Here is a 141,748-nt window from a genome sequence, read left to right as displayed (position 1 = left end):
GGGTCAGCACAAAGGAGGAATGTTAGTACATACTTGAACGCACAGGACAATCAAATGCCTATACCCATTCCCAACTTTTAAGCCTTCCATCTAGGTCTGATTTAGCATATTCTTGGAATCAGAGGGCGGCTTGAAGGCACTGACCTTCCCACCCTCCACTCTCTCTACCCCATAGGCATTCTTTCTGCAGCAACCCTGACTAGGGACTTCCTGCAGTCACTTACATACCTCCTATGATGGTGAGCTCACTCTCTTTTTCCTAACAACCCATTTCCTGATGGATGGCCCTTTAGAGAGCCCTTTATTAGGGATGGGTTGAACTAACTATGTCTGTGCCTGCAGCGTGCTTGCTTTCCCAGGTCCCAGGTCTGCCCTGTCCCACTCCCCAAACTCAGATCTTCAAGTGCCACTCCAGGTCTTCTCTCTCTTCAGTCTGAGCAGTCCCAGTGACATCAGGTGAGAGTGGAGCCCAGTCCTCCTTCCTCTGTACCTTTTCCATTTCTTCACTGACCCCTTGAAAGATTTTTACATGACTTCTGAGTAAAATTTCACCATCATGTCCACTTCCTGACACAGGAGAGGGGGCCTTCTCTTCTGAGGCAGCCACGGGCTCATCCGTGTCAGCCACAACCCAGGCAGCCCCCTCCCCTCTCCAAGAGCAGCCTTCACTTTGCTGCCTAAACTTGGAGCCTCTTTCCTTTGGGCCACTGTGTTTCTACCTGCACAGTGGAAAGAGTTCCTCTGTGCAGGAAGGGGGGGGGCATGGCTGTTGGGAAGGATGAGGTGAATTGGTTCCATTTGCTGGATGATGAAAGGGAGCACAGTGAGGACCAGGTAGTTGGCCAGGGTCACACAGGTGCAGGGCAGGGCTTAGAAGCTGGGTCTCCTGACCCCACTGGCCTTTCTCAATGCCCACACAGATTACACGAAGGGTCCTCAACCCAGCCCTGCTGATCCTCCACTCCACCTAGGGTAGGAGAGCAGGGGCATCAGAGATCCATAGCATCCTGACGATGCAAGACCCTCAGAGAGCCATCCCACTCCCTTTATGGATAGGGAAACAAAGGCTGATAAACCTAAAGAAAGAAGATGTTTGCCTGTTTTTTCTAAGTTCCCACAGCAGGTCAGTGCTATACTGGAAGTAGACCCAGGTCTTCTGACTCCCAGCACAGTGCCCCTGCACCGCATCTCTGAGACTGCAGAGTTGAACACTCTACCGGTGCTGAGTAATAACAACAGCATTACTATTTATTAAGCATTTACTAAATGCCAGGCATCCGTGCCAAGCTGTTTGCATGTACAGGTATCCCCCGCTTTTTGAAAGTTCACTTTGCTTTTAGGAAAGACCCACATTAGTACCTATTTTTGCTAATGGGAGGATAGAGGATTTTCACTTCCAGTGTTTGTTTCACAGTGAGCTCGTACAGAGGCAGCATGGACCCTGAACAGGGAGAGTGGCCTCACCAAGCTCCTTCCCCGGGAACTACTCTCAGCATCTCAGCCTCAAGCCGCCATAGCTTTGCCCTGTGTCTGTGAGCATCTGTGCTTCATCCTGATTTATTTTGTGCATCTGTTAGCAACCAACATCTACATATTATCAAACGATTTCAACAGATGGAATTAGGCCCTTGCTGTGCCGTTGTTGCTCTGCTCCAGTGTTTGCTTCAGTGAACTTTCGAGTTCTTACAATAGACTAAAGAGCAAACACTGGTTTCAGGAACGCTAGAGTCTTTGGGTAGTGTGCTACACGTGACAGACTAAAGGAAGTAGATGAGATTTCAGCGTTCCCATTGGTTCCCTCTTTTGTTTCTTGGTAATTCCCTGTGAAACTCAGAAAATACCGCGTTTTCAGAGAGGTCTAGCCAGTAACTTCTCTTTGGTAATGAAACAGTCTTTGAAACAGGAGAGAACATGAACATTTCTAGCTATTATAACAGAAGATAGAGCTTTCTCCCCTCTGTGTGTGTGCCGATGGTGTTCATTGTGTGAGATAGTCAGCGGTGGCATTTCCATAGAAGGCAGAAGCTGAGATAGCGTTTTCTGGACATATCTTGTTTTCCGTGGAGAGTAACGCATATGCTACTGAAAGTACATAACCCTGGCTGGTTTGGCTCAGTGGATTGAGCGTCGGCCTGCGAGCTAAGTGTCGCTGGTTCGATCTTCCAGTCAGGGCACATCAGAGAAGGAAAACTCTGATTTCAAAAAACCTCCGCTGCCTTGCAGCATACCTCTTCAGGGGAAAGGCTAAGGGAGTAAACCCCGACAGAAAATCCGGAGCCGGAGTCCCTAAGGCGGTTTGACGTTGTAGTCAACACCGGCAACTCCTGCGGCGCACCTGAAGCCAAGCTGTATTGACTCCGTCTTTCCCTTGGATCCTTCAGCTGCGAAGAGAGGGGGGGTCTGCTGCATGGGCAACAGCAGACCCTCCATATCACCCTGCCCAGGCTCTGTAGCTTCAGCTTCACTGGAGAGGACACTCCAGCGTCATCGCAAGATGTCGATTCAACACGGGAGGAGACATATACCGTGTCACTCCCGAGTTGGACTGCACAGCCATTCTCGGCGGTGCAGATGGACTCTTGAGAAGCTACACCATCGTCGCTCGAGACGGACGGCTGCCGACGACGACGATGTTAGCAAGGTGTGTCCTAAGGTAATTGTTTCTTTGCTTTACGCTATTTCAGCTTAAGAAATGTTGCATAGGAACGCCCTCCTTTCCGATGGGGGTGGGGGGACCAGTTCATCCTGGGACAGCTCAGTGAGGTAGAATTTGATTGTTATCTTGATTCTGCAGATGAAGTACCTGGAATTCAGAGAAGTGAAGTCATTTGCCTGAGGCCACCCAGCAAGCCAGTGGCCTGTGTGGAATTTCTTTTTTCTTCTCTCATCTGAACCAGCCTGGGAGGATAGTGAGCTGGTGAGTGCCTCTCCCCCCAAACCCCATCCTCACCCTAGGGTTTTGCTTAAACAAATTCCTGGTTCTTCTTCCTCCTCTGGCTTCATCATGCAAAAGAGCCTCAGTTCTCCCTTATGGTCACCTCTAGATGGACCACCCCCCATCAAGAGACCTGAGCCAGTCCTGATGTGACACCCCCAGCTTCTCCCTCCCGAGGACACTGTAACCTTGTTTAAAAGTCCCAGGCTGGGTGGCTGAAATCGCAGGTTCTCCCCTACCTTGGCTTCTGACTAGCCCTTTCATCCCTGGGCCTCAGAGTCCCCATGTGACCACTAGGGACTGGGTGGCTCAGACAGTGGTCCAGCCCTGGGGCTGTGACCCTCTGTGGGTGGGGAAGCACCACCCCCATCCATCCACCACCTCTGCCTGAGGTCACAGCCTCTTCCTCCCTGACAGCCCCTTATCTCTGGGAGCGGCTGTTTATTGGGCCTCTCCTTCCCTCTGGCTCCCCATGGGCCCCTCTTCCTCCCTCTGGAAGTCCTCCCTCTGGGCTGCTCCCATACACCCCCACCAGGGCCTCCTGGGGTGGGGTGCAGAGAGGATGGCCTCATAAAGATCTTGGTGATAACTTGATTTTTAAATCAGGTTTATGGCCCTGGTAGAGAAAAGGTTCTGAGCTAAGCTTTCCGTTGGATGAGGTTTGCTTAAGAGTAGCTGGTGGGCACCAGGGCCAACATTAGGCCCACCCAGATCGCAGCCAAGGGCTTTGACTGGGGGCCAGTCCCAGCAAGCTTCAACTTCACTCTGTGACCTTGGGCATGGAACTCTCCCGCCTTGGAGCTGTTCCTGAGGTAGAAGCAGGGATGGTAATTCCCGCCTTGCTCACCTTCAGGGGGCAGACGTGAGGCTCTCCAGTACGTGCTGGGGCGCCTTCCAGAGCCTTCCCCCTCATTTCCTTTACTCTTCCTGCCCCTCCAGAGGCTGGGGGCGCCACCTGCTGACACTGCAGGGTACTACCGAAGGGCTCTGGTTGCCTAATGTCAATCAGGACTCTGGTCTTGACTGTCCTTCTCCTCCCCGTGGGGAAGCAGTGCCCTGAAGAGGGAGACAGCCCCCCAGTACACCGCCATTTAGGGAACAGGGGGGACAGAATATCCTTATGTGAAGAAGCACTGTGTCTGACCCGCTGTTCAGAGGGGAAGGAGAGCCAGGGAAGGCAAGGAAGGTCACAAGATGAGTCAGTGGCCAAGCAGGGGCTGGGGCCCAGAAGCTCCAACTCCCTGTCAGGTGCAACCTGCAGCCTCCAGGTGGATGGGGCGGGCGGCGAGCCTAAGCTCCACTACAGCAACGTCCATACTAGCCCCTAGCCCCTCCCCCCACCACCTAGCCTCCTGCCCCATCAGCCCATTCTCCACAGTGCACCTCAATGACCTGCTCTCATTAGACCCCTGTTTAAAATCCTGCAGTGGCCCCTACTGACCCTCAGGATAAAAGTCAGATTCCTCTGGGGCCCACAAGGTCCTGGCCCCTTGCCCCTGGCCCCTGACTGCCTCTCTATCTTATACCCCACCATGTCCTCTCCCATTTTTTTCTTTCTGTTCAAGCACTCCAAGCTCTTTCTGGCCTCTGCCTTTGCACATGCTGTTTCCTCTATCTGGAACACTGTCCCTGTCCCTGCATTATGCTCTTAACCTCAGGTCTCAGTTGAAATATCTCTTCCCCAGGAAAGCCTTAATCTACCTAAACAAGAACCCCCATCAACCCGGCCCATTATTCTTTCTTTTACCATACACCACAATGTGATATTATTAATTTGTGGTTTCCTTAGTGTTAGCTTGTGAGCTCTAAGAGGGTAAGGCACACAGTAGGTGCTCAATTAATGTTGGTTGCATGGAGAAATGGTGCAAGGAACAGGATGGTCTGAGAGCAGACAGAGGCCCCATTCTAGACTTGCTGTGTGCCTTTGAGCAGGTTCTGGCCTTCTCTGGGACCCAGTATGTCCTGTGCAGGGAGATTTCTGGCCTCTGAGGGTCCTGCTGTTTTGATGATCCCTGTGTAGGACACACAGAAGGACACACCCTTGTTTCTGGGGGCACTGGGGGTGAGGCCAGCTGAAGGCTAGGGAGAGACTGAGGTAAGCAGGGCCCTGAAGCCCTTGTCTCCTGACCTTTTCAGGCCTTGGTGGCTACATTCTTGCCCAGGAAGAGCAGACCTAGGTGTCTAGGGTAGGAATGCAACCTGAAGTTTCCACTGGCCCCTCTGCCCAACTAGACAGCCACTATACTGAGTTCCAGGAGGGAAGGGGGTGGTTCCCACAGTGTGCCTCTTCTGGCTCCCCAGCTGCAGGTACAAGGACCTACCTGCTCCAGGTGTGCAGGGTGGAAGGGCACTGAGCTGGGGGCCAGGAGTCATGCATTCCAGGCCCTTTCTCTCTCTGCTAACCTCAGGCAAGTACCCTCTGTTTTTGGGTCCCCACTTCCCATGCCCATACAATGGTCTCACTTTTAGGACAATATGGGCCCTGATATCCAAGATGACTGTGCTGATGCCTGGGACGTGTGTGCTACTTCCTTGGCCCAGGAGGAGCGGGGGGGAAGGGGGGACAGAGCTGGGAGCGTGGGAGAGCCAGATGTGGTGGCTGCTGGCCCTGCCTGAGTGAGCACTGAGCCGGCCTCCTGGGGATTCTCCCACTCAGGCGCCCTTTCCGGACCCTTTGTCCCCCCACCCCCACCCCCACCCCACTGAGAACTGTGGCTTCCGGCTCTGACAAGCGTGGGTGGGGGTCTGGGGGATGTTCAGTTCAGCCTGGTTCCTTTTTTTCAGGGAAAAGCATGGGCCTGAGAGTCTAGACAAAAATCTCAGTTCTACTCCTGGTCTCGCAGTCACTTTCAGCCCCTGGGCCTCCATCGTCCCAACTGTAGACGGTAAAACGGGGGTTGGCCCAGCTTCCCTCCAGTCCCAAAGGAGGACTTCTGTGACAGCAGCTCCCAGACACACCTGAGAATCCAACACCTTTTGTGGCTCTTCCTTGCTCATTTTTGTTCCTTGTATAAATACCTTCGGTGTGTCACTTCTTCAGGCCTCTCAACAACTCTGTGAGGTAGGCGCATGTATCCCCACTCTATAGCAGAAACACTGAGGCTGCAACCGCTCAGATCACGTCATTTGTCCAAGGTCCCAGAGCTAGGAAGAGGCAGAGCTGAGCTGGAATGGCCAACACCACAGCTCACCTTGAGCGAGCTGCCACGCAGTGGGGCGGGGAGACACTGGACCCCAAGGCTCAGAGCTCCTTTCTCTGCACTGCATCCGCTCCACCTTGGGCAGTGCTCCCCACACCCCACGCTCACCCACTCTCAGCACAGCCTCCCCCAAGACAGGATTGTTTGAGGCTGGACCAGGCTTCTGCATCTGCTCATAGCTCCTGTCCACAGTGGGGCTGGAGGCCATACTGACCACCCCAGGAGGTCAGTGCTGTGCTGCCCATATGCACTGAATACTGCCCATCCCTTCAGAGTGCACAGGGGAAACTGAGGCCCAGAGAAGGGGAGCTCAGCCCAGGGGCACATAGTGATGGACTGCAGCCAGAATGACGGAAACCCACTGCTTCAATCATAATGTGTCCAGACACTGCACTAAGCCCTTCAAGTGCATTACATATTGCATTAGTCTTACGAATCAATCCTCAAGTCACCTCCATTTTCCAGAGGAGGAAACTGAGCCTCGGGAGTTTCAATGCCTTGAAAGTGCAGAAGCGGAACCTGCCCTGTCAATCATGACCCTTCTGCCTCCAGCGCTCAGAGTGTCCCATGGTGTTCTGTGTGGGTCTGCATCCCCTGACCCCGTCTCAGCTGAGAGGAGGTGTAACAGCCCTGGTGCCTGCCAAGGGTTAATGGTGGTAGGGGCTAAGTGATTCCAGATGGACCAGCGGGATGGACGCTGGGCTGGCCGGAAGCTGGCAGCCGCCAGCTTCCCAGGGAGCCATCCCCTCGCCTCTGTGCTGTATCTCTGGCCCCCAGCTGTCCTCTTGCCCTGGGGCCCACTAGCTTTCTCTCCCTAGCCAGAGTCCAACTCTAAGGAACTTGTAGGCAGAGCATCTCAAGGGCCTACTAGCTCCACGAGTCCCCTTGTTATGTACAGTTGGGGAAACTGAGGCTCAGGAAGGACAAGGTACCTATCTTAGGTCACACAACAAGTCCATAGCTGGGTCCCGTGACTCCCAGACAAGCTTTTGGGTGGGGAGGGAGACTAGGGATTGAAATGCGTCCTTGTTGCCCCTGAACTCTCCTGGTCCCAGTAGTCGGGCCAAGACTTTGGAGGTGAATGGCCACGGCAAGCGCCAGGAGGGGAATTGTAAAGACTGATGGAGTTTTGGGCATGAGAAACCCCTGTGCAGGCTTACTCTGTGGTCTTAGAGTCCCCGGTGTTCTTCTATGACCCAGCTGCTGCAAAGCTGGGCCAGGCCCCCTCTCTTAGGAGACTCTCATGGCCTTCACCCTGTGGCCTAGTGTCACCCTTCGGCCCCCGTGTGGCCCAGCCCAGATGCTCTGCTGGGCAGTGTACACTAGGACAAGACCAAGGAATGACGACAAGATCAGTTACTATGGTTGGCACAAAATCCCAGCTCCAGCAAACCGCTGCCCTGTGAACGGGGTTCCAGTGAATTCCAGGAAAGCAAGGGGGTAAACGGGAGCAGAGTCAGGCTCTTTGCTCACCCGGGACACCTTCTTCCCCTCTCTGGGGCTCAGTTTCCCTTGTGTGTAGTAGTGGGGATGGGGGGGGGGGTGACTCAGCTCAACTCTCTAAGCCCTTTTAAAATGATGCCTGTTGGCATCTAAGGGCCAGGCATCTGTGATGAGAGACATCATCTTCTCATCTGAGGAGAGGATCTAGGGAGGCAGGAGGGGATGAGGGCCCAGCCGGGGTCCTGGAGGAGACCCTGGTGGGAGGGAAGGTCGGAGGATGGCAATGGAATGTAACAGGTGCTCAGACATAGCTGTTGAGGGACTGAATGAGAGACAGGGAAAGGGACAACCTAGGAAGCAGGCGAGACGGGAGAGCCGGTCTGCACTGCACGTGTGTCTCCCGCTGGGGTCAGATCACCTGTGTGCTCTGTCGTGTCTCCCATGAGACCTGATTCTGCTTCAGTTCTACCACCACTGTGTGAGCTTGGGACACTCCTTTCCCTCCTCTGGGCTTCAGTTTCCTCATCGATCAAATAAGGACAGAATCTGTTCCTGGGATTCCAGGGGCTTTAATTTAATAGAAAGGAATATGTCTGGAAATCTGACCTCAGACAAGTCTTTTTCCCTCTCTGTGCCCATTGACCCTGGGCCTTGGTTTCTTCTTTTGAGAAGTGACTGACAGTCTTGGAAGGTCCTTCCATCTTTTCCAAGTCTCCGAGTCTCCGAAGCCCTCTCTCTTTTTCCCTCCCACCTTGGTCAGCTGCTCCTCTAACTGCATTCCCAGCCCCCTGCCCTGCCTGTGTAGTCTCTCTCCCACCAGCCTGGGCACCCTGAGGTCAAGGACTGTGCCCCACTGACTACGTCCCACTGACTGCTGCATCCCCAACCCCCAGCACAGTGTCTGGCACATAGTAGGTGCTCAACATGCCTGTTCAATGAATGAATGGTGACCGAATCAACCGTGTGTAAGTTATCAGAGCTCTCTTTATAGATGGGAAAACTGAGGCACGGAGAAGGGACCCGCCCCCAGGTGCTGTGGCAAGGGGAGGCTGCCACTCGAGACAGGCATTGGGCGAGTGGGGCTGGGGCACTCTTTAATAAAGTGACTCAGCGGCTGGCGTGGGCTGTGGAATTTCTAAACATCCCCTCACATCCTGAGAGAGCAGGCAACGGGAGGGAGCAAGCAGAGGGAAAAGAGGAAGAAAAACAAGAAACTTGGGGGAAAAGAAAGAGAGGAGGGAAAAAACTAAAATTGAAAACAGACGCACGCGTCCACCCTCCTGGCTCCACCATCCCCCCCCCTTCTCCTTCTGGGCCAATCAGAGACCGCCCTGCAGCCTTTCCCCCAAAGTTGGGGGGGGGGCAGGGAAGCCCACAGTGGTGTGAGCTCTGGGGGCTGCCAACAGCTTGCAGTCTCTGCCCGCCCCGTCTGGGACCCAGGATCGCTCTGTGAGCAACTTGGAACAGAAGAGGAGGACAACAGGGAGAGAGCTGGGCCCCTCTGACCAGCGCTGCCGCTGGGCAGCAGCCTGTGTGGAGCGACACAGACGGCCAGACCCAGGGCGGCCCCTCCTGGCTACACTGCTCCTCCCCAAGGATGCTTTGGGCTTGAGGCCACCCCTCACCCCTGCAGCCCCCCACTCCCTCCCTGCTCCTGAGGCTCCGGGAACCTACAACTGTCCTTTCTGCCCTCCTACCCAGCTGCTGCCCCATTTCTGGCCATCAAAGACTTTCTGATAACAGGAGAGGGCAGCGAGGAGGACTTCCTGGAAGGGGTGACAGCTCAGAGCCCAGGATCTTGCCCATACCAGAAGGCATCAGCAGCAAGGTAAGTGCTCGTAGAGGGGGGACCCCAACTCTTTGTCCTGTCCCCTTACCCCAGCCTGTGCCTTCTTGAGTAGGTCAAAAAAATGGAAAATATTTTTAACAAAAGCAGATGGGAGGAGACCGGAGACTGTGGGTAACATCAGGGCTGGAGGAACTCTCTGCTGTTTAGGCTGCTTCTGGGGAGAGTGACCCAGGCCTCCTCAATGCCGCTGCCCCCTGCCCTCTTCACACAAACCAGAAGTTTCTCGGTGCGATGCCCAGTGGGAGCCTCCAAAGCACAGCAGTGCCTGTCGGGGGTGGAGAGCGCAGAGAGGGGAATGAGAAAGAAATTGGGAAATGGCAAACAGGGCACATGGAAAGGGGACCTAGCAGGGGACAGGGGACCTAAGAGCCATATCCCTGTCCCTGGGGCCAAGCCTCATCCCTAAGAATCTGTCTGGCTTTAGGCCAGTCGGCAGCCAGGCAACCTCTGGGGTTTTAAATGGATTTGCAAATTTTCCAGATTCCTAAGATGTCCTTCCAAACCCCCAGTGGCTGGGAAAGTTCGAAGGGAGGGGGCTGGGGCTTGGCAGGCCATGTTCACACAGCTGGGGCTGGGGTGCTAGGATCCGGCCTTCAGATCTGGGGGCCCCAAAGGGGGTCGACTGCTGGGCCCTTTCCCCTGGTCCCAGGCAGCTGCTCAGGCCTCCTGGCTGTCTCCTTCCTTCCGCCCCTTCTCCAGTCTATCCTAAAACATGAATTGGATCACAATATCTGCTGTGACTGTCCCCACAATACCTACTGTGACTGTCCTGTGTAGAAAGATGCCTGTAGAAAGCCCAAACTCCTAACCTTGCTGCCACAGATTGACACTTACTGCATGCCAGGACTGTGTGGAGTGCTGTATACATGTGATCTCATGTAATACAAACCAGGAACTCCACAGGCAGGGCTGATTTTACTCCTGCCTTACATGTGGGGAAACTGAGGCTCATAGCAGCAACAAAACTGTACCACACAGCTCCCTGCCCCATCACTCTGAACTTGGTCCTTGTGTTCCTGTTCCTTCTAGTCAAATCCCAGGATTCCCAGAAGGAACTGACACACTCGTGCCTATAGACATGCCCTGCATTTTCCCATCAAGGATCCCTTCCCACTCCACCTCCTCCAGGCAGCCTCCTCAGGTTCTTCCAGTCTCGCAGTTGCGCACCATGCCTTTCTCACTGTGCTTTGTTGCTTGGCTCTTTCTTCCTGTTGGGGTTCTGTTTGCACATCAGAGAGTCTTCAGACCCTGGGCTTCCCCATCTTGTATTCTGTCCCCAATGTCCCCCTACCAGGAATGGGGCTGAGAAAATGTGCTGGTGAAAGGGAGAAGTGACTGGCTGAAGACCTTCTGTTCTCAGGTATAAGACCAGAACCCAGGCCTCAGGTACCCTCCAGACTGTGTTTTTCTGTCAAACAGGGAAGAGTGACCCTGCCCACATCTGTGACCCCAAAGATCACAGAGACCTCTAGCTGGATCTTCTGAAGTCACACAGTCCCCTTCTGCCTCCAAGCTAGAGGACTGTGAGCCTACAACACTCAGGGACAGGAAGATCATGTTGGTCACTGTCATTGAGTGCTGACCCCATGCCAGGTCTTTGGAATCAGTATTGTTCCCTCTGCTTTGCAGACAAGGGAACCAAGGCTTAATGAAGCTAAGTGTCTTTCCCAGGGTCACACAGTAGAGTTGGTATTTAGGCCACAGTTTCTCTGAATCCAAACAGGGAGCCCCAGTTGGAGGGGAGAGATTCTCCATTCTCCCACAGAGCCTCTCCTGGCTCCAGTGCCTCCCGCAGCAGAAAGTTTAGCGTCAGACCTGACCTGCTCCCAGGTTCGCCCAGCCCGGGCTTGGTCCTGAATGAGGGCCATCTGGTCAACACCCTCCTTTCCGCAGAACTCAGGCAGCCCTCCCTTCTCTGTGGGAAGAAGAGCTGAGACTTGTAATTGCCCACAGATGTGGGACAGTGGAAAGCACCATGTATTCAGAGTCAGGAGACCTGGCGCTTGCCCTGGCTCCACTCAGATCCATTGTGTGGCCAACCTCGGGCCGTCACGCCTTCTGTCTGGGCTGCATCTGCACCTGAAAGGCCATGAGCATCACAGTTAAACAACGCCAGGTTCGGGCTTCAGTTGACCATGAACTAACCCTGATCGTCTTTTGGCTGACTGTGTGACCCTGGGCCAGTGCTCTGCCTCTCTGGCATCAGTCCCCTGCCTCTCCGATGTTAGTCCCCAACCCTGTGAAGAGCAGGGCAGTATGTGGGCTCCATGAACTAACAGTGTAGGTAAAATACTTAGCATGGTCCCTGCACTTCCTGGGCTAGACCTAATGACATTGGCTAAGAGAAGGCCGCTGCTCTCCTGCCTCCTGCACAGAACAACTTGGCCGTGAATCTGGTCTGTAATCTGCAAAGGACTGTGCCCATGGAAGGGACCTGGCCACCAAGGGTATTCTAAAGGCTCACTTCCACCTTCCAGGAACAGTCTGGCTCTGAGACCAGCTGCCTTTGAGCTGAAGGGGGGAACTCTGGGAATTCTTCTTGACTCAGCTGCTGAGTGTGCTGAGGAGGGAGGAAGGAATAAGTGGGTCCACAGACATCTCTGAAATCCAACCCCTGCCTACCCCATATTTTGGCACATGGTTCAGAACCCTGGGGTCAGTGGATCCTTGGAATGGGAAGAGATCATCCTCTACTGTTTTCCGTAGTCCCCCATCCCCCACCCCACCCCCACCCCAGGAGCCTCCCCAGGGTGAGAGCTCTAGCACCTCAGTTGGAAGGCAGTGTGCACAGGATGATATAACAGGGACAAGCCCTTTCTGAGCACTTCCATTGTGCTTTACATCCATTACCGCCAAGTTCACTGCTGTATTCCTCAGTGCTTAGAACAGGCCTGGCATTCAGTAAGTGCTTAAATATTTGCTGAACTAATTTAATCATCGCATCAACCTCCAGGAGTAGATATAAACTCTTTCTGTTTTACAGATGAGGAAATGGCCAGAGAGGTGAAGTCGGTTGCCCAAAGTCCCACAGCTAGGAAGTTGTGAAGCTGGGGCTTGCACCTGGGTGTTTCTGACTCCAGTGCCTTGGTGAGAGGCTGGGTGGGGCCCCCCTGGGAATCTAGCATAAACTCTGAGAATGTGCCTCAGCTGTGGGGCCCCTCAGAGTTCCAGAGGTGGTCATGAGACCATGGAACCCATCCTGTGTGCCTGAGGGTGAGTCAGTCCCTCTCTGGCCCTGTTTTCCCATCAGTAAAACAAGGAGGTTGAACGAGATGATCTCTGAGCTCCTTCCAGCCCTAGAACAATTCCAGGATTCCAGGCCCTGCCAGCCCAGATTGGCAACCGCACAAGCCCTGTTGTGTACTTAGGGATCATGCATATTTAACTTCATGGTGGAAGGGTTTATTTTTTTTCTTACCCCTCGTCTATACGTTACAGAAAGCGGTCAGGATCGATGACCATTAATGGAAAACTATTACCTGCAATAACCAGGAAGAACTTTCTGACATTTAAGAGCTGCCTGTTAATGCACTGTTTCTCAGGGGGCACCGAGAATGTGTTCACAGAGAGCCCATGTGTCCGTTTTCCTGGGATACTGAGGAAGGAGGGGTGGGAGGTGAACCTGTTAGGGTGTGTGTGGGGGTGTGCACCCCTTTACATCCCTCCCAGTGCTGATTTTTCTTTTCTTTCTTTCTTTTTTTTTTTGAACCTCATATGCTCTGATTTCAAGAGGAAGCAAGGCTTTGGCCCATACTAGATGGATGAACAATGGGGTTCAGAGGCAAGGGAAGAGATGCAGAGACCCTCCTCTGGTGGGAGGGCGTGTAGAACTGACATACTTGTTGATTCCAATGTAGAAAGTCCACTTGGGTCCCTCCTAACACTTTAGGCCCAAAGCCCCCAGGGAAAAGGGCTTCCCGAACCCTCAGGCCCAGACCCCAGGACCACCCCTCTTCCCAGATGCTTTCTGGGCACCCCACCCCCAGTCTAGTGCAGGTGTTTGAAAATCAAAGTGTATTGCTTTAGCTGCATTAATACCTTCTCTTCCCCTCATGTCAGATCAGAGCTATTTGATGTCTCAGGTGCCTGAAACCTTTCATCTGCAAGAGGTACCAGCTTCTCCGCCCTGTGATGGAAAGGGTTGTCCCTTGGGAGGTGGGGGCAGCAGGGCCAGGGGGTCAGACAGTTCCTGAAGGTCAGAAATGAGAAGGACTTTTTGGGCCATCTGGTTCAACTTCTTTATTGGATGGGTGGGAACCCGAGGCCCAGAGATGGGGAGGATGTCCCTCCGGTTACACAGGGCTCAGCTATTGCACTGAGTCCAGGACCCAGCCTGCAGGCCTGGCCTTTTCTCTGTTGTCCAGGGCTCAGGCTTCAGCTTCCCCTGGGGTGAGGCCACAGGGCATAGTTAGGGTTGAAGAGCAGCTACACCATCCTGACCAGTGGTGGGAACTCCCTGGGTAGTTCTGTGAACCACAGAGCCTTTGGTCACATCACTTCGTGGTTCTGGCCATAATTTCCTTTTACGTAAAACGGGGTGCGGGGGAGGCAAGGGAGCAGCACAGTGACACTAGAAGTTCCATCCAGCCCCTGGGAGCCCCTGGCAGGCACAGAGCGATGGATGAATAGATAGGTGGATGGACGGAAGAACTGATGAACAGATGGTCTCCCCTTTGGTCCAGGGAGAAGGGGTGACTTCCTGAGCATTTAACCTGTGGAGTTACGTAGGTCTCCATGCCGAGAAGCGCCCTGCACTTGAAATCCTTAGTGATTTTTCACAAGGGGCCCTGCATTTTCATTTCGCACAGATTACGTAGCTGGTCCCACCAAGGAGTTCAGCCTGGGTCCGAGATGGCTTCATCCCCAAACTTGGTCCCACTGCCTCTGCTGTCCCCATGTGAATCCAGCCCTCCCACAAACTCCGACCTGCTCCTGCCACTCTCTGTAGTGGAAGCCCCCACCCGCAGCGCCCGAAGTTGCACTGTTACGGCTGCCCAGCCAGCAGCGAGCCCCCACCCTCACAATCAGTGCCCTGAAAATTGGCTTCCTCATGCTGCCAGGGCAAAGCCCAAATCCTGACCTGGCACCCCAAGTCTTTCCTGACGTGACCTCTGCCCTCCTTCCCTGCCTATCACCTACGTCTTTGCTGAAGAGTCCCAACTTCTAGCCTGACAGATCTCTTTGCCATTTCTCCTAGATGTCTTGAGATCTCCCACTTCCCGAATGGCTTGCACAGAGTCCGTGTGGAACACCCTTCCCTGGCAGTATCTGCCAAAGAACCTAAACCTGAAGGCCTAACTCAAGGCCACCCCATCTCCATTGGGACAATCATAATCATAACAGTCGCCATCCACTGAGCACCTGTTATGAATCGGAAAGGAATAAAAAAGAAAGTTCCTTATGCCATTTTCCAGGAAATTGGGGCTCAGGGAAGTTGAATTCAGAGGTTGCACAGTTATGAGGGAGTTGGGCTGGCACTTGGCCCCGGATTAAGTGGCTTTAAGGGGGGACTGCTGCCCTGACCTGGCTGGGACCCCCTGCACTTTCAGGGTCCTGGGTGGCATCGGGCACCGCATGCTGGCATTAGGCTTCTATTTGTCTATTCTGCCCCCTCACCAGCCTGTCCCATCACCTCCCTGGGAGGGAAGAGTCACCATTGGCTGCCCATCCCACTTCCCCAGCCTAGTGGGTTCTGAGTTGTCAGGGGGCAGTTGAGGCCCCAGGCCTGAGGACCAGAAGAGCTGACCCTACATAGCCAATAGATCTCTCATGCTGTGTAAGCATCTATTGAGCACCTTCTATGAGCCTAATCCCTTCTTAGGAACTTGGAGACATCCCTCAAAATTGTGAGGTAGGTTTCCTCATTTGTGGGAAATTAAATTAAGGGACTAAGGCGAAGGTACCGGAAAGAGCTTGTTGACAGACAGTGGACTGGGGGTCATTAAACTTGGGTTCTGGTCCTGGGCAGGCCTCTGAATCCCCCATTACCTAGGAGGAGACACCCTGCCTCCACCCCAGCTGAGCCTGCTGACAACACCAGTAATGCAGCACCCCTTCCTGGGGAGCCCTTCTGGGGAGGGGCTTTCCTGCCATCTCATTTATCACATGGATCCCTTTGCTGACAAGTCTTGCTAGCACTGTCTCGGCTGTGCACTCAATGCCAAGTGAATGAGTGAGTGAGTGACTTGCTCTCCCATGAGCAAATAAAGAATTATAATAACGTGACCACTGACTTTGCAGAGGGCTGTGTGCCAGGCCCTGCTCCAAGCACTTTACTTGTATTAACTCATTCGAGGCCTCCACAAGCCCCCACTTACAGATCAGAAAAACCGAGGCACAGAGAGGCTGAGTAATAATAAATGAGAGACTTGGGGGGTGAATGACTGAAGAACTGGGTGCAGGAGCAGATGCAGAGACAGTGAAAGGGAAATGAAACGTGTGAGTTTTCCCCCCCTCCGGCTCTGCTGCCCAGGAGGGCTCTGAGGGGAATCTCAATGCTCCATAATTGGCACCAATTAATAGTTAGCTACCCCGGCCCCCTCTGTGGGTTCTGGGCTGGTGGGGGAAGGCTGCATGCTGGTGGGTCAGTACCAATGGCCTGGGGCTTGCCTGCCCCTGCCCACTTGGCTCTGAGAACCCATTCTATTTGCGGCCCCCACCTCGGCCCAGGGCTGATCTGGGGCTGGCAGCAGCCCGGGGAACAGAAGGTTTGCTTGTCTGTGCCTGCCGCACCCCCGCCCCCTCCCCAGCCTCAGCCTGGGACCCCTCTCAGGGGCTCCTTTGGCCGCCAGGGCCTGGCGCTCTCTGTTGCCATGGCACCGCCGGAGATGAGGCTCTGGGGGGCGGGGGGTGAGTCAGGGCAGCTGAGGGATGGCAGAGGCCTGGAACTCTAGCTGCAGAGCGAGGTCTAGGCCTTCTGTGAACAGGGGTAGGGGGTGCTGGGGCCCTGGCAGGGGCAGGCCTAGACCCTGAGCACAGAGGGCCTATGGCAGAACTGGCCACACCTCTAGCCTGACCGTCTGGATGCTCCATCTCAGAGGACAGGCCCCAGAGCAGGCCAGAGCCCTGGTCTGAGCACTGACCCCGCCAGACCCAGGCTGTCCTCAGGAAGGACTCCTCTCCTCAGCCTTCATGCTGGCCCATAGGCTCTGCAGGGAAGTTGCAGCAAGGGTCTGAGTTCTATCCCTAACTTGACTTTCAATTCCTGAATGAGCTGGAACAACTCACTTGGTCACCGTGCACCTCAGTGAGAGGAGGGACAAGACCCTGACCTCTCAGGCTCCTTCCATCCCTGAGAACCTGGATTAGGGTGAACCCATGTGGGAGTGTTTCTCTGTGAACAGATCTGCTTCTGGGCAAGAGATAAGCAGTCTAAGAATACAGGTTTGGAGTTAGACAGGCCTGAGTCTGCATCCCAGCTCCACTGCTTATGGGCTGTGTAACCTTGGGCAAGTTAGCAAGCCTCTCTGAGAATGAGTTTCCTCCTCCCTGAAATGAAAATAATGATGGTATGCACCTCACAGAATTGTTGTGAAGATAAAACAAAATCCCCAGGCCATCTCATTTAGCAGAGTGCCTAGTCTCAAGTTCTTAGGGGCTTTTGTTTGTTTTCAGATTGTGGGGCATCAAGACAGTGAATAAGGAGAAAGATGGCCTAGGCTGGTGGGGCAGTTAGTGGAGAGAAGCAGGACCAATAAGCAGAGGATACAGTGAGACAGATTGCACTCAATGCAGTGAAATTTTTCAACAGCCTAACAGTTGAGGATCCCGAGCTAGCCAAGAATGGAATGGGTCTCAGGTGAGGTGGTGTGATCCTTGTCACAGGGAGGTATGCGAGTGTTGGCTGGACAACTTACCCCTTTGTTTGCGGAGAGGGTGGGGGAGATGTGAATAAGGAGTGTTTGTGGCCCCTCCCAACCCTAAGATTGTAGGGCTCTCTGAAAGATGGCATGGCTCTCTCCCCTCTTGTCCCCCAGCTTTAGCTTTATCCACCTAAAAGGAGAGCAAAGACTGAAAAGAAAGGTCAGAAAACAGAAGGTGAAAGAACAAGGTTGCTGATTTGTATACTGAGCTCGTACTATGTGCCAGTCGTCTTTGCCTCCTGCCTTAGGCTGTCACCTGGGCGTTCAGCCTGTGTGCCCTGTCTGGGATCAGTCTGCCCAGGATTGAGCACTGGCTTTACCATAGGCCAGCTCCACGACCTTGGGCAAATGCCTTAACCTCTGTGTGCCTCACTTCCCTCATCTGTAAAATGGAGAAATCTCATGGATTACTCTGTGATCATTCCCATAAAGGACTTAGCCTAGGCAGTGGGTGATAGGAACTAAATCAGAGGTAGCTATTATTATTCTTGTGGTTATTGTCAAGGTCTTCTAAGTCCTTGTTCTTTTTTGAAGGGGTTATTGGGGGTACAGATGGGATCCAGAGAACTTTGACCCAGGGATCCCCTGGGCCCGGGCAGAGCCAGGCTCTGTGGCCTGCAGGGTGGCCGTGAGGATGAGCGGGAAATCCAGCGACAGGAAGTGTTCGCTCTGCAGGCAGGTGGACAGGGGCACGCAGCTGGCTTCCCTTCCTCACTGACCTTCTTTTGGGGCCAGTTCCCAGCCTGTGTGGGAACCCAGGCCCCCTCCTCTGGGTCACCAGCGGCGTGAGGCACACACTGAGTGCTTTCCCACGAACTGTTCCAAGAAGCGGGGCCTGCACCGCTCCCCTACCCCTAAGTGCTCACACTCTGGCGGTTGAGGGGGTGTTTGGCAGGAGGGGGGGCTCAGGCTAGGGGGATCAGTCCGTTCTTTATCAGCCTGGCTCCGATCCAGACAGATGTTTCGTTTTATTTTGAACTTCCCGAAAATAGGTCATTTCTTTCCATTGTGTCCCTGGGGAGGCCTCCTGGGGAGAGGAGCCGAGAGTGAGTAACCAGTGTGGGGACCTCACGCAGGCTCTAGGGAGCTGGGAGGGCAGCAACCTCCCTCCCTATGTCCTGATCAGCTCTCTGCAGGGCCAGGGCATGAAGGTCCTTAAAGGCTGGGCTAAGAAGCTGGCCTCTACAGTCGTGCCCCCTTATCCACATGGGTCACAATACATTCTAAGCCCTCAAGTTCACGTCTGAAACCCCAGATTGTACTGAATCCTATATATACGCTGCGTTTTCCCCTATACATGTGTTCCTATGAAAAAGTAATTTATCAACTTGGCACAGTAAGAGAGTAACAGTAACTAAAAATAAAATAGAACAATTATAATAATATACTGCAAGAAAAGGTATGTGAATGTGGTCTCTCTCTCTGATAACTGATCTGATGATCAATGGGATGGCTACTAAGTGCCCAACAGGCAGGGAATATATACATACGCTGGAAAAGGGATGATTCATGTCCTGGGGGTGATGGAGGGGGACAGAGTGAGGTTTCATCACGCTACTTGCAACAATGTGCGATTTAAAACTTATGAATTTCTCACTTTTGGAATTTTTCATTTAATAATTTTGAACTGTGGGTAACAGACGGCAGAAAGCAAAACTGTCAATAAGGGAGAACTACTGTACCTAGAGGTGATGGAGAGCCACAGAGGTGCCAGGGAAGGACATGGTCAGACAGGCATTTCAGAAAGGTTGCAGTGTGAGGAGAGGGAGGAAGGGACACACTGGAGGCAAGGAGATGGGAGGGGTGCGGGCGGGCAGCAGAGGCCACCGCGTTTGTGCTGGAGTGGGCAGGAGTAGGGGATCAGAATGATGGTCCATGACACTGGCTCTTTTTCTACCCTCTTGGACCCCCAGAACAGCCAGAGCCCGTGCCAGGCCCCAGCTCAGCCAACGGCTGCTGTTTTGTTTGGGGGACCTCGAAAGTACCTGAAAAACATGAAGGTCCTGTGGGTGTAGAAGCACGGTGGAGTGTCAGGCCTGGGTGGTCAAGCTGCATCAGTGTGTGATTTGGGCCCAGATGCTCTCTGTCTCTTGCCTCGGTGTGATCCTGAGGCTGGTGGGGAGAGTCATTGTGTGGGGGTGGAATGCTGAGCCTTCCCCGACAGACAGAAGGGGACATAGGATTGGGAGCTGCCCTTCCCAAGTTTCTACCTTCCACCCGTAACTGTCTCCTCACTCAAAGGACCCTGCTCTCCAGTCTGGCTCCCATGCTGCAAGATCACACCTATATCTCAGCCCATTTGGGGTGAAGCCACATGGGCCACACTCTCTGCCACGTCCAGCCTCTGCCACCATCACTCTCAAACTCCCCCAGCTGCTGCCGGGAGAACTCAATCTCTGGCTCCAGATGCCTCTTGCCTCCACACACTCCCAGGCCTGGAGCTGGCTGCCTCTGTGAGCTGAGTCATGACATCCCGGCTAGGGTCCGTCCCCGGCACCCCACCCCCCACCCCAGCATTGCAACTCAGCACAGCTGCCTCCAGAGCAGGGTCCCAAGAGCCACAACATGTCAGCCCTGGAAGTGCTCCCAGGACAGCCCTGCCCATCCTGTGTACACATGGGGAAACTGAGGCTCAGAGAAGGGCAGGACTGCACTACAGGTAGGTGACAGAGCAGATACTAAAACCCACATCCCCTTGTTCCCAGCCAGGGAACTGTCCCTTGAAGTTTGTCCTAGAGGCTGTGAAGTGCCCCTGGTGTGGAGCAGAGAGGACTAGCCTGCTGGTAGAAGACCGGGCTCTCTCCCATTTCTGCCAGCAACTTAACAAGTCACTCCTCTGACACCTGGTCTCCAATCCCTGCTTGGCTGGGACAGTGCAGGGAAAGAGACTTTGACATAAAGGTCTATGTGTAACAGGGCAAGGGGTAGGGGTGCGGTGAGGAGGGAGGGACAGCAGCTGTCATCTGAACGCCAGAGCCTTGAGCCCCATTCACACCTGAGGCAGGGCTGGAGGTGAGGGTGCCCAGTCAGGTGAGCTTCAGCTCCCCACTGGCCACCGGAGCCCAGTCAAAACACCGGGACCCTCCCTGTCCTTCTCTTAGGCTCAGTCTCCTCATCTGTACAATGGGGCCGAGGAAGCGGGTTGGATCAAGCAGATGATCCCTGAGGGCTGCGAACTCTGACATTCCAAGACTAACCCCAAGACCCCGTGGCCAGGCCTCCTCCTCCCTCTGGCATCTTATTTATTCAGAGCATCCCTGGCCCGAGACTGAGACTGCCCGGTCCAAGCACCCGCTACTCCTGGAAGCAGGCTCCCTCCCATCCCCATCACAATGCTATTTCTGCCCAGCCTGTCCCTGCCACCAGACTGAGCGTCCCTCTGTCCCCTCGGGTGCCCACAGCCCCTCCATATCCTCAACCAGCTCAGTGGTAACTCTTAATCCTGCTCCTCCGCTTCACTTTCATCTCAGAAAATGGCATTGCCTCCTCCCCCGCATACACACGCCAAGACAGAAATAGGGGCTGGCTCGTGTATGATACCTCTCTCTTCAGCCCCCCAACATCTAATCCACAGGTCCTGTCATTCTTGGCTAAATAAACCTCAACCTGTCTGTTTCCATCAGTTTCCCCACCCTCTCCCTACTCGAACCAAGTAAACAGAAGAGGAGACGGAGCCCTCCCCCTCGGCTTCATCTCTGCCCTCTGTTCCTAGGCAAGTACCTTAAGTGCGCTCTGCCTCAGTTTCCCCACCTAAAATGGGAATGATCATTGTACCAATCTCATAGAGTTGGCTGAGGAGCAAGTGAGTCAATGCATGTCAAGTGCTTAGAACAACACCTGGCGCAGCAAAGGCACAACACGCCAGCTTTGTGGCCTGTCTGTGCAGGCATATGGATGCATATTCAGGAAATTTGGAGTCCCCGGTACACACACTCTGTGTGTGCGTTGTATGTGCACAGGTTGTTTGTCCTGGGTACACATGTGATGCGTCACACACATGTGCACCTCATGTGGGCATTGGGAGAGCGCACAGGCAGCAGCAGTCTGTGCTGTGCTGGGCACAGTGGGAGCTGCGTGCATGTGTGTTTTGTGTGGGCGTGCACATGTTGAGTGACTTCCTGCCTGCGGGCTGCACGCACACATGGCCTGCGGCACACGGATGTGCTCCCGAGGACCGTGTGAACGAGTGTGTAGGCAGGAGTCTGCCTGCGTGCACGTGCTCACGGTGTGCCGGCCTCCCCCACTGGCAGCCTTGCAGGCCCCCCTCCCCGGCCTGCCTGTGTCGTGGGAGCCTCAGGACCCCGAGGGAGGGAAGCTGCTGCTGGCGGATGTGGCCAAGATGGACTGGATTTATTTAGATTAAGGCGGTGGGAAAGGAGCGGAGACTCGTATGTACAGGAAGGAGAGAAGGCTGGGGCTCTGAGAAGGGCTCCTCAGGCATGCTTGCTTCTTTGGACTTGGGGTCCTCAATCTGCTCCCCCAAGGGGGTTCCTCTGATTCACATGAGGAGCTAGGACATTACCCCATCTTTGGACCTCTGTCTCCCGACCTGCCTGATATAGAAGGAATCTTGAGGGCTTCCTGGCACATAGCATTCTCCTCGTGGGTACAGAGAGGTTCCTTGAGAGTCCCCCTTCCTCTCTCTGTTTCAGGGGCCTCCCTGGGCAGGAGAGTATGGCAGGCAGGGGTGCGTCTGTCCCCTGACTGTGACACCTACCTTGTCCCAGGTGGCTCCTCCCTGGAGCACAGCCCTCCCCCTGCAGAAGGGACTTAAGCCCACCACCCCCAAACCAGTTGTCTGGGCCTCTCTGGGGTTGGCTGGATCCATGGCAGCCTCTGGGAAGCCCAAAGAGGTCCACAAGGCATTGGCTGGACAGCTGGGGGGCGGTCAGGGACTCATCCGAGATGGCCCGGGAGGTCATGTCCAGGTGCCTCAGTCCACACTCAGGTCCTTCCCAGTCCTGTGGCCTGCTGTCCATGCCACCCTCCCCTTGGCCATCTCCTAGATTTCCATATCGCCAGTTTATTTGTCTGAAAGTCACCTGAAAAACTAAAGCCCAGAGAGGGAAACAACTCATCAAACTTCACACAGCAGGTCCGTGACCAAACAGTCAAGGAAATTCAATCCATGAACTGAGATGGGTTATGAAGTCTCACATGACTCCAGCCTCAGGAATGCAGCCCCCTCCTTCTGCTGGCCGTTTTAGCACAGGGATGGCTCTTTGAAATGACCCATCCAAACCTCTCCCTGTATGGAGGGAGAAACGGTCCTAGAGAGAGCTCGAAACTTGCCCTGTCTCATGGTGGGTCTGAGGCCCCTTGTAACCAGAGCCACAAAATGCCCTTTCCATAAAGAGAGAAGCCAGTCTAAGATCCCTGGGACACCTACACTCACTGTAAGGTGTCTATACTTTCGCTGATCTCCTTTGACCAGCCTACTATCCTCTTCCTATAGCCCAAGTCTTCTTTCTCTTTGCTCTGTGACTGGGCCATGACTCTGTCCATCTCTGGGCCTCTGCTGCTTGTTCAAGAAGATCCCTCCCAGCTGAGTCTCAGAGACTCTAAGTGGCCCTTAGTCACAGGCCCAGGAGGAGAGGAGCCAGGGTCAGGGGTTGCTCTTGCCCAGGGGGCCCAGCCCACACAGCCCAGCCTTCCAGAGCCAGGCCAGCCCCCATTGCAGTGACCTCCCATCTCCAGGCCAGCCGACTGAATTCCTCCTTTAGAATAATAAACAGTGTGGCCAGCCTGGGAGGCTGAGCGGGGAGGGGCAGGGAGGCTGAAATGACCCCCTCCCCCAGCCTTGGTTGCTAATGATTTTCTTTGGCTGAGATCTCTGGCAGGAAGGGGCGAGTCAGAGGGGCACCCACCAAGGGGCAGATGGGCCTCTGTGGGGGCTGCTGGCTCCGCCATGGGACTGCTCCCTCCTGTTGGAGGCTGCCTGGTATCCAGCTGGAGGAGCTGAAGCGGGGGGATGGGAGAGGGAAGGGGGCACAGCAGAAGAACTGGACTTTGAGTCTGGAGCCATTGGGAAAGGGGAGAAAATGAAGGGACCCTCACGCAGGCTGGTCTGAAAGGATGGGGAGAAGGCAAAGAGCAGATTCACTCAGAGAGCTTATTGGGGTGCTGGGCAGAGCTGAAACTGGCGGTCCACAGGCCAGGAGCCTTACGTCTGTCCCACCCATGTGCAAAAGCAGCACTGTGAGTGGTACATTCAGCATCATCCCATTTTGAGAGCTGGAGACTGAGGCCACACAGATAAGCATGGCTCAGACCAGGACCCCAGCCTCGGACTGGAAACTAAAAGAGGTGATGTTGGGGTGCATTGGGGGTAACTTGGGAGTGGCCTGAGGAGCCGGCCAGCCTGGGCAGTCACTCAGCGAAGTCAGCAGACCCACAGCACCGAGAGGCTCCTTGTTGCCTAGTCACATGGTTCCTGCCCACGTTTCTTGCTCTGTGACTCCCATCCACTTCTGGTCTCCCTCTCGTCCACGCCACAGGGCAGACCTTGCAAGCCTGGCTGTTGATGGTTATTTGGGATCCTTGGATGGGGCGGCCACAGGCAGGGATAGGACAAAGACTCACCCAATTCAGTCTCTTCCAGTGAGTGCCCTTGCTTGTCCCCTTCCATCTCATTGCTGTGTATCCTGTCTCTCCATCTCTGGGTCCCTGTCTCTCTACCTCTACCAGTCCAGCTCTCTCTCTCTCCCAGACCAGCTTTGTTGTGCAACCTCGGGCTAACTTCTTTTCCTCTCAGAGCCTCAGTTTCCCCATTTAGACAGTAGGATAGGCTGGGGGGCCCGATTCAGTAGTCTCCACGGACCTTCCAAAGCTTGCTGTGCTGTGGAGCCTCCCCGGAGCCCAGCCCCCAGCCCCTCTCCCCTGGGCCTCCCTGTGCAGCTCAGGACTGAGTGGAGGGGGCCAGGCATGGGGGTGCCCCCCCCACATTCCACAACCCTGACTCCCCCGCTTCCCTTCCCACAGCCACCTCTCCTTCCTGTTGTGCTTGCAGAGCTGTGGGAGTTCTCCGGGTCTGGCTTACCCCCTCCTTCTCCTCCAGGCCTTTCATCACACTTCCCCAAATATTTGTCCTGGCAGATAAGAGCCTGGTATTGGAACTGTCACCCGGAGGACAGGCTCTTAGAAATGGCGGGCCCCTGGACACCATCCCTGCCCAAGTTCCCTGTTTCACTGTACATACAGACAAACGAAGGTCCAGAGAGAGGCGGGGCTCAGCCAGGGTCACTGGAGAGGTAGAGGCAGAGCCAAAGAAGGGTCCATGCTCCTGGAGGCTGAGCCTAGTGCAGCGGAAGGGGACCTGTGGGCATGAGGGCCCTCTTGGCTATGGGACACGGGTAGCCTTTGACTTCAGCCCCATGGACACAAAGCCTGGGTGGCCTGGGCTGGGGCTTACTCTGCAGGACCCAAGTGCAAAGATGGACCCTGGCACTGCCTCTGCCCACCCTGGGCCCTGATTATCCCCTGTTTAACTCTGCAGGACACCATGCTGCTTCTGAGTGCCATGCCAGCCCCTGTCCTCAAAGGTAGGTGAACTGGGGGCATGGGTAGGGGGCCCCGGGAGCCACTATGCAGGACCCTGGAGCTGGCAGGGGTGGTGCATGCTAGCACCAGGGCCTGGGAATCCAGGGGCACTGCTATGGCTCCTGAGCCCCAATTTCCTGCCTTTGCAATGGGTCTCAGTGAAGACCACCTTCCACTGCTCACCCATTAGCTCACAAACCTCAGTGGACTCCCTGCTTGCCCAGAGCCATCAGCTCATATCCTTTGCTTGGCCTTTTGCACCCCGTGCCCCCTCACCAGTGGTCCCTACCTACTCATTAAGAGTCATTCCAGCCTCCCCTCTCTTCTCAGCACTGGCTGGTATCAGTCTGGCTGGTCTGCTTCCGGTCTGGGACTTCCCACCCCTGTCTGGACCCTCATTGGCTGTGAACTCCAAAGTCCTAGCTGGGCTTCTCTCAGCACACCCTCCCTTCACTCCTGCCTGGTACTTGTACTCTGCTCTCCAGGGCAGCTGACCAGGCAATCAATGGTCATTGGCAATTGATGACTAGGCAATAGCTTACCTGCGGATGACTGATTGTCTTGGTTGAACACCTACAAGTTGAGGGGGGCGTGGCTTACAGAATCCTTCCCCAGGGGAAGTGGACCCAATCAGCTGACAACCCCCCAACCCAAGTCCCCTTGAGTCCCCAGGGGCCTCAGCATCTCTCCTGCCCTAGTCTGCCCTAATCTGAGCTACCTTGCCCCACCCTCCCCAAATAGGGCCACTTCTGGGCTTTGGGCAGAACCTGGGCAGCTGGGGCAGCTATAGGGATGAGGCTCAGAAAGTGACCTGGAAATAATGCAGGAACTGGAGGCTGGGAATTGCTTCCCGAGGATTTCCTGATGCCTTTGGAGAACATGCCCACGGCCTGAATGCTGCCTGCTGAAGGACTCCAATGCTGGGGTCTAGAGGCGTTGAGATCAGGAGGCCAGGAGGCTGCAGGGACTGGGCACTGAGCGAGCAGACCTCAGAGCCACGGGTCCCAGTCTCTGTTTGGATTAGGGAAGTGTGGTTTTCGAGGGCTGTGACCTCCCCCAGGGTCAGCTCTGGGGAGAGGTATGGAGGCTCCTAGGCTCCAACATCTGATGCTTCCTGTCCTAAAGGCCAGGTGCTGTTGCTGCCCCTGCTGCTGTTGCTGGGACCACAGGCATCCCAAGGTCTGGTCGTCACACCTCCGGGACCAGAGCTTGTCCTCAATGTCTCCAGCACCTTGGTTCTGACCTGCTCGGGTCCAGAGCCGGTGGTGTGGAAACGAATGTCCAAGTGGCCCCCGCAAGAAATGACTGTGACCCCGGATGGCAATTTCTCCAGTATCCTGACGCTGACCAATGTCACTGGGATAGACACAGGAGAATACCTGTGTACCTATAATAACTCTCATGAGCTGGAGGCTGATGAACAAAAAAGGCTCTACATCTTTGTGCCAGGTAAGGCCCCCGGCCTGTGCTCACTCCCTTCCTCCTCTTCTCCACTGCAGGCATCTGGGGAAGCTCAAAGAGTGCTTTAGTGACATGGTGAAATACAGCCAGCTTAGAAATGCAGACAAATCATGAAATGCAGCCTGGCTCAGTCCAGGAGTGTGTTCATTCCCACCCCTTGGTCTGAATATCTATCTGCTCCCTGCCAGCCCGCCTCATTCCTGGCTCCCAAGGACTACATTCTCAGCTGGTTCCAATATACTCCCTCTTAGCCTCTACATCCCATCTTCCCCATTCTCTAAGCTGCAGGCACCAGCTGCCCTTCAACCTGTGGCTTTCCCAGCCAGGCAATGTCCATATCAAACGTTAAATCTAAATGGAACCCCCTGAGAGCATCCTTATTCTGTAATGGGAAGACTGAAAGCCAGAAAGGGGAAGCGGCCCGCTCAAGGTCACACAGCAATTCAGAGGAAAGCCGGAAACCCAGCTCCCCTGACCTTCATTTTTGCCCCCTACCCCTTGCAGATCCCACTATGGGCTTCCTCCCTACCTCCTCCGAGGAATTATTCATCTTTCTCACGGAAGAAACTGAGATCACAATTCCATGCCGAGTGACAGATCCGCAACTGGTGGTGACATTGCATGAGAAGAAAATGGATGACCCACTGCCCATCCCCTACGACCACCAACATGGCTTCTCTGGGACCTTTGAGGACAAGACCTATATCTGCAAAACCACCATCGGGGACAGGGAGGTGGATTCCGAGCCCTACTATGTCTACAGCATCCAAGGTGAGCCCCCTTTCTGGCCTGGTGCTCAGCAGAGGCAAGTACAACTGTTCACAGAGGTATAGCCCTTTCTGGTTTACAAAGTGTGCAGCTCCATCTCTCACTGGATTCTCATTAAAGCCTTGGAAGGCAGGTCGTGTTTCTCCATTTTACAGATGAGGACACTGAGGCTCAGAAAGAGGTTGGAATTTGCCCAAGGTCATGGGATGTGTTAGTGGCAGAGCTGAGCTGTATTTAGTGGTGGGCAAAGGCACAGGCTTTGGAGCCAGCTGGGTTTGAATCTCAGCTATGCCACTTCCTGCCTCAGTGACTTTGCATAAGACATACAATCTCTCTCTCCGCCTGCTTCTTCTGCTGTAAAATGGGAATAATGACTGCCTACCTTGTGGGATTATTGTAAAGATCGCATAAAACAGAAGATGGAGTGTATCTGGTATACGGTTATGCTCAATACATGTCCCCTGTACTTAGATGTGTGGAAAGTACTTTGATTTTCAAACTGTTATCCCTTCTGGAAGACCAGCTCCATGCGGACAGAAATTTTGTCTGCTGTGTTTACTGCTAAAGCCCCAGTGCCTAGAATAATACTTGGCATAGAGTAGATATTTAATATTTGTTGAATAAATGAATCTTCCACACCAGTCATCCCTTCCCTCTCTGGACCCTGACCCTACCCCCAGTCTGAAGTGCTGCTCGCTCGTGGTGACTTCCTCAGACCTAAGCCAGTCTCTCCCCACCAGCGTCATCCGTCAATGTCTCAATGAATGCAGTACAGACTGTGGTTCGCCAGGGTGAGAACATCACCATCACGTGCGTTGTGACGGGGAACGAGGTGGTCAACTTTGAGTGGACATACCCCCGTGAGGAGGTAATGCTGGGACAGGGGTTGGAGTAAGAGCCAGGCAAGGATGGATATCTTGACTGGCAGCCTGACTTCTTGGATGCTTCCTGATTTGGGGGAATTGCCCCCCCGTCCCCACAGAACGGGCGGCAAGTGGAGCCAGTGACCGACTTCGATATCCCCTTCCACATACGTTCCACCCTGCACATCCCCAGTGCTGAGATGGGCGACTCAGGGACCTACATCTGCAATGTATCAGAGAGTCTATACGACCATCAAGATGAAAAAGCCATCAATGTCACCGTGGTTGGTGCGTGCCTGGGGCTCAGCCCCGACCCTCATTCTAAGCTGGATCCACACCCTGTCACAGCCCCAGGATACCGTGTCAGCCACAGCTCAGTCCAGCTCTAGCCACACTGCCAACTAGAGCCACATTTCCAGGAAAAACCCAAACCAAAACACAGTGCCAACCCCAAATCCAACTTTAATCCCATCGAGACTTTCCTCCTAGCCAGACCCCAGGCCCCAACCCAATCTCTAATCCCAGCCTTTATCCCAGGCTCAGGCAGCCCCATCCCCAAATTCAACCAGGCTGTAACTCATTTCAACCACAGTCCTGGGCCGGAACACTCCCAGTGAGAACTACCATTCCGATCTCAACCTCAAACCTGGCCTCCAAACCAATATCAGCTCCAAAACTGGCCCAGTTCCAGCCCCAGCCCCCCCACCTCTCAGCACCAACTTCAGCCCTGAAGCCTAACGCCCAGCCCTCAGCAGCCCTGCCCCACGAGGCACTGTCCCATTGATGGCCGCCCCTGACAGTCGCCTCTTGCAGAGAGTGGGTATGTGCGCTTGCTGAGAGAGCTGGGTGCTGTACAGTCCGCGGAACTGCACCGGAGCCGGACACTGAAGGTGGTGTTCGAGGCCTACCCGCCGCCTACTGTCAAGTGGTTCAAGGACAACCGCACTCTGGGAGACTCCAGCGCCGGCGAGATTGTCCTGTCCACGCGCAATGTGTCCGAGACTTGGTGAGCAGCCGCCTGCCCGCTCTATTCCTGAAGTTGTGGTCTGCAGCTGCCAGGCAGCCCACAGCCTTCAGCTACTCGACAAACATAGGCCCATCTTTCCTGAGAGCTTCCTACGTGTCAGGCACCCTCCCAGGTGCTGTGTCAGGCCCCTGGGATGCTGCAGAACACAGAGCACACAGTTCCATGCCTCCTAGAGCTTCCTGCCTAATGGGGAAGCCAGACACTGGTCAGATCATCACCAGGATGTTTAATTGTCCTTGTATTGGGTGAAGCCATCAGGAGGCAGCGGTAACGCTGGATCATTAGGGAAGAGGGAGCCAGGCAGGCCGCTGCTGCCTATGCCGGGAGGTAGCCCTGAGGCTGGAGATTAGCAGGTGGAGCTGAGGTGCCCTATGCTAGGATAAAGGAGTACCAGGCTTTTCGGAAAGAGAAGAGATTTGGAGGAGGAGGGAAATGGGGCTGTACCTTCATCCCCATCCTATCCCTCCTAACCCTCCCTCTTGGCTCAGTGGAGCTGCCTCTGGGTGGAGATTCAGGAGGCTAAATCTATGGGTGTGGGTCCTGGCGCTGCTACCCACACCTGTGTGACCTTGGCCAGCCCCTTCCCCTCCCTGGGCCTTGTTTTGCCTGTCTGTACAAGGAGGGTGCGGAGGGCTAGAAGCATTTTTCCAGCTCTGACCGCTGTGTCTCTTGGCCTGGCCTGCTTCCCAGGTATGTGTCAGAACTGACGCTCGTGCGGGTGAAGGTGGCCGAGGCTGGTTTCTACACCATGTTGGCCTCCAATGAGGACGATGAGCTCCAGGTCGCTTTTCAGCTGCAAATCAACGGTGAGAAGCCCTCCACCCTGCTTTCCTTCCTCTTACCTCCTGCTCCCATTTCTTCTTCCTTCCTACACTGTCCACCCACCCATCAGAGGCAGAGGAGAGGGAGTCCGGGACTCCATTTTGAGCTCCAACACTGACCCACTGCTTTATGCATACCCTGTCTCTGGGCCTCAGTTTCCCCAGCTGTACAAGTTGGCTCATTGGACTAGGCTAGTGTTTCCAAAACCTCGATCATTTCTGTGCCAATGCCATGATTATTCCTTCTCGCGTACCACTCAAACTGCACTACTAATTAAATAGCTACTTATTGAAGAGCCACAGTACGCCAGTCTGTTCAAGGTTCTTTTTTAAAATAACTTATTTATTTTACTTTTTAGAGAGAGGGGAAAGGGAGAGAGAGGGGAAAGGGAAAGAGGGGGAGAGAAACATCACTGTGTGGTTGCCTCTCACTTGCGCCCCTAACTGGGGACCTAACGTGCAACCTGGTAATGTGCCCTGACTGGGAACCGAACCAGCGACACTTGGCTCGCAGTCTGACGCTCAATCCACTGAGCCACAGCTGTTCAAGGTTCTTGAGGCCCTGCCTTAGTGCAGCTTAAATCCTAGTGCAGGAAGACACATACTCAACAGCGGGGGGGGGGGGGGGGGGGGGTGCGGAAATCCCTAGCAAATTATGTAGAAGGGTAGAAGGTAACAAGTGCTGGGAAAGAAAAAGAAAAGGCTTTGGGATGGGGTAAGGGAGGTTTGAGAGCTCTGGAGGCAGGGGCACTTCTAAGCAACAGTGATGGTGTTGGCCTCACTGAGAGGCCAGTTTCGGGAAGACTGGGAGAAGGAGAGGGCATTAGCCAAGTGGCTGTGTGAGGAAAGGGCATACCAGGCGGTGTAAAGACAGGGGTAATGGCAGAAAGGACTGAGTGGGTGGAACCGTGTGATGATGGGAAGAGTGGCAGGAGATGAGGTCAGAGCTGGGACAGGGCAGTTGAGGGGGTTGGGGTGCGGACAGACTGTGTAGGTCCTCGTGGGCTCCTGTGTGAACTTTGGCTTTTACTGTGACTGAAATGAAGTCACTGCAGTGTTTTGAGCAGAATGTCATGATAGTGACTTCATATTTTGTCAATAGGCTTTCTAAAACTTTATTTTGAAAGGGAATTTAACCTCCCAATTGTAGATGGAAAGTCACTGTTACATGTCGTAAATATAAAGCAAGCACTAAAACGAGCTCCAAGACAACAAAACAATGCTATTAAATTCCAGCTCCACGCTCTTGCCTCCCCAGGGCCCTGGTCCTGAGGCCTGCTCTCTCTTTGTTAAAGGGGAAGATGAGCAAGTCTCAGAGAGGTGTTAGGACAGACTAGCATCCTGCTGAGACTTTCCCTTTGAAGTACCCAGAAGGGGAATCTGCCAGTTTTCACACGGTGATTCCTGGTATTTAATGTTCACCTGCAGGCTGCAGCTCCCCTACCCCGCCCTCCCAGGGAAGACTCTAGGCCATGTCCTCCCTCCCCGAGGGTCTTTCTCACTGACTGTCCATTCTGACCTTTCCTCCTCCTGGCGCCTTCTCCATGCAGTGCCTGCCCGTGTGTTGGAGCTGAGCGAGAGTCATCCTGCCGATGGGGAGCAGACAGTCCGCTGTCGGGGCCGGGGCATGCCTCAGCCACACCTCACGTGGTCTGCTTGCCGTGACCTCAAAAGGTGAGTAGAGCACCTGCCTCCGTCTCCTAGTGCACCCACAGCTGGCTTGAAGGACACACTGAAGGTCATCTAGTTTAGCCCCTTCCTCTGGGCATATTGTTCCAGGATAGAGTCACATCCTAGGCCCTGCATGACCTAAATTGCCCCTTTTCCTTTCCTTGACTCTGAGGGCCAAACCAAGGGAACGGATTTTGCAAATCAGGCCTCTCAGTTCTGGGGTAGGAGCGCCCCCTGCTGGTAAGTTGGGGGACTGCAGGAGAACCAGCTCGGGACAAGGCGGTGGAAATAGCTGCCCAGACAGACAGACGCTCCTGTCCTTCTTGCACCACAACCTGGAGGCACAGCCTGCTTTTGGCCTCAGTTTCCCCGCCTGCAGAGTGCAGGGACTGAAAGCTTATCTGGCTGGCTCCCTGGACAGATGTCCGCGCGAGCTTCCGCCCACGCCGCTGGGGAACAGCTCCGAGGAGGAGGGCCAGCTGGAGACTAACGTGACGTACTGGGCGGAGGAGCAGGAGTTCGAGGTGGTGAGCACGCTGCGCCTGCACCGCGTGGATCAGCCACTGTCTGTGCGCTGCACGCTGCGCAACCTGCTGAGCCTTGACGTGCAGGAGGTCATCCTGGTGCCACAGTGTGAGTCATCAAGCCTCAATGGCCCCCGATTACCCCTCATCCCCATCTCGAGCCTGCCATACTGTGACTGCCTGTGTGCCCACTCTAGGCCAGGGTCAGCAGGTCCATGGGCACTCAGGAGCCTTGTGAAACCCACCAGAGTAGGTTCCTACACTCTTAAGCAACAACACAATATTAGCACACGTATACATCCAGGAGTATATGTCTATAAACCATGGCTATGAACAGCACTATCTCCTCATGCCTGTGTATGTGCAATATGTGTATGTCCTAAGTCATGTACATTAGCATGCCTGGTCCTTGGACATGGGTATAAACCCTGTAAATGTAGATTTGTAAGTCACGTAATAAAGAACGCACAATCCTCAGACACATGTGTAAACCCACAAGTGTATGTCTGTGCATGTACATGTGGGTGCACAATCCCCAGACAGTGTGCAAATTATGCAAGTACAAGTACAAGTCCCATGCATGTGTGCAAACTGGCATGGTGCATGTCTGTAAGCATGGAGAGGAGAGGTGAGCTGCAGCCTAGCCACCAGGAGCTTGCAACCTTCTGGAGCCATGGCGGACAGGCCACACCGGGCCCTGCAAGGGCTGAAGGGATGGGGAGGCCAGTAGTGATCTGCGTGTGTGTTGTGGGGGGTGGTTACTGAAGGGCATGGAATATTTATGGGAAAGGCTGCAGGTGTGGCCTGGAGAGAGAGGTTGGGGGTCTGACATTGTAGGCTGTGGAGGGGAATGGAGGGAGCTTCTGTCCTGGGCAGTGTGGGTAGACAAGGATTTGTGATACTAGAGGTGGGATGAGGAAGGCAGCTGCCAAGTGCCCTGTTGACTTATGGCCATCTCTTGTCTCTGCCTCCAGCTTTGCCCTTCAAGGTGGTGGTAATCTCAGCCATCCTGGCCTTGGTGGTCCTCACAATCATCTCCCTCATCATCCTTATCATGCTCTGGCAGAAGGTAAGCACCACCCCGATGGATACAGACCTGAACATCATTGTTTTGTATGGACGCCACCCGCCCCGCCTCCCATCCTTGAATCCTGCAGGATCTGGCTATGTCTGGGGCCCAGTATGGAGCTCAGGTGTAAAATGATACAGAGTGATGCTGGGTGTCTGAGCTTCCTCCATCCCCAGCAGCCTGGTCCAGGCCATCAGTGTGCCCTGTCTATACTGTTCCCCTGTCCGGGACCTGCTCCGACATCATTTCTGCCCTTCCCAGACACAGGGTATGGGACCTTCCTGGTAGACTATGTGGGCCCCAGGAGTCTTCCAACTCCTACCCACAGTGACTCTCGGAGTATACTAAATGCATTCTAATCCTGTTAATCTGTCATTTCCATGTTCTGTTCTGAGATTTCCCCATTCTATGCTTCTAATATTTTAAGATTTCTGAATTAAGATTGTAGTACCTGTAGTCTATTTTTCTAAGACTCCAGTCCAGTGATTCCAGCACCCCATGGCTTCACCACCATCCTACAGTTCCATCTTTCTGCAATTCCTGCTGTGACTGACCCAGCATGGAGAGGGGCTGTCCACAGCCAGCAGAGTTCCCCTGCCTTGAATCACTTTCTGGGGCTGCGTGCTCCTCTATTCCCACCTAAGGATCAACCGAGGCCCTAGGTGAAGCTAGGGAGGAGGTTCTGATGAGCTGGGCCCTTGGCTGTCAGCTATGCCTCAGCCGCTCCCAGCTGGGGCGCCTGCCCCAGTGAGGGCATCTACTCCCATTGAACCCACGAAGGCCTTGGCTCTATCAATAACTTGCTGTGTGATTTCACTGATGCCCCTGCTTCTCTCTGGGACTCTGGGTCTCCTGCCCTATCTATTCCTCAAGCACCCCTCTGATGACTCATCCCTGGTCTTGGTCCTGCAGAAGCCCCGCTATGAGATCCGATGGAAGGTGATTGAATCTGTGAGCTCCGACGGCCATGAGTACATCTACGTGGACCCTATGCAGCTGCCCTACGACTCCACTTGGGAGCTGCCGCGGGACCAGCTTGTGCTTGGTCAGTCCGAGGAGACCTCACATGGCTTGTGTGAACTTGAGGCGGGTGGGAGGATTATCTGAGGTCTGGTCCCAGCTTTGCCATGACTAGCTTTGAGACTTAGGGCCCAGGTCTTGCCTTTTCTGACCCACCAGGGATCATCCAGCATTGCGGTCCTATGATCCCATTACTGCATGAGATGGGAACCCTTTGTGACAAGAGAGGAAGTCGTAATTGAGTTTAGGCCGAGCATCAAGCCTACACTTAGTCTAGCTGGGAGGCCGTGGGGTGCGGAGGAGGGAGGGAGGAAGTCTCTGATGGACTAAGACAGGCGAGAAATCAGACAGCACTTAGATGAGACACGAGGAAGGACCGTGATTTTAGGAGCCTCATTAGAGGAAACACCTTAAGTCCAGGGTGGTTGAGGGATCTATAGGTGACTTCAGAGAGGGTGGGATGCAGATTCCTGGTGGGCCAGGAGCTGAGGGACCATCTCTACTCCAGGGCGTACCCTCGGCTCCGGGGCCTTTGGGCAGGTGGTGGAGGCCACAGCTCACGGCCTGAGCCATTCTCAGGCCACAATGAAAGTGGCCGTCAAGATGCTGAAATGTGAGTCCTGGGAGCAACCTCAGCCCCTCCCTTGCCCCTCCCCACACAGTCGGGCACTCCTGGAGTAGGCCAGGCCGGACTCGGATTCGCTGGGCACAAGAAGTACAGTCCCCTGCAGCCTGCCCCACTCCTGCTCTGCCCTGGGGAAGAGGCTTTCTCACACTGCTCCCTCCTCCCTCTCCCCACTTCTTCCTCCCATCCTCTTTCCCCTCCCCCTGCATGTGGGTCCTCACCACCCTCAGCCACAAACTGGGGAAGAGCCAGAACAAGTTCCAGTGGGGCCCCCATGGGGCCTCAGTGATGGGCCCAGGCCTGAGGTCCCCTGTCGCCCTCAGCCACAGCCCGAAGCAGTGAGAAGCAAGCCCTCATGTCAGAGCTGAAGATCATGAGTCACCTTGGGCCCCACCTGAACGTGGTCAATCTGCTGGGAGCCTGCACCAAAGGAGGTACAAATCCACTTGCCCAGGGGATTCTGGGAAATGCCAGTAGCCAGGGCCAAGCCCCTCTCCCTGATCCTCAGTCCAGGGACTGCAAACCCCTCCAGCTGGAGTGTCTGTGCCCATCCTGTCCAACACCTGCCCTGTACAGAGCCAGAGAGATATGGGATAGATAAATTCATCACTGCCAAGGCCAAAGGGCTGTCTAGGTCACCCATCCCAGTCCTCTGAAACTGAATTTTCACAATACACTTTTAAATTGAATATATTTACATGACATTGGTTAATAAAACCAAGCAGGTTTCAAGCATATGACTCTCTAACACATCATCTGCACCTGCACTGTGCGCTTACCACCCCAAGTCAAGTCTCCCTCCATCCCCATTTATTCCCCTTTACCCTATTCCACCCCCCTACCCCCTTCCCTCTGGCAATCACCATGCTGCTGCTTGTGTCCATTTGTTTTCTTAATACATCTTAACACCTGTAATAAATGACAGCTTATGCGACCCTGTGATGAGTTATGTCCCCACTACTGAAGACCACCAACCTACTAGCTGGGAGCTGACTTCATTCAGATCACAGAATAAAATCTTTCTGACTAAGCGTGTTTATCTGAAGCTCTGATTGCAAGTTAGGCTGTAAGGCCGCAAAAAAAAAAAAAGTTACTGCCATTTACAGCTGCTTATTGTGAGGTTTGGGATTTTCCTCCAGGTTGTGCAACCAAGAAAATACAGAAGTACATTGCACACATAGGTCAATTTATGTCTGCAATGATCACCATTTCACAATTTTTGTTTTCATTAATATCTTCAAATTCCCACTGACTGGCTTTAAGTCAATGTAATGTATTTAAATTTAAACCGTGACCTGAAAATAAATAATCGCTACTGTTTACCTTATATACTGGGCTCCGGAATAAGCTGTAGTTTGAAAACCCATCAACAGCAGCTAACACTGTGTGCTTGCTACAGACCAGGCACTGAGCAGAGCTGACAAAGGCCTTATCCCATGAACACCCACGACAGCTCTTTGGGGTGGATGTTATTAGCCCCGTTTAACAGATGGGGAAAGTGAGGCTCAGGGAAACTAAGTATCTTGCTCGTGGTCACAGAGGCAGGCAAAGAACCCAGGTTTGCCAGGAGCCAAACCCTCTTCGCCCTTATGCCAAGCTGCCTCTCCCACATGCAGCCCATCATTAGCCTCACGGCCCTGATGGGAAGCCTGAGGCCTCCCCGGGGACTGTCCCTGAGCTTGTCCCTCTGCAGGGCCCATCTACATCATCACCGAGTACTGCCGCTACGGCGACCTGGTGGACTACCTGCACCGCAACAAGCACACCTTCCTGCAGCACTACTCCGACAAGCGCCGCCGGCCCAGCGCGGAGCTCTACAGCAACGCCCTGCCCGCCGGGGGGCCCCTGCCCAGGTACCAGGAGGGAGGCGGGAATCCGAATCCTTAGGGAGCCCCGAGGAGCACCTGCGCTCTTCCTCCTGGTCCATCCAGCGCAGGAAACTGAGGCCAGGGAGGGTAGAGTGGCTCTGTTTCACACCTCAGTTCAAGACCTGGGACTTGGCCACCCCAGAGGGCAAGATAGGAACACTGATGATGATGGGGGGGTTGGCTGCCACTTTCTGGCTGTCGGCACTGTGGCAGGCCCTGTGCTGAGCACTCCACCGGCGTGGTCCCTGGGTCTCTCATAGGCTCCTTACGTCTTGCTTCCCTCTCCGGTCCCAAGCCTGACTCTCTGCTCTGCTCCTCGCTGTTGTTCCCACGCCCTCTGCACACCAGCCCCTGCAGTACCCCGAGGTCAACAGAACCCCTTTCTTCTTCTTTTCCAAAAATAACCTCTTAGTTCTTTTGCTGATTACAAAAGCAGTATATATTTATTGCAGAGAGAAGAGTAACCTCAGTAAAGCATTAAAAGACATCCCTGTCCTCCCCAACATTTTGATCCATTTTCTGCCAGTCTTTCTTCCACCTATAGAGACATATACATACAGTCCCGTAGCCCTCCAGGGGGCTGATGGTGCAGGCAGAGGCATTAGGGCAATTCGTTGCCTGCTCATGGCTGGATGGTGCCATAGAGGCCACAGAAAGTCACTTTGTACACACCCTTCCTATGACCCTTGTCCTGGGGTGATGTAATTGCCCCTTGACCTGAGCTCTCCTCATGAGGACACACCCCGGGTCTTGGGTTATCTTAGCAGCCCCAGGACCCAGCTCAGGGCCCCACAGGTTGGTTGAAAGGGCTCTCTATGAGGTCCCTCACATGACAGTGACAAAGTGGAGGAAGATGAATCAGTGAGAGAGAGAAGAAATAGCTGAGCGACAGGGTCTTATAGGCCCCAGGGGTGAGCAGAGGGGCAGGAGGGAGAAAAGAAGGGAAAGCCTGTGACTTCTCCTTCTGTGACATTCTTCTCACCCTCAGCCACATGCCCCTGCCTGGGGATAGTGACGGCGGCTACATGGACATGAACAAGGACGAGTCGGTAGACTATGTGCCCATGTTGGACATGAAGGGAGACGTCAAGTATGCAGATATCGAGTCCTCCAACTACATGGCTCCTTATGATAACTACGTCCCCTCTGGTGGGTGCAGCGTCCTCTCACCTGTGTGGCCCTCATACCTGTGTGATGTGTTCTTGTCAAAGCCTTTCACACACCCAGCCGGACAACAGCCCTGGGATGAAGGCAGCCTTGTGCCCATTTCATAGATGCAGAAACTGAGGGTAGTTGTGGGCCCAAAGTTGCTATGTGGTGGATCCCCAATATGAACCCCAGTTTCTGGGTTCAGAGATGGGCACACAGCCCACAAGGAGGGGAAGCTAGGGTGGGGGAGTGCCTGGCCTCCTGGGCCCTGGGGAAGAGTGGTCTGCTCGGAGAAGGCCTCAGGCTGATCTGGTGTCCCTGAAAAGCAGGCAGGCCAGGCTGAGCAAAGGTGGCCCAGGGCAAATGTGGAACGTTTTCCTGGACAATTGAAGCAGGAGAGGGTTAAGTTAGATATTTGGAAATTGTTTTCCTTTTGGGTAAATGTCTTAGACATTTAGCCTCTGGGAGCCAAAGAGCAGAGGTGCTTGTGGACCATGAGAAACTCAGGACGGTGGTGACCTTCTGTTCGCTAGCTCCTGAAAGGACCTGTCGTGCGACTTTGATCAACGAATCCCCAGTTCTTAGCTACACCGATCTTGTGGGCTTCAGCTACCAGGTGGCCAATGGCATGGAGTTCCTGGCCTCCAAGAATGTACGTGTGGTAACAAGGGGCAGATTGAGGTCACGGGGAGGTGGGTCATGGGGAGGACCCAGCCCACAAGGGTCCTCTAAGTACACAGCTCCACACGCTAGCTTTGTCCCCTCTGGTGGGTGAGGACAGTAAATTCCCTCACACAACGTGGCTCCTCTCACCTGTGTGGCCCTTCACATCTGGACAGTGATGCATTTTCCCAAAGCACTTGATACGGAGGATCTCTCCCCACCATTGCCCCCAAGGCCTCAGCTCCCCTCACCACCCACCCCACCCCCAGTGTGTCCACCGAGACCTGGCAGCCAGGAATGTGCTCATCTGTGAGGGCAAGCTGGTCAAGATCTGCGACTTCGGCCTTGCGCGTGACATCATGCGGGACTCTAATTACATCTCTAAAGGCAGCGTGAGTACCTTCCCCCACCCCGTGTGCCTCAGACCCTCCTGGTCGGTGTGGCTTTGACTCACAGGGTATCAGAGCAGGGCTCCTTGTGGTCTGACCTGCCTAGCAGGGACAGGCTCTGCCTGCCTAGCCATGTGTGTAGGGACAGGAAGGGAGCCACAAGCCGTGCATGGGGTGGGAGCGGGCAGGGATGCTAAGGCTTGTGGGGGAGAGCTGGGGGCTCAGATTTGCTGGTAATGACAGGGGGCAATGGTCCTGGGGAGGTTGGAGCATTAGCAGGCCAAATGTGTTGTCCCAAATGGTGGCAGGAGGCAGAGGAAGAAGCCAAGGTGAGAGGCTAAGACAGCTAAATAGGGGGCAGGCAGTATCTGGTTAAAATATGACCATCCTGCCTCTCATTCATGTCCCCACTTTCCACACTAGGACAGTGAACCACAGAGCTGGAGGGACGTTAGGCCACAGAAATCTAAGGCAGCTAGGATCAGAGCAGGGTGGCACCTTGGCGTGTCTCTGACTCCTGCTCCCCTCAGCTATCTCAGGGGCTTCTGCTGGGGTCAGGAAGGGAAGCCTGTTCTGTGAGGAGCCTCAGGCCCTGGGGTTGCCATGACCTCAGCCTGTGGGAGAAGACTCTCAGCCTTCTGACCCCCTGGCCAGCACTGGGATGAGCATGGGAGCTGTGTGCCAGGCAGACACAGGTGCTCAGGGGCTAGGGAGTGAGAAGGAGTTGGGGGTTGGAACTGCCAGGTCTCCCCCTCCCGCCAGGTGCAGAGTGGGCCTCGGTCCCGCCTTGCACCCAGGCCATCTGCCCTCCCACAGACCTTCCTGCCACTGAAGTGGATGGCCCCTGAGAGCATCTTCAATAGCCTCTACACCACTCTGAGCGACGTGTGGTCCTTTGGGATCCTACTCTGGGAGATCTTCACCCTGGGTATGCTTCCTTCTTCCCACAGTGCTCAGCAGCTGGCACGGCATCCACCCTGGCCACTCACATTTCCAGCCTGGGGCACTGTAGACAGACTCTGAGAGGGCACTGGGGCTCTGGTTCAAACCCCACCTCTGCTGCTTTCTTACCGCTGTGTGTCCCTGGCAAGTCTCTTGCCCTCTCTGTGTCTCTTTACCTCCCATCAGAGTACTGAGGGGTTTGGATGGTAATGTCTTCGGGTCTCTGATTCTGGGAGGGTGACAGTGTGTCCAGAGCCATGAAGAAGCCCACATTTCCCAATTCCAAGGCCACTTCCCCTCAACCCAGCCCTGGCGTGCGGGTGTCTCACCACTTTTTCAATGCCCCTGAGCCTGTGTATCTCTTCTCCTGTCTTTGCTCCCTGACAGGTGGTACCCCTTACCCAGAGCTGCCTATGAACGAGCAGTTTTACAATGCCATCAAGCGGGGTTACCGCATGGCCCAGCCTGCCCATGCCTCCGACGAGATGTGAGTGGCGCATTGGGGGACTTTTGGGGTGCAAACAATATATACCCAACTTTACTAGCATAAACCAACAATAGCTTTATTAGTTCAGAGATCTGTAAAACTCTGGGTATGGCTGGCTCTAGGTGTGCGGCTGATGTCAGCAGCAATCTCTGCTTCTCCCCCGGCTCTCCTTTCCTCTGTGCCCACCTCATATTCAGCCTGGCACTGCCCAGTGGCCACGTCCTAGCTGCTTTCCCCACAGTTCCAGCAAAAGGCCCAGAGCTGACAGTCATGGGCTCAGCTGGGTCATGTGATCATCCAGAACCAGACGCTGAGCTGAGAGGATGCAAACTCCTCCTGGCCAGACATGGGTCATGTGCTCACCCAGGTGTGGTCAACCCCTGGGAACCACTGAACTGGGGGAGGAGGCAGGGCTTCCCAAGGGCATATCCAGGTGTGGTCATGGGAAAACAGCACCTGTCCACCTCACTCCTGCAAGTTCTTTCATTACTCCCCTTGCTCTGGAGTTGGGGGGCAGCCCCTGTCCCCCTGCACCCTGTGTCGGAGACCCTGACCTCTGTGTGCCTCTCCCCAGCTACGAGATCATGCAGAAATGCTGGGAAGAGAAGTTTGAGATTCGCCCCCCCTTCTCCCAGCTGGTGCTGCTTCTCGAGAGACTCCTGGGTGAAGGTTACAAAAAGGTATGTTGAGGCAGCATGGGGAGGGGAATGGAGAGCTCTGGTCCAGAAGTCAGACACCGTACAAGGCTCTGTCTGGCATGTCGGTGTTTAAAGGACCAGCCTTTACCCTCTCTGGGCCTCTGTTTCTTTGCTGGTTCTAGTAAGGGATGGGCTGGAGCTAGGAGTTTAGTTTATTTCAGCAGCACAGAGAGTTTTGAAATGAAATCCCACATGGAAGCAGATGGGTTTAAAGTATAGGAAGGGAGCCTACAGCCCCCTTCCTCCTGCCAAATCTTGGGTCCCCTTCTGAGGTTTGAACTTCCCGAGGCTAAACGGCTGTGAAGGGCCTGACCGCTTGGGCCCCTTCCAGGCTCAGACGAGGCAAATGGGGCCACCGGGGCCCTAACACCCTCCCTGCGCATGGCAGAACTGAAAGCGGGGGTGCGTGTCTCCTTTGGCACAGACACGTCCCTCTCCCTGAGCCCTTTGCTAACCTTCTCCTGCCAGTGAGAGTGAGTACAGTTGTCACCATTCGGTAGTTAGGGAAACCAAGGCCCCCCCCTGCCCCCCCCGGAGGTTGAGGCAGGAAAAGAGCCCGCACCTGCTTCGTCTGAAGAGGGCAAAGTGTTAGGGTGTCAGGGGCGGGTCCACTGATTGGCCCCTCGCTGGGCGGCCCTGAGCTCTGGTGAGATGCCAGCTGGGAGGGCAGCTCAGCTGGGTGGCTTTGGGCAGCCGTCCTCTGAGCACCAGTTGCCTAGTTGACACGAGACTCTAGGGGCTGGGTTGGGATCTAACTGTTGGATGACCCCTCAAGGCTTTTCTGGTCCGACCTCCCCTGTTTCTCGGGTTCCCCCTGCCCCGCCGAGCAGAGGTACCAGCAAGTGGATGAGGAGTTTCTGAGGAGCGACCATCCTGCTGTCCTTCGGTCTCAAGCCCGCTTGCCTGGCTTCCATGGCCTCCGATCCCCTCTGGACACCAGCTCAGTCCTTTATACTGCTGTGCAGCCCAACGAGTGTGACAACGACTATATCATCCCCCTGCCCGACCCCAAACCTGAGGCTGCTGATGAGGGTCCACTGGAGGGTTCCCCCAGCCTCGCCAGGTAGCCACTGTGTGGCCCCGGGCATGCAAGTGTGCACGATGTATGTGCATGTGCATGTGTGCGTGTGCATGTGTGTGTGTGATCTTGTCTTAGAAGTAAGTTACCTGGAGTGAGCACTTATTCCTGCCAGTGAATAGAAGAGAGAATTGAACTCATTTGGCCTCTGATGCCCTCAAGTGGAAAGGACAGGCTGGTAAGAGAAAGAATGGACTGGGACTTATCTGCAATGTACAAGAGCTGTTTCCTTTAAAGGAGCCCTCATAGGCCACTACTCTCCCCCCTCTCTAGGAGAAAAGGAAGAAACCTAATAGCACTCCAGCACCCCCTGTGTTACCATGGGTCATTGCCAGCCCCACGCCTGTGATCTGTTCGTTAGTACCATGCCTGGAGAGCGGACATGGTTGCCGGAGGCAGAGGTGCCTCCAGGAGCTCAGACGAGAATTCAGACTGGAAAGGAGATTCATGCTTTTCTTTGCCTTGGGATGTGGTGAAGTTAGAGGGTGGGGAGGGCTTTGGTGGAAGCCCCAGCTGTTGCCTGGACTTGATGTTCAGACAGCGTTCCCCGCTGGAGAGAATGGTTCCCCATGAGGCCAGGCCCACCCCCAAAACAAGACCCCACTGCGGCTCCAGCCCTAGCTCTGCTCTGAGACCCTCCTGACACCTCTCTGTGTGCTGAGAGCACAAACAGGACTTAGAAGGCCCCTGAAGGCCCTCCCCACCCTGTGTAAGCTAATATGCCAAGGCTCCAGGAAGATGGTATGCAGAGGAGTTCCGCTCAGGGTTCACACGGCGTAGGGCGTGAATGCTGGCCCTGGTGTGTGCCCTCGGACAAGTTCCCCTCTGAACTCCAGTTTCCTCATCTGTAAAATGAAAACAACAGAGCACTCCAGTCTGGGGGCTGTTGTGAGCATGAAGTAACAGTACACACCTCCGGGAGTGCAGGAGATGGAGACGCTGATGAGTAAAAAGTAAGCTTTGGAGCCTCCCGGATCTGTTCTGGAGTCTTGGCTCCTATACTCACTTGCTGCGTGGCACAGGACAGTGACATAACCCCTCTGGACTGTGCCTTCCTCAGGATGCCTGCCACACCTAGTCTTTACAAGGATTAAATGAGCCAGAGTGTGTAGGGTCAACACATACAAAGCGCATGATGAATGTCGCTGTCATTTTACTGCAGTTCCCTCCCAGCCTTTCACTCCCGTGTCTTCTCCCTCTAGCTCTACCCTGAATGAAGTCAACACATCCTCAACCATCTCCTGTGACAGCCCCCTGGAGCCCCAAGAGGAACCAGAGCCAGAGCCCCAACCTGAGTCCCTGGTGGAGCCAGAGGCAGAGCCGAAGTGGCTGCCGGATCCAAGCTGCCCCGGGCCTCGGGCTGAGGCAGAGGACAGCTTCCTTTAGGGGGCAGACCCTCACCCTGCCCTGCCCAAAGCTCCCCCTCTACCTCCCAGCACCCCGCATCACCTGGCCTGGCCTGCCCAGCCTCCCATCAGCTGTCCCCTCTGGGAGGCTCTGGCTCCTGACGTGTCCCACCCCAACCTCTGGGGCTGGCTCAGGAGGCAGGAGGACTGCAGGGGCCGTGGCCAGCCCTCTGCCTCTGGGGAGGCCATGTGACTTGGAGCCAGAGTTCTCCCAAAGGACTCAGTTGCCCCATCTGTAAAATGGGAAAGTCGGGCTTGGTGACCCACAATCTGGGATTCTCCTCCGGGCTGACGGGTGGGGAGCTTGGAATCCCTGGGGAGATTTTCTAGGTTCATGAGGAGGTAAATGAACTTTTTTCTGTTCAGCCAGCTACCCCTCACGGAGCTGCAGCTCTCTCCTTGTACTTTCTCCGCCCAAAAGCTGGGGAAGGGACCCTGGTATTCCCGCCTCCTGGCTGAGCTGGGGCCTGGCCTTGGGCTGTGTTCCCTCCTCTCCCAGGCCGAGCTGGTCTGGGCCGTCCGTGCTAGGGACTGAGCCAAGGCCAGGGCATGCTGGCCGGAGCCCCTGCCCCAGGTGCACATAGCCCCCCTCCCATAAAAAGTGCCTGTGTCTTCCTGGCCCCAGGGGTCCTGGGGTCTTCTTCCTCATCACTGCCAGTCTTATTCCACCCCCAGAGGCTCCAGGGCCAGACGGCTCCCCATCTGTGATGTGAGTGTTGGCATGCTGTGCGAAGTGTCCACATGTATGAACCAGTTTGTGGACATATGTGCACTGGACCCACTGAGAGACCTTGCAGAAATCCCTGGCCTCTCTGGGCCCGTTTTCCCTGTTGAGAAATGAGCGGGTTGTACTCATTGAATTCTGGTGTCCTGCCAGCACTAACATGCTACAATATTCCTGGGGTTGCACACGTGCTCAGATAAAGCAAAGCCAAACACCCCAATCTTCCATCCTGGGGGTCAGCTGGGGTTGGGGAGATTCCAGGCCACATATCACACTCTGGGCATTCGGGAACCGTGCCCCTTCCCAGGACCCTGGCAAGTCCCAAAAAGCCAGCTGCCCAGGTCTTGACATGAAGTGACAGCCAGTACTCTAGAAAGCCCCGAGCAGCTGTCTCAGGGACAGGGGAAGACCACGGGAGCCCTTTCAGCACCCACAATGACCTCAGGAGCTACCCTGGGCCAAGGAGGCAGAGGAGGAAAATTAGACCACCTGGTGCACCTCCCACACCAACGCCTGCCATCCAGGTCTGCCAAAGACAGTGGCCAATGAGGGCCCTGGGGTCCCTGGAAATGGCAAGAAGCCTTGGATGGGGAACCTGAGAAAGGGGTGCAAGAGGTGGGTACTCTGAGGGTTGCCTTTTCACCTGCCAGCTGCCCTATGGGGTATGGCTTTGTCCCTGCCCAGGCCCACCCAGCTCACTGTCTCCACCAGCCATCCAGCCCAGCGGGCATTGAGGTGCCAAGGGAGTGAGGGCTGTGACCAAGACCGCTGGCAATGGGAGGGCTGGGAAGGGGGTGAGGGAGGATCAGTGCCTCAGGGCACCCCTCCCCCATATGCTGGGTGGCATTTCCTTGCCCCAGTACCCCCGAAGCCTGGTTGACCACAGGAACTATGTTCTCACTACGGTACCAAAGATGTAATCACCTAGGTTTACAAGTATTTTTAGGACTCACGTTAACTCACATTTATACAACAGAAGTGTTATTTTATATGCCATCAAAATTTCCTATCTGTGTACCTTTTTTTAAGGGAAAGATTTTAATATTAAACCTGGTGCTTCTCACAGATTCACGTGGTCTCTGGTGGGTGTGGACCCCTGCCCCTGGTTGGTGGCAGGAGCAGAGAGGGGCTGACAGGGCTCACCCCAGCCACAAGGCCCCCACACAAGTCCCTTCCGCACTGAGCCTGGCTTCCATCTGTAAGATGGGGATTTTTGCACTCCTACCCCCACCCCTTGCTAGTAGCTGGGTGACCTGCGCACTGGGCTTCAGTTTTCCAAGTTAGGAAACTGGGGGGTTCTTCTGGCTCTGCAGGTGCCTGGCCCTGGGGCGGGGGCAGGACTGTTCGAAGGCTCAGGAGCCTGAGCCCCTCCTGCCGCCCCACCCCACTCCACCCCCATCCACCATGTGCTTTGGATTTGGCTATTAAGCTACCCCCCACCCCGCCTTCCCTGTCCACTCTGCCTGTGGGCCAGATCGAGTCTGCTGTCGGTCACGAGAGGTGTGCACTAGAGTCCACAGTCAGGCCCCGGTGAGTAGTGGTGGGGTCCTAGGAGGAGGAGGGCGTACAGAACACCCAAGGGGACAGACAGCAGGAAAAAGTGGGGCAGGGAGTGGTGGAGGAAGAGGAACGAAGAAAGATGCGGAAAAGAGCGGCAGGGCGAGGCCGGGGGAGGGAGAGGTTCTGGCTGTGGCACTGGGGGCAGTCTTACCTAGCTGGGCAGAGGGGTGCAGACCTGGTAGCCCCACTCCTCACGGCTGAAAGAGTTCAGTGGTGTGGGGCTGGTGTGAGCCAGGCATCCCAGGGCCTGCGGGCTGGGTCAGTACCGGCCACAGGCTCCACTGCCCAGCCTGGGCCTGCGAGACCCTGGCGGTAGCATGGGGACAGGGGCTATGGAGCTACCAGGGCAGTGTGTCAAGGGCAGGGGTCCTGGACCCAGGTTGGAGCTTCCTGACCCTCCCGCCTGGGCCCTTTGGGAGAGGTCATCTGAGGTGGAACGAGGTCGGTCATACCTCACCGTGTGACCTTGACCATACATTCTTGCGCTCTCTGAGCTGGGGAAGGGGCATCTCAGTTTGTTTCTGGGGGAGGGGCCCCTTGTTTTGGAGCCACTCTCTGGACTGCCTCCAGGAGTCGGGGACTGTGACTGCCACCGGGGGAGAGGCCTGGAGCCGTGGGGCAGCTCTGACTCACAGGCCCAGCCGCCACCGACTCAGGCGCAGCTGAGCCACGCGGGGAAACCCCGCCCCGCCGAGGCAGGGCCTCTCCGAACCAAGCCCGCCTTCCTGGGGCCTGGCTGCGGAGAACGTCCAGAGCCCGTGACCCCTTTTCTCCAGGCTGTGGTAGGAGATGAATAAGCCAATACCTGGATCTGCCCTGTAAAGAGAATAAACCACCACATTCCAGGCGGGGATTACCCTCGCCTGTGGGAAAAGCCCCCATCTGGAAGTCAGGAGACCTTGGCTGCCTCCACCTCAGGCCTGCTCCATGATGGACCCATGGGGGGCCCACCACAGCAGGCCTCAGTTTCCCCAGTACTGAACGGAGCTCATGATGCTCTTAAGAGGTCAAGGCTGATAGAACGCGGTGACCACTTACGAGCAGTTACCATGTGCCAGGGCTGCTCTGTTGCTTCCCACACGTTTTCTCATTTGACCCTCCCATCACCCCTATGAGCCAGGTGCTACTGTTACTCTCCTATTACAAAGGAGAAACCAGGTTAGGGAAGTTGCAAACTGATTTCCCAAGGCCATCTGGTTGGTATGACAGGGATGGGAGAGGGGTCTGGGTCTGGCCAACTCCCACGTCATTGCTCAGGGAGGTAAAGCACCCAGCCAAGGTTATGGGGCCGAGGGGTGGGGAAGCCTGGGTCCCAACCCCTGACTCCTGACTCCAGACCTCTCAGGTGCTGTGTCCCCAAGGGAGAGGGTAAGAAAGTCCTGAAAGGAAGAAGGAGCTAAGTGACACTGGTGGAGGGCTTGGGCCTCACAGCACCCAGCTGGGCAGAGCTGTGCAGGAGTCGGGGGAGAGGACACCATAGGTCGGCTGGGGCTGGCCCCTACCTCCCAACCTCAGGCAGGCCCAAGGGAACGGGTGAGCTGGAACTTTCCTCCCAGACAGATGAGCCACTTGGACTGCACTATTCTTCCGCCACCTTATTCACTGCCATGGTCCTTGTTCCTGGAAAAAGAGCGCCAGACTGAAAGAAACTATTGCTCCTGGGGCCCTGACCATCACCTGATAAGGTGCCCCAATGTTCCCTCCCTGAAATAGGGCTCTGTCTCTGAAAGCCCTCTTTTATCGCAGTTTCTTATTCAGCATCATAATAATTCAAAATGACTTTCAGAAAACATTTACATAATGTTTGCCTGCATTAAAAATATCCATTACCAATATACACAAAGAGAAAGTCTTTGTGTATATTGTATCTTAGACTCCAGTAACATTTCAAACGCTTATCTTCTTTAGTCAGTGTTTCTCTGTGGGGGAATTTATTGTCTGGAAATTCTGCCTCTCGCTGTTAATGGCTTAGTTTTATTCTTCTAGGTCCCCCCACCCCTTCCACTCAATCCTAACATTTGTATTTTGTATCTGTAGCTATGTATATAGAGACATAATTATAATTCTAAACAAAATTGCCACTACCATTTTGCATCTTTTTTGGTTTTTACTCAACAATACACCATGGACACACTCACAGGTCAGTGGTACATACAGGTGTTCATTCATTTTGAGAGCTGCACGTAATTTAAAAGCATGTCTGTGCCATCAAATATTTATCCAGTCCCCTGCTGATGGACATTTAGTGTATCAGTTATGAACTATGCTGGAATGGCCACTGTTTGTGAAGTATGTTTATATTTGCACATTTATGTAAGTATTTTTTCCCCATGGGATAGATACCTGGATGCCGAGTTGCTGAGTAAAGAGAATAAACATTGAAAATGTTACTGGAGCCAAAAGTTCTCTTTAAAACACACAAGACCATAGAACTTCTGGGAAGCTGAGAAAATCAAACATAATAACGATGAATATGACATAATTTAATTCTAGCGCAGGGCTCTGGTCTCCTGGAAAAAGCCTGGCACCTCTTCTGTTTGTTGAAAAAAGCCACAAACAAGTAGTAGAAAAAGAGTTAAGAGAAGGAAGGGCACCAGGGGCGACTTTCTGCCTGTGTGACCGAAGGGCTTTGGAGACTTCAGAGGCAGGAACTCTCCCGAGACTCAGCTCCAGCAGGCAGATCCCCAGCCCACATCCAGAGAGGGCATCCCACCCACTGGGAAACCCAGAGTCCCCTCATTACCCTGCCTCCGCCCTGGACCCTCACCATTTAGAGAGTGTGTTCCTATTGGTGGCACCCCATGTGATGCTCATAATAAACCTAGGAGACAACCCAAGGAAGATCAGTTCCAGATGAGGAAGCTGAGGCTGGCCCAAGGTCACACACAGGAGGAGGCTCTTCACTGCCGGTCTGGTCCCTTGCTTCGCCTCCCTTAGGAGATCAATAAGTCCAATTCCTGGACTCAAGGAAGCAGGCTGGACCCTGGGGTCAGGGTGTGGCTCTAGAATTCCCAGAGTGGGCTCCACCTGGGAGTAGGGCTCTGGGGTTTCTCTGAGCTGTGACAAATTCCCACAGCTTAGAATACAATCTGCCACAGCAGCATCAGGGGCCTGTTGAGGGGGCCCAGCCTAGGACACGGGACTGTCTCTTCTTAGGATCCAGCAGGGACTCGGGGACTTCACAGAAGCCCGACGTCTATCTCCCTGTGAGCCCCTCCCAGTGGTTCAGTCCCTGCCCTGCTCTCTGAGACCCCTTCGGCCTGCCCTGTCACATGGCCCCCCTTGGGGCTCCTCTCCTTCTCCTAACAGGCTTGGGGGCAGCTTCCTAGTCTCCTGTTTGGGGTTTCATGGGTAATCACTGCAAGGAACTAAACAAGTTATAAATACAGGGAAGTAACAGAGCTTCTGTAAAATCGAGTTCTCAGGGTGCTTGTTCCCTTTCTGAATTAACAAGATGGAAGTTTCCACACATGAAAATTTTGCATTGATCTTCCTGGCGCACTCTGCAATCTTGGCTCTCTTTCGCTCAATAGCTTCCCATGGCCAAACGAAGTCTGGGCTCCCTACTGTGGTCTGCAGGGCCCTCCCTGACCTGATTCAAACCTCTCCTGCTGCCTCTCCCGTTGTTCTCGAGGCCTGTCTACCCCTGTGTGGGCCCCAAGCTTACCAGCAGTGCACAAGGGTTCCCTTTTCTCCACGTCCTCACCAGCCCTTGTCTTTTTGATAAAAGCCAGCCTGCCAGGTGTGAGGCGATAGCTCATTGTGGTTTTGATTTGCATTTCCCTGATGATGTTATGCATCTGGCTATCTGTATGTCTTCTTTGGAAAAATATCTATTCAGTTCTTCTTCTGACCATTTTTAATCAAAAAAAAAATTTTTTTTTTTGCTGTCAAGTTGTATGAGTTTCTTATATATGAGGTCTGTCCTGAAGGTATCCAACCATGTACTATGAAAAATAGAGACATTTATTAAAGAAGATACAAGATGCAAGAAACATTGTACATAGGACAATGACACCTCAGTCCTCTTCAAAGTAGGCACCTGATGACCCCACACCATTCTCCCAATCAGCATTAGCTGCCCCATTGTATTTTCCTGAATCTCATCGACCATCTGAAATCTCTTCCCTTTCAATGGTGATTTTAGTTTTGGGAAAAGTCAGAAGTCACAGGGTGACAAATCTGGGCTGTAGGGGTCTGAGTCACCTGGGTGATTTGATGTTTTGCCAAAAAACTCTTCATGAGGCTCTGCATGAGCAGGTGCATTGTCGTGATGAAGCTGACAATCACCAGTTGCCCACCACTGCAGCCTCTGAATTGTCCAAATACTTTCTGTGGGAGAATGTTCAAGCTTAACACAAAATTTGATGCAGATTCGTTGCTCTACTCGCTCAGTCATTTAAAATGCGATGGCTATACAGTACATATGCTCACTTAATAGCAGCTAGCACTCCCACTGGCTAGTACAATGAAGTCATCATTGGTCACGCATGTGCATTCCAGTCCACTCTCCTTGGCTGTCAGGTTACACTGAGGTCGCTCAAACCATTCTTGTTATATTAACAATGGCTGGACTTTTTCTGGACGGACCTCATATTTTGGATATGAAGCTCTTATCAGACATATAATTTGTAAATATTTTCTGCTATTCTGTAGGTTACCTTTTCATTTTTTCAACCATTTCTTCTGCTGTGCTGAAGCCCTGCTCTGCACTTCTGTTCGTGCTGTTGTTACCACTCAGAATGCCCAGCTTCCTGTGGCTAGAGGGCGAACTCTTGCTCTACTTCCAGCCCAAAGCTACCTCCTCCAAGGAGCCTTCCTGATCACTCAGCTGGAACTGATATCTCTTCCCAGTCCATAATTTGTGCCTTTGATGGGCCCTCAGTCCCTAGATGTCCTATGCACTCTCTCACCTCCAGGCTTTACCATGTCTCTCTCCTTCCTGGAATATTCCTCACTCCTCTCTGCACCTCCCCTCAACTCTCCTTCTCCAGTCTCAGCTCAGGCAGACTCATCCTTGACTCCCCTCTTCAGTGCTCCCAGGATGTCCTGCAACTTCCCCTGGTTCCTCTCCTGGCTCTCCTATCAGGCATGAGCTCCAGAGAGGAGGGACCATGCCTGCTGAGTCCACCACCACTATGTTTCTAGGGCCAAGCACAGAGTAAACGCTCAACAAGTATTTGTTGAATGCATTTTGCCTGCATTATTGTCTCACTGGATCAGAGTCAATAACCTCTCTTCCATTTTGCAGATGAAGAAACCGAGAGCGGCCAGGGACCTGGCTGTGGTCACACAGCTAGGAGTGGGGAATTGCAATTCCTGGTCTGTCTGACCCAAAAGCCCAGGCTGTCCTTCTCTACCTTGACATTTGGGAGCCCCAGCCATTGCCAAAGTCAGGTGGTTAAAAACATGGGCTCTAGGGTGAAGTTCTTGGGTTCAAATCCCATTCTGTCTCTTATCAGTTGTGTGGCTTGGGCAGGACACTCTCATCTCTGAGCCTATCATTCCTTATCTGTAACATGGGATAAGTATAGCTCTCCCCTAAGGTGGTATGAGCACCACATGAGATGATCCATGCAAAGAGTTTAGTCTGGAGACTGGTGCAAAGAGAGGGCCTGAGAGCCAGGGTGACTCAGAATGGTCCCTCTTTATGTCCCTGAGTTAATGCAATTATCAATACTATCCCTTTGGGTCTCATCGGTCCCCATTTGGATGATAAATCATGGCCATATCAAACCATGTCCGTGTTATCACCTGCAATGTAGGCCCACTGCCTGGGTGCTTGTCTTACCTCCCAGCAGGACAGTGAGGACCCTGTCAGCTGGGAAGAGCCCTGAGCCTTCTCCTTCCTGGGCCCCAAACAGGGCCGTACCCACAAAGCAGCCACCCAGTATTTTCTGAGAGCAAAGGATACCTTCTACTCTCTCTTCATTTGTTCATCCGTTTACTTATTTATTCACGCATCCAGCACTGAGCAAGTTCCCATCACCTGCCAGGCATGGGCTGCTCCCAGGACATGGGCCTGGGCTGGGGTGGAGGAGTCAGGAGGGTGGGGATAAGCTCCCTGCCATGGGCTCTGGAGTTACCAGGAGGCAGGAGCCAGGCAGGGACATGAGGGTCAGGTCCCAGTATGTGCAGAAGCGTGACATGGCCCACACAGTCACCTCAGGATTTCCTAATCCTTGGGCCAACATGCAAACACTTCTCAAAATTCCTCTTTCATAGGAAGGAGTGATGTAAATTTTGGGATTCCTGCTCGTCACCATCCTGACAGCATCACTGTGGCTTCCTCAGCCAGAGCTCTCTGCACTGAGCCCCAGACCACTCTCCTCTCCCCCACCACGTCCACTGGTGCTCAGCATGCTGCTGGGAAAGACCCAGGGTCACCCTGCGCACCACGGGGTCATTAGCACAGGCTCAGAAGCCAGCTCTGTCATCTGCTGGCTTTGGGACTTAGGACAATTGACGTAACCTCAGTGAGCCTTGGTTTCCTCATCTGCAAAATGGGGATGTTTAATAGAACCAGCTTCATGGTCGACAGAATTAAATGAGGTAAATACGCAGAGAGTCTGGCATGGTGCCTGGCACATAAATAAACAACACTTAGACAGTGTTAGGCCTCCAAATGCCACATTCCCAGGAGGGCAGAGTCCCTTCCTGCTCACAGAGCTTTGCAACCCTCATTCATTTATTGACTCATTCATCCTTGAGACACCTGAAGTCAGTGGATCAGAACACTCAGGCTTAGGAGGCAGAAATACCCTCACCAGCTGTGTGATCTTGGGGAAATGATTTAACTTCTCTGAGCCCTAGGATAATAAGTACACATACCTCTAGGGTTGAAGATTCAACAAGAATCTCCAAAGAGTGCCTGGCACACTGCCTGACACAGTGAGGTCGTGATCAACTTTTGAGGCCTGCCGAGTGAGGCAAGCACTGGAATAAGGGTGAGGCCAGGAGGCCTGGAATGCATAGGAAGGACACCCGCGCATCTGCTAGGGGCAGGGAGACCTCCTGGAGGCAGGGAGTCTGAGAAACTGTAGGAGTTAGCCGGGTAGACAGACATGACAGGGCGAGCAGCTTCCTCTGATCTTGGGGACAAAGATGAGTTCTGCTGAGGTGGCCTAGGCCACCCCTCAGGGCCACTGTGGCCTCTTACCCCCACCCCCACCTTGCGAACCACATCCCTTCTCCACCTCATCACCCTGCACCTGAGAGGGTTCTCTGCCAGCCTGCATCAGGGCCTTTGTGAGAATCCTGTGATAGCCCCGCACCCTGTCCCCAGAGCAGACACAAACCTTACCTGCACATCAGAGGAGATCAGGTTCCTCGAGGCCATCTGTGAGCTTTTGAGGGCAGTGGCCTCAGCCATGAGTGAGCATCAGAATCCCCCATTATCTGTGCAGGTTCCCACCTCCCACCCCTAGTTCAGCAGGGCTGGAAAGGCCCTGGAATCTGCATTTTAGAAGGTACCCCTGCAATTCTGAGGCTGGAGTCCCTGGACTGTACTTGGAGGTCCCCCCTCTAGAAGCTCCCATTCAACACCGCAGCCAGGTGTCAGGGACTCTTTGCACTTGGAGTTCAGTCCTTCTCATATCTCCACCTGCTCCATTCCTCTGACTGGTCACAGGGGGCCCAGTTTTTCACCTCTTCTTGCCTCCACGAGTTCCTCTGTTGGATTTCCTTTCTGCCTGGAGAACACATCCAAGGCCCACCTCAATAGCTGCTGTTCTGAAGCCTTGGTGTGCTCTCCCTCCTCTGTTCCCCTGTGGCATCTGATTGTGCCTCTGTCACCACACCAAGGGGCTCCCTCCAAATGGGTTGGACTTAGAAAAGTTAATGTCACGTTGATGACGCTGCACATTGTTGAAGATCTGATGAGAGCGAGGATGAGCAGGTGTGTTTGGAGACCACGTCCCAGGTGTACCTCAGAGGTCAGAGTGCTCCACCCAGAGGCGTGGTGATCCTTGGAACCACAGGCTGCCCCACGTCGCTGGAGACCTGTCAAGGCACAGGGTCCAGAAGGCAGCACCAGGGCCACTGGCAGGTGCCCTAGGGATGTAAATCTGTCCCCCAGCAGGGAAGCAAGGGCTCCAGGAGGCACACAGGTGACCTCCCATGAATGCTGTGGGGCTGTGGGAAATGGCATTGGCCCAATGACCTGGGTAGCAGGAAGTGGTGACTTGGGTGTGAGACTCCGAGAATCCCAATTCCAGATCTGAGTCTTCCCCAGAGTCACCGTGTGACACAAGGTAAGTCACGCCCTCTGACCTTCCCTTTCCTCATCTCTGCAGTGGAGATAATTTGTACTTCACCGGGTCCTTGTGGTCCAGGCCTATATGAAAAAATCAAAACGAAAGTGCCTCATAAACAAAAACGGCCACACGTCCTAATCCAGACACAAAACTCAGAAACCAGAAATGAAAAGACAACAAATTTGACTACATGTAAAGTAAAATCTTCTGTGTAAAGAGACCAAAGAAGAGAGGTTGTAGACTAATAGAAATATTTCCAAAATATATGATAATAGGGTTAATAGACATAATGCAGAGACTATAAACAGTCCCAACAAATCAATAAAAGGCAAGAAACAAATAGAAAAATGGACCAAGAATATTTGTATCTGTAGAAGAAATCCAAATAGCCAATACATACATGAAAAAACATGTTCATTTCTCCACTAATCTGGGAAATTCATATTAAAATCTCAATGAAATAACATTTTTCTATCATATTGGGAAATACTTAAAAAGTCAATAATATCCTATGTCAGCAAGAATATAGTGAAGCTGGGTTTCCCACACACTGAACACATTCACACGGCTTTCTCTCTTTCTCTCTCTCTCTCTCTCTCTCTCTCTCTCTCTCTCTCTCTCTTTTTGGAAGGCCATTTAACAGTGTTCCTCACGGGCACAGCAACCCCTCCTCTAGGTCTGAATCATGCTCAAAGGATGGCACACGTGCACAAAGATTCATGTGCAAGGATGTTTACTGCAACGTTATTTACAAGGGAGGAAAATCTAAAGTAACTAAAGCATCCATTCAGGAGAGAAATAGTGAAATAAATTATAGTACCTTCACACCATGAATACAGCCAAGGCTTTAGTTTTCTTCTTGTAATTGATTTCTAGTTTCATACCACTGTGGCCAGAGAATATTTTTGACATGATGTCAATTTTAAAAAATTTATTGAAATTGCCCTGGCTGATGTGGCTCAGTGGTTGGAGTGTCATCCTGTAATGAAAAGGCTGCAGGTTTGATTCCCCGTCAGAGCACATGCATAGGTTGTGGGTTCATGTCCAGTCCAGGTGTGGGCACGTGTGATTCACATCTGGATGTGTGTGGATCCCTGGTCTGGGTATGTACAGAGGCAACCGAATGATGCTTCTCTGGCATTGATGTTTCTCTCTCTCCCTTCTTCTCTCTCTCTCAAAATGCAAATGAAAATGTCCTCGGGTGAGGATAAAAAAAAATATTGAAACTTGTTTTGTGGCCTGACACGTGGTCTATCCTGGAAAATGTTCTGTATGCACTTGAAAAAACTGTATATTCTGTTGCTTTGGGATGCAATTCTTTAAATCAATTAAATCCATTTGGTCTAGAGTGTCATTTAAGGCTGCTGTTTCCTTGTTCATTTCTGTCTGGAAGATCTATCCATTGATTTCAATGGGTGCTAATGTCCCCTACTATGACTGTATTACTGTCTGTCTCCCCCTTCATGTCCATCAATATTTGCTTTATATATTTAGATGCTCTTATGGTGGGTGCATAAATGTTTACAAGGGTTATATCCTCTTGTTAGATTGATTCCTTTATCATTATGTAATGTCCTCCTTTGTCTCTTATTACAGCCTTTGTTTAAAAGTCCATTTTGTCCAAGTATCCCTACTTCAGCTTTTCTTTTTGTTTCCTTTTGCATGAAATATCTTTTTCTGTTTGTGTGTGTGTGTGTGTGTGTGTGTGTGTGTGTATTTGAAATGGGTCTCTTGCAGACAATGTACTTATGGGTCTTGTTTTCTTATCCATTCAGCTACCCTGTGTTATGATTGGAACATTTATATTATTTACATTAAAAGGGATTATTGATAGATATGTAGTTATTGTCATTTTATTATTCATACTTGTGTTCCTTTATTCTTTCTTCTTCCTAAAGAAATTTATTTAACGTTTCTTGTAATACTGGCTTGGTGGTGATGAACTCCTTTAGCTTCTTCTTGTTTGGTAAGCTCTTTACCTCTTTCCTTCAATTTTAAATGATAGCATTGCTGGGTAGAGTAGTCTTGTTTGTAGGCCCTTGATTTTTATCAATTTGAATATTTTGTGCCAGTCCCTTCTGGCCTGAAAAGTTTCTCTTGAGAAATCATCTGACAGTCTTATGGGAGCTCCCTTGCAGAAAACTCTCTTTCTCTTGTTGCTTAAGATTCTCTCTTTGTCTTAAACTTTGCCATTTTAATTATGATGTGTCTTGGTGTTCACCTCTTTTCATTCATCTTGTTTGGGACTCTGCACTTTCTGGATTTGTTTGTCTATGTCTTTCATCAGGTTAGGGAAAATTTCAGTCATTATTTTTTCAAATAGGTCCTCAATCCCATGTTCTCCCTCTGCTCCTTCTGGTGCCTCTATGATGTGAATGTTATTACACTTGATGTTGTCCCAGAGATCCCTTAAACTATCCTCATTGTTTTAAAATTCTTTTTCTTTTTGCTGTTCTGAATAGGTTTTTTCTGCTACCCTGTATTCCAAATCACTGATTGGACCCTCTGCTTCATCTAATCTCTTATTGATCCTTGCAAGTATACTCTTCATTTCAATTACTGTATTTTTCATTTTGAGTAGTTCTCTTTTTATGGTTTCTATGTCCATTTTTATGCTTACTACCTCTTTATGGAAGTTCTCACTAAGTTCCTTGAATGTCCTATAACCAGTATTTTGAACTCTGTATCTGATAGACTTCATGTCTCCACTTCATTTAGCTCTTTTTCTGGAGATTTCTGCTGTTCTTTCATTTGGGACATGTTTCTTCTTCTCCCCATTTTGACTGCCACTCTGTCTTTGTTTCTACATATTAGATAGGTTAGGTAGATCTGCTCTGTCTCCCAGACTTGGCATGATGGCCTTCTGTAGCATGTGTCCTGTATGCCCTAGTGACCGAGTCTCCCTGATCACCTGAGTGCTCCAGGAGTGTCTTCTGGGTGGTTGTGCTTGCCCCCTGTTGTAGTTGAACCTTGATTGCTGTTGGCAATGTGGGACTGACCTTCAGGCTGACAGGCTGTGAGAACTGGCCATGACCACAGCGTACGATCTGTTGTGTGGGGGCAGACTCCACAGAGAGGGATTTACCCCAGCAGGCTCTGGTGCCCGCTGAGAACACCCGTTGTGGGTGCCACTTGTGGAGCTGATTGCGCGGTGCTCTGTTGTAGTCTGAGGCTGGCTACTGGGTGTGTTGGTTCTGGGGACTCTTGGGTGGCCCCACTGCAGGTCCGTGTGAGATACTTCCTGTGACTGACACAGGGCAGCCTGTTAGGAGCTACAAAGCGATACGTGGCTGGTAGCTGCCTGTGCTGGGCCTGGATGTGCATGGAAGAGGCCACGCTATGAACTGAGGCTGCCTGCCACCATTACTGGGCCTGCGGCAGGTTATCAAAAGGCCCAAGGCACCCCGACACCAGCTGCCACCTGCCAGCCTGCAGTAGGGGAGGGTCTCAGGGAGTCACGAGGGTGGAGCGAGTGGAGCTCACCAAGCTGATACAGAATTAGGTCCACACGGAGACAATGATGGCCGTTCCTCCCGTCCTCGCACTGAAACCACATGGCTCAGTTTCTCCCTGTATGTTTCTGGCACCATCCAAATGCATGATCAAGATTTCTTGTGAGTTTTTGAAGACTGCAAAGCCACCCAAAGAACTTCAGGTTGTGCACGGGATGGGCGGGGTGGGGGCCCAGGGAGTCATCAGGGCGGAGCTGGTGGAGTTCACCCATTCACCAGGTAATGCAGGATCAGTTTTGGCCATGTGGGGGGACAGCTCAGCACAGGGAAGATGGCACCTGTCAGCCAGGTGGGAAGAGAGCTCACCTCAGGGACAATGACAGCCATCCTCTAGCCTTCACCCTGAAGCCATACCATTCAGTTTCTCGCTGTGTCTCAGGGCACGCCCCAAGCTAGAATTTCAAGTTTTTAAAGGAAGTCTGCTACCTGAGCCCAGGCTTGTTGCTGCTGAAAGAGCCTCAGGTTGTGCATGAGTTGGAAGGGGCGGGGTCCCAGGGAGTTGCTGCGGTGTGGTGAGTGGTATTTACCTGGTTAATACACTTTCCCCGAAGCTGAGCCTGAGGCCACTCAGCAAAGGTGTCAGGAGTACACTGAGGACAGCCACCACCACCTGGGGCCTGTGGACCTTTGCTGTGGGGCAGGGTCTCAGGAAGTCATGAGGGTGGAGCTAGTGGCGGGTTCAGATTTGGGCAGGCTGGGTGAGGGCTCAACGCAGGAAAGCAGTGGTTGTCCCTCCAGCCCTCACTCTGAAGCCACACAGCTCAGTTTCTCCCTGTGTGTCTCTGGTGCCCCTGGAGCCCCTGTTCTCTGCTGGAGCCCAAGGTGAGTGCCTGCAAGCTAGAGTTTGCGCAGTGGTCTTTTAAGAAGATGCCTGGGGCCTTGGCTGGTGTGACTCGGTGGGTTGGAGCACCGGCCCATAAACTGAAAGATGGAGGGTTCGATTCCCATCAGGGCACAGACCTAGGCTGTGGGTTCCATCCCCAGTGGGGGCGTGTACAGGAGGCAGCCAATTGATGTTTCTCTCTCACATGGATGTTTCTCTCTCTCTGCCTCTCTCTCCCACCCCCCCCACCCCTTTCCTTTTCTTTCTCTTTAAAATCAATAAACATATTTTTTAAAAAAACAAAGAAGACGCCTGGGTTTCCAGCAGCCCTCCATCTTACCCAGACAGATGGAATCCCTCTGATTTTCACAGCCAGTAGTTCTGTGGGCTCCTCCTCCCGACACCGGAGTTCCAGGCTGGGGAGCCTGGTGTGGAGCGGAGACCCCTCACTTCTAAGGGGGAGGGAGACCACTGCAGCTGAGATATCCCTTTGGATTCTCAACTACCACCCATGGGTGTGGGGCCAGCCCCTTTTGCATCTCTGCCCCTCCTACCAGTCTCAACCTGGCTTCTTCTTTATATCCTTAGTTATAGGACTTCTGTTTAGCTAGTTAAACCTGGTTATTCAGGTTTATTGTCGTATACTTTAGTTGTAATTTTGATATGATCGTGGGAGGAGGTGAGTACAGTGTCCACCTACTCCACTATCTTGACCAGAACCTTTTTACATTGAATGGTCTTGGCACCCTTGTTGAAAATCAATTGACCATAAATATAAAGGTTTATTTCTGGACTTTCCTTTCTTTTCTTTCTTTCTCTCTTTTCTTTTCTTTTTTTACTCCTCAGGTAAGGACTTCTTTTTCATTGTTTTTAGAGAGAAGGGAAAAGAGAGAAGAAAGGAGAGAGAGAAACATTGACCTGAGAGAGAAAGATCAATCATTTGCATCTTGTATGCATCTGGACTGGGGATCACATACTTTTGGACTGGGGATCAAACCCGCAACCTAGGTTTGTGTCCTGACCAGGAATCAAACCCTCAACCCTTTGGTTACAGGATCAGCTCCAACCAACTGAGTCACATCAGCCAGAGCTATTTCTGGATGTTTAATTTTATTCTGTTGAGCTATATATCTATCCTTGTGCTGATATCACACTGTTTTGATTTCTATAGCTTTATAGTTAATTTTGAAATTGGAAAGTGTGACTCCAAGCCTTGTTCTTTTTCAAGATTGATTTGACTATTTGGGGTTTCTGGAAATTTCTTATGTATTTGAGAATCAGCTTCCCCATTTTTGATAAAAAGGCCATTGGGATTTTGATAGGGACTCCATTGAATCTGTAGATTACTTTGGGGAATATGCTATCTTTAGAATAAACCTTCCAATCCATGAACATAAAATGTCTTTCTACTATTTAGTCTTTTAAAATTTCTCTCAGTATTGTTTTAGGGTGTCCAGTATATATGTCTTACATTTGTTTAGTTAAATTTATTCTCAAGCATTTTATTCTTTTAGATGCTATTGCAAATAAAATTTTTAAATTTTTATTTTTGGACTGCTCCTTGCTAGTGTATAGAAATACAGTTGACTTTTTTGTGTTACTATTGTGTCTTGTAACTTTGCTGAATTCATTTATTAGCTCTAGTAGGGTTTGTTTGTTTCTTGGTAGTTTTTTTAAGACTTTTTCTATATATAAGATCATGCCACCTACAAATAAAGATAGTTTTGCATTTCCCTTTTAAATTTGGATGCCTTTTCTTCCTTTTCCTCTGTGATTGCTTTGGCTAGAATTTCCAGCACAGTGTTGAGCAGAAGAGGTGACTGTATCATCCTGGTCTTGTTTCTGACCTAAGGCAGGGGCGACGGGGGTGGGGAAGCTTTTCATCCTTCACCGTTGCATTAGCTGTAAGTATCTTACATATGCCCTTAATCATGTTAAGGGTAATGTGCTTTATTCTTAATTTGTTTTGTGTTTTATTATGGAAGCATGCTAGGTTTTGTTAAAAGTCTTTTTCCATATCAATTGACAGGATCTTATGGGATTTTTTTTTTCTTTCTACTCATGGGGTGTATTCAATTGATTTTTATGTGTTGAACCATCTTTGTATTTCGGGAATAAGTCCCACTTGATCATATGTATAATTATTTTAATTTGTTGTTGGATTTAGTTTGCTAGTATTTTTTGAGTATGTTTGCATTTATATAAGAGATATTGTTCTAGTTGTCTTTCTCATGATGTCTTTGTCTGGCTTCAGAGTCATGGGACTACTGGTCCCATTGAGTTGAAAAGTGTTCTCTCACCTTCCATTTTCTGAGTTAGAAAATAATTGGTAGAACTTACCAGTGAAGTTATCTGGTCCTGGGCTTTTCTTTGTTGGGAGGTTTTCCATTATTGATTTTATCTCTGCCAGTTATAGGTCTATTCAGATTTTTCTATTTCTTCTTGAGTCAGTTTTTGGTATTCATGATTACTAAAGGTTCAAAACACCTTTCTGAAAAACAAAATAAAACATGTACATATAAAATACATTACATACATCTCATTACATGGAAAGAATGATCATTTTCCTGGGTCAATGTTATATTGGGACCTTTTAGTTTTAGGAAGTAACTTTATAATCATGTTATTTAGAAATAAGCAAGGACATACTAAGAGATCAACTAAAAAGGGCAAACGCAATTGCCTCCAGGAAAGGAACAGGCAGAAGAATGCTATTTTTCTTGAGAAATATAGCAGCACAATTAATCTTTGTTAAAATAAATAAATAACAATGAATTAATGAAAAGGCAGTTCTACAACCAGGCTGCCTGGATCCACATTCCGCCTCCACCATTTGGAAACTACGTAATTATGGGCAAGTTTCATAAACTGAATCTCCGTTTTTCCATCTGTAAAGTGGGAATGATAATGGTACCGACCAGATAAACTTTTTGTGGAGACAAAAGGAGATCATGAATGTCAAGGGCTTGGCTGGTGAGTGTCCTATAAATAGACGCTTCTTGCTGCTATTATCAAGCTGTCCCCAACCAATCCAACTTCCCTTCTGGCTTAGCCAGGGCCACCTGGCCACTCTGAAAACACCCATTTGTGCTACTGACCAACTGGCTGCTTGACCTTGGGACTGTCTCTTCTGCCAGGGCTCTAGGGAGGTGGCTTCAGGAGGGCCCAAACCCGGCCAGCTCCCTCAGGCTCAGGCTGGCCCTGCCCCAGACTCCCACCCCTTCCTCTAGGGTCATGGCTTTGTTTTCTTCTAAAGAACCAAGATTTCCAAATTCTGTGGTTGCCTTGCCCTGCTAAAAGAGGAAGAAGGGAATCAGCCCAAGGAGGAGGAGGAGGAAGAAGAGGGAAACAAGACAGATAGCTGGTGCGGTGGAGAGGAGCGAGTCCAGCCAGCGTTCGTTCCTGGTCCCTGCAGAGTGAGCAGCTGGGAGCCCAGTGCCTGCCCACCCCGCAGCCCGGCACCAGCCTGTTGCCTCGCCACAGAAGCCATGGGCCCGGGGGCTCTGCTGGCCTTGCTGGTGGCCACCGCTTGGCATGGTAAGAGCAGACCCGAGGGCCCTGGGTGCGGGCAGGGGGTGATGTGACAGAGAGGGCCCCCATGGAAGGACTCTGCAAACCGCAGCCCCTCACTGGTGTACCCACTCTGTGCTTCCGCCTCCCCAGCGTGGACGGCAGGTATGTGTCTATTCACACTGGAGACGTGGTGAAGGGGTGGAAGCAGCCTGGCCAGGGCTATGAATCAATCCCAGCTCAGCTGACAAACTGTGTCCTGAACAAGCCCCCAATGCTGTCAGGGCTTCAGTGTCCACATCTATTCAATGGCAGGTGTTGGGGGCAGTGTTGCGCTAGACTAAAGCAAAGCTTTTCATACTTGACTGTGAATACGAATTACCTGGGGATCTTGTTACAACGCGGATTTGGGCTCAGTAGCTTTCAGGTGCAACCCGTGTCTCTGCATTTCTAACAAGCTCCTAAGATAAGATGCATGCGTGGCTGGTCCAGATCTACACTAGGGAGCCCGTGATGGCTCTGCCAGTTCTGCCTGCCTGAGGCTCGCTGACTATAGGCAGGACCCGAGTTGGGAAGGCCCAAAGGGGCAGTGGTCCTTCCTTGGGAGGCTTGGGTAAAGGGTTGGAAGGAGAGATAAGAAGTAAGCAAGCGGGGATGTGGGGAGCTGCTATGAGGGAGTTGGGGAACAGGGTTGGTCAGAGCACCCTAGATGAGGAGAGGCTTGCAAAGAGCCTGGGCTGAGGAGGGGCTGTGTGCCAGGCCTTGGTGTGCAGTGTGTGTGTGTCCTGGGGGACATCCTGGGAGCTGATGATGAAAGGGTCTGTCAGGTAAGTGGGAGGAAGGGACGTGTGCCGTATGGGAAGAATGGGGGAGCTGAGATGAGAGGGTGAAACCTGGACAGGTGAAGAGGGGGCCTTGGTCAGTGTCCACCATGCCCCAGCCTCCACCGTGGGGGAGGATGGGGACTGAGCAGGCCTTCCTTTCCCGCTAACCAAGCCACTGGAGGGAAATGGGGGCGGAAGTTGAGGGTGTCAGCTCTGTCCTGCATGAATATGTGAGACAACAGGGCAGGACGAAACAGGACAGATGCCCCTCTCTGACCACATTTCCAGGAGGCCACAGCATGGACTAGAGGGACAGGGCCAGGGAGGGGAAGGGAGAGATGTCTGTGGGACCAGAGGGGTGCAGAAGGGGAGCCCAGAATCCAAGATCACAGATATTACAGCCACAGACTCTGACCTTTAAAGATTACCGACTTTAGCTATCAGAATGTCAAGACCAGAAGGGATGTTAGAAACGCAGCAATGGAAGTACTGCCCGTGGCAGGAGCTCTTGCCGGAGCCAAGACTCCTAGGACAGAGAGGGGATGGCACTTACCCCACCCGTTAGGCGAAATGAGGTTGCAGACTCACACTGTATAACCCCGCAGCCCAGGCTGCTCCCTGCAACAACCCCCAGCCCAGCGCTCGCCTCGCTGCGGCCGGAATGGGGCAGACAGCCTGTGTGGAACGATGCTGCCCCTCTCCCCAGTGGTCACACAGCACAGGAGGGCTATGCCCCCAGGTGTCTACCTGGCAGTAACCACCAGTTCACCCAGTCCTTTATGTTGCTCAGAGGCTCAGGCAGAGCGGCTGCGCACCTCTGATGGGAACAAAGTCAAAACAGAAATGAAAACCTCCCAAAGTCATTTGACAGAGAAGGTCTTTCTGAGTCGGGGATCGAAGGTGGGGGTAGAATGGACAGAACCACTTAAGGAGCTTGTGTGCAGGATGGTGGAGAAGCTCTGATGTCCTCAAGGCTGGAGTGTTCATGGTCCCATCCGCAGAGCCAATGGGTTGCCCTGGTCAGGGAGTCAATGGCAGAGCCAGGCGCTGCAGCCTGGGGTGTTCTGATGTCCAGCAGATGGCATTGCCTCTCCTGGGAGTATGTCCCCCAGAGAGGGGACAGTGGCTAGGAGGGTCAGGAAGCAGAAGTGAGAGCATCCCAGGGAGAAGGGCCACAGGCGGAGCGGAAACCAGGGGCCAGGCTGGGAGCCAGCAATGTGTTTCCGCCGGCCCAGGCCAGGGCGCCTGGCAGCCCTGCTGAGGCCTCGGATGGGCTCTCACTTCCCTCCTTTGCCCCTATTTTAGGTCCTGGAGAAATGCTGACCCTGCAGAGGCAACGGGCCTTCTTCCCGGAAGGCTTGATATGGGTTTTAAGTTCCCTTTTCTTCTTCAAGAAAATTTTCCTTAAAAGAGATTGGCTCTCATGTAAACACAACAGTGCTGGGATGTCAGGGTAGACTAGATAATAAACGTAACGGCTAACTTACTGACTATTTATTTGGTGACAGGTGACATTCTAAAGGCTTTCCATGTGTGTAAGCCTCCTGACATCCCAATAAATGGGTACAGTTATTGTCCCCATTTTATAGGTGGTGAAACTGAGGCACAGAGGAAACTCTGACGCATTACACGCGCCACAGAGCAGATGTCCAATGGTGGGGGTGGGCACAACAGAAGGATTACAACCTTTTTAATTCTGTGGGGCCAAGGTCCTACCTCTTCTTCTTCCCCACACGAATTCAGTGAGAGGACTTTGCCGTGAGCCTCGTCCATCTGTCTCCTCCTTTCCCTGTTGGAGCCCCCTGCTTTGAGGCAGGCCCTAACTTGGCACTAAGTCTGCAGCCCACTTCAGGAGGCTGAAGAACTCTACTCCTGGGGAGAAGGGTGCAGCCATAGGTGGGAGACCCCATGGCACAGTGGCTGGGTGAAAGGCCAAGAGAGCTCCAAAGACATCAGTCTGTCCCTGAGCAGATTTGGGGTGGGCACTGAGCAAATGACCAGAGAGAGGCAGGGACTTGTTCAAGGTGACCCTGCAAGTCATAGCTGAACCCCAGCACTATCAACCACCCCTGCCAGGGTGCCACCCATCTCGGAGGCAGGGAATGGCCCAGAGAGTGTGCCCTCTGGCCTCACTTCTGTCTGCTGTCTTCTCTCCACCAGTTCAAGGGGTGCCGGTGATAGAGCCCAATGTCCCTGAGCTGGTCGTGACACCAGGCACGACAGTGACTCTGCGATGTGTGGGCAATGGCAGCGTGGAATGGGACGGCCCCACCTCCTTCCCCTTCTGGACCCTGGAGCCAGATGTCTCTGGCAACAGCCTGAAGACAAACAATGCCACTTTCCAAAACACGGGGACCTATCGCTGCACTGAGTCTGGAGACCCCCTGGGGAGCAGCGCCAGCATCCACCTCTACGTCAAAGGTGAGGATGCGGGGTTCACTCCCCAGAGGAATGGGCAGGAGCGCTGGGCCTCGATATCACCAATCACAAAGCAGCAGCTCTGCATTTATGGAGTGCCTGCCATGAACAAGCGGCTATGGCAGTGTTTCTAATTTAATGTAGTCCTCACAATAACCCTGTGAGGTAGGTTCCATACTTACACGCATTTTTCAGAGGCTCCGAGGGGTAGAGTAATTTGCTCAAGATCACACAGCCCTGGCTGGTATGGCTCAGTGGCTTGAGTGCCGACCTGCAAATTGAAAGGTTTCTGGTTCAATTCCCAGTCAGGAAACATGCCTGGGTCGCGGGCCAGGTCCCCAATTGGGGGTGTGCAAGAAGCAACTAATGGATGTATCTTCCACACATCAATGTTTCTCTCCCTCTTGTTCTCCCTTCCTTCCCTTTTCTCTAAAAATAAATAAATAAAATCTTTAAAAAAAAAAAGGATCACACAGCATCAAGTAGTAGGGCTGGACTTGGCTCCAAAGCCTCCATTCTGAAGCATCAGCTGAGCTTCCCTGGTAGTGTGTGACCTCAGATAAATGATCCCCACCTCTGAGTCTCCGTGTCACCAATATCCAGAGACTGCTTGGTCTGGTTGAGAGAGGGCACTTGTAACCCTGTGTCCCCCTGGACCCCAGATCCTGTTCGGCCCTGGAATTTGCTGGCCGAGGAAGTGACGGTGTCAGAGGGTCAGGATGCCCTGCTGCCCTGCCTGCTCACTGACCCGACGCTGGCATCGGCTGTCTCGCTGTGGCGAGTGCGTAATCGGCCTGTCTTGCGCAAAACCCAGTACTCCTTCTCACCCTGGCATGGCTTCACGATTCACAACGCCAAGTACGCTGAGAGTCAGGATTACGAATGCCGTGTTCAAGTAGGCACCAGGACGGTGACAACACTCGGCATCCGTCTTAAAGTGCAGAAAGGTGCGTGGGGCTGGGAGGGGCAGGTCAGGGGTGGAGGGCTGGCAGCCAAGCTAGAGGTGGTGGGGCCCGGCCCTGATGGGAGGTAATGGGTGTCTCCTCCTTTCACTTCTTCCTTCCAATCGTGCCACAGTCACCTCTGGGGCACCTACTGGGACAAGATGAGCAAGGTATGTTGGGGAGGGAGACAGACCCCATTGAAGTAAATAACTCAATGGGCAGAATCAACTCAGATCATGAAACATGCTAGGAAAACCATTAAATAAGGTGATTGAAATGAAGTGGCATGGGGATACTTTATTGGAGTGGAAACGTGAATGGTGAGAAGGGGTGGCCCTCAAAGACATATTTCAGCCGAGGAAACAGGCGGTAAGAGGCCCCAAATGTTCCAGGAATGGGAGGAGGGCCTGAAGCTCTGCAACACTCTCAGGTCCCCTCAGTGCCAGTCTGCTGTGGGCCATGGGCACATGAGCCAAGTGGCAGGGAGGTGGTGGTGGGCAGGTGGGACAGCTTGATCTGGGGGAAGGGCTGGGGGCAGTGGTGGTGCAGGCTCACTCCTTTCCCCTCTTGCACCTGCTGGACTTATAGACAGGATTCTAGTTTCTGGAAGGACTGATGTGAATAAGGAGGGCCCAGGCTCAGGACCTGGGCTTGAGACAGGAATCGGGTCCCTGGGCTTGAGGCCACACAACGTGCCCAAGGAGTCAAAGGACCACACTCAGAGGACAGAGGAGATCATTAGGGCGCTTTCTCTCAACTTCATCTTGCAGAGCCCTGGGCTGTTCTGGACCCTGGTTCTGTCATGACCCCTTCAGTGACCTGGGATGTGTCCTTTAGTGTCTCTGGACCTTGGGGAACTGGATTAAATTATCTTTCAACAACAGCAACAACACAGATATCATTTCAGTGCCTGCTACATGCTAGACACTGGGCTAGCAGCAGGGGACCAGTTGTGACAAACAAGGAACCCAGCCAGGGAAAGCTGGGTGTGTGTATGTGTGTTTGGGGGAGGGCGGGGCTAAATGGTCACAGATGTCCTCTCTGAGGGACATTTGAGCTAAAGAACTTAAGGGTGAGAACAGGTACCCATTCCAGGTGTGGAAGACAGGGCATTCCAGGAGGGAGGGGTGAGCGCCAGGGTCTGCAGTGGGCAGGCCAGTGTGGCCGCAGTGCGGGCAGAGCAGAGTGGCAGGGGTTCAGGTGGTCAGTAACCGGGCCTGGGGATGTGGGAAGGACTTGAACTTCTATTCTGGGAGTGACAGAAAGCCACTGGATATTGGCACAGGAGAAAGGCACCATCCAATTTCCCTTCTTAAGCCTGGTCACTTTGGCTGCTGGGAGGAGTTCAGGTGGTAGAGGGGTCAGAGGGGAAGTAGGGAGGCTTCCAGGTGGCTGATGCAGGGGTCCAGAGCAGAGAATGGTGGCAAGACTGGGGAGAGGTGGCGTGATGGAAGGAAGTGGGCTTTTCAAGGTCTGTTTAGGAGACAAGACTTGATGGCGGGGAGATCGAAGCCTCAAGAGTGCCTCCCAGGATTTGGGGTGGGAATGCAGTGGGGACCCTGGCCCACCGCAGGGAGCAGAGCAATAGCTCTGGCCTGGGTGTTCATGGGTCCCTTCCCCTGGCCTCAGTTGTCCTACAGCCCCCGACTCTGACACTGGAGCCTGCAGAGCTGGTGCGGATTCGAGGAGAAGCTGCCCAGATTGTGTGCTCAGCCAGTGATGTTGATGTCAACTTTAACGTCTACCTCCAACGAGGAAACACCAAGGTTAGTCCCCAGGGACAGCAGGGTGATGTCTGCCCATCTTCCCAGTGCATCAGGCCCTGTGGGATGGAGCCCCCAGCCCCACCGGAAGCTGGCTCTCTGGGCTGAGGACATGGCCCAGGTCAAGAGAGGGCAGTGGATTCTCCTAGCAGCTCACTGGCAGTCAGAAGCTGGTCAAAAACCGGAGCTCACACTCATGCCACTGAAGCTTGTGGGGATACGTAGGGAGGTGGTACTCTTCCCCCTTGACCCATGACCTTTGCCCCATCCTGTAGACCAGAACCAGAAGTTGGCTCACTTCTGACTTAGCAAGGGGTTCCTAGGGCACCTTTGAAGCCCAGGGATATAAGGGCTATTTCAGAAAGACTTTCTTTGGGAGAGAGGGAGGAAGAGAGAGTATTCCCAGGAGGAAATGGCATTAGGTTGCTTCTAAGAACACCATCCCCTCCTACTGTGCCTGCTGTATGCCAGGCAGAGTCATTTGCATGCAACATCTTATTTACTCTTCACTGCAGCCCTAGAAGTGCGGGGCCAGTATTAGTCCCATTTTACAGATGGAAAAACTAAGGCCCAGAGATCAGGCCCTTGCCCAATGAAAAGAAGATAATGATCCATAAGGATGAGGATTTGTACCCAAATCTTTCTAATCTCTAAACAACCTTGGTATACCATTTCCTTTTCTTCTGGCTGCAGCTCGCAATCCCTGAACACTCTGACTTCCATGATGACCGTTACCAAAAAGTCCTGACCCTCAACCTTGATCATGTGGGCTTCCAGGATGCCGGCAACTACTCCTGCGTGGCCACCAATTCCCGGGGCGTCCATTCCACCTCCATGGTCTTCCGGGTGGTAGGTGAGCATCAGGATGGTGAGGGAGGGGTGAAAGAGGTACATGAGGGGACTGAGACAGAGGGAGCTGATGGCAGAGAAGAAGAAGACACTGTTAAGAAAATCTCTGCTAAAATCCCCTTATTCTCAGCCTGGCTAGGCAGCCAAGTCTTGGGGAGCCTTCCCCAAACTCCCCTCTCCCTCCTGGAGCTCTTACAGTGAATTGCTGCATTTCTGTTTAGCATTGTTTTGTTCTGTTTTGGGATCCATACCCACTAGCTCCCTGTTGGACTTGACTCTTCCTTCCTGTCTGCCTGCCTGCCTGCCTGGGACACTCACAAAATATAAACACATGAATAGACAATTCTCACCCAATGTGACCATGGGGGAAGCACAGGGTGACCTGGGAATGCCAAGAGTATTTAGGGCCTCTGGGGTTCTCTCCTTCTTCTGCTCCTTCTTTACTTCTCAGACCCCCAGAGTAGCTTGATTTTAATTTATGCAAGATTTAATTAGAAGAAACTAGTTATGACTCTTTCAGGTATAGGTGACAGAAACCAACTCAAACCGGCCTAATCAAAAGAGTATTTTACTGGCCTTGTAGCTAAAAAGCCCATGGATATGAGCTTCAGGTACAGTTGGATCTAGGTGTTCAGATCATGTGGACAAGAATCTGTTCCTTCCCAACTCTCAGCTCTGTATTTTTTTGTGGAACCCCTAGTAGTACTAGGCATGATAACCCCAGTGAAATGAGGTCTTCTCTCTTAGTAAATTTCCAACAAAAAGTCATAGGAATAAGTGTTAGAACTCATAGACTCACTTGCCTGCCCCCAAACCAATCACTGGTTCAAAGAAGACGCATTACTTTGATTGGCTGGCCTGAGTCACATGTTCACTTTAGAGCTGGATGTGGAAGCCGCATTGACTGAACTATTATCAGAAGAAGGGGAAATGTATGGGGGTATGTGGAAAACAAACAGACTGTTTTTACTGCTAAAATTTTTTCAAAAAGTTATAACCACAGATATATTCAACCTCTTAATTATGCAAATAAGGAGGACAGGAATTTTCCCAGGTTCTCTCAGGGACTCAGTAAGGAGAAGAGTTTGGAGCCCTGGGCTTCTGTGGTGGGTGGTGGGAAGAGAGACATCAGAGGGTAAACACTGGTTAGGGTTCGGGACTGTGGGCCTGGCACCTTGTAGGCACGCAGGAGGGTCCAACTGAATGACTGGATCAATGGGTGCATGACCAAGTGGACAAACAAACCAGGGCATCATCCCATTAATGCCAGGTCTCTGTGTGTTCTGCTTTCCAGAGAGTGCCTACTTGAACTTGACCTCTGAGCAGAACCTCCTCCAGGAGGTGGCCATGGGTGAGAAGCTCAACCTCCAAGTCATAGTGGAGGCCTACCCGGACCTACAAGGCTTGAACTGGACCTATGGGGGACCCTTCTCTGACTACCAGCCCAAGCTCCATTTTTACACTGTCAAGAAGCCGTACAGGTACCAGCTATGAGATCCCATCGGCAGAGCCCCACAGCCAGATGGCAAATGCTGTGGCCAGGAGTCAGGACACTTGGGTCATGTCTCAGCCTTGCTGTGTGACCTGAAGCGAGTCCCTTCCCCTTTCTGGGTCTCACTTTCCCTGACTATGTAGAACCTCGATGTCAGTCATCTGTGTTTAAGATTCAGATCAAATTTGCATCCCCCTCTGTCCCACATCCTTGGGAAATGCCCTCGAGAATGCTACCATTTCTTGGGGGTGTGCATCTTCATGGTTACCCAAGAACTCTCAGTCTCATTCATTCTTCTCTTTCATGGCCAATCCAAATGTAGAAGACAATGCCCCTTGATTTCCACTCCTAGGCACATTCCTAATAAGGATGTCACAGGGAGTCTGCCACACGCACAGATTTGGGGGTGGGGTGCAGAGAATTCATACCACCCAATCACAGATAGATCCAGAAGTTCTTGAAAGGTCTGTTGTCACCCATCCCAGAGAATTTCTCACTGGTCACTCTTCACCTGGCTCAAACTCTTCTCATAAAATGCTATCTGACTACTTCTCTTTTCTCAGAATCCAGCTTTTTCCACATGCACAAATTTTAGAAATCTATTTTTCCTGTCTCCTCATGGACTATGTCCTCAGGGTCCTATTTTTCCATCCAAAATGACCTAACCAGGTAGCTTTCTAAACAAGAGAGTTTTCTCCCTAAGGGGAACATTGATGCTTTTTAATATTAAAATAGGTTAAAGCAATAGTTGCTTTATCCTGATCTGTTTGAATGAGAGCATAGTGAGATCAAGGACAGCAAGTGTGTAGTTTGTGTGTGTGAGAATGTCCCCTCCCACACTCATGACAGATGTCCCTAAGCTGCTTTCTGCAGAGCCTAGATGCAACCTCAGAGTCATTCTCAACACAGTCTCTAGAGAGTATTTTCATTATAACTGGCTCATGAGAGCAGACCTATTTATTAGCCCTGGGCTATGTAATCCCTTCGACACCTTCCTAATCTCAAACTCTCTGGGGTTCTCTTTCTAGCTCCCAAAGCCCAGACCTCTTTGGCTCCTGGACTCTTGCTTGTCAATCATAAGAATCTACAAGGATGTTCCCTTGTCCTTATCTTCCTCCCGGTTCCATTATCCTTTCTGGCCAGGATTTCTAGCTTCCTCTCACCTAAAGCAAAATTTCTGGATCTGGAGTGTGCAGACCCATGAGGGGGGGTTTATGGACAGAGTTCAGGGATCCATAAGCAATGGGGACATTGCAGAAAGGAGCCAGGGACAACCCCTTAAACACAGTCATTGAGGGCCAGTCATTGCAAAGCACACAAGCCTATGCAGCAAACAGCTACTGTACTTAGCTCATGTCATGGGTGTGTTCATTATGGTGACTTTGAGTCATTCACAGAAGTTGAATTCTTTCAGTTCAAGAGGTAAATGTTCATTATTACGAAAACTGATACGTGGAGAGAGGGCGAGAAGTTCTTTACACCAAAGGTCTGACTGAGATTGTCCTTTGAATACCATGCATTTTAGTCTGGTAGTGGCTGAAGACATCTTCCAAAGAAGAGCTGGTAATTTACTATTATTTTTTTAAATCCTCACCTGAGGGCATGCTTATTTATTTTAGATGGAAAAGAAAGGAGAGAAATATTAATGCAAGAGAGAAACATCGGTTGGTTGCCTCTTGTATGCACCCCAACCAGGGACCAAACCTGCAACCCAAGCAGGTGCCCTGATCAGGAATCGAACTGGCAGCCTTTCGGTTCACGGGCCGATGCTCCAACCAAGTGAGCCGCCCTGGCCGGGGCTGCCACCATTTTTTCTTAAAAACTTTTTCATTACCTAAACAATACATGCTCATTATGGATACATTCTAAATAGAGAGTAATAAAAGAATAAAACATTGCCTGGAATCAGCTGAGGATAACTTGTTGTTTGCATTTCCTTCCAGCCTTTTCTGTAATAAAGGGCACCATGAAACCGAGTGCTACCATGAGTCAGTGTGTCAAGCACTCTGAATGCATAGCCCTTTAATCCTCCGGCCAAGTCTGTGAATTAATTTCCATCAGTGTCATCCTCACAGAAAAGGAAGAGAAGGATCAGGGAAGTTCAGTCCTTCGCTAAGGTCACACAGCTAAACTGGCAGCACCAGGACTTGACCCCTGGTCTGTACAGCCCCATAGCCACACCCCTCTTTTCATTCTTTATATAGTCCCTCTGGATGAGGTTGGCACTCTAGGGATGAGAGCTGATGTAGGTCCAAGCGTTTTCAGCCAGGATGGCTTAGCCCGGTGATGGTGGTGGAAGCCAGTGGGGCCTGTGACGTACCTTCCAGCATCAGCACTTTATAGGCTTCACCTCTACTAAACCTCAGAACAAAACTGCTTTACAGATAAGAGAGCCAATGAAGGAAATGGGGTTGGCGGTTTTCCCATGTCTCATTGGCACCCTGCCTGGGTTCCTGGCTCAGTCAAGTGCCCTGGACACTTTACCAAAAATAAAACAAAGCCTGTTGGGGTGACTGTCTGAGGCCGCTGTGCTGGTGGGGACCATACCTAGGCTCACCTCAGCCGCTCTGCTCCTCCCGTGCAGGTACATCTCCACCCTCTCTCTGCCCCGCCTGAAACCCTCTGAGGCCGGCCGCTACTCCTTCGTGGCCAGGAATGCCAGAGGCGAGGATTCCCTGACCTTTGAGCTCACCCTTCGATGTGAGTGATGGAGTAGGGGTTGTGGACGTGGGGTCCCGGAGAGACACGCTGGGAGAGGTTGGGGGAGGGAAAACTCAGACAAGGGGACAGACAAGGGGACTTGGGTCTCTGGACTGATCCCTCCCTCTCTGCTCCACCTTTCCTCCTCAGACCCTCCCGAGGTAAAGGTCACGTGGCACCTCGTCAATGGCTCCAGTGTCATGCTCTGCGATGCCTCTGGGTACCCCCAGCCCAACATGACGTGGGTGCAGTGCAAAGGCCATACTGACAGGTAAGCGGGCTCCTCTCACCCTCCTCCCGGGGAATAAGGGGCTGGGCACCCTGAAACTGAACCACATTCTGCTCTTCCCAGATGTGATGAGGCCCAAGCGCTGCTGGTGTTTGAGGACCCACACCCCAAGGTCCTGAGCCAGGAGCCCTTCCACAGAGTGACTGTCCAGAGCCTTCTGGTCATTGAGACCTTGGAACACAACAGGACATATGAGTGCAGGGCCCACAACAGTGCGGGGAACAGCTCCTACGCCTTCCAGCCCATCTCAGTAGGTGAGCCTTGGTCCTCTGCTCCAGGCCGGGCTGGGAGGGGCCCAGAGTTCTAACGTGGAGCTAGCTTATCCCAGCTGAACCGAGTCCTGCCTCTGTGGGTTCTGCTCCAGGCCCGTCATGAACAAAGGTCTCCTGGAATGCCCAGATGAGGGAGTCTAGAACCCTCAGGATTGGAGGTAACGGAGAAGAGTGGAGGGGAAGCAGACGTCCAGAAAGTAGCCAGAAGCAAGCACAGCTCAGCTGGCCCCTCTGCTCATACCCTGCACTTGAACTCGTGCATCAATTCACAAGTGTATGCTTGGCACCTGCTGCATCCCAGGCACTCACTCAATGCCAGGGAGCGGGCCTCTATGGACCTTAGACTCCAGTAAGGGAGACAGGCAACAGCAAGTACACACGGTCCACGCCCACCCCGGGGCCAGTCTTGGTGGCCTTCCTCATCCCTCCCTGAGCCCCTTCCTGCCAGGGACACTGCCCCATCCATTCATGGACCACTGTCCAGCCCCGGGCAATGACGCAGGCTACATCTGTTGAGGGGAAGGGTTGTCTTTCTGTGCGTTGCACAAAGGCTCTGTGTGTGTAGCGCTCCAGTTCTGTGCAGAGGCCACAGCACTCTCAGACTTGTGACAAGCAGGTCACAGCACCCCTGTATGCCAGGCCTAGCAAGGCTCTCTGGGCCCAGAGAGGACAGAGCGAGAGCCTCTGCCTGGCTCAGAGGTGCCCCCCAGGTGCCCCAGCTGCTGGCCTGGAGCAACCAACTGCTGCCTGGGCCCCACTCCACAAGCACCTGCTGGTAATGCTCTCAGTCTCACTGTGCCAGGCATTGTCTCAATGAACTGGCACCTCCCTAGGAGGTTAGGACTATTTTCCTTTGACTTTGGAGGTGAGGAACCTGAGGCTTAGGGAGAAGTTGCAGGTTCAATGTCGCACACCTCCCAAATAGCAGAGGTGAGATTTGGCCTCAGACCCATGCTGTTGATGTGGGCAAGGTGATGCAAATTATGTCTTTCAAAATGCATCGAGAGAACCAGGGCAAGTGATCTGGGAAGAGGAGACCCAGGGCCATGAGCCTGGCTCTCAGACCTTCGGAAGGGCTGCACGGCTCCAAAAGGCATTCAGGGAAGCCGCAGGGAACAGCCAGGAAGGTGGATTTCAGTCTAATGTCTAGAAGATCTTTCTGTTAGAGCTGCTGGGAGGTGTGGCTGGTGCATCCCATCATGGCAGGTGTGTGCAAGGCAAGGCTGGGTACCAGGCCAGGCTACTACAGACAGGCTCCATGCCCTGGCAGGGTGGCACTGGGGGACCCGAGGGGCTCCCCAGACACAAAAGGCTGTGATTTGGTCAGGGTGTGTGGCTGGGCACAAGCAGAGCTGGAGGGTCTGTCCTCCTTGCCCCTGGCAGGGGAGGGTCTGCAGGAAGACTCCCTGAGGCTCTGCGGGCTCCCAGCTGTGAGGACACTATTCAGTCAAAGCATTTACTGAGCACCAACTGTGTTCCCAGCAATGCACGCACCAATTCTCAGCAAGGGTGGGGATCCCAGAGGCCCCTCTGCCGCTCACTCCTCTGCAACACCCCCTTCCAGGACACGCCATGCAGTCTGCTGATGAGCCCCTCTTCACGCCCGTGCTGGTGGCCTGCATGTCCATCATGGCCTTGCTGCTGCTGCTGCTCTTGCTGCTTCTGTACAAGTACAAGCAGGTGAGCCTGGGCAGGACGGGACAACCAGACCCTGATGGCACTGGACCTGAGACAGCCCCGCCAGGCCACACGGTTCCCCCTCCCGCCCCCCAACACCCACTCATGTCAGCCAGTCATTCAGCCAGTGGCTCTTTAGTGAGCGCCTACCGTATGCTAATATGGGCTAGGTCCTGGGGGGCCAAAACTTGGAGCCTCTGAGGCTCTGCCCTTGTGGGGTTCACTGTCCAGTGCAGGACACGGTTAATAATCAATTGAGCAGAAAGTGTGTGTGAAAGGTGCTCTGTGGAGGGGGATGGGTTCTGGGAGAGCATACGCATGGAGTCCTGTCCCAGCCAGGGGCTCACAGGCACAGGCCAGGCCTATGTCTCACCCTCAGGTGGCGGGAGGTCTAGTGGAGGAGGGAGGCCTGACCATCATCAGCCTCTTTGTTATTTAATATTACTGTTCAAAGCTACAGTGTATTGCACATTGACAGTAGTGAACTGCCTGTCACTTTGAGAGCAAAATCAGTAATGGCGATTTTAGGTCATTTTTTATAAATTGTGTTGCCTACACCTTCTCACTCAGTGCCCTTAGCAGCCACTGCATGTAGATAGTACCACTAACCCCATTTTACAAAGTTGGAAATTGAGGTTCTGAAAGGTTGAGACAGTTGCCCTGATCTGCAACTGGTCAACGCAGAGGATGGTTTTTTAAAACCCATGTTTTTAACCACTATGCAAAACATTGAATCATATTATTTTATCCTCACAACACTTGAGGCAGGGACTATAGCAGTCAGCATTTTATAACAAGGAAACTGAGGCTCAGGAAGGCGGAAGAACCAGCCCAAGGGTTCCAGGCATCCCCCACACCAGATCTACGGCCTCTACCACCTGGCCTAGGTGCCTCCTTACACAAAAAAAATGGTATCTGGTGTGATCAGATGCTGACAGGGCCAGGCCAGAGGGCTGTGGAGGCCAGCCATGGAGGGAGCTCTTCTGTGGGTGGGGAAGGGAGACTGCTTGGAGTAGGTGGCTTGGCATGCGTGGGGTAATCCTTGTAGGATGCAGCAAGAAGAGATAAGACTCAGGAAATGGGTGTCTTTTGGGAAGAGGGCAATGTGTGTAAAGGGTGGGGGAAGACAGAGGTGAGTTCTAGAAACAGTAGCACCTAGAAGAGGAGGCAGATGTTGGGGATCAGAGGGGTTGGACCTCGTTCTGTAGGCTCAGGGCCATCAGTGGGTTTGAACAAGGTAGTGATATAATTTAGGGGTGAATAACTTCTTCCCCACACCTGCCTTGGCGTTTTTAGTGTGAGAAGAGGACTTGAAGTCACTAGGATGGGTGGATAGGATGTGGGGGCACCCTTGGCCCCAGGGGTTTGGCTCTCTAGGCTCATGCCAGCACCTAACTCAGAGCACAGCCCCCAAGACACCAGGGCCCCAAGTCAAGACTTCGGGGATCTGGGTCCTTCTCTGACACTGTTTTGCCATATGACCTCGGCTGACTCACTGCCCTCTCTGGGCCTCAGTTTCTCCACTTGTACCATGCGTCTGGTGGCCTTGAATAGCCTTCTTTCTCTGACATTCCATGAGCCTACTGGTAGTCTGGATTAAGAGCCAAGGGTTGTGAATTAAATGGATGTGGGTCCAAATCCTTCTGCTTGTCTCCGGCTATGGGACTCTGGAAAAATTGCTGTCTCTAAGCCTCTGTTTTCTCCACCAGTCAAATGGGGTTAATAATGGTAGCTGCCCCACCAGACTGTCTTAATGATTCATGATATAAGGCGTGGAGAGGCCTCCACGGGGTGCTGGGCACAGACAGGGCTCAGATGGAAGCTACACACCCTTGTCCCAGGAGGAAGTTGACTGGGGAACCCAAGTTAGCTCATGCCTCTTGGGATTGGAGGGGTGTGTGAGGTTGGACATCTCCTTGACTACACACCCAAAGTGGTGTTGGGCCCTGCTCGCCCACCTCCAGAGACAGGACCTCATCACTTGCGGCTACCCGTTCCTTCTGTAAGCAGCTCTGACTTGCTAAATTCTTCCTTATATGGAGCTCAGAACTGCCTCCCACTGCCCCACGGAGCTGCCTCCCAGGCCCAGGACAACTGGCAGAGATTCCAGAGAAGTGCCCATTTCCCCCTCCAGCCCTTCCTGCCTAGGCTCCAGCCCCCTTGGCCAGCTATGGTTTAGGGACACCCTCTCTCTCCCTGGGACTGTTTTCAGAACATGTACTGCCAATCCCCTCATTTCCCATCCAGAAAATTCAACTGCCCCCCAAGCCCACTCAAGGCCAAGAGAAGGAGGGTGTCCCATGTGACAAGACCTTGAATGGTCAAGATGGTCATGCCCCCATCTCAGGGCCTGTAGTTTAATTCTGCTGCCCCCCTGGAGTTCTGGGACTTGCCCCTTCATTGGGGACCAAGTCTGGTCAGTCCTCACTGCCTAGGCCTGGCGTGACTGTGGCCTTGTCTGGAGGAAGAGTCGTTCCTGCCTCGGGCTGAGTCATCGCCTTTCTGGCCCCAGAGAGGCCACAGGGTGGCCGGGGGCTAAGGGGGAAGAGAAAGGGCAGGAGTCAGCAGGCAGGAAGGAGGAGGGACACAGGGAGGAAAGGACGAGGCAGGGGATGGCAAGGCCACTGGAGAGGCCAGGATTCTGGGGGTCAGAACTGAGCTGCGGGGACCAGGGGAAATTGGGAAGGACAGGCGGGTCCTCAAGGTATCTGTGGGAATGGTGAGGTCGTTACCTTCCTGAGACAGGGGACGTCCACCCACCCAAGCCAGCAGGCCTAGTGGGGAGGGTTGCAGGGCGTTTGATGTCTCCTGCCCCCCTCAGTCGCCAAGGGGAAGTTGGGGGTGGGCACAGGTCCTGGGCCTGTGGTGAGGGATAAAAGAGATGACACATAATGAGTGTGCAGCCCAGCACCCTGGTCATAGGAAGTGCAGAGAAGCACTCCTTGCTATCCTTCCAGCTACCACCACTATCATCAGGAAATCTGGCCTGAGGCGGCCCAGCCTGGCCTTCCTTCAAGGGCACTCCTGCCGAGGAGGGGCCTCTGGGCAAAGCCGCTGGGAAGACATGTGAGCCCTTCCCAGGAAGGGCAGGGGTGTAGGGCAGAGCTGGGGGCTGCCTGCCAGGAAGAGGCGTGAAGATGCCTGAGTCAGGCTACAGAGAGCTGCCTTCTCCTCCAGGTATAGAGTCTGGCATTAGGAGATCTGAGATTCCAGACAGATAACCTCTTCCTCCTTCCACCCACCTCCCTCCCTTTCTCCAGTTTTCCCTGCCTGTCTGGGGGCAGCTGTGGGGAGGGGGCTGACTCAGGCACAGCTGCCGGAGACAGAGGAAGGAGAAGTGGTGAGGAGACAAAACAGGCCTTGCCCACAGAAGCTCCTGGAGATGGAAGTGGCCTGGGGGTTTGGGTCAAGGAATCCCCTCCTGGCTCTGTCTGTCTTTTGGGCTGAAAAGACACCATGTGCAAGGTTTGAATCCTCTGAGACTCAGAAAGTCCCTCCTTGCCCTGGCTGAGCAGCTCAGTCGGTTAGAGTGTTGGCCTGATATTGCCAAGGTTGCAGGTTCAATCCTTGGCCAGGGCACATACAAGAATAAACCAGCCCTGGCTGCTGTGGCTCAGTGGATTGAGCATCGGCCTGCGAGCCAAGTGTCGCTGGTTTGATTTCCAGTCAGGGCACATTACTGGGTTGCACGTCAGGTCCCCAGTTGGGGGCATAAGTGAGAGGCAACCACACAGTAAAAAAAAAAAAAAAAAGAATAAACCAGTGGGAGCTTTTCTGGCTCCTGAGCTGGCTTTCTCTCAGGCTTTGGATCAGGCTCTCAGGCTCACTCTCAGGCTCTTCTTCCTTGAGGACGCCTGGGTGATGGATCTGCAGCTGCCTGCATTTTCCAACAGATGGTATCTTGTCTGGGAAGGAATTTTGGGCATAGCCTAGGATCGGGCTGGCCTGGCAGAGGGTGGAAGGTTTATTCTTTGGGTGTTCTAGACGGAATAGGCTCTGAGGCAGAAACCTGCCATTCTTCTGAAATTGTGTAGTTTTTGTGCATTATATTGTTTTAGTTTGTAAAGTAATCCTATAGAAACTAACGGGAAAAGATAGGAGAACCCAGGTGTTAAGAGTTTAGCCTTACTTGATAGGCTTAAGTGACTGCTTTTGAAAAAAAAAAGAATCAACCAATGAATGCATAAGTGGATCAACAAATTGATGTTTCTCTTTCTCTACAAAAAAAAGAAAGAAAGAAAGAAAAGAAAAGAATAAAAGGAAGGAAGGAAGGAAGAAACATCCCTGTCTGTCCAGTTTCAGACTTTCCTCCCAAGCTCCAGCATGGGAGTGTTTAAGTTCACCTGTAGTGTCCCCGACCAAGCAGAACCCGGAAGCTCTCCCTTACCTCTAAATGCCCTGTTTTCTCCCAAACTACCACCCAGAACTTTTTCCCCATGGCTCTCTGGAGCTGTCTCTTAACCCAGCGAGACTCCCAGCTACGGGCCACCCTCCCCAACACCCACTCATCACCCTCTAGCTCCCCTGAGCTGGGTGCCCATGGAGGAGCCCAGCTGCAAAGCAGTGCCAGGAAAGAGAGTTGGACTGCTGACCCAGGGTCTCAGTGCCCTCCACTGCCCCAGCCCAGCTTCCACTTTCCTTCTAAATGCCATCTTCCATCAGTACTTCTCCTGGGCAGCCCCTGGCAGGATGCCCCCAAGCAGCTGCCATCCTGGACGGGAAAGAGAGAGGCCACCACTCCTTGTCCCCAGAAACAGCTCTACTCCAGCTGGTGGTCAGTAACAGTGCGTGAAGCCTGAGAAAGAACTCATGTCCTCCAGACATTCAGTGTCTTGGGAGCAGAGCCTCTTATCAGACAGTCCACAAGGCCTTCCTGACTTGGAACCTCCCCAGCTACCCTCAAGCCACAGCCCCCTTATAGTCACTCAAACTTGCCAGGACCCCTCCCCCACACCTTCGAAAGCCTCCACATCTCTGTTCACTGAGCCTGCAAAACGCTCCCTCCCTTGGATGCACGCTGGCTCCTTCTCAGCTCCTGGGGGGCCTTCCCTGACTGATCTTCAGAGGTCCCCATCCCTCTATCTCATTACCCACAAGTCTGTTTACTTATTTGAGGGAAATGCCTGTCTCAGCCACTGGAATGCAGACCCCACGGGGGCAGGGACTTTGCCTTGTTCAACTCTGCGTCAGCAGTGCCTGGCCCAGATGAGTGCTCAATGAAGTGTTTGGAAGGGAATATTATTTAGACTCAAAAAGGAAGGAAACTCTGTCCCCTGCTGTAACGTGGATGAACTTTGACAACACTGTGCTAAGTGAAACAGGTCTGTCACAAAAGCACAAATATATTGCATGGTTCCACTCATATGAGGTATGCAGAGGAGTCAGATTCATGGGACCAGTGGAATGGTGGTGGCTGGGGGCTTGCGAGGAAAGGGGAATGGGGAGTTGTTTAAAGAGCATGGAGTTTCAGTTTTGCAAGATGAAGGGTTCTGGACATTGGTTGCACAAGAATGTGAATGTACTTAATGCTACTCAACTGCATACCCCAAAATGGTTGAGATGATAAACTTCATGTTATATGTATCTCACTGCAATAGAAAATAAAAACAAACACTCTTTAGATGAGAGGATGGACAGATGGTCTCAAGTTGTGCCCCACCCCCCACCAGCTCAGGAATTACTTAAATTATCAGAGCCCTCACAGGTGATCCTGTCTAAGTCCTTGAATACACAGGTAGGGGCCCTGAGGTTTGCGGTAGGGATGGCCACAAGGTAAGGCCAAGCCAGGAAGGGACTGAACTCTCAGTGCCATGGGCATAGGAAGACACGGCCACTCTTACCATATCTCAGGCCACACGCTGCCTCCTACTGCTGAGGGCCATGAGACTGCCCACTACCCTGCCCTCGGGGGTGGGATTCAGATCCAAGATCCTGCCGGGCCTGCCTGCCACATGCCTTCTCCCTCTTCCTCTGCAGAAGCCCAAGTACCAGGTGCGCTGGAAGATCATTGAGAGCTATGAGGGCAACAACTACACGTTCATCGATCCCACCCAGCTGCCCTACAACGAGAAGTGGGAGTTCCCTCGAAACAACCTGCAGTTTGGTGAGATGGGACCTCAGCCCACCAGGCCCTCCTGTCACTGGGCAGCATGGGCTGCAGGGAGCCTATGGCCCTTAGAGAAAGGGCCTTTTGGTGCCCAGGGACCTAATGAACCTCTATATTCGGCAGGTAAGACCCTCGGAGCAGGCGCTTTTGGGAAGGTGGTAGAGGCCACAGCCTTTGGCCTGGGCAAGGAAGATGCTGTTCTGAAGGTGGCTGTGAAGATGCTGAAGTGTGAGTGAGGGGAAGGGGCCTGGGGAATTGAGGGGAGCAGGTGGGAGGTGGTACATGCTAGGGAGACATCACCCACAGTTTGGGCCTGGGGGTCAGAGCCTGGGATTGGTGGTGAGGACTCCTGGATCCCTTTGTGAGCTGAAAGCTCCCCCTGATTCCTGGGTGTGGAGGGGCTTTGATTGAGCCAGGGTACACAGAGGCTGGGGTACACAAAGGCCACCCTGGGCCACAGCCTGGCCACAGCTTGGCTTCCTGCCACCTGAGACCAGCTCAGTAACTAGCCATCTCTCCCCTCTCTCTCCTTACCTCCCCTCTGTGTATCTGCATTTCTTCTCCCTCTTTCGGCCCCTGATTGCTTTGGGGCTCTGGGTACCCCTACCTGCTGCCCGGGTGTCTCCTATCTGTCTGCATGGCTCTCCATGTCCTGCTGTCTCCCCATCTGTGGGGTCTGTGGTCCCAACCCCCAGCCACAGCTCATGCTGACGAGAAGGAGGCCCTCATGTCAGAGCTGAAGATCATGAGTCACCTGGGCCAGCACAAGAACATAGTCAACCTTCTGGGAGCCTGCACCCACGGAGGTGAGGGGTGCTGGTGGGCATGGGGGCCCATGGTCTTGGGGCCTCTCAGATGTCAGAGGGCCCCAGGGCCACCTCAGTACATCTTACACCAAGTGAAGGCAAGACCCTGTCTCAGGTCCCTTAATTCCAGACGCCTGAGCTGGTCAAACTGCTTGTGTAAGGCAGACAGTTCTGGGAGCTCCGAGCAGTGGCTGTCAGACACCAGTGGGCATCAGTCAGTCACCTGGAGAGGGCGCTAACAGTGCAGATCCCTGGGCCCTGCTCCAGGCTGTCTGATTCTGTGGGTCTGCAGTGAAACGCCCACATCTAACATTTAAGAAGCCCCCACTCAAAGACACTTGGACACTCACCATGCGTCCAGAGGGGTGCCCCAGGGCCTGTTGGGACTCCAAGTCCACCTCATTCTCTTCTATAGGAGCTTTGACCTTTGACCTTTTTGTAGCTGCCATAGATTTCCTTTGAAGAAAGAATTCTTTAGTACAGTTTGTTTGATCTTTTTTTTGTGTGTGTGTGGGGGGTGATTCCTCTGCTTTAGACAGATGAGGCTCTTAAGTCCCAGTAGGGTTCCTCATTGCCGCTGCCCCCTGTACCTGTTCACATGGGGAGTGGATTAAGGGGTACACTCACCCCACTCTCTTGGCTCTCTAGGCCCTGTCCTGGTCATCACTGAGTACTGTTGCTATGGCGACCTGCTCAACTTTCTGCGAAGGAAGGCTGAGGCCTTGCTGGGACCCAGCCTGAGTCCAGGCCAGGATCCCGGCTACAAGAACATCCACCTGGAAAAGAAATATGCCCGCAGGTAGTACCCTGGCTAAGAACAGGAAGAGATTACAACTGGGAGGTGGGGCCCGAGGTCTGTCCCCAAAGCCAGCTCGGGGTTGGATGGCTAGTGGCCCTCACATTCCCATCTGCACTATGGGAAGACCAGCAACTCAGTTTTTCTAATTATTCTCCTCATCCAACAAATACTTGAACACGTACTATGTTCTGGAAATATTGAGGCAAAGATGGGCAGCTCACGGTCTGGGAGACAGATGTTAATGAAATCCTAACTTTAATGTATATAAAAAATCAACCAAGACTGTTTGGGGCCCTAGCCAGAGGCGGGCAGATATCGGGGATAATTGCCCTGTTTCACCCGCAGCACGTGCTGCTGGGGGCTGAAGGGAACCCATTGCATTTAGGAGCAGCCAGTGTCAGGTCTCCACATCACCATGGAGAAGTGGGGACAGAGTCTATGGCTTGTTGGGTGAAAGGGGGCAAAAAGGCATGACAGCCAGGTCCCCGTTGGGTCTATTTCCCCAGGCGAGCCACCAGGAGGGTGAACCTCTCAAGGTCTTTGCTTCTCTGTTGTTTTGTAATGCTGGGATTCCTGGAAACCACGCAGAGGCAGATGGACAGAGCCACATGGGGAACCAGAGAGGGGAAGTGGCCAGTTTCATATCACACACGAGTTAGGGGCAGAGACAGAGCCTGGGCTACAGACTATTCTTTTGACTCCTGGTCCAGTCATCCCCTGGAAGTGTGTCTTGGGATTCGTGAGGCCTCAGGACCAGGCTGCTGAGGGCTGGAACAGAATCAGAACAAGAAGGGTGGACATTGTGCCCCTATCCTAGCCACTGTCAGCTGCTAAGCCTGGGGAGGCAAAAGGGGAAGAAAGCTATTTCTTTCCATCCAGTGTCCTTGACTATGGGGGCTGATGGGATCTATCTACTTCCTCTTCTGGTTCTGACTCCCCTCTGACTCTGGGCCTCTGCAGGCTGGAACCTCAGGGCAGATCAAATCAAAATAAGAACCAAAGTAAGGTATTAGCTTCTATCCTCCAATCTGCAGGTGGGGAAAGGATTCACAGAGTGAGGTGATTTAAAGAGCAAGTGGCATGTGAACCAGTCCTGCCAATGGGATCCCAGGCTATGTTAATGGAAGTATTGTTTCTAGACCAAGGGAGTGGATGGTTTTGCTATGGTCAGCCCATAAATGAAACACTAGGTTCTCTCCTTGGGAACACTTGAGCATGGACATTGTCAAGGTGCACATCTGTACTGCAAAGGGGACAGGAGGGCGAGAGGCCCAGAACTCATCTGGCTGGAATATTAGAAGCAGTAGTGGCTATTCATTCTAGAGCAGTGCTTCTCAAACTTGCCTGCCACCCAAAGCATGGGCTCACAGGCATCGCAAGAGAGCTGTGAGAAATACACACAGTCTCAGGGCCACCCAGACCTACTGAATCACAGCCTGCATTTAAGTAAGATTCCCCAGGTGAGTCTATGCACATGAATTAAAGTTTAAGAAGCACTACTCTAGACCAGTGAGCCTCAACGCAGGCTGCACACTGGAATCGATTGGCTGGAGAGAGGGAAAATCAGATGACTTGAGTTTTGCCCCTGGAGTTTCTGAAGTGGTCTGGGCACAGGGCGTGTTTAAAACTCCCCAGATGATTTTAACGTGAAGCCAGGGGTAAGAGCCACTGTCTAGACAGAGAGGGCTTCAAGAAGGGCCCCTAGAATATGCTCAGATCCCTGAAAGGCTGTTATGGGGAACAGGGGGCCCACTTCTCTGCAGCCCTGAGCAAGAACCAGGAAGAGGAAAATCCCACGGGCAAACTGGCATTACAGATGGTGAGGAACTTTCTAACAGGGAGAGCTGCCCAAAGAGAGCAGGTTGCCAGCTCCCTCCCTGGATGGCCAATCAGAGATCAATGATCGCTCCAACAGAATGTAGCAGGGAGTTTCTTGTCAGAGAAATGTTCAAGTTGACCCCAAGGTCCTTCCCTTCCCTGCTGAGTGGCTGGAGACCAAGGCCTGGGCTGGGCAGTGGTGATAGGGACTGACTGGCCCTCTACATAGGGACAGTGGCTTCTCCAGCCAGGGTGTGGACACCTACGTGGAGATGAGGCCTGTCTCCACTTCTTCTTCAAATGACTCCTTCTCTGAGCAAGGTGAGGAGGTGGAAAGAGAGGAGAGGGGCTGCTGGGGGCTGGGCAGGGGAGGGCAGGGGTGTAACAGGTTGTCCTGATGCCTCTCCTCACATCAGATCTGGACAAGGATGAGTGGCCACTGGAACTGTGGGACCTGCTCAAATTCTCAAGCCAGGTGGCCCAGGGCATGTCCTTCCTCGCTTCCAAGAACGTGAGTCGAGAACCAGGTCCCCCATGTAGTCACCTAAGGGGTGGGGGGGCCGCTGAACCCCCATGAGGCTGGAGGAGGGAGGATGAAGTGGAGTTTCGGGAGTATGAAGGGGCAAGAGTGGAGCCAGAGTGCCAGAAAGCAAATAGGCTGCAGCCTCAAAGAGCTTGGTCTGGGGGGTGGGGTGCAGTGGGAGGAAGCTGTGTCTCTCCAGGAGGGCCCCGGGTGCAGCAGGCTGAGGTGCGCTCATTTCCAAGAACACGCTGTGTGAACAAGACCACCATTGTCAATGGTGTGAAGCGCACAATCTCGTGGAGATAATGGAACCTCCCTGAGTAGTTGCAAGGCTGAGATATGTACAATACACTTGGCCCAGGAAGAAGTGCCTCAGGAGTGGGACCGGTGACCGTCCTCCTTAGAGTGCATCTTGGGGGTCAAGTTTGATTGCTTACTCTGCTGCTTACGGTGTGACTTGGAACGATTTTGAAACTCTTTGAGCCTTGGTCTCTACACTGATAAAAGAGGGCACAATCACAGGGTTGTGGGCAAAGAGGGTTACAGTGTGTGATGACTAGGGAAGGGCCTGGCATGGTAGGGCCCTGAAAAGGGAAGCTGCCATTATTAGAAGCCGATGTGGGTCAGTGATGGCTCGCAACGCCAGGACTCACTGCTTCTGGGCCAGAGTAGAGCACCTAACTCCAAGACCACTGCTGCTAAGGGCCAAAGGGCCAGAGTGAGGGTGGTTTCTAAGCACTGAATTGTCTGACCACATTAAATTTTTTCCACCTCAGGCCTTAGAAGGTAGGGACAGGAGTCAGATTCAGGACCAGAATTGACACCTACTTCCTCACAAAGGACCTCCGAGGCCTTCTGGGGCCCTGGCTGCTCCTTCTGAACTTTGGGCTCAGGTAGGGGAGGGGCCAGGACTAACCCTGCCTCACTTACCCTCAGTGCATCCATCGGGATGTGGCAGCCCGAAATGTGCTGCTGACCAGCGGGCGTGTGGCCAAGATTGGGGACTTCGGGCTGGCTAGAGACATCATGAATGACTCCAATTACATTGTCAAGGGCAACGTGAGTTCTGGGAGGGCATGGACCAGGCTGGGGGGAGGGTGGTGAGCCAGGGACGGATGTGACTGTGGTCTGCTGTGCCAGGCCCGCCTGCCAGTGAAGTGGATGGCTCCAGAGAGCATCTTCGACTGTGTCTACACGGTTCAGAGTGACGTCTGGTCCTATGGCATCCTCCTCTGGGAGATCTTCTCACTCGGTGAGTGGCTGGCCTGCTGCACGCTCAGCCTGGGGCTGACTCGTGTTTGGTAACACATGGTGTCTGATACCTCAAGGAGGATGCGAAGTAACATCCGTTTGGTGCCCAGGGCAATGCAAGGGCTTGTAGGAATACGGGGATATGCAAAATGTCTTAAAACCAAGGGTCACAGCTCCAGCATGGGCTGGGCACAGACTGCATCCCAAGGAGCATTCCCTCTGGGCTGCTCCCTCACCTGCTTGCTTGTGCAGTTGCTCCTTCCTAGAATGCTGTTTCCCCTCACTGTCTGAAACATGCACATCCTTGAAGACGCGGCTCCCACTTCTGGAGTGCTGGGCACAGGGACTTAGGCAGAGACCTTCAGTGCTCTCCTCTGAGAACCTCATTCCAAAGCCTGTGCTAGAATTGTGTGGCATGATGAGGCTGGGTGATGGCTCTCAGCGTCCTAGAACCTAACCCCTTTGCAGTGCCCAGTACACAGTAAGCACTAAGAGGAGCTGCTGTTCCATCGTGGAACCCCAACGTTGCCAGAGATGTGTGGGGTGGGGATGGGGAAGGGAGCACTGAGCATGGTATATGACCTTGGCCTTTGCAGGGCTGAACCCCTACCCTGGCATCCTGGTGAACAGCAAGTTCTATAAACTAGTCAAGGATGGATATCAAATGGCCCAGCCTGCGTTCGCTCCGAAGACCATGTAAGGGAAGGGCCCCAGGGAGGGAGGACAGCCTGATGGGGGTGGAAAGGCGTGTGACCCATCTTTCCCTGTCCACAGTGTTCCTGGGCCAGGCTTCATCTCCCCACACTGGACTAAGTAACAAGGCCCCTTTATAGAGTTCACAGTTACCTCTGGTTTTCCAGGTAGCATAGGGGGTGTCCTCCGGGAAGAGGGCTCTTAACTGGGCCTATCCTAACTTGGATAGATTTTTAATTTAAGACTGTTATTGTGACCTCCAGGAAGGCTCCTCTCATTTCTAAAGTCCTGGTGATCCATGGTGTCTGCCAGACATGGCAGCCTAACACCACACCATAGCCAGCCCACCATGAATGAGCTGCTCACTGGCTCCTGTTTCCATGGGCCAGCTGGCCACAAAGTCACCCACCACCTTTCTCCAGTCCCTTTCAACACACCCTCCCCCTGTGCCCACCCAACTGGCTAACCAGCCCCTCAGCCCCTGCAGCCCACTCTCCACTCCAGTCTCCAAGGGCTACTGGGAAGATTAAGAGAGATAGCACATGCCAAGGGCTCAGCTCAGGTCTTGTGTAAGCACCTTCACTGGGTTTCGGGACCTCTGCTGCAGGACTCCGTAGGGTATGGGTATGTAAAATGATGCCCAGACCCACAGCAGCCTCTCTCCTGCCTCAGATACAGCATCATGCAGGCGTGCTGGTCCCTGGAGCCCACCCACAGACCCACCTTCCAGCAGATCTGCCTCCTCCTTCAGGAACAGGCCCAAGTGGACAGCAGAGAGCAGGTAAGTGCAGCCAGGCTGGGGGCAGGGGAGTGGCTACCGGGCTGGGCCTGACCAACCAGGACTGACCATCCCCTGGCCACTCTTTTCTTCAGGACTATGCTAATCTGCCCAGTAGCAGCAGTGGTGGCAGCAGCAGCAACAATGGCAGCAGTGGCAGCAACAGTGAAGAGAAGAGCTCTAGCGAGCAGCTGGCCTGCTGCGAGCCGGGGGACATTGCCCAGCCCTTGCTGCAGCCTAACAACTACCAGTTCTGCTGAGGTGATGACAGGGAAACACTGCCTGTCCCTCTGAGCTTCAGCTCCCCCTATGGATGGGCCTCCACAGGGAGAATGTAGACTCTGCCTTGGTCATTTCACTCAATAGCCCAGCCCAACTCTGAAACTCAGGATGTGGGACCCACGAGAGATCGGAGAGGACCCTACTTCCAGGGCCTGGGTCATCACTGCCAGTCAGGGGCTGGGGCTGAGCCCCTCCCCTCCCACTGTTCTCAACGCTGTGGCTGCATGTTCGCTATGCCAACTGGGAGAACCCCCAGCTCACCCTCTTAACCTTGTTCCTAATTCCAGGAACTCCCTGACTCCTCTCTTGTCCCAATGGAAATGGACTAGCTTCACTACCTACGAAGTTCTCAGGAGCTGTCCCAATGTTAAGAAAATGCTCCTGGGTCTTAGAATGGTGAAACCCCCCCTTCTAAGCAGATGGAGCAGCAAGAGCGGACAGGTGCTCAGAGGCAGCGCTAGGCTGAAACCTTTGGAGCAGGATGGCTCCTCTGTAAGAATAACTGTACCTCCTAGTCCCTGCCCTCTAATTTTCTCTCCACAGCCCCATCCTACCCTGGATGTGGTACTGCTACAATGAGCCAGGTGGCAGCTAAAAGTTTGGGGTGTTCTACCCAGTCCCCCTGTCATCCTGAGCGGGAAGGCAGGGGACCCGTGTGGCTGGCCACACCAAGCAAACAGCACGCACTTCCCCAAGTTGACTCATCATCACTAACAGTCACGCTGCGGGATATGTCGCTGTCAGCATTAAACTAACAGCATTAACACAGCTGGTCTCTGGTTCTTGCATCTCACAAGGGCCTGTGGATTCCCTGGGACCTTCTGCCACCCCTTCCTCATGTCAAGTGACTGGCTCAGCACCTCCGGAACTCAAACACACTGCCCCACACAATGAGCATGGAGTTGACTCTTGCTTCACCCAAACAAGATAATTTAATAAACTTTGTTCTTGCTGGGGAAGAGGAAGGGGAAAAAAAAGCCACCTACTCCACTCCTCTCAATAAATTAAATAACACACGGCCAATTTCCATGCCCTAAGCAAACCTGGGCACTTGAGCCAGCCCCACTGTTTCCTTACAGCCCAGTCTGCTTCCCCTTCACAGAAGGGAGTTTTTCCTACTGCTGCCAGGATACGTCATGCGATGGGCCACATCCCCTCTGTGGCGAGGGTCCAGGGCCCCAAGAAACCTAGACAGGATGTAGGATGCAGCAGCAGCAGCCAGGGAAAAGAGGAACGGGATCCTCTTTCTCAAAGCTCGGGCAGAGAGGACAGTCCTGGAGGAGGGTTGTGCTGTTTCTCCCTTCTCAGCTTCCCCCAGACTTCGGTGTAGGAAAAGCAGGAGCGAAGTGCACCCCTCCTCTGAGAGAGCTCAAAGGGGCCCCTAGAGCTAATGAAGCCCCCAAGGCCTTGAGTCAAAGGCAATAGGCTTAGGAGCCCCTGTGACTGTGGGGCAGGAAATGGCATTCCCTGGAGCAGGAAGGGCTGCCTCAGCAGCCTGCCCACCGAGTGCCAGGCTCCACCTTAGCCCACCCGGACCTCTGCCCTAACCCACAGCAGGCCCCAGGGGAGCTGCCAGCTACCGGCCTTCCCTTAGCCTCCCTTCCCCTCTGTTGAACATCCTTTGTCTTCCAAGTGCTTTCTCAGGGCTGGTGAGGAATGTACTGTACCTTTCCTGACCCCTAAAAGGTTGAGAACCAAGGACCCAGGCCCCACCAGACTCAGAAAACAGGAGCTCTTTGGTCAGTGCCAGCATCAGAGACCCGCCCCACAGGTGCACGCTCTGGGCCTCTGGGTGGGTCTGCCTCAGGGAAGGGCCTCACTATGGCTTGAGAGATGGTGCGATCCTTGTACAAGAGCCTGGCTTATTCCGCCACTGTGGCCACTTCCTCTTCCTCATCCTCCTCTGTCTCTGTCTTGATCTGAGCAACTCCCAGGCGGTAGAGGGTATCACGGATGACCACCTCGCCAGGCTGGCAGCTCTGCACAATGTCGTGGATCTGCCGGTTGACAATCTCGCGACTGGTGAGGAAGTCCATGAGGCGGTTGTAGAGGTAATAGTGGGTGGCATTGTCAAAGGCAATGGGCCGCTGGCGGATACTGTTTGGTTTGCTGTCTGTGATAGAGGCCAGGATGGCTGTGTAGGGAGCCAACTCAGGACACAGGGCCAAAGAGTGGTGCCCAGCACTGAAGTCACCAGGACTGGGCCGTGTGCCTGCATGGACGATGCGCCGTGTCGCAGTCTTGGTGACCGGGTGCTGGACAGAGTGCTCAGCCTCCATCATGTCCACAGTATAATGCTGATCCAAGAGCTCTGGGCAGGACACGCTCTGCAAGAGAGGTAAGACGCCACTTCAACATGACAAAACGGCTAAGGTGGGACTTGTGTGGTGGCTGAGAGTGAAGGCTGTGGGGGCATCAGCCCTATTTAAATCTTCACATCAACACATCATGTCCCCTGGGGCAAGTCCCCTCTTCTGCCTCTTTGTGCCTCAGTTTCCTCATGTGAGAACGGGGACAGTAACCAGACCGAGGTTGGATTACCTGAGCTGCCACTGTTTATTACTGTGTCTGGTCACCTGAGACAGGGCTGCAGGGCAGTGAGTGGGGAGGGAGTGGCTCCTGCTGAGGCTCAGTGCCTCCTGCAGCACTCAGCACAAGCTCACAGCCAGTGATGACAGTGATAACCCCTTTCTCCTGTTACCTCCCCAGTGCTTCTTCCTGCAGAGGGTACAGCTGGCTTTGGAGGGCGCATGCCCCTGGTAAGAACTATTGCTTGGTACAATGTACCATGAACAGAGAGACAAGGGCTCTGTCGTTAACATGCTGTGTGACACTAGACAAGGCCACTTCCCCCTCCAGGCTTTACTTTCCCCTTTTACTAAGAGGAGAGGGTTGGATAAGGGCAGCGTTTTCTAAGCTGCTGTGCCTGCAGACCCTAACAGACATGCCGTGCAGTATATTCATGGTTAAGTCCAAGATAGGGCTGGGTGGGGCCTTTCGGATGTCAGTGTCCACAGACTCAAAGGTGGCAATTTTCTAGGCTTATCAGGAAGGCAACACTGACCCCCAAGATATATATGTTTGGGACACTCTGGGCACCCCTAAGTGACATGCTGTGGCCACACACACACAGAGTAAAAATTAGTGGAGTAAATGCTGGTTCCAGAGCATCAAGACAAAATCCTGAGGGAGAAAAGATCCTGAGGACAAGGCCTTCCTGAAGAACTGGGGGCAGAATGTGGTTAGCCTGCAGAATTTATTCCAGGTCCTCAGAAGAAAACTCACCACAGCTGGCTCCATGGGGCTGGAGAAACAGCCCTGGTTCCTCCCCCACATCTGTCTGGTCAGCTCTGGGTAGCAGAGGTCAGCACACAGGGCCACTGGTGTGGCCATGTCCACTACGTAGACAGGCGGCCAATGGCGAGAGGATGCAAGCAGATCCACATGATCACGGGCACTCTCACCCCGCACAAGGTACTTGGAGCCGCAGATCACCTGGGGGCAGAGATGCGGGGCACAGCATAGGATTAGGAAGCCGATTTGCAGACAGACTGAGTCGAGTTCTCAAGTGGCTTCTTCTCGAGAAGATGAACAATCAGGTTTTGTGACTAAAGCCACAGCCGTACTTCCAGAATCCTTAACATTCTGCTTCCTTCCTACTTCTGTCCCTAAATGAAGCCGCCAGCTCATCCCTGACCTCTTGAGAGAAGCGGGAGTATCTGATTTTCAGCAGAGGCTGAAACACCCCCAGGTCATCTGTTTCCACACCGCCCCCTCCGCTCGCCCCCAGCCACATCACATTACCCAGCACCACCATCTATCCCAGTGATTCCCAATTCTGGCTGCAGAGCACTAGCAGCTTAAGAACTGGTTAAAAATAGAGGTTCCTGGGCCCTACCTCAGCCCTAAACAAGCCTCTGTAGGTGGGATCTAAGCATCTGTATTCTAAGCAGCTCCCCATTAGACCCAGCTGTAGGCTAGCAAACACCTGCACTGCCAGGTAGCTGTACATACATGGGAGAATTCTGCCTCCACCTCCACCTTCGACCTTCACGCCCCCCAGGCCTGGCTCTGCCTCCAAGTGACACGGCTCTCCCATCACAGCCCTGAGATCTCTCACATCTGTCCCTCTGTTGTCAAGTGCTTGCTCTGGGACGGCCGTAGTCATGTGAACACACCTCCTGAGCAGGCTCTGATCTGCCAGAGTGGAGCATCCAGCATGTCCCTCAGACAGAGCCTTTGTTAAAGGAGCTGACAGCCTAATTCTCTTTTGACAGCCAGGTCACCCTGCCCACTCACACGCCTCCCTCTCCTGTTCAGTACTTGTGCACAGGGTGGCACACTCGAGTGTCTTCCTGGGCCTCCTCTGTCATGCAACACGACCCTTCTGGAGTGATCCCGACACCTACCCTGCCCACACCCTCTACAGATAGTGTGATCTTCCTAAAATCAAAATTGCACCATGTCCATCCCACTTCCCATTCAACCTCATCCAATGGGTCCCTCATCACTCTCAGAAAAGAAAAAAAATACCACCCCCAAACTGTTACTCTGACCTATCAAACCTTAGGTGATCTGGACTCTGGTGACCCCTGCAACCTCGCGCCTCTTGGCTCACTAGACTTAGGGGTCGCTCTTCTCTCTGCTGGAACCAGCCTTCCCTAGTTCATCACTGGGGCTCTCAGTCTTCTCTGGCTGCCCCATGGACAGAAGGTCCCTCCCTGTCACTGCCTATCTCAGGCCCTTGCATGTCAATCTGTGGTGACTTTGTTTCCCCACTAAAATGAGGTCAACTAGGAAGGAAAGACATCGTTGCTCATCTCTGTATGTTTAACAGGTGATAAAGGGGCCAGCACATGGTAGGGTGCTTAACAAATACTCACTGATGACAATCCAGGCTCCCTGCCTCTCCTAAAGCATGGCCCAGTGAGCTAAGTGCCAGTTCACACAGGATGAATGGGATCCATCAGACTGTGGGCACTGTGTCACGAGCAAATTCACCCCCAGCTCCTCGTTATCATCTTACCTGATGGGGGCACACCTTGTAGATCTTACCCCCCGTGAAATGAGGCGGGGGCTGTCTAGCTCTGGCTCCGTTCTGTACAGATTCATAGAGGGCCAACAAGGAGAAGCAGAGCTTGTCCTGAAGCAGGAGGTCAAGATTAAAAACACAGCAGTAAGTTCTAAAGGACCAGGCCTGTGTATAGCTCCAAATGCTCCCGTCAGTACCCAAAGTGAAAAAAGAGACTGTCAAGGCCAAAGTGGACCTTGGAGCCTTACCAGCCCAATATCCTTTAGGGAGAGATGGGGACCCTGAGCCAGCCTGAGAGAACAAGCTGTCCCTCTGTCCAGGCCACTCTGAGGCCTGTGTTCCTCCCATTTTTTACAGGGTTGGGAAAGCTTCAAAGGGAAGCTAACATTTGAGTATGAACTTGAAGGAAACATAAGACATTCAACAGCTTTATCAGTATGAAGAAAAATAAATAATACATGAATGAGATAATCCCACACACTCTATGAACTATCACAGCACTCATTTTCTAAGAACCTGGATAGGTGACACCCAGATACTGTGCAAAGTGTTTTCCTGACAACCATTTTGTGAGGTATTTCAGTTATTTCTAATTTGCAAAATTAGGAAAACAAGGCTCAGAAATATAAGGTGCTGCCTTAATCAGCATGGCTCAGTGGGTGGGGCATTGGTCTGCAAAGTGAAAGGTCGCTGGTTCGATTCCTAAACAGGGCACGTGCTTGGGTTGTGGGTTAGTCCCCAGTCGGAGTGCACTCAAGAAGCAACCAATTGAAGTTTCTCTCCTTCTTTCTCCCTCCCACTCTCTCTAAAAATAAATAGATTATATATATAGATATACATAGATAGTGCTTTTCCAAGGTCCCACACGGTAAGCAGGAGACCAGGACTCTCAGCCCCAGATTCTGAAGCCAGTACCTTCAACAGAGGAACTGACTGGAGGGAAAGGCCTCCCATGCATGTCACAATCTGGCTGCCAACTATCTCCCTGGCCTCCCCAACTGCCAGCATCCTTCATCCAACACAGGTGCCCAGTCACAGGCATTCCTATTCCTGCCCAGAGAAACGGACCACCAGCCTGCTCCCAACATCTCTGTCTCTACTGCTACCCCCTGACACTCACCTTGGAGTCCCCTGCCCCAAAGGGGATGCCACATCGCCTCAGCAGGTGCCGCAGCTCCTCCTCACTGTAGGAGCCCACCTCCTCGAGCTTGCAGGTGCCCTCCTGGAGCAGCCTCACCAAAGCACTGCCGTTGCCTGCAAGAGAGGATGGGGCTGAGGGGAAGGCACTGCCATCAACCAGCAGAGGTCCCGGTCCCTCACACATGAAGATGAGATAAGGGGCAAGGCCTACAGCACAGTAAGGAGTGGAAACAGACTCTGCCCTGAGCACTGCCCCAGGTGCTGGGGGGTGCAGACTCAAGGCAGGTCTATGACTTCTGCAGAGATTTGAAGTTTCTCAGAACAGGCTTTGTGCCCTTGAACATCTAGGGGATATATCCGGCTGAGCGCCCTTGCAAAGAACTCCCAAATGGGTCAGCTTTTAACCTTTTAAAGGTTTTTCAGAACCAAGTTCCCAGATGCTTACCACAACTACAACAATGAGAAGCAGCAGCTCCCATTTTAAAATCCTCTCTATACACTATGTTCCTGTACCTGCCTAATCAACAGAAATATGTGGGGTCTTTAAAAAACAAACAAACAAAAAAACAAACACACACAATCCCTAGACCTTGAAGCAAGCAAACAGGAGGTGGGCCCCAGTACCTAATGTTAGGAAGTGCTGTTTGAGAACCAGTAGATCACAACCTATTAAATACTTAGAAAAATCAATTTAGTGGGTCATATCCAGAATTTTAAAAATAAAATAAAATAGAAAATAAAGTATACTGCACTTGGTAAGAAAAATACTGTTTTATGAAAGTTTTATTTTAGTTACAGATACACACATGTACATACTTCAATAAGTATCATGCTGGGTCATGATGCAGAACCTATTTCTTACTGAGCTGCAGTAAAAAAAAAAAAAAAAAAAAAACAAACCCTACTAATTAGATCACTCAATCTTCACAACAGCCCAGGAGGTGGGTAACCATACCATGCCCCCTTTGTGAATGAAGCAACAGAGGCTCAGGGCAATGAAGGGAATTGGTGGGGTCACACAGCTACTAATACTAAGTGGCATAGCTGGAACTCAATCTCATGTTATCAGAAACCTATGCTCTCAACAGGGCATCTCAATGTATAGCCACAGAGCATCTGCAAAACCATCTAAAAGACAATTTAGAAGACAGACCCTCTGTCTTCCCTACACTTATCAATGAGAATCTTTGGGGCTAGAGTCTCATCATCAGCATTTCTCCGAGGACTTCCACTGTTCAGTGGAGTGCACCCCAATGGGCTGACCATGGGTGGTCTGGGTCAGTCCTCTACAACATGGCTGGCACCATGACTTTAATCTCTAGGGGATTCTGCCACTGGTTGTCAAATCTTTCCAGAAGAAGCCCTCCAGGTGGGCCTGGCCCCCGCTCTGCCATTTGTGTATCTAGCGTGGACAGTGTTCTAGACTCTTGACTGGGCCCTTCCCTGACCCCAGTCAGCCACCAGGTGGCCTTACCAGGTACTGGCTGTACATCCAGGTTTTTGTCTTTCTCAGTGTTGACGACCACAGCTCCTCTCATGAGTGGTGGGAAGAAGGGGGCAATAACAGAGGCATCAAACTTGGTGATAGGGATGCTGGCAGGGAAGGCCACCTGCTCAATCACCTCTGTCTCCATCGTGGCCCAAAAGTCCTCCACGTTTACCTCACTAGAGCCCAAGAACTCAGGCCAGGTGAACTAAAAGGTCAGGATAAAAAAGGTCAAACTGTAGGAGCCACAGAATATTAGCAACACAATAGCCTGCCTTCTTGATACACTCAGGGCAACCAAAGCTGGGGTGGGGGGCAGTATGACAGCCATGCACTCCTGGGAGGCCCCCAATCAGACCTCTCAGTACCTAACTGTCTTTTGGCCACCGACAAGCCTGGGGGTGTCTGAGTGAGACTACTGGGGTAAGGGCAGATGAGACTGAACAAAGGTCTAGTTTCAGAACCCACACCCTTCGTTTCTATACCAACTGGCAGGAATCATCAGAATAGCATTTAGTGGTATTCCACCCACTTCCAAGGCCCTGTTGCTTCCTGACCTCCTCCAGGAAGGCCTCCCAGAACAGTCAGCACACAGCTATCTCCTCAACCTCACGTAGCATTCACTTCTCTACTGTAGGCATCCAGTAGTTGTGCTGCTCCGTTTTTCTCCTGGTGGTCCCCTTATACGGTCCTCAAAGTATGGCCCCAATCCCATTACCTAGAGCAGAGTCATTTGTGTCACTTAGCAATGCTAACACCCATGCTGCATGTCAATCTGTATGAAAAAATCTCTAAGTCTGCATTTTAAAAAGAATCCTCATGTAGGCCCTGGCCAGGTAGCTCAGTTGGTTAGAGCATCGTCCCAATACGTCAAGGTTGCAGGTTCGATCCCCGCTCAAGAGTACATACAAGAATCAACCCATGAATGCATAAATATGTGGAACAACATCGATGTTTCACTCTCTTCCCCCCTCCTTCCTCTCTCTCTCTAAAATGAAAAAATTAAAAAAAAAAAAAGGTTCCTCCTATGAGCAATTCTCAAAGTGTGGCCCCTAGATCAGCAGTATGAGCATCAATCACCTGGGAACTTGTTAGAAATGTAAATTCTCAGCTCCGCTCCAGACCTACTGAATCAGAAACCCTATGTGTGGGGGCCAAGCTAACCCTCCATTACTAAACAGTTTGAGAGCCACAGCCCAACACAATTCTCATGCCCACCAAGTCTGAGGACCACAGCTCTACACAAGACATTTGTCTCCCCCATCTTACTCCCTTTCCTTCCCCTCCTCGCAGGACATGAGCACATGCTGCAAGTAAATGATGAAGTCTCCCAACCTCAATTTCACAAGGTCCTGAGCCCACCCTCACCACAAAGAACAGGCGACAGGAAACGCCAAGAGCATGCTGTGTGCACAACTGACATGGCTGCTGTCATCAGCCGAGAGGGCCTCCTCTATACAGTCCCTGAAATGAGGAGCCAAACAATCCCCTCACAAACAACTGCATATCCAGGTTTTGTTCCGTAACTTCCTGTTGTATGTCATAGACTTCAGGGTAACCCCTCCCCTCTTCTCCCTACACACAGCACACCACTCCACACACACAAAAGGGAGAAACTAAAAGTAAGTCCTGGTCTCTAGAAATACCCACACCCACAGGAGGGAAGGCATGCCTACTGAGAATGAAGAGAATGCTACCCCACGAGGAAAGAGCGCTGGCAGGACTAAGAACCCTGATCTTTGTAAGGAGGTGGGCTTCTGTCTACTCTGGAAATCAAAAACTCAGTGGTCAGATGTGTTTAGAAAAACCAGGGCTCAGAGACCCAGGAGCTAAGGGTAGCATGGCAGTGCTTATGAGTTCAGACTCCGGAGTCAGACAAGCAGACTGAGGTCAAGTCCCAGCTCCACCCTTTCCTGGCTGAATAAGCACAGAAAAGGTCCCCTAGGCTTTGGTCCCTGCATTTACACAAATCTCACAGAGTTGGGGTCAGTCATACAGTACAGCACTGAGCACAGAGGAAGAACTTGGCATGTGTAATAAAATGCTGAATAATCACAGCTGCACTACTATTAACGTTACCATTAGGCAGCCAGATTAGAATGAGTCTAGAATAGCCTGTTGGTGAGCTAATATACAAAAAGCAAAATTTTTTACAGTTCATTTTATCTACAAGGAATACTTAGAAAGCCCCAGGAAGCAGTATGCTTGTTTTCACTGTCTTGTTATATACCACCATTCTTCAAATATAGATACTTAAGCAAAAAATGGACTTTTTAATAGAGAAGAAAATGAGAACATGCATTAAATCCCTGATATGCTCAGCTGGTCAGGCTCAAGCTTTTCTCCAAAGGTCCCACACCACCCCTCTGGTGGTGAACAGGTGAGCTACAGGCCTGGTGCCTTAAGAGTCACTTCCTGTTCCGGTTCTTGGTTGTAGCAGTAGGGTTCAGAGATGGAAACTCGCACCTAGTGCGATTATGTGCAGACTCAGACTCCCAGCACATGATTGTGGGAGAGACTTAAATCAACCTGTGGAATTTTTTAAAAACCCTATACCAAATTAAGGAAGATTCCCTACTATTCCCTGTTTGCTAAGAGATTCATCATAAGCAGGTATTGAAGAATATTGAATGCGTCTTTTACATTCAATGAAATAATCATATGGCTTTTCTCCTTTACTCTGTTAAGTAGCGTATTTTCTAATGTTGAAGCAATCTAGCTTTCTTTGGATAAACTTAGTCACAATGGATTACTTTATTCAGTGTCAGAGTTGATTTGTTATTATCTTATTCAGGACTTCACCATCTATACCTATTAATATAATTAACTTCAATTTTTTTATATTATATTAAATGTCTGGTTTTGTTTTCAAGGTTATAATACAATGGGTTGCATATTTGCTATTCTTCTATGATCAGAATCATGTTTTTAAAAAATATTTTATTTATTTATTAGAGAGAGCGCGGGGAAGAAAGTGAGAAAGAAAGGGAGAGAAACATCTGTTGACTGTCTTTCCTACGTGCCCCAACCAGGGGCTGAACCCACAACCCAGGCATGTGCCCTGACCGGGAATCGAACTGGCGACCTTTTGCTTTGTGGAAAGATGCCCAGCCAATTGAGCTACACTGGTCAGGGCCAGAATTGCAGGTATCTCAGATGTTTATTAAGACTTAATATATAAAGCTATCAAGTTTGGTGTTATCTTTGTGTTAACATTTTTAAGTTAAGAACCTAAGATAGATCACGTCCTCAAAACCCTTCAGAGTCTCTCCATTTCCCTCAGTGTAAATCCTTAAAATGGCCCATGCGACCTCATGTAGAATCCAGCCTCTTAAACCTCACGCATCCTACCTCTCTCCACTGCTCACGCACTCCAGCCACAACGGCCGCCTTGTTGTTCCTCAGCCATGTCCAGCAAACTCACCTAAGACCCTGTTCTTGCTGCTCCCCCTGCCTGCAATGTTCTTCTCCCAGAGAGGAGCATGGGCTTCAGTCTCTGTTCAAATGCCCCCTGCCCCCAGCATCAGAGGCCATCCCTAACTACCTGCTATAAAATAGCAATTCCTCTTTCTATCACATTGTTAGGTTTCTTCTAATTTATTATATATAATATATGTAGATATTATATTAATATATATAATTATTAATGTTTCTTGTTTCCCCAAAACAGAATGTGAGCTCCATGATCACAAAAACTTTGTGGGTTTATTTTTTACTCTTATTTTCTAAGTGTCTAAAAAGTACACCTTGATCATGCTTAAGAAATTTGCTGAATGAGTAACAAATGCCTCTATTTACATCTGACCTTCCTTAGACGAAAACCTGGGCAGTGGCAGAAAAAACTCACTCTTCTCACATAAGACAGGACTAGAGCCATTTGCCCCTGGGGACATCATGCAGGAAGGTGGCAGCAAAGTGTGAGGACAGTTCTAAAGGTTACCCATGGTGGCCGGGAGGCACTTACCTCCACACTCTTCAGTGCCAGCACGTTTTCTTCACTCCGCTGGGCTATTTCCACTTTGGGGGCTACGCCACAGATGCCACAGATCATATCATTGTAGTCTCGGACGGTGAGGCACTCAAAAGCCCAATAGCCACTGCACAGCAGCTCTTGCAGCTGGCTCAGCTCCTCTGAGGTCAGCGTCTTCTCTGTAAGAGGATCAAGAGCTCTGAGCAGGTCACCGAAAAAGACCCTGAGACCACTGGGGATGAGCCAATGGCCAGCAAGAACAGCAATTCTGCAGGATGGCTTCTCTCCTAAGAATACCTAAGAGTACTCTCCTAAGGCAGAGAAGGAAAACTCTGACTCCAAAAAACCTCCGCTGCCTTGCGGCATACCTCTTCAGGGGAAAGGCTAAGGGAGTAAACCCCGACAGAAAATCCGGAGCCGGAGTCCCTAAGGCGGTTTGACGTTGTAGTCAACACTGGCAACTCCTGCGGCGCACCTGAAGCCAAGCTGTATCGACTCCGTCTTTCCCTTGGACCCTTCAGCTGCGAAGAGAGGGGGGGTCTGCTGCATGGGCAACAGCAGACCCTCCATATTACCCTGCCCAGGCTCTGTAGCTTCAGCGTCATCGCATGATGTCGATTCAACACGGGAGGAGACAGATACCATGTCACTCCCGAGTCGGACTGCACAGCCATTCTCGGCGGTGCAGATAGACTCTTAAGAAGCTACACCATCGTCTCTCGAGACGGACGGCTGCCGACGACTCTCCTAAGGGTACTAACCACCTCAAGGGTCAAGCACCCTGGCCTTCAAGTGCTCAGGCAGCAACCTGGAGGACAACTCCACTCAGTTATATCTGCCTGTACCAAGTACCTACACCAGGCACCAGGTGCTGCACAGACAGCTTCAGATTACCTCATTTAATGCATGAACAATGAGCCACCATTTTCCTCATTTTATAACTGGAGAAACTGAGGCACAGAGAATAACTTGCTCAAAATCACATTCCACTAACTGGCAGAGCTAAGACTCAAACACAGGCCTGTCTGACTCTAGAACTTTTGCTCTAGTCCATCTGCCCTCATAGCAGGGCAGATGCAGGAGGACTGGAGCCTGTAAGAATGGGATGGGAGAAGCACGAACAGAAGTAAGTAAGGAGAACAAGGGACAAGTAATTTTAAGAGTAACGAGGCTGGCTTCCTCAGCATGAGCCTGGGGACTCACAGCCGACCCCCAGAAGCTGTGTATTCAAAATGAGTCTGATAACAAGCAGTGAGGCCAAGTCTACCTATGGCCAAAGGATGAGCTTCTTAGTCAGTTTAACCTCAGGCTAAGGGTCTCTGGCTGTATGAACAGACTCTTTCCAAAGTTAGCTTGGCAGGTGTACAATTCAAGAAGAGAAGTGTGTTTGGGGACCAAGAACACCTCCTTTTCAAAATATCAGACTCTCCCCCAAGATGACCCTCTTAACCAAAGCCCGTCACTAAAAATTCCTAGGGAGCTTAGGACTAACCTTGGGAAAGGGAGGGAGCCAACCTTTACCTGTTTGCTCCTGCACAGACTTCAGAACAGCACTGACAGACACTCTGGGGTCCTCTCCCAGCTTGATCTGGTTTCGGATTGCAAAAAGCAAGTCCAGGCTCACTAACAGCTTGTTCCCCACATTAAAGAGACCTGCAGGTTAAGAGGAAACAGCAGGGAAATTCACTATAACATCATCCACAATGGCAAAAAATTGGGAACAAAGTAAATGTCCAATAGAGGAATATTTAAATAAGTTATGATGCATTCATAAAATAGCAAACTATGTATCATTACAAAGAATAAGGTAGACCTAAATGCTCTGAGGTGGACTTGTTCATAACACATTATTAAATGAAAAATAATGTAATGAAATATGTATATATTTTTTAATATAAAAAAGGAAGCATCTCCCTACCACCCAGCTCAGTCCTCATGACCTTTCACAGCCGCACCGTGGGAAAAGACCAGGAGTGTCCTTCAGCCCAGGGTTGTGTAAGGAATATGACAAAGGTTATAAAATCAACCCTATACCAAATTTTGGGAAAAAAAGACTCAGAGGAATTTAAATGTAGTCAGCTTAAGACAAATAATGAACAAATTTGCACAAAAGCATATTATGGAATAAGTGTTTCCATTAAAAAAGTCTATAAGGAAAGAGGAAAACCTTTCTAAGGATTATACATTTTAAAGCCATAAAGGAGAAAATCAAACTCAATGATTGCATAAAACACTGATGAAAAAAAAGAAAATCTAATAAAACGAAGAAACACACACTCGTGGATGGGACAGCTTAATATTTTTAAGCATGTCAAACTTCCCCAAATTGACCTATAGATTCAATACAATTCCAATTAAAATTCTAGCAGAAGTCTGTTGACAGTGACAAGCTGATTCTTAAATTTTATACGGACATGCAAAGGAACTTATGTAGCCCAAACAATTCAGGGTACAATTCAGGCAAGTGCAAGGTTGGAAGACTCACACTGCCTAATTGTAAGACATGCTATGAAAGTTACAGTAATCAAGACAGTGTGATGCTGACAAAAGAATAAACAACAGAAACAAATGGAAGAGAACAGAATGCAGGAACAGACCCACACATGTATGATAAATTGATTTCAACAAATGAAGGCAATTCATTTGAAGAAAGAACTACTTTTCAACAAATGATAGTATAACTGGAGGTCAATAAGGCAAAAACAAAAATGAACTCGATCTGAGCCTCACACTTTATACAAAAATTAATTCATAGACCTAAATATAAACCATAAAATTATAGAATTTTTAGAAGAAAATATTACTTGGGTCACCCAGGCAAAGAGATCTTAGGCAGAACATCAAAGCATATCCCTTAAAGAAAAAAATGATGAATTAAAGAAAGAAAACTGATGAATTGGTCTTTATCATAATAAGAATGTTTGCGCTGAAAGGGTGTAGAGAGGAGTCAGCCAGGAGGTCTGGTGTGTAAGGGGGAAGCCACGCAGTGTGGAGCAAGAGCCACGAGGTCTGGAGGAAGAAAGGGAAGACTACGGCAGAGCTGACAGAGCTGTGTGGCGACCCGCCAAGCCCAGCACGGATTCGTGAGGGATGCTTGGAGCTGAACTGAAAGATCGTACCTGTGACTGGCGTACTCTGAAACCAGCCTGGTTGGGCAAATGGAGGCACAGTTATGTGGTTTTGGGTGTTTTAAAGGGAGTGGGACTTTAACAGCAGAAATTGGTCATTATTCTGAATTTGTGTAATTTTTAAATAAACAACCCCTTTCCTTTTTCACCATTAAAAAAAAAAGTGTTTGCTCTGTGAAAGATTCTATTAAGACATTGAAAAGACAAGCCACAGATTCAGTGCAAATATCTTCAAATCCCTTATCTGACTAAGGACTTGGATCCAGAGTTACAAAGAACTCCCAAACCTCAACAGTGAGAAAACAAACAACCTGATTCAATGGGCTAAATAAAGATCAAACAGATAGTTCACCAAATAAGACACACAGATGGCAAACAAACCCAAGAAAATATGTTCAACATCATTAGTCATCAAGGAAATACAAATTAAAACCACAATGAAATACCACTCACATACTTATTAGAATGGCTAAAATACAAAAACAAGAAATAGACAATACTAAGTGCTAGCCAGCAGAGCAAACCAGAACTCTCAGCCATTGTTGGAGAGAATGCAAAATGGTACAGATACGTAAGTAAATGGTTGGGAAAGTTCTTATAATATTAAATATACACTTACCATCTAGCCGAGCAATAATCTGACTCCTAGGTATTTACCAAAAAGAAATGAAATTCATGTTCACACAAACCCTGCATATGAATGTTCATTGCAGCTCTATTCATAACTGCCAAAAACTGCTAACAATCCAAACATCCCTCAACTTCAATAAGTGAAGAAAAGATAAACAAATTGTGGTACTTCATATAATGCAAAACTACTCAACAATAAAAAGGAACAAATTACTGATACATTAAAAAATGAGTGACTCTGTAAGGTATTATGGTTAAAAACCAGATGCAAAATGCTACATACTACGATTGGATTTATGACATTCTGGAGAGATAAAACGATAGAGATGAAGAGCATATCAAATGGTTGTTAGAGGTTAGGGTACAGGGTGGGCCTGATCACAAAGAGACAGCACAAGACGATGTTCTGGGACGATGGAAGTCTTCTATATACTGGTCGTGTTGGCAGAACACAACTCAGTGCATCTGTCAGAACTCAAAACCACAGAACAACAAAGTAAATTTAAAAATGAAGTTAAAATAAAAATATGTGTGTGTGTGTATAGACACATAAATAATCCTAAGGTACTACTGGCCTAGACAGAATGCAAGGAAATGGCATTCCATTTACTGTTGGTAAGAGCCTAAAATAGTACAAACTCGATCTGGTGATACAAGACATTGAAAGCATAAATTCCAAATGAGGCACCATAAAGGTATGAAGACAGAGAGAATAAATAACAAATACTCTTTAATTTCCAGCACGCAATTCTACAAATAAAACTCCAGATTCAAATTCTCACAGTGGTTGACACATGATGAATATTCAATAAACGTTTGACATTGATGAGTGGAGGGGAAATGGGTGAAGATGCAGCGATACCACTTTTGACCATTTTCCCAAAATAAATAATGAAGGCTATACATTCCAAAACAACATCCAGCAGAACCCCATTTTTGTTTTAAGAAAAGCTATAAACCTAAAAATCCCTCCATACTTCCCTATATTCTCTGGTGATGAACATACCTGGGATTAGAGAGCACAACATTAAATGTTTATCTCATGGCAGGATTACTAGTTATTTTCAGTTTTCTCTTTCTACTTGTCAGCATTTTCCAGTTTTTCTACAATCAAGATCTGTTATTTTAAAAGTAACTTTGTTTAGTCCTGGCCAGTGTGGCTTGGTTGGACTGTTGTCCTGTAAACCAAAAGGTCGTGAATTCAATATCTGGTCAGGGCACACACCTAGGCTACAGGTTTGGTCCCCGGTTTTGGGGCATTACGAGAGGTGAAAAACTGATGTTTCCCTCTTATATTGATGTTTCGCTCCCTCTCTCCCCCTCCCTTCTTCTGTCTGTAAAAAGATCAAGAATCACGTCCTCTGGTGAGGATTAAAAATACAAAATTTAAAAATATATAGAAGTAACTTTGTTTAAAAATCCCAGATAATTCCAATACTTGAGTGGTAAACATATACTGGGGCTGATACAACCAGGAGGAAAAATCCTCTCTTCCTCAGAAGCCCCAGCTGAAAGAAGGTCCAGTGCTCAGAGGACCAGAGGTCTGACCCACAGAGGCTGTTCTCAAGCCTGCCCTGGGGGCCCACTGAGAGAAGAAAGGCTGGCACCCACCTGTATAGATGTCCATGAAGCTATGCAGGGCCAGACAGTGGGGGTTCAGACACATCTTCACCTGGGCAGTCACCACCTGTAGCCGGTTGGCTGTCAGCAGCCAGCACTCCTGGGGCCCAGCCAGGGAGCTAGTACCCAAAACATCACCAACAAAAACAGAAGGGGTATCAACATCTCAATAATTAATCAATCTCCTGGGCTCAGTGATGTATAGCAAAATTCTGAAGACTTGACCGCAGCAGGACAATGAAGGTGCTAGAACTTGTGTCCCAAGGCTTTCTAGGTATGTGTTCCCACTTTGTTGGAATCTGGTCTGTGCAATCACCCCCAAATTTAGTAACTCTCATTTTGTTACCCAATTTAACCAATCTCACTGAACTCCCAAATCCAAGCATTATCCTGGGCAGTCCAGATGTAAACTAAATCCTAAATTGGTGACAATAATCTTCAGGCATTTTCAATGGAAATAACAGATGACTACTAATCATTATTATTAATTAGCAATTGGAAAAGTAAAGGAAACCTAAGAAAAGCAGAGAATAACATCTTCAAGGCTTATAGTTTAAAAGTCAACTGAAGAAAAGGACAATATGGGCCAAGTGAGATGGGGCAGCTGGGGCAGAAAATGTGAAAGGGCTGCTTACTTCTGTCCCCCTTTGAATAATGGGCTGCTACAGAGAAGGCACTGCGTGGATGGAGACTCATAATAATTCGACCAAGAGGTTTGCTCGATGGTGACTGTCTCCTCACTCACGTTGGACAGGATGAGTCGAGAGCTGTTGAGTTCGTGAATCAAGGCGAAGACCTCGGCCAGCTCAGACTCATTCTCGGGAATCTGCAGGACTTTGCGCAGTAGCTGCAACGTGGACTGGCGCTGGGTCTCCCGCTGGGCCGCGCTCAGTGGCTCTGTGATACTCAGCCCATCTGGGAGTGGTGAGCTCGCCTCCTGGGAAGAGTGGATTAGTCACCAAGCACCCAGGGCATGAAAAGCTACCCTTGGGGTATATCACAAGAGGTTGTGAGTGATAGAGGGATGGACCCATGACTGAGAGGTGAGAAACCTAGGGTCCTAACCAGCTCAGCTAATAACTCACTTTGTGACTTATGGCAGGTGCTTTCTCCATCTGGCACTGAGCTTCTCTGTCAATAAAATGAGAGGACTATACACACCTCTTGGTGATGGATTCAAGTGTCAACTCCCATTCACCAGGGAGGGGATTCAGAGGACAGCAGACCTGGGTTTCAGTTCCGGATATGCCACTTAACAACTGTACATGTGTAATCCAAAGCAATTTACTTAATCTTTCTGAGCTTCAATTTCCTCATCTATGAAATGGAGGATCAAAATAGTACTAATCTCCTAGAGTAGTTGTTCAGAGTAAATAAGATATTATAAGTAAAGCACTTAGCACAATGCCTGAGATGCAATGAAAACACTATGAAAGGTAGTCTTGATAAACAAGTATCTATACTAAAGTATTTATGTTTAATGCTTTGTGGCTTCTGGGTAAAGGGGATTTTATATATTGTACTAGTCAGAAGCTTCTGCAATGCTCCTTAAAAGTAGGTCCTTCTCAGCCCTGGCTGGTATGGCTCAGTGAATTGAGCACCAGCCTGTGAACCAAAGGGTTGCCAGTTCGATTCCCAGTCAGGGCACAGGCCTGGGTTGCAGACCAGGTCCTCAGCTGGAGGTGTGCAAGAGGCAACCACACATTGATTTCCCACCCCCTCCTTTCCCCTCTCTCTAAAAATAAATAAATAAAATCTTTAAAAACAATTTTTTTTAAAGAGGCCCTTCTCAGGCAGGTCCCTCTTCAAGGGAGATTCCTTGTGCAAATGCAGCCTGAATTACTCCCTTTTTTGTGCTCCCAAGAGCCCATTCCTTTACTGCAGAACCCACTGTCTCAGAGTTGGTAAACCACTGCCCCCTCCCTTTAGTCAGCATAGGGTTTCTGCTTATTTACTAAGTTCCAATACCAGCATGAGGCCAGTGTACACAAAAGATGCTAATTCATATTTGCTAGCCATATTATACATTGCTTTGTAGAAGTTATGTGCTAATAACAAGAAGCAGTTCTCTATTAACTCTATATATCCTGTGACAACTCTTGTCTCACTGTGTATAATAGTTTGGTAACTTATCTTTCTACCCCGACTATACTGTAAGCTCCTCAAGGGAAGGGGCCATGTCCTACTCATCTCTCTATCTCTGAAAGCCTGACCCATAGTAGGCATTCAATATATGCTTGCTGAAAGAAAGAATGAAGAGCTGAGTGACACCAGAATTGAGTTGCTCTGGGAGGTTGTGTGTTCCCTGTCATTACTATGTTGAAACATGGGCTATAAGATAAGCTGGCAGGAACACTAGCCTTTGGCTCTGAGCCATAGTTGGAAGATGGGAAGGAATGAGGAGGACTACTCCAGCCAGAAGATGATGCAATCTTAGGACTGCTCAAGACAAACTGCACTGGAATGTATGGCCACCAGGAGGCTCTAAAGAGCAATATATGCAAAGGTCCCTGGGTTTCTGACCTGTGTTTTATTTTGTGGAAAACCATAATGACATTTTATTTCTCCTAAAATTAAAGAGCTTGAAGGGTAAGAAAATATCTGAATATCAGGGTTCTTGGAGTAGTCAGCTACCAGTGAACTAAAGATAGAAGAAAACAAATAAGAGTGGGATTTGAAATCCATTGATAAGAGGTTCCTAGCCAATTCCTGCCTGACCTGAACAGTTAAATGACCTCATCATCCAGGATCTAGAGACTAACACCCAATTCCACACTGCAAACAAACAGCTATAGAAGGAGAAAGGAATGTTCAGAGCATCTACCCACACAGAACACAATTTCCTCCCATAGTTACTGATCAACACATTGTATTGTGTATGCAAGCTCCAGGGTTAGAAGGTACAGGGGAAACAGATACATCTGCCCTGAAAGAGACCATGGTCTCACAGGGAACTAAAAGGGGGAGTCAAGACAGTATGTAGTTAATGCTAGTGATGAGAAGCAATTAACCACACAGAGAATTCAGGAAGAAAGCTCACTGCCAGCGGAGGGCATCTAGTAGAACAACAGAATGTGATGGAAGTTATGGACCCATTCACATGGAATTTCAGGGGTTTACAGAGTCCTTGGAGCTCAATTCTGAGTCTTCTCCAGGGTCCATGGCCCAGAGAATAAAACTGCCCAGATCGAATCCACCTTGCTGCCCTGTTTCACTGATGGGGAAAACAAAGGCTTCCAGCTCAGGGTCACTCCTAGCCAGGTCTCTCAATCCCTAGTCCCAGTGTTTTTTCCACTAAGTCATCAATGCCCCCATACTTTAGTTCCACTTCTCTTTCTCACAAAGATGATAACCTCAGAACACCGCCCCAAGCTCAGACACAGGCCTGGAGACCAGGGGATGAGATTCATCTGCTAGAAAGGCCCTTCCCCATATGCAAAGAAACCCTGAAGCCTGAAGCAGTTCTGTCCCAGTCTCAGTCCTATCCACTCCCAAACCCACGTAAGTCTCCCTCCTCATGTGACCTTCTGGGCCTCTCCCTGGCTCAAGGGCATTGAGTGGAACCCCATGACTAAAAGACAAACCCCCTAGTCTAGCATTAGAGATCTTCCATGATATGGCCCTGATGTGCTTTGCAAGCCTATTTCCCATACTCCTCCCCATGCACCCTCTCCTCTGGCCAAGTGAACACCCACCGATGCCCTGCCTCTTCACTTTTGCTCATGCTTGCCCTTGAATACCGCATGCCTTCCCCTTCCATCTAATCCTGCCTGTTTTACAAGAGCCAGCTCAGATCTGGAGTGGCCAGGCTATACCTCGGATCCTGACCATGTGCCATCCCTTCCCTGCAAGGCCGATCAGCTGACATTCCTCTAATTCTTCTCATCCTAGTCAAGTCATTCCACGTGCTTCGTCAGAATTCTATCACTTTCTGTTCACTTTAAAAAACTCACATGTGAGAATTCAGAGGACCTCTGAAAAAGCCCATTTTTCCTGCTTCTAATAACAAAAAGTAAGTCCTAAGGAGCCAAGTGGAATGTTTTACTATCCAAATAGTCTGGTCCAACTTTAAGAGCAAGCTTGCTGAGGCTGCTAGAAGTAAAGCTGTGTGATTAGCAAAAAGCTCAGTGAGGAACGAGAGAGGCAGTGATCTAACCAACGGTCTCAGGGTTGGCATTCTCCATTCACCAAAATACTATGGACAGGTCCTCTGCCAGACCTCAGAGCTAAAAGGAGGTAACCCTTCCATCTCGTCTTCTGAACCCAATTTAAAGCATGTATTGCCATTCTCTTTGGCAAATGACCTCTCAGTTCATTGGGCGAGGAGGGTCTCAGAGATCACGGTATCTGGTCAACCCCTCACCCTGGCAATGAGGACGAGGTCCAGATAGAAGGCACTTGATCAGGTTCAGAACCTATAACCTGGTTCCAGCTCTGGTGCTCTAACTACTATCATACACTAAGAAATCCTTTTATTTCTACCAAAACAGGTTCACTAACAGAGTCCAACCCAAGGCCAAGGGATGTGTTTGGGAAAGGAACTCACAAGAGCCTTGGTGGTTTTCTCAGTCCGGTCTTTGGCAAGGTTAAAACCACAGCTGGGACAAATCCGCGGTTTATGCCGGTTGGTGTAGACATAGCTACATGAGGGATTCTTGCACTTTCCCCGGCCTCTTGATGTAGCCAGGCCCAAATCCTAAAAAAGTAATATCAATGTTCAATTCTTCAAAAATTGAGTTATACCTGGACAGAGCCAAGAACCAGGATGACCAGCTATCAGTAAATAAAAGAAAATGGCAAATGCAAAACCACATTAAAACTAACTTCAAAGAGCCTCAAAGCAAGATCCCTTTTCTGCAGTTATCCCCCTGTATAACTGTGCTAAGCCCTTCCCCATCTGTGAAACTAGTAAGTTGACTGTCAAAGGTCAGAGATACAAACGCTTCAAGGGGTCAGGCAATTGGCAGAATAAAGCAGGCCTGTTCTAATAAAGACTGCCAAGACACTGTGGTGAATTCAAGACTTTAAGCCCTGCTTAATACAAATTGTAACTTCCGAGATATTTAAGCTAAAAGCTCTGGTATTTAGCATCCTATGACAAGCTGTTTCTAATCAGCCAAAGAGAGGGTCCTGGGCAGTTTCCACCAGATGGTAATCCTAGTGGCTTTCTGTAGCCAAAGGGAGGGGGTGGTGAGAATATGCACGGCATGCAGAAGGTAGTAATTAAGTCTTTGGAAAAAGAAACCTGAGCAGATCTCAGGATAAGAGACACATTCTCCTTAAGGATCAGGCCAGGCTAGGTACTAACCCACCATCCTGGGCTGTCTTGTTCACCACTAAATCCTCAGCACAGAGCAGGTGCTCACTACATCTTTTTATTTTTTCTTTTTCTTTTCTTTTTTTGAATGAATGACTGCCTTTATCAGGTAAGAATTTCTAAAAATTTAGCTGCTGCCCTGGTTGGTGTGGCTCAGTGTATTGAGTGCCTGCCTGCAAACCAAAAGGTCATGGGTTCAATTCCCAGTCAGGGCACATGCCTGGGTGCCGGGCCAGGTCCCCAGTTAGGGGTGTGATCAATGTTCTCTCACACATCGATGTTTCTCTTCCTTTCTCCCTCCCTTCCCCTCTCTCTGAAAATAAATAAAATCTTTTTAAAAGTAAAATAAAATTCTAGCTGCACTCTCAAAATCTATGCGTCTTACTCAACTCAGCCAGAGAACCTGTCAAAAGGTATCTGGCTGGCTGCTATCTTAAGGACCAACAAAACTAGAGAACATTACGAGCGAGAAAGGCCCCAAGATGGTATCTAAACCAATGCAGCATTTTACAGACAATAAAAACTGAGGACAAGAGAAAGGAGGAGCCTTGTCCAAGGTCAGAGCCAGATCCACTTTTGGACTAGGGTTTTTTGACATCTAGTGTTTATTCTACTGCTCCATGATGCTTACCCTTCAAAAGGATGATCCCAGAGTCACACATCTGTTTATTGGGATGTTCATATGTGTTATGTTAAAAATAAAAGAGAAGGAGAGAGAAAACCATGGTGGGAAATGCCAGGCTAAACAAAATAAGTTGCTTTACTAAAGTACTTCTCAAACCCTTTAAGATACTAGTATTAAATGTGACCCTGTTTTGGGAAGGAAAAATACAACATTTCCCAGACTTGTCCATAGAACACACTTTGGAGGCTAAAAGATCCAAAGACTGTTGAATGCTAAAGCTGGACTGGATTCTCATCTCTAACTACTTTTAGAAAAAAATATCCTGATCTCAGCTTTATAGACTTCTCCTGGGAAAAACAACAAAGCTAGCTGATTCACCCAGTAGCTGTCATTTATATTAGTGACAAGATCTTCAAAATCAATGATGTATTCCTTACCCTACTTTCACTCCTAACTACCGTTCCCCACTCACTGCAGACCCCTATTAGCCCTCAACCACAAAACCAAACCACCCCTGTGTCAACCCATCACCTGGCTGCACTTACCAGAGTGACAGTGCAGCTGTACTTATATGGAGGAAACGTATCAGGCTTGACCTCTACAACTTTCAACTGAGACGTCTTGCTGACCAAGCCATTTGGTAGCTGTGGATCAGAAGAAATTATTTAGTGTGTGTTTGAACCTCAAACTCTTGAGGTCCTGTGTTCTGAAACAGCTCGAGGAAACAGCTTCCCAGGGAATCTGTACAGTCATGCCCCAGTGAGCCCCCGGTATGCTAGTCAGCAGCCCACTGAAAGTTCAGTATTCCTTTTGAGTTCCCAGGTTGCCACACTCTTCTGTGCAGCTTCTAACACTGCGTATTAGAAACACTATGAATCAGATATACAACTGCTATCATGTGAGAAAAGCACGGAGTAGCTATACACACAAATATGTGGTTGAATAATGTTGGCATAGAAAGCAATCTGAAAGATTATTCACTCAAATGCTCCAGAGTGAGAGATCATGATTGTTTCCCCTTGTATCACTAGCTGTAAAACTTCAAATGTTCTATACAGAATGAAGACATTACTTATCTAATTAAAGAAAGATGAAAAAAGCATTCTAAATTAAAAGTATTCTATAATACTGAATTTAAGTTGTTCTACAAGAATATAAGATTTCATGTGCTTAACAGGTTTAAGACTAGCAAAAGGGCTTATTTTAATACATACCAATTTTTTAAACCAAAGAAAACTACAGATAAGACTGGGAGTTTACACAAGTAAGGGGAGTAATCTAAGGGCTGGAAATCTATAGAGAAGTGGTGCCCTCAGTGCTGACACAAAATCTGGGTGACAAGCAGATCAGCCTTCAAAGTAAAAGCTGGTTCATATTCTTGTTTGTGGCAAATTTAGAACTATCGGTTAAAGGAAATCACCTGGCAAGGGATATGTAGACCAATTTTCCTGTTCCCATGTGGTCCACGACAGGGTTTTCAACTACAAGCCACAATCCACTGAGGCTTCATGAAATTAATTTAAGGGGCTGAAACTAGTACTTTGAGAAAGAAATGGAAAATGCCAAAGTGACTGCATACAGCAAAGGTAGTGCTTCATTAAACTTTTAATGTGTAGCTCTATGTATATGTTTACTGGGCTGTGATATAAAAATGTGTTTCCTATTGAGGATCTGGGTCCAAAAAAAGGCAATCTGGTGAACAATGCTAATTTAGCAAATTTTGATTGTAACTATTCTAGCCACACATGGCAAAAGAACTAAAATAAAAGAAAAATCTAAGGATAAATGTGCTTGAATAGATGGAATTTTGACATCTTGGAAATCTTAAGTAACTATATTATTAAATTGAACCAGTACATAGAATAAGAGCCATGTTTTATTCACTTAAAAAATTAGATTAAAAAATAAATACACACAAATGCTAGAAAGGACTTGAAGGGTAAGAGCACACACTGGACTATTAATAGTTGTTAGTTCTGGGTGGCAGAATCACTAGGGAGGGAGTCTTTTTCTTTCTGTCTTACCTGAATTTTCTATACTTTCTAGAACAATCATGCATTCATTTTTTAAAAAATTAATTTTTGGGGGGGGGAGGACCCCCTGCTCTGTAACAATTCCACCCTCTCAGACTTAAGCATTCATTCATTATTTTTAAAGGAGGCTTTAAGAGACATGATAGCTAAACAATATCTAATCTTATACTGGACCCTATACTGGAGTGGAAAATGCTATAAAGAACATGATTGAGTAAAACAGACAGAATTGGAATACACGATATCATTGTTTCTGTAATAAATGTCCCTATTCTTAGGAAATACACATCAAAGCAGTAAGAACTAAAAGGCCATGAAGACTTATGTATATTTTATACATACACATACACATACATTTATAGGGAGGACACATATGAGCACATTGTAAAACAAAATGGACTAATATGTTAACAACAGGTGACTCTGGATAATGAGTACATTGGGGCTCTTTGTTTTGCTAATTTTTACTCTTGCAACTGTTTTTCTAAGTTTTAAATTATTTCTAAATAGTTTTAGAATGTGCAACTTATTTTATAATAGGAAAAGAAATTAATTAAAAAGTAGACAACTCATTCATGCTAAACATCCTCCCGAGGTCCACCAAGTGTAAGAATAGGGTCTGCTTTCTGCCTACGGCTTGGGGACACTAAATGGAACCCCTGATCTTAGAGCAGACAGCTCCTCCTCAGGGAAGGGAATGAGTCTTACCTTCACCTCTCCAGTGCTGGGTGGCTGTTGGATGGGCTGGCCCAGCTGCTTCAGCGTGCTTGGCTTCAGGCCACAAGTCCTCACAGAGGTAGTCTTATCTGAGACAACCAGGAGCCAAACTGGTAACTTATGTGCACTCAGTCTCCCCAAGTCTCTCATCTCCATTCTCAACCCCCCACTCCTGTCCCCATCCCATTAGGTAGCCCCTCCTTTGGGTCTGTCCCAGTCCTTACCACTCAAAGGATAGGCCTGCCTGGCCCTGGGCAGTCCCATGCTGCTGCCTCGGCCCACATTAGCTGGGGCCGGGAGAATTGCTCTCATGGGTCTTGCTGCAGCCAGTAATGAAGGCTTGCCCCGTGCTCTACCTTTAATCTCTGGGGCTCTGGGACCTGGGGTGAGCAGGTCAACTCTGAAAAAGCAAACAAACAAACAAACAAAAAAAAAAACAAGAAGGGATATCTCCTAGAAATTCAGGAACAAGGGGGAGGAAAAGAAAAGAGCAATCTCTAAACAGTGGTTGAACTGTAAGGCTTTAGACAGATGGGGTTCAACTAAAACCTTTAAGTAGCTGTGTGGTCCTGGGCAAGTAATTTCATTCTTCTGTTAACCTCAAGTTCCTACTATGCAAAATGGGATAGTATCATAATTTCATATACTTCATGGGGTCATTATGAAGATAAAAAAAATGCAAAACAGTGCCTACAGAGTGCTATGTCAATAGTATAGCATCAAATCTGCCTCTAATTATAGCAAGTACTTAAAGTATATCAGTCTCCTCCATAAGAGTGGCTTAGGGACCCAAGAGAACAGCCCATTTTTCATCTCAGAGCTCCCATGTTGATCACAGAGACTGCACCACAGGAGGCCTCAATACACATGGGCTAAAGTGACTCACTTGCCCAAACAAAAGGTCTAAAGTATGCAGCAGCTTCATTCTCTAAGGATGCAGAACCATTTCCAAGTATATTGTTAAAAAATACACATACATGTTAACAATACACATATATTTGAATATGCTTAAAATGATCTCTAGAAACAGCATGTGGAGAACACTGATTGTTTCTGGGACATGGAAATGGATGAAGAATGGGACAGAAGGGAGATTTTTTTCAGTGTACTTTCCTTACACCTTTTGAATTTTAACCATGTGAATATATTTCCTGCTCACAATAAAATAAAAAAAAAATTCAATTATAGTAATATAAAGCAGTAATTTCTAAACACTGTCAGTATTAACATTATGAGCCGGAAAAAACCTTTGTCATGGGGGCTATACTGTGCATTGTAGGATATGTAGCAGCATCCCTAGCACATACCCACTAGATGCCAGTAGTAACCCCTACCTCAACCCAGTCATAATAACCAAAAATGTCTCGAACCATTGCAGGCAAACTTGCTCCCCATTGTGAACCTGACATAAACAAGTATGGGCCTTCAGTTACAAGACCACAACTGCCTCTGGGAAGGAGGTGCATGGGAAATCAGATAAGCCTTTACGGAGGGAAACGGGAAAAATTAGCTCACACTTACTGACCTCCTCCTATCTGCAAGGCCACAATCTTTTTTGGTCTGTATGGTCAGCCACTGATATGATTTTTTTCAATACCCAACTAAAGATTTTTCAGAGAGAACTGAAAATAAGAGGCATGAAGTGACTATGCTTAAGGTCAAATGGAAGCCAGGGACACAGTCACAAACAGAACTGAATTCTGACCACCATGACAGGAATCTTTCTGTAAGGTGCCTTATCAAAGCTTCTCTTTCTGAGTCTTGTATCAGGAGTGAATAATAGCTTAGAAACTGGCCCACAGCCTGTAGCAGCAAGCCCCTGATAACTGCTTTAGTGAGGCTGACAGGAAGAGATGTACCAGGAACCTAGCAGCAGGACATAGGCAGCAGAGTACAGGAGGAAAGGTGCATCATTTCATGTCTCTAGGCCCTGGTTTCTCTGTCCCTAAAACAGGAGCCATCCACAGCCCTGCGGCCTCTCAGGAATGCTGTAAGCACAGGGGACAAACAAACACAAGGCATTTCCCAAGCTGCTATTCTAAATGGAATGCTGTAATATATAAACACATTAGTTTACCCTGTAGGCTTTTTAGGAGCAAGGAGTGAACTGGAGGTGCTCGTCCCCTCAGCTGGCGGTGGTATGTCTGGGCTAGGACTGTCACTCTCAGTTGTCCTCAGAGAGACCTCAGGCTGCACACCACTCTTGACCACTGGTGTCTTAATGACTGCAGTACGATTCCCAGGAGAGTCTTTGACCAAAACATGGGCATCTGAGATGACCACTTCTTCCCATTCATTCTCCTCACCCGCTTCTCTTGTAGAAGCTATACTTAAGAGCTGGCTTACAGCTTCCGAGTTCTCCAGAGTCAGTTTGGAAGTGTTTTCTTTAGAGGAATTTTGCTCAGTGATGACAGGCTGCTGATTTCTTTTAACCACGGAGCCTTTGGAGGAGACACCAGAAGCCAGTTCCACTTTGACTCTGGCTGGCTTTTCCTAGAAAAAATAAAAATACCTGGTATGCACATGGCATTTTACAACTGACAACACATTCACAAATATTCTCTCATTTGATCCACATAACAATAATGTATGAGCAACAGATAAGGAAGCTGAGGCCCAGAGAGAGGAAGAGGCCAACTTAGGGTCCCAAGTATAAAACTGACCTAAATCTAAGTCTTCTGATTCCAGGTCCCTTTCATTACAGTACTCAATGCCTGAGTTAGGATAAAGTTGTTCTTCTCTTAACGATGTCTCCTTAGATTTCAGCAAACAAATACTGAACCTCTGATTGTTCAAAGCCTACCTCTATGTCTAGAAAAAGGTTGGTATGCTGCCATATTGGGCCTAGATGTCCTAAATTGTATATCTTGGTGGTCCCTTTATGAGTCAGTTAATCTCAATGTGGTCACAACCTCACAGGGATAGACTCAAGCTTCCGACTCCATTGGGGAAAAGTCTATCTTTTGTCCCATATTCTTTCAGGTGAGCCGTGAAACTGACTTACACATATGCCACAAACATTTCCCTGGGTCCATTTAACTCATACATATCAGTTAAGTGCTAGAAAATGCTCAAAATCACTAAAAATCCAGCTGCTATCTCAGATAGACCTACTTTTAAAAATTCCTTGGTGCTTTAGCTTTTAGCCAATCAGCATATACTGTATACACACAGGTATATACAGGGGGGTGGGGGGGAGAGTAGGTTTAGTTGTTTGTATGGAAAGTAATACAATAATTAATAGTAAACAAGAATAAACTGTTTTCACATACTCACACTGTAAACCTACTTTTGCCCCACCCTATATTTATATACATACACACACTTTAAAATTTTTCTTAAATAGTGGTTATCTGCAGGAAAGGTCTCAGAAGGGATTTTTTTTTTTTTTTTTTTTTTTTAATTTCATGTGTATAGTGAAAGGCACTATAAACTAGGAGACATAAACCATAAAAGCTGGGTTCTACCTAGGCTCAGCTTCACTCCTAATTACTTTAAGTGGCCCAAGGCAAGCTTCATCTGAACCCTCATTTCCCCATTAGAAATGAGAGTTGGCCTTGCAGTGTTTGTCAATACCAGCAGGACAGTCTTTCAGGTGACCCAAATGAAGCAGGATCCTGCTGCCCCACTAGCATCTGTGGCTGTCATTAAATTTCATTACTATCTTTCAGCCACTGACTACCCAAAACGCCTTACCTTTCCAAAGCTCCCCAGGCAGCATGCCACCTCTCGTTAAGAACAATTACAGACAACCTTTAAGAAATCTCCATAAAGCATTCTCAGGTTCTAACACCTACTAGCCCATGAGGATGAGTAAATATACAGAAAAATTCCAAGTAAGCTGCACAGGGCTTACTGACTACTAAAGAGGGAAAATTCAGCAGAAAAACAGGAGACAAGTTCAACTAAATCTCCGAGATGAGGTCTTTGAGCAAAACACTGCCCACTTAAGTAGGCTAACTTTAGAACAAAAATCCTTTGCAGGAGGACTGGGTAATTTAAGCAATAAGAGCAACAAATTCTAGCTGGTGATCTCACATTTCCTTAACTCAGCCTACCCTTTGAAGACATCACCTTTCTTTCAAGGTGAAAGGCAAACACTATCAGTTGCCCACTCAGAGAGACCTCAATTACCACTGCCGGAGAGCCCATAGGAGGCCCTGAGCTACAGAGCCTCCTATACCATCTTTTGCTCCAGTCCACTCATTGGGAACTGGGCCACATGTTCTTTGGGCTAATTTTAGCCAGTAGGAACTCCAGAACAATACAAGAAAAGCTGAGTCATTTCCTGACTCACATGATCACATTTTGGAGCTTTTAGAAACTATTTACACTTGCTTCAAAAAATCAGAACTAAAAAAATCTTAACAATGCTTGAAAAGTGTAGTTTAATAGAAAAGGCACTGGCGTAATTAGTGACTTTAACAAGTCACTTCCCCTGAATCTATTTTTCCTCAGCTGGAAACTTGGGAGTTGAACTAACTGATAACCAGAGTCACTTTTATCTCTAAAATTCTAAGTATATTAATGTTAAAATGTTACTCCTTTTCTTTTTATACTCACTTATTTTGTTCTTACAAGATTTAGAAATCACAAATTCTACTCTTTAGGTTTCAGAAAACAAACATTGGACCTTTGCTTGTTCAAAGCCTAGTAATTCTTGTAAAAACCTTTGGGGGAAAAATATGACTTAGCAAGTCAAGACAAGTAGCTTAAAAAAAATTGTTTTCATGTTGCGAGTCTGATCTGAGAAAGCAAGTCATGGCTCAAAAGTTATTTCAATCATTCCAGTCACTGGGTGACCTTGAGCCTTAAGGAGCAAGATGGCGAGTATCTGGAGGCTGAGTGTCCTCTGCAGTGCTCAAGGGCGTCGAGCTCTCTTCCTCCGAACCCCAGTTGTCAGACCTGCTTCAAACCTCGGCATTTCTCCAGCACCAACCTACGCAAGGACGGTGTGGAACGCAGCACGTTCGCCTGTCACCGAGCCGCCATTCTGGTTCCAAGGCTGCGTCTCTCCACTGGCCTGGTGAGAGGGTTTGTCAGTTTTGCTCCTGGGCCTACTTCCAGTGGCTTATTTGAATCTTTCCCCTATGATGGACTACTCCCTGGCTGTAGTCTTCACTCTCCACCATAGGTCGCCAGGCTTTGGACAAGTTGTTACTACATTCAGGGGGATGCAGTGCAGAAAGCTGGATTTCACCTTTGCTGGGCTTCGTTATTTCAGCTATAGTGACGTGGGCATCTGCAAAGCTGTTGCCGCGCCGTGGAAGTTCTGACCTTTTTGACTTCATACCTTCAGAATGGTTTGTGCACCCCTTTCCTCTGCTCTGTCATGCCATTCATCTCACAATGAGGAGGCAATAACAGACGAGTCCACTGGTGAGAGAAACCTCTTCTCCTAATCACCTGGTTAAGCTGGAATTTCATGTATGAGGCAACGGTTTGAGAGGAATTGTATCCAAGAAGTTGTGAGACTGAGTTCCATATTCTGGTGAGTTACTGAGGTTGTCTTCCAGATTCCCACAGACTCACAGTATAACTGAATATTATATATGAGCCTTTGCATTTTAACTTATCAAATTCTTAAAGGGAATTCAACTTTATTACTATCAATACCTGATCAAACTTCCATATTTGCCCTGGGAATGATGGAGAAAGGGAAAACTATTAATTCATAAATAAAGGCCGTAGAAAGTTAGGCGCCGCTTACTGTTTGAAAACTTCCCCCTTTGTTCAGTTGATACCAGTCGCTGATGATTATATATCTTTGGGAATCTTTAAAGTTAGGAAATGCTGGTATTTCACATTATTAATCTCTAAATTCTGGAAAAAAAGTCTGGAGAGCTTCTGGATACAGAGAAGTTCCATGTAGGGAAGAGTTCCCTTATATCAAAATATTAGTGGTTCTAAACTGAGACTCAATTGCCAAATGTGTCCATTTTACTTGTCCTGAAATATCCACAAATACAAAGCTTTAAGTAATAAACTGTTATTCTCCCACTGTGAGACTCTATAATGTGAAGTATATTTTAGGAAAATAAAGTTTAAAAAAAGGTTATTTCAATCAAAGGCGGGAAAAAATTAAAAGAAAAAAGAAAAAAGAAAGAAAGAAAAGAAAGCCAGGGTAAAACACAATCTGAAGAAGTCAAGGTCACAGGGTCAATAAGACTCTTCCATGCAAAAGCACAGAAACAAGGTCAATAGATGTGCTGTGCATGGGTGAAGAAGGGCCAGGGAGGGTTCTGACTACTATCCAATTCAATCTCCCTATTGCAGCTGGGAAGTACATTTTGGGGAGAATAATTGGGGTAGAAATAAACTGAATGGCTTCACAGAGGCACATCAGAGGTGGGCACAAGAAATTTGACAAAATGTCCAGAGAGCCACTAGTACTAGATTCTTCCAGCCCCTAGAAGTCATCATGTTAACAGCTATAACAGAGACAATAACTATATTGCTGCCAATAGTGACAGAAGTGAAGCCTCACTGAGGATTTAATATATGCTAAGAATGTGTCATCCACTTTACATAAATAATCTCACTTGACCCCTGCAACAGCCCCAGTGATTTAGGTACTATTGTTAACTTCCAATAACAAATGAAAGGAAACCTAAATCAAGAATAGAGGCATAAAATGACTGGCCCAAGGTTACCTAGCTAAAATAGGGAAGCAGGAGTTGGAACTGAAGAAGCTGATTCCAGAACTATGTTCCTAATTATCATCCTATTCAGTCTCCCAGAACTGGTACTTCCCTGAACTCCAACATTCAGCGAGAGGGCTAATGTCATCATCCCAGTATTTCTCATAAAGATGTTCTGTGGAAATTGCTCCAGGGAAACTTACTAAGTATAGTGCTATATAAGTTTTCTCTACACAAATAAATTGGGGCCATGCTGAGGTAAACACATCACAAACACACTCCTAGCCTAAGTTATCTTCACAAATATAATGCCCTTTTTCTTTTTCTACCTACTCAAATCCTACTGATCTTTAAAGATCATCTCCTCTATAAAACCATCCCTGACTATTCCAGTCTTTTTCGCCCTGAATAATTTATAGGTTAACATAAAATATGTGACAAATATATATAATTTACAAAGTCAGTGCCAAGCATAAAATAGGTAACAAAATACATGTGCTGAACTGAACTTCACAGCGGTATAGTTCTGATGCTCATTTATTTACTGAGCATCAACTATTAGAGATAGAGGTATATATTTGGAAAGTTAGAGTTAGACTATGAAAGATCTTGATTATTAGGTTAAGAGCCTCCACATTTAATAGGAGCATAGGAGACCAAAAGGACTTTGAGACAGAGAGTGAGAAGATGTGAGCTATACACCTGAACAACAGAGCAGTCAGTGTAAAGAATGAATTGTTAAAAATTTAACCCTAACAGGAAATGAATAAATTAACATGGTATAGTTATCCATGGGAAATTATTAAGCAATTACAGATACTGTTTTTGAAGAATATTTAATGGCGTGATATGTTAAATGAAAAAAAGCAAGCTACAGCCCTGGCTGGTGTGGCTCAGTGAATTGAGTGCCAGTCTGCAAAGAGAAAGATCATTGGTTTGACTCCCAATCAGGGCACATGCCTGGGTTGCGGGCCAAGGCAACCGGTTGATATATCTCTCACATATTGATATTTCTCTCCCTCTGTTTCTCCCTCCCTTCCTGTCTCTCTAAAAATAAATAAAATCTTGAAGAAAGAAAAAGAAAGGGCAAGATACAGAACTTGTAGATTCACAAAGACCAAAACTAATAATGGCTTTTCTTTAGATGGCATAAGATCATGAATAATATTTTATTCTTTCTTTGTAAAACAGTCTACAATGAAATTGACTTACTTGTATGGTCAGCAAGTAAAAGTAAATATTAATTTTTAAAGTTATCTATTCTTAAGGGAAACCTACTTTGTGGGCTTCCAAAGCAGCCATGGTCAATAAACCTTACCTTTGGGATCCACTTCCCTCCTAGGAAGTTGCCACAGCTAGGGCACTTAGGCGGTTTGTGCCTGGTGACATATGTAAATGAGCAACCTGGGCTGGTACATGTCCCATGGCCCCGGCGGGTGTATGTAGTGGTCTGTAAAAAAAGAGTGGGTCAGAATCAACACCACAGTCTAACCTCTCTCAGATCCTGATGACAATTCTAACCACAACAATGCCAGCCAGGAGGATACAGCATGTAGAAGGGTAGGCAATTCATGGTATAAAAGGTCAGAGTTGGAAAGATCCTAAGATACAACTAGTACTCTTTTTAGAATGAGAAACTGAGGTCAAATGAGAAAAGATAGCTGCCCAAGGTTACAGTTAGGCATCAAAAAAATAAAAATTGTAATAACTGCTATTTAAAAAGTTGAGATATAACTAACATACAACATTATATTAGTTTCGGGTGTCCAACACAATGATCAATATTTGTACATGTTCCAAAATAATCACAACGATAAGTCTAATTAATATCCATCACCATACATAATTAGAAATTTTTTTTCTTGTGATAATAGTTGCTATTAATTGAGCTGGGAACTACCACAGTGCTAAACAATTTATACAATATCTCATTTAATGCTCTCAGCAATGCTATGAAGTAGTATTATTATTAATGAAGTTCAGAATGATTAAATACTTTGCTTCAAACCATAGTGTAGTGACTCAGGGCAGAGCTAGACCTAGAAACCAGATTTCTGATTCTTGGTCCAAGATTCTTTCCATGCACCCAGCTGCACCCTATGGCTCTGAATACTTCAAAAAATGTGCTTCATCTTCATTCTTATTAGTTAAAAATCAAAGAACCTAGGGTTCAGCGATATAAAAGTAGACTATGGTCACTAAAAAAGGAGAAGGAACTTCAGTAGAAACCAGGTCCTTTGACAAAACAGAACTTAATTACTATTCTCAAGCCCTGGTTGGCAATCCAAGTATGCAGAGGGCAGACTTCTGTAAGTTATACCTAGATTTTCAACTGTGCAGGTGGTTGGTGGACCTCTCTCCTTGCCTTTCAAGGGTCGATTGTATTTGCATATGAATATATTCAGCCACTGGCTCTTAATACCTCTGCTCATTTCCCTTTCAACAGAATGTATTACAATGGGTTGTTGCATTTCAGTTACAAATAAAAATTAGCCATGATCCATTTTTAGATTAATGCTGGAAATAAATCATTTAACCCTTGGATTTATTCTGTCACGAATGTGTACTCAGCTAGCTATTAATCCCAGCTTCCTAGCCTGCCCAAAAGCAAAAACCTCCCTTGAAAAAACACCAAGCTGCCGCTAGGCTACCTCTTTCAGGACACCTAGGAAAAGGTGAGTAAGATAGTGGTAACGGGACAAAAATGAATGTGAAGTGGTACAGCACCAGGGAAAAAGACCAGGCCTTGGATTCCAACTGTGCCACTGACACTGAATGGCCTGGGAAAATGTCACCTTAGCTGGGTTCCCTTCTCTGTAAAACCATCTGCTCTTCCTAGTCCATGACTGTATCTTGAGGAGCAAACGAAGAAATGAGAAAACATGTCACTTACTAAATTGTAAAAAATTCTACAGGTATGTGAAAGACTGTAATAAATGGGATACAAAACATATCTTTTCTCAGACAGTGGCTCCATACAGAATATTCATTCTGAATACCCCTAGAAAGCAGAGTAAAAATTTAAGTTAGGTTAGTTCTATTAAGTAAATTACTATGAACTTGGCTACTAGTAGTCCCAAATAGCAGCTTATAAAAATGACTTTAGAAAAAGAATGCTGGTGTTCAAGGATGATGTTTCATTATCAAGTATTACTTTTCTAGAAGAGCTTGGCTTACACTTACTAGACCATGAAAGAATAGTAATTTCCAGGAGAACAAAGGCTCAGGAGAAATAAGTAGTCTGTCCATGAATCAGTCTGCAGTTCCTGTTTTAAGATACTACCACTTCTTATGTAAGGATATATTGTTGATCCTTAGAGGGGTTTTAGAAGATAGACTGTGGTAGTTATAGGTATGTACTATTATTCTTAAAGACACACTAAAATAATTAAAACAAAATTAACAGCTAATAAGCCAATAAAGGAGATACAATGAATTCATAAAATATTCAATTAATTCAAAAGAAAGCATAACAAAACAGGACAAAAGGAAAATAAATACTAAGATGGCAAATTTAAACCTAACCATATCAATAATTATATTAAATATAAATGTCCTAAAATTAAAAGGCAGAGATTGTTAGGTCTTACTATTAAAATCCAAACTATACTCTGCCTACCAACAAAACAAACCCTCGAAATTTCAAATACAAAGGTATAAATAGGTTAAAAGTAAAAGGATTAAGAAAAAAGGATATACCCTACTAAAATAAAGCTGGATATAAAACAAAGTAGGTTTCATAGGAAAGAATATTGCCAGAGATTTAAAAAAAAAAAAAGACCACTTCATAATGATAAAGGGGTCAATTTATCAAGAGGACATAACAACCCTAAATATTTATATACTTAATAACAGTCAAAGTATATGACACAAAACTAATAGTACTGCAAGAAGAAATATATAAAACTATAATGTATTTATGAATTATCTCATGTAAATAATTCTCTGGGCTTTTCCAATCTGTACAATAATAGAACTGAATTAGATCAGTGGCTCCTCAGTTTTTCTGAATCATGTATGCTTCTGAAAATTTGATGAAAGCCATGGAACCTATCCCAGGAAAATGCTCTCAAGGAGAAAAGTTCCTAAGTAACTTGAGGAGTTCGTGGATCCTGTGAAGCTCCATCCACAGACCCTTTACCCCGCTCCCAGTTAAGAACACCTGGACCAGAGAATCTCTGAGAACTTTGCCAGTCCACGTGTCGTAAGGTCTAAGACTTCTAGAAAACTACCTGGAACAGAATTCTTACGGAGCCCTCCATCATCACCCCCCCAGCCCCCCTCACTGACCAGTTTGATGGAGGTGGGGTTTTCCACAACTGAGTAGGCAGGGAGAGGCACCATGATGAACTGGGTGGCCGGTGCAGAGGAGCTACTCTCACTGGAATCCTGCAGGCACATGGAGAGAAGACAGAGTGAAGAACACTGAGGGCCTCCCCAAACACTGGAGGGTCAGATCAAGTTCAATAACCACAATGTGCTTATATTTTTAAAAATAAATCTACAATGATCTCAAAACAAAAAGTTTAATTTAAGAGCAAATAAAAAATAGAGACAAAAACATTACCACAGGGAATTGCTATCCTCATTTTACAGATAAGAAAACTGAGGTTCTGAGAGACTTAGGATTCCTAAGAGCCCATAAGCAGTCAGTGAAAGAACCCAACCCTCTGACCCTGTCAAATGTTCTCAGCACCATATCAGCCTGCCTTAACCCAGCCTGTGGAACGCTTCAGAACCGTAAGCAGTACTAAGGCAAGGATACAACAGGTTTAGGCCTGGCATGGCTTCTTTTGCAGGGCATCTGTTCTCATCTGTACAGGCCACAGGGGCTACGGCATGCTGGTCCTCCTAGCAGAACTATCTCTGTGAGGGTGCCATCCTCCCCAGTGTAGTAGAGGGCATGGTGGCAGCTTCCTACTTCCAGGGGATGAGGCTGTGCAATCACTAAAACTGCTCTTTCCCCTCAACTGGGCATGATACTTAAGCTCTGGAGAGAGACGTGCCTCTTCTTTCTCAGCTATTAGTCCCATCAACCTGAAGAGAACATCCTTCTTCCTACCTACGGGGCCCATGAAGACCACTTGAACATTCTCCTACACAGTTCAGGGTGCCTTTGTTGTTTGTTGAAACAATTTTCAGGGCACACAAAATCCTGACCAAGACTAATACCCTGACAGATCCTGGCTTTAACTCATGGATAACCCAAATATCATTTCCATCCTTCCTGCTAATGTAGTATATACTATCTCACATGAAGAAAATTCCAGATATACTGGGCAACAGGAACCAGTGCAAGTAACTGAGAAATAGAAAACAACTCTGGGTCAAGTCCAGGGGTAGAAATGCTATATCAGCAGCTCTCTTAATTACCCCTCCAGAATCACACTGCGTGGTGCTAGCTGCCTTTTTAGTAATTCTAGAGAAAGTAAGACATCAGTACCAAAGCCACTTACCCTCACGACAGTTACCACTGACATGCTCTCCCCAATCTGGGAATGAGGCACAGCAAGGCTTCCAGGGGGGAGGTCTGGTGAGCCGTTCACTAAGGTCTCTTCAATTACCAGGCTTGTCTGGTAAGGTGGGTGGTTCTCCCCTACCTCCAGGGAAGCCTCCTCCAGGAGCACATCCTGGCTGAGGATCTCTGAGGTGGTGATCTCCTGTACAACACCTGGCTGGGCAAGGGCTCCCACCTCCTCAGCTAGGGCCTCCACAGCCAGGCACTGCTCTGCCATGCCCACATGGCTGGGCACAGTCTCCAGGGCAGAGTTGGATACAAGAGATGGTCCTTTAGGGGACACCTGGTTCTGGGCCACACACAGCTCTAGCTGAGGGCAGCTCCGATCCTCCTGCAGGCTGCTCTTGGGGATGATGATGTAATCTGAGCGGGGAAGGATCTTGCGGAAACCTGGGATGTCTGGAACCACAGCAGTCAGTGTAGAGAGCTTAGAGTTCTGAAGATGAGGAGCCAGGAAAGGGGAGACAAGCAAAGATAAATGGAGTAAGGCCACATGGATATACATTTCTGAGCTTTTTTTTCCCCTTGCAAATGGGACCAGAAAGACTCTACTCTCTTAAGATTTAAATAAGGCCAGCCTCTGTAATAGCAATATTATCTTCATTTGAATCACACTTTAGCCAATGTAGTTTCTTTGCTCATTCACACAGAAGACAAGTAACGTGGATCAGGCTCTGCAAAGGGCACTGACCTTGGCATCTGAAACTGTGAATGGGAACCCCAGGTGTGGCATAGTCTTGACCAAATTGTTCTCCTTTTTCAGACTAGTTGCCTGAACTATAAAACAAGGGAGTTGAATCTATTTATGAGTTCCTTTCTGACTCTAATAGGATTCCACAGTAGCAGAAGACTTAAAACACCAGAATTTATAATGTGCAATAAAAAAAAAGCAAAAAGCCTGAATCACGTAAGGCAGCAAGAATTCAGACATTATTGGTTTCTCCCAGACTCACAAAGAGGATGAGCCGATTACAAAGCTGGAAGGCTTCATGAGAGAATGTGCATTTGAGAGGTGTTCTCTGACAAGGGCCTAAATACACTGGGGATGAGTGAAAAGAATATAACACTGACCTAGGATCTTTAAGTTTAAAAAATAATTCCCTGACTTTTAAAACAACACTATTAAGTTAGACACAATTATTATTCCCATTTGACAATGAAGAAATTGAAGCTCATGGAGGTAAACTTTTCCAAAACACAGAATTAGTAAGTAGTACAGTTGGGATTCCTGGTCTGGTTTACTAAGATGCTCCGCCTCCTCTCCCCACACAGGGACTGTTTCTCAGATCCACAGATTATAAACAAATTATCTGGAGGAGGAAGTACATAGTGGCACCTCCAAGACTGTAGGTAATGCAAAGCTGTTCCTGGAAGAGGAATGTAAGCCAATAAAGACAAAATATCTAAATGGCAGTGGGAGATGGGCTCCACTAAGGGAGACTAGGTACTAGAAGCACAACCCTGCATGGCTAATTGCCACCAAGAAAAAGGCACTTTTGTGATGGTGTTGTTGGTTTTTTCCAATTTAAACTGAAAGTTTAAATAAGAAAAGTTTAAAGTGAACAGTTAAGTGAGAACTGAAATTAAAGAGAACAAAAAATAATTTCAGACGCATCTTTTAAAAGGAACACTAAGTCACTTACAAAAGGATCCTTAAGTAAATCAAAAGCAGTAAGTCAATCAGTCTACTCAGGCTACAAAGGAAGCACTCAGATGACACATGAAAACAGACAGACCAAATCCTTTATGGAGCCTTTACTGAAAAGATAATGGAGAAATGACATTCTCAAGTCATCCTTTGAAGCAGACAGGTCATGAGAACAGAACTAAATGATGGTAAATGCATAGGATGGTCTCGACTTAATCAACAAATCCAAGGACAGAGGAACCAGGATGGCCTGAGTGACATCCATCTTACAGACTGCAATGAGTAACACTGGACTTACGGGCCCTGCCGCTGGACAGGAGAGCTGAGGGGCTGCTGAGGAGACAGCCTGCCATAAGGACCCTGATATGCTCCCAAAGTATGCAGGCAGGAGGGTCTCGCCGTCACAGCAGGCAATGTGGGTAAGGTCAAACACAGCACATAAAGCCTCACTCAGTCTTAGCACAGTCCATATGCTCATCAAATGCCATATTTTCTTATTATATGGTTGCTAGACATTGACTCTACCCAAGAACGGTATTTACTGACTGAGTCAGTATGGGCCAAGAACTCAGCTAGGTGCTTTACATTCTCTCTTTTAAACAGTATGAGGAGATATGATTATCTCCATTTTACAATGAGAAAACCAATACTCAAAGGTTAAATGGTTCTTCCAAAGTCTGAGCTAGTTAGTATCAGGCTATAACCAATTCATGTCCTTGGTGGTAGCGGTAAAATTATGGTAGATATAAATTCACAATAGATAAGAATCACTGCAGAGGATTTTATTAAAAAGTCTTAAAGAGGACCTATATTAATGTCTAGTTTTAAAAACCATTATCACTCCAAAATAGTTAAACAAATTTTGATACCGTGGGCAAAAAGATTGTTGACTTTATAAAGGGGGAAATGAAAGGGAGTATGTGTACTTCTTTAGACTCTGCCTCCTCTCCCCTCACAGGGATGTTTCCCAGGCTCAGTTTATAAACAAATTATCTGGAGGAGGGGATACACAGTGGCACCTCCAAGACTGTAGGTAATGCAAAGCTGTTATGCCTTGGAATAGGAATGCCAAACCAATAAGGACAAAATATCTAAGTGGCAGTGGCAGACGGGCTCCACTAGGGGAAAAATACAGCCTGTTCTGCTATAACAGTTTCATTCCTGAGGAACCTTTGCTCTACATTATCAAAAAGAAGTTAGAGACTATTGTTTCTATTGAAAAAAATGGAGTCAAAAAAGTTTCAGCTTGCAATAACAGGGTTATTTTTCTATAGGAATTTTAGTTTCAAAAAATACAGCAGTGTCCATAATTCTTAGTGCATTTTGTTACTGTTAACTAGAATAACAAAATGGCTGACAGACACAAACCCAAATGTGTCCTTGCTTACACTTTTAATTCAGTGGTCCCCAAGCTATTTGGTACCAGGGACTGGTTTCATGGAAGACAATTTTTCCACGGAGCTCAGGCAGTAATGCCAGCAAAGCTTTGGTGCTCACCTGCCACTCACCTCCTGCTATGCAGCCTGATTCCTAACAGGCCATGAATTGGTACCAGACTGCGACTTGGGGGTTGGGGGGCCCCTGCTTTAATCCATGCACTCAAAGCTCAGTCTCCTCCATCATTTGCTTTAACCTTGCATTTCAGCTTCTAGCATAACCACCAGTGGTTGACATTCCACAATGCAACTGTATCTATCTCTAAACAGAGCCTAATTGCTGATTGTTATACCTGACAGTAATCAGTACAACACAAATTATATTACACTCAGTTTATAACATGAACATTCATGATGTAGGAGAAAGGCCTATATGGGGTGGGCAAAAGTAGTTTTACAATTGCAAGTATACAAAACACAGTTTATTCTTGAATATTTTTCCACATAAACTGTAAACCCACTTTTGCCCGCCCCTCTGTAAGCTACTATATTAAAAGAAAATAATATTAACTACCCACAAGAATATAGGGGCTCCAAGATAGGCTAAAACTCAGAAAAGGAATCTAAGGCTTGCTGCAGATAACTCAGAAAAATGTCAGCTCCATGTACTGCTGCAACAAAAGAGGACAAAAGAATACAGGGTAGCAACAAAATTAAAACACATAGTATTAGACTAAAAAAAGAAAAAAGAAAAATAACTCAATTCAAAGATTTCCCAAGCAAAGGAAACAGGAGAACAGGGGTGTTGGTTTCCCTAAGGCCTTCACCACTAAACCAATGGAGAAATCAGTTGGGGAAAAAAAATTACTTACAGGATCCAAACCTTCCTTCTCTAGTTTGGCTTTCTCCAAATAGTAACTCCTTTCAGCCACGCTGAGAAGCCTCCAACTCTCGCTAATCTTCTTATTGATCTCAGACTGAGGGAGGTGTGGGAGCTCCTGCTGCACTTTCAGGTAGATGTCGTAATAGTACAGAAGGTAAGCCGACCTGAGGAAGCAATGACTTCTTAAGGTTTTCTCTCATTCAGCAAATAAATACTGCTATGTCAGAGTTGGGAAGTAAAGAGGGAGATACAAAACTCAGCTTTTCATTTCAAAGCATTTAACTAAATAGGAACTGGAGCCAAGAAACATTTAAATAACACCCCCAGACGGTATATCAGAGGTTTCTTTTCAGAAACCTGGAAGCAAAAGCTTGTCTGGTTTACTTCCATGGACCACTTTTTCTGCAGGGATGGCTGGCTTTGAAACCCAATATGAGCAAAGACCGGCCCAAGTGCCCTATAATTCCACTCCCAGAAAGGTTCTTTAGGGGGCTGATTACACAGTTGGGTTACCAGACACACTCTTGACTCCTCCACACAGACTTTGGTCATCTCACTAGTCAGTAATACTTCACCAAGGCTGAGAGGGGGAAGCAAGCAGAACTACTAAAGTGGCCCAAAGCTAGTGGCCATGGCTAGAAATTGAAAGTGTTCACAGTTAAGAGGGAGAATAGAGCTATAATTTGGATAGTCTTTATAGATATCTTTGGTACTATTCATAATTTCACATTTTCATTAATGCTTTATTTTAAATATTTTAATTATAACAATGGTAGTACTGCCATAGTTCTTTTGTACAGTAAGTCTCTCCTTAACATTGTTGACAGGTTCTTGGAATTGCGGCAAAACGTATAATGAAACCAATTTTACCACAGGCTAATTGATATAAACAAGAGTTACATTCCATCAATGTTATAATGAAATGATGTTGAAAAAAACCAATGTTATTCAAGGACCTGCTGTACATGGCTTCCGCCATTTGTATGGTACAATTTCCTCTTGACAGCCCGGAAGTGTGACAAGGATCTGGCCAAGAATGGCAACTGCTGACATCAATCACCCTCTTACCACTCGTCATCTCCCTCTCCCCCCAACTCCAGTGCCAATCCAGGGACTTCAGGTGACATGACACTCTCAGTGAATTTGGATGCAGTCTTAAAGTTTCCCTCAACACAGTTCTCCACGCAGCTGTTTATAAATGCCAGCTACCAAAGCAGGTTGACTAACCTGGGTTTCTTGGCCTTTTCTCCATGTATTTTATACTTTTTCTTCTTCTTGGGTGGCCCAGAGGAGGTATAACAATAGGATTCCTCAATTTCCTCCATCACGACAGTTACCTCAGTACCATCATATGATGCATCCATGGCTAGAAGACAGTCAAACACAAATGTTTCAAGAATCCACTCTAAAAGGACCTACAAGTAACCCCTTATCTCTGCCAGGGCCTTAATGCTGAGTCATTTCCATAGGTCCTAAGAAGTATCTGGGGGGTACTTATTAGACACAGATTTCAGGATTTCCCCCTCAGCCCTTCTGAATCAGAATCTCCAGAAGGCATGGAAATCTGCATGCTTAACAAGTGCCTCAGGTGATTCCTCTGACCAGACAAACTAAGGACACTACTTTAAATAGTCCTTTCACTTAAGTCACTCATGGGATATTCACAGTAACCTTTCAGCTCAAAGATTTTAGTCCCATATTGTAAGAATTCCATATTGTAGCAGGTAAAGAGTATTTGGCCAGGAGTCAGAAGTTCCCTCCCTTCTGTTTCATCGCTTTAAGCAAATCGCACCATTAATTCACTCAGTCATTCATTCAAACATGCAGTAAGTGCCTATATACAAAAGATTTCTTTACACTCTGCCAACCTGTGTGACTTTAGGCAGGTCCTTTGGTTGCTTTAGGTTCAATTTTCTCATGTATAAAAAAAGAGATGTCTCACATACCGTACCACAGACTTGCAGTGGCAAGGCTCAAAGATATTACAGACATAACTCTATTTGAGAATAGTCAAATGCTATACAAAAAGTTATGGAAGATGAATAATCTTTGGCTGAAATGCTTAACGACCTGCCCAAGACCACCACTGCAAATAAGGGACTTGCACGACAGATTTTTAATTAAAAAAGCCAATTCTCTGAACCTTCTTTCATTATTCTACACTGCTCCCCATCTCCACTAGCAACCCTCTAAACCAGCAGTTCAATAAACTTTCTGCAATGAGAGTAATGTTCTATTATTTGTGCTTTCCAAGATGGTAGCCACTCATGGCTAATGAGCACCTGAAATATGGTTGATGTGATTAAAGAATTAATTTTGCTTAATAGTTAATTTTTTTTTTTTTTTTTACAGAGAGACAAAGAGAGAGGAAATGTGGATGTGAGGAGAGAGAAACATCGATTTGATTGTTTTCTTGTATGGGCCCCAACCAGGGACTGAACCCACAACCTAGGTATGTTCTCTGACTGAAACCAACTGAACCACACTGTCAACCGCTGAGAATATTATTTTTAAAGATTTTATTCACTGATTTTTTTTAGAGAGATGGAAAGGGAGGGAGAAAGAGAGGGAGAGAAACATTGATGTGTGAGAGAGAGATACACTGATTGGCTGCCTTTCTCACGCCCCCAACTTGGAACCTGGCCTGCAACCCCAGCATGTGCCCTGACTGGGAATTAGAACCCACAACCTTTTGGTTCGCAGGCCAGTGCTCAATCCACTGAACCACACCAGCCAGGGCTTAATTGTTATTAATTTAAATAGCCACATATGGCTAGTGGCTAGGACATTAGACAGCACAGGTGTAAACAGTAATCTGATAGACCAGTCTTACTTAGCTCTCTGCTACTGGCCTAAGAGACACAAAATCTACTAACAGCTTTTCAGAAAAGGAAAGCATACAACAGCTGAATGAGCTAGTTGTGGTCACATTCTAAATTGGAGTTTTACCCCTGAGACTCAATCCTTGGAGGGAGAAAGGTTCCCTGAAACCCCGTGAATTTTATGAGAAGAAAATAATATGCTTGCTCCTAACAATTTATCCATTCTTTGAGAGAATACAGGATTCTGGGAAGAAGGAGTTATGGTAGTAAACGAAGGACTGATCTGTGTAAAGCCCACTCACATCTCATTTAGACCTCCCTACACAAATGTTAAGGTATCTTATAGGGTATAATGAGAAAAAGAGCATAGCACAGTGGTTCTCAACCTGTGGGTCACGACCCTTTTGGGGGTCAAACGACCCTTTCACAGGGGTTGCCTAAGACCATCAGAAAACACACATATAATTACATACTGCTTTTGTGATTAATCACTATGCTTTAATTATGTTCAATTTGTAACAATGAAAATACATCCTGCCTATCAGATATTTACATTACGATTCATAACAGTAGCAAAATTAGTTACGAAGTAGCAACGAAAATAATGTTATGGTTGGGGGTCACCACAACATGAGGAACTGTATTAAGGGTCGCGGCATTAGGAAGGTTGAGAACCACTGGCATAGCATGTTGAGTCATGAGACCTGTATCCAAGTCTAACCTCTAACCACATCATCTCTATTCCCTGCCCTAAATTTCAGTTGGTTCCTCAAGTGAAATGAAGAGGCTTGAAATCAGTGGTTCCTAACTTTCTGGGAGGCAAGAATCCCTTTGAGAATGTTGTGAAAGTTAAAAACCCTTCCCTAGAAAATTCAAGCAAAAAATATTTCTCCTATAATTTTAAAGATATAGATAGTCCAGGATAAGAACATATTATTCTATTCCCAAAGTTATTTCTAGTTCCCAAAATTATATCTAGTTCTGTGTCATCTCTAAATTATTTTCCTTCCCATTATAAAACACACACACACTCCTCCATTCTGTCCTAGTGCAACCCTGGAAGAGAACATAACCCATAATTTGGCTGGGTAAGAGGCCAATGCCTTCACTGGGTAAGGGAAGCTGGAGTTCAAATCAAGGCTATGTGGGGACCGCATTTTTTTTTTTTTTTTTTGCCCTTTATAACTAATTTCTCAGCCCTTCAGAGTCTTGCAGAGAAAAAACAATAACTGCAGGAGCACATATGTAAAAAATGGCATATAGGGTTTTAGCACCCAGAGCAAAACGAGTTAGGAAACATAATCATTACAACCACCTTGGAGGTCGGGGCAGGAAGAAACCACTCTGTTTTAAGCCTGGGTCCAAGACTGTTTTTAAAACCTAGCCCTCAGTACAGCAATGCCAAAAAAAAAAAAAAAAAAAAGGGAGGGGGGTGGAACAGGACAACATAAAGGTTAAAACCAAAGGATGTGAAGGGCAGAAAACTAAGATTCTAATTTGTTACACATTTTAACACCACCCGCAGAGCTCTTGACCTTGAGCAATCTACTTTAAGTCTCAGTTTTCTCATCTGCAAAGCAGAGTTAAGGGCAGGCAGTACTTGAAATTTGCGAGACACTTTCACTGCACCATCAGATTCTCATTCCAACCTCATGAGATGGCTTTGGTGGCTTTGACTTCTCGGCTATGGGCCACGGTTTGACTCTGGGCTAGTTCCTTTCCCTCTCGGGGTTTCATATGTCTCAAAGGTACCGAATGCGGGAGGAGACTTAAGGCTCAGTGCTCCTACATTGTAGAAGGCAGCAAGGCTCAGAGAGCCACAGCACCCAGCTCGAGGTCGCCTAGCAGGTCGCGACGTGTTGCAGCGCGGCGCTCAAGGGCGGGACTTACCCCGAGGAGCTCGCAAGCCGCGCGGCTCACATTCCCAGAGGCACCCGGCCCGGGGGCTCGACGAGCTGGCTGGCCAGCGCACTCGCACTCCCCGCTGTCGGCGAGAGGCGGCTCCAGTTGTGACAGCGGCAACAAGGAAGTGGAGGCGAGGGCTCGCGCGCGCATCCCGGGGGCTGGAGGAGCCCCGGCCCCGCGGCCCCGCCCGGAGACACACGGCGCGGAGTCGCGACAGCCCCTTAAGTTCCTGCTGTTCAGAGTCGCGATATGAGATGAGGGAACACAGGTCCACTCCGCAGGCTCTTTACGGGCGCCTGCCAAGGGCCCCGGGGATCGAGCCCCGGGGAGCCCGAGGAAGACAGCAGAAACACTGGCGTCCCCGCAATACCGGTTCGGCGACAGCGGCACCGGCAGCACCAGCGGCAGTAGCACCAGCAGTAGCAGGAACAGTAACCCCGAATCGCCTGGGAGACCCGTCCCAGCGGCCCTCGCGGCGCACCGGAAGCGGCCGCGGCGCGTGACTGCATACGACCCCTTGCGCAAGCGCAACAGCCCGCCCCAGCTGAGGGGCGGGCCCATTGGAACTGATAGGAAATTTAGAAGGGGGCGCTGCTAACGCAGAGACTCCTTCCCGTCTGAAGTTCTGGGAGCGGGAGGAAGCTGCGGCCGGCCGCCCTGGTCTTTGAGATAGGGCGTTCAGGTAACTGGGGCGGGGCTGTGCCGAAAGTAAAGGCTTGAGGCTTTGCTTCACCTCTCAGACCTACCTCGTGCTCGGGGGAGCTCCAGCCCCACACCTCACTCCTCCCTCAGTCAGTCCCCGCTCGTTCAGAGTAGGTTCTTCTTAATGTCGCACCAAGCCGACCTCCTCACTACGGTCATCTACCCTCAACCCGTACCCCTCTCCCCCCCGCCACACACAGTGATGGTAGTGAGTTCCTGAAGTGATTCAAACTGAACTGAATGGAGAGGCTCTGGAATTAGTATGGATTGTATTGTTCTTTCAAGTTCCCGCACGACCCTCACTATTTTGCAAATGTATTCTCAGAATGCCTACTCTTCTCTAGCTACCACTGTCACCAACGTTCTCCTGGTCACTGTCATTTCCTGCCTGGACGGATGCAATTTCTTCCCACCTCCTCTCGGTCCCTCTGCAATCTATTCACACAACAGCCAGGCTGATCTTGTACTGGAAGTCTGATTAGGTCACTCCCTGCTTAAAACGCTCGAGTCTTCTTGTTCATTTAGAATATAATTCAAACTTCCTAGCTTGACCTACAAGACTTTGGTTTGGCTCTTGCTTCATTCTTTCGTGTCTCCACTCAAAACTGGTATTTTCCAGAACAAGCTATATAGCACTCTATAGTATTAAGAACATTGGCTTTTTTTTTTTTTTTTTTAATCAGAAATTGCCAACAGCACTTTATTTCTTCTTTCCAACATCCTGTTCTGCTGCTTCCTTGGCTCTTTTTGCCGGATGCCAAAGAGCCGAGCATCGGCGCGGACCACGCGAAGACTGGCAAAGGCCTTGAAGTTCTTCTCCTCCTATGTGATGACCCTGGCTTTCTCCTTGTAGACATTCCCTATGGGCATGACTGGCCCTGCCAGCTGGGCGGCCAATTTGAGTTCTTTTTCAGAGCTGTCGCCCTTCTTGGGGGCCGAGGGCTTTCTGGGGGAGAGGATGAGTTTGGAGCGGTACTTCTTCAGCTGTTGCATGTTGGCCTGCAGGAACTCAGTGGGCTTGTTCCGCCTCCTCAGATCCACTGAGATGCCAATGGTCCGGGTCACCTTTTTGTGACTGTCGGCCACCTTTAATTCCTCCAGGCTGAAGCCCCTGCCGGGGCGCACTTTGGTGTGGTACCTCACCGTGGGGCATCTCACTATGGGCCTGATGGGTCCTGACGCAGGGCGCGGGGCGATGCGGCACGCTTTGGCTTGCCAGGCCCTGCGCCTGCGGATCTTCCGCGCGGGCGGGTCAAACCACGTGGCAACGCCTCGCAGCCAGTCCTTGTGGAAGTGGGGCTTTAGAATCATACCATTCAGCTGGGCGCCTTGGCTACTGCCTACGGTCCCCACTTCTCCGTAGGAGAGGCGACTGGAAAGAAAGTGGAGGCGCAAAGCCAGGAACATTGGCTTTATGGTGAGCCTTACCTGGGTTTGAATTCCAGTCCTGCCACATGTAAAAACTGTTTACGAAGTACATATACTCAATAATTAGTAATCTCAGTAAAAATCAATAATCTCAGTAAATGGCACCAACAGTCACTGGATTACATAGTGCTCACGTGAGAAATCTGGGAGTTATCCTCGACTCCTGTACCTCACATCCCATCCATCAGCAAGATCTGCAAAAACATAGCCCTGAACTGACTACTTCTTACCGTCTCCACTGTTACTCTAATACAAGCTGTCATTCTCCCACATCTGGACTCTTGCAGCAGCCTCCTGACTAGTGTCCCTGCTTTTTCTCTGACACCTTCAATTCTATTCCTCACACAGCAATCATTTTTCTCCTTGCTTGAGATCCTCCAATAGCTTCCTGTGGAGTCAAATTAACATATCCAAACTGTGTGGCCTACTTAGACTAGCCTGAATTTATCTAGGTTTAGGGCCACCTCTTAGGAAACTGGACCTTACCCATTAGGTTCTCCACTTCACAACCAAAGGACTCTTTCTAAAGTGCAACAAAAATAGCAAAATAAATAAATAAATATAAATAAAAATTCAACCTCTAAAGGCTCCTTATTTTCCCAGGATCAAGCTAAAATCCTTACTAGGCCTTTCTGCAATTTCTATATCCAAAGACTTATTTTTTTCCTCACCATGCCATTTTATTTTCTCTAGTACTTCATTGCCTTTACACATATTTCTCATGAATACCTATTTGTATTTCAAGGCCTAATATCAGTATTATTTCCTCTTTGAAGTGTACTTTCAATGCATGTCATACCCAGTTGATCATCCCTACTTCTATGTTCTAGTCACAGTACTTTGTAACCTCTCTTATAGTATTCCACACACTCAGTGTTTGTCTTCCCTTCTTCCCTGGTAAGCTCCTCAATGGTGGGCACTATGCTCCATTCATCTCTGTACGTCTGGCATCAGTGCTTAGCACATCGAGGATGCCATGAATGGATAAGACAGGTGTGTGGAGGTGGTGAGAGAAGTCATTCCTCAGGAAGAAGCGGTCACAGCATCAGGTCACGGCAGCTTCTTTTGTCCTTTGAGGATTCTCAGGATAAAAGGTCTAGGAAGGCAGTTACCAAAACTGCTACTTCTGGATCGTGTTGATTTCCTTCATAGCACATATCATACTCTAATTTGTCTGTTCATTTATTGCTTATCTCACCACCACCACCACCACCTTATATATTTTGTAAGGGTAAAGACCTTGACTATGTTGTTCATCACAGTATCCTTACCACTTGGCACTTGTAAATATTTATTGAATGAATGTATGGCTGCCAGAAACATCTTCCTGCAGTGAACATCCTTCCCAGCCACATGGTGATAGTGCTTTGAAGATCTCATTTTGGTGGAATTTCAAGCATGACTATAAAGTAGCAGAAATAGCACTAATCTGAGTCAAGAAATCTGAGCGGTATGAACCTGGATAGGCCTCTTCCCTGGGCCTCAGTTTCTGTATTTATAAAACAAGTCATATAATAATCCCTTGAATTTATACAGTGCATTGCTATTTGCAAAGCACTTTTACCATCTACTTTTCCAATCTATTCTCATAGTAGATGGAGCAGACATTGTTACTATTTTTATAGAGGCTTAGAAAGTGTAAGTAATCTCTACAAAAAAGTCAGTAGCATGAATCCTATTCTCTCTAGACTTTGGCTTTATATTATCATTTGCTGATGGGATTTTCAAAAACCTGAACCCAACTTTTAGGGGGAATTCATTATCTTCGGTTCCTGATGGGGATTTCATTTTGTTTTCTCAGTTTTCCACAGTTGCGGCAAAACAAACCATGAGGAGGAGTGGACAGCCCTGGTAGTTGTGGACCAGCCCTTATTCTGCAAATATGGCAAACAAAGGAAACAAGAAACGTTGGCAGTTCTCACTGGAGGAGAAAATGAAAGCTGTAAAAGTTGTAGAGTCAGGGAAGAGGAAAGGTGATGTGGCAAAAGAATTCGATATCACTCCTACTTTATCTACACCCTTAAAGGAGCATACCAAATTTGAAGAAACAGTGAGGAGGCATGTGTGGGACCCCAGCAGAAAAGGATGAGGGATGCGCTCTATGACATCGTAAAGGCTGTTTTTGTTTGGTTTCGAGAAATCCATGCCAAAAACATTCTTGCGAGTGGTTCTGTAATTTGGAAAAAAGCACTAAATTTGGTCAACATACTTGGCTATGACAACTTTCAAGCAGGTGTGGGCTGGCTGAACAGATTTCAGGATTGCCACGGAACTGCTTTGAAAGCAGTCTGTAGAGAGGATAGTGACAGATTAATTAATGGTCTAGGAATAGATAAGGTTAACAAGTGTTATGTAGGGGAAATTATAAAACTGATTGCTGACTACAGCCCAGATGATATCTTTAATCCTGCTGAGACAGGAATATTTTTCTAGTTGCTTCTCCAGGACACACTGGCTGCTAAAGTGGAACATTGTAGAGGGGACAAGAAAGCAAAGCAGTGATTGACAGTACTCTTGTTGCAATGCTTCGGGGACTGAAAAAATGAGGCCATTGGTTGTTGGTAGGTCAGCCAACCCACACTGCCTTAAGAACATCCATTCATCCCTTGTGATTATTGAGCCAGCCAGTGGGCATGGATGACACAGGATCTGCTTAATGAGTGGCTGATGCAAACGGATGCCAGGATGAAGCAGGCGGAAGGCTGGATTGTCCTGCTGATAAGACAACTGCTCCGCTCACAACATGCTTCCACGCTTGGAAAGGATTCAAACTGTACTGCTGTCCTGCAGCCACTGAGTGTTAGTGTAATTCATACCATGAAAGTGATGTGCAGGAGCCACCTTCTAAAACAGATCCTCCTCAAGCTCAACAGCAGTGATAATCAAGGAAAAGGACCTCAAGCAGGCCATTGACATGATTGCTGCAGCATGGTGGTCAGTCAAGCAGTCCACAGTGGTGAAATGCTGGCAGAAAGCAGGCATTGTCCCTATGCAATTGACAGATTCTGACAAAGAGGCAGCAGCCAGGCAACCAGATACTACCATTGAAAAGTTGTGGGAGTCAGTGGTTATTGCCACATGTGTCCCAAATGAAGTAAATTTCCAGAACTTTATCACTACAGATGATGACCTCATCATCTTGTAGGAGCTGATGGCCACAGAGGTCATCCAGGGCATAGTGGCTGGTGAAAATACTGATGAAGCTGGAAGTGAATATGGGCCAGGGGTGGGGGGGCTGCATCTTTACCACAGCAGCCAAAAATCACCATCAGAGAGGCCAGAAACTCAGATGAGGTTCCTTTCCACTTGTGTAGGCATTCCTGATGCTGTTTCTGGATGCAAAATGGCACAGATGAATATTTAATGAGAAGAGTGACACAAACTCTTATTGATTCCAAAATTACAGATTTCCTCCAAACCAAATAATGTAGGCATTATTTTGCCTCTTACTTTGGAAGATATAGCTTATTAAAATCTTTAAATCTTTAGATTTCTTTAGATAGGATGTTAAACTTAAGTTTAAGCAATATTATTGTAACAACATTTCCAGTCCTCTGAAATAATCAGGGAACTTCCTTGAATGGAATTTGGAAATAAAATTTGCCTAATATGTGTGTTGTCTTTTGATTAACCTAGTGAAACTCGTTTGAACCTTAGGATCACTTGATATTTTAAATTTTTCTAAAGCCCAGACTTTATCACAGACCAATTAAATCATGAACTCTGGTGATGGGTCATAAGCTTTAGTAGCTTTTGAAGCTTCCCAGGTGATTCCAATGTGCAGAAAAGTTTGAGGACTACCAGATTAACCACAGGAAAATCAAGCACACTATGGGCCTGGAGTCAACTTCTTCCCGGTAAGTTTAGCTCAGTGATTTCCAAATTTTAGCTCACTTCAGAATCCCTTGGAAGCCTTGCTAAAACCCAGATTGCTGGACTCTACCTCCAGAGTTTGTGATTCAGTGGATGTTAAGTGGGGGCCAAGAATTTGTATTTCTAACAAGCTCCCAGGTGATGCTGATGCTGATGTGGTTCAGGATCCATACTTTACGAACCACTGGTCTTTCTAGATTCTAGCACTTTTCTCTGAAGCTGGCCACCTGAATACTCCCCATCACTGTCAAAGCAAAAGAAAACATCTGTTCTTACTACAGGGCTGTTAACTCCCTTCTGCTAACTTGGTAACTTTAGAACCTTATCTATTCTCTTGACTGGCCCGCCAGTTAACCAAGAATTTGGTAGAGGTACGTCTGTCTGTGCCCAAAGAATTAACAGGTGCCATTTAGCCTATAGAAATGTCTTGTGGTGCTTCAGGCTTATTAAAAGGGAGCTGAGGTACGGGGAAATAAGGTGCATTAAAGAGGAGACATGATACAGTCTGGGAGGCAGGTTATACTATCATTGAATCCTGTTAATCAGGATCATGGGAGAAAAAATATAACCCAGTGTACTTCTCAATTCCCAGACAAGGAGAGAGGAAAGTTTGGAGCGAGATGGCTGTGTGAGAGTGTTTAGATCGTTCCCTATTTGGATTATTCACACTGTTTCTCTCCACACCTGTAATCCAGCCTGGACCATGTAATCAAGATGAGGGCACATTACGTTTGCATTCACTAAAATTACTTACTAAATAACCTTTATTCCTTTGGTGTTTGTTTCTTCAGAGAAATATGCTACAGCAGAGTTGATTTTAAATTATTTAAAACTAAATTTATAGTCAAATTTATATTAAAGTTTTTCTCCTATAAAGAAGGCATTCTTAATATCCTATATAACCTGAGTATCTATTGCTAATCACATAAACGTCAGTTTCATTTTTTAGAAGGTACACACGATACCTGTTAGTGTTGTATAGTATTTTCCCCCTTCAGATTAATTTTGTGGCTGTTTCAGAAACCCATAGCAATTCAGTTATTCTTCTTTTTGTTGAAACATGTATAAGCAGATTAATTATAGAAAATACAGCTTTCACATTGGACAAAACAACAATCACAAAAAATAGCAATGTTTAAATGGATGTTTCTGAAAGCTTATTTTGGCTGTTTTTCCTTTTAACAAACTAGTCTAATTTGCATTAAAGGTACTATATATTTACAATCTTT

At 49.4% G+C, this 141,748-nt stretch overlaps 3 protein-coding genes and 2 pseudogenes across 4 annotated transcripts; 3 read left to right on the top strand and 2 right to left on the bottom strand.

Annotated features, from left to right (window-relative positions):
• Positions 1-9,349: 9,349 nt before the first annotated feature.
• PDGFRB (platelet derived growth factor receptor beta) lies at positions 9,350-45,148 on the top strand. Of its 2 annotated transcripts, XM_090288400.1 has the most exons (23): positions 9,350-9,406; positions 24,785-24,830; positions 25,954-26,277; positions 26,794-27,060; positions 27,798-27,925; positions 28,040-28,208; positions 28,734-28,926; positions 29,638-29,753; positions 31,319-31,442; positions 31,861-32,072; positions 32,938-33,032; positions 33,945-34,077; positions 34,561-34,665; positions 35,001-35,111; positions 36,371-36,530; positions 37,534-37,694; positions 38,228-38,346; positions 38,627-38,749; positions 39,563-39,674; positions 40,076-40,175; positions 40,750-40,855; positions 41,704-41,936; positions 43,154-45,148. In XM_090288400.1, the coding sequence occupies exons 2-23, from the start codon at positions 24,791-24,793 to the stop codon at positions 43,335-43,337; spliced, it is 3,315 nt and encodes a 1,104-aa protein (XP_090144526.1). In that variant the 5' UTR covers positions 9,350-9,406; positions 24,785-24,790; the 3' UTR covers positions 43,338-45,148. The 2 variants fall into 2 exon arrangements, with proteins under 2 accessions (XP_090144526.1, XP_090144527.1); XM_090288401.1 differs by lacking the exons at positions 9,350-9,406; positions 24,785-24,830; positions 25,954-26,277 and having other exon boundaries at positions 26,939-27,094.
• Positions 45,149-61,538: 16,390 nt separating this feature from the next.
• On the top strand, positions 61,539-88,793 carry CSF1R (colony stimulating factor 1 receptor). The gene is made up of 21 exons (XM_090288397.1): positions 61,539-61,768; positions 64,726-64,986; positions 65,646-65,930; positions 67,557-67,693; positions 68,384-68,543; positions 69,834-70,020; positions 72,616-72,731; positions 72,882-73,002; positions 73,084-73,274; positions 74,857-74,972; positions 80,946-81,072; positions 81,199-81,303; positions 81,771-81,881; positions 82,530-82,680; positions 84,728-84,819; positions 84,915-85,009; positions 85,958-86,080; positions 86,162-86,273; positions 86,869-86,968; positions 87,638-87,746; positions 87,839-88,793. Exons 1-21 carry the CDS (start codon positions 61,720-61,722, stop codon positions 88,001-88,003), a joined length of 2,913 nt encoding a protein of 970 aa, XP_090144523.1. The 5' UTR covers positions 61,539-61,719; the 3' UTR covers positions 88,004-88,793.
• A 145-nt stretch (positions 88,794-88,938) lies between these two features.
• On the bottom strand, positions 88,939-134,997 carry HMGXB3 (HMG-box containing 3). The gene is made up of 20 exons (XM_090288398.1): positions 134,502-134,997; positions 131,017-131,155; positions 129,779-129,953; positions 125,821-126,318; positions 124,655-124,753; positions 121,683-121,814; positions 115,801-116,216; positions 113,948-114,123; positions 113,715-113,812; positions 111,519-111,617; positions 109,578-109,727; positions 105,667-105,968; positions 105,023-105,150; positions 101,175-101,306; positions 99,648-99,832; positions 95,672-95,891; positions 94,178-94,311; positions 93,052-93,168; positions 91,311-91,520; positions 88,939-90,352 (listed from the first exon to the last, which is right to left on the bottom strand). Exons 2-20 carry the CDS (start codon positions 131,151-131,153, stop codon positions 89,888-89,890), a joined length of 3,873 nt encoding a protein of 1,290 aa, XP_090144524.1. The 5' UTR covers positions 131,154-131,155; positions 134,502-134,997; the 3' UTR covers positions 88,939-89,887.
• LOC150000858 (succinate dehydrogenase [ubiquinone] cytochrome b small subunit, mitochondrial pseudogene) lies at positions 118,547-118,999 on the top strand (annotated as a pseudogene).
• A 921-nt stretch (positions 134,998-135,918) lies between the features above and the next one.
• Positions 135,919-136,625, bottom strand: LOC150000856 (large ribosomal subunit protein eL13 pseudogene; annotated as a pseudogene).
• Positions 136,626-141,748: the final 5,123 nt, after the last annotated feature.

Source organism: Furipterus horrens, unplaced genomic scaffold (genome assembly GCF_987537825.1).
Source record: "Furipterus horrens unplaced genomic scaffold, mFurHor1.1.pri manual_scaffold_10, whole genome shotgun sequence".
Classification (NCBI taxonomy): Eukaryota; Metazoa; Chordata; class Mammalia; order Chiroptera; family Furipteridae; genus Furipterus; species Furipterus horrens.
The sequence above is the reverse complement of the archived record's forward strand: the minus strand, read 5'-3'. Positions and strand labels throughout refer to the sequence as shown.

Excerpts from the sequence above, each read along its gene's own strand:
- CSF1R (XM_090288397.1), top strand. The coding sequence starts at position 61,720 with ATGGGCCCGGGGGCTCTGCTGGCCTTGCTGGTGGCCACCGCTTGGCAT. Across the intron at positions 74,973-80,945 it reads TTCTGTACAAGTACAAGCAG|AAGCCCAAGTACCAGGTGCG; the intron begins GTGAGCCTGGGC and ends CTTCCTCTGCAG. Across the intron at positions 81,073-81,198 it reads TCGAAACAACCTGCAGTTTG|GTAAGACCCTCGGAGCAGGC; the intron begins GTGAGATGGGAC and ends TATATTCGGCAG.
- HMGXB3 (XM_090288398.1), bottom strand. The coding sequence starts at position 131,153 with ATGGATGCATCATATGATGGTACTGAGGTAACTGTCGTGATGGAGGAA. Across the intron at positions 116,217-121,682 it reads GAGGGAAGTGGATCCCAAAG|GAAAAGCCAGCCAGAGTCAA; the intron begins GTAAGGTTTATT and ends TATTTTTTCTAG. Across the intron at positions 93,169-94,177 it reads TTGGGGCAGGGGACTCCAAG|GACAAGCTCTGCTTCTCCTT; the intron begins GTGAGTGTCAGG and ends CTCCTGCTTCAG.
- PDGFRB (XM_090288400.1), top strand. The coding sequence starts at position 24,791 with ATGCTGCTTCTGAGTGCCATGCCAGCCCCTGTCCTCAAAG. Across the intron at positions 26,278-26,793 it reads GCTCTACATCTTTGTGCCAG|ATCCCACTATGGGCTTCCTC; the intron begins GTAAGGCCCCCG and ends TACCCCTTGCAG. Across the intron at positions 31,443-31,860 it reads GCTTGCCGTGACCTCAAAAG|ATGTCCGCGCGAGCTTCCGC; the intron begins GTGAGTAGAGCA and ends CTCCCTGGACAG.